This window comes from Populus alba, chromosome 9 (genome assembly GCF_005239225.2).
Source record: "Populus alba chromosome 9, ASM523922v2, whole genome shotgun sequence".
Taxonomy (NCBI): domain Eukaryota; kingdom Viridiplantae; phylum Streptophyta; class Magnoliopsida; order Malpighiales; family Salicaceae; genus Populus; species Populus alba.
In genome coordinates this window covers 9,200,971-9,322,355 of record NC_133292.1, presented here as the reverse complement: position 1 = coordinate 9,322,355, position 121,385 = coordinate 9,200,971, and the positions used below count along the sequence as shown (strand labels likewise).

Below are 121,385 nucleotides of genomic sequence, written 5' to 3'. Positions count from 1 at the left end.
AAAAAAAAACGTGAGAGAATTGGAGGAAAAAGAAGTCACTTTTAAAAGAAAAATTATCTACAGTGTGTGGTTTTTTTTATTATTTATTTTAAATTCGAAAATGAAATTATAATGAGTAAATATAGCTAGCTAGAATAATACTAATTATTAAAAAATTAAAAAGATGTACATGAACTATTAAATTAGTAAGGTCTGTTAATAGTCTCACATTAATCATGATAGAATGTTCATAATCTTCTTAGTTATTAAAAACTACTTATAAGAGCTAATTATGATCGCTTTATGATCATGTACAAATACATCATCACATTCAAACTTATACGCATTTTAAATTTCATGAGAATTTCCATATTTTATGCTTATTATTAATCTTAAACATTATTAAGTTAAGCTTGAATTAAGTATGTCAACTTTCAATATTCCCATTACCAAACATGTGGTGGGATTGAGACTTGAATGGTCAGATGAATAGAGTTAAAGTGAAAGGGATTGGGGGCCTAAAGAGTTCAACAAAAAACATATTCACTTCTTGTTCATAATAAATAAATTGAGTTGAGTATAAACTAATTTTGAAAAAAAATATTATAATGGTTAGCATAGGGCCAGTGAGGCAGTGGTAGTTGTCTCCTATGCCCACCTTTTATATTTTCTTAACAACATAAAAGCGATAGTGAAAAAAAAAGAACTTCTTTGTTTTAGATCAAACCCCTATTTCTCAATTCTAACGCAAAAACATATATATATATATGGCTGATCGTCGGCTTGGAATCGCCACTAGATATGATCCATCAAAATTACAAGCCGAAACCCTAGAAATCAACAAGTGACATGTGACCTTCATGTATAGTTGTCTAGAATGAGATGGGAAATGTGTAGAGTGATAGATGGAATGCATGGATTGCAAGGGTATTTGGAAAGTGATAATGATGAAACGGTCCAAAAGCATAAATTATAAAGCGAACTCAATGGGCTTGAGTAGCATTCTCTAACGTTGTTGTCGCAACTCATCGCATGATTTTTTGTTCGCCACCACTGTAAAGGTTGCACGACAGATGAGAAGCATGATGTGTTGATGTCTCGTCCATCATGATGGTCAATAGAGAAAATAACTCCAAATTGTTTGGTTAATCAAAATGCTCTCAAATAATCGTGGCAATAAAAAATCGGAACTCCAAATTTCTTTTATTATTTTGTTAGAGTCAAATACACCATCGTGTGTTCAAAATGTTATTCTTCTAAAACCATCTCATTCCTATCCAAAATTAAAATCCATTCGCCTTTTTTTTTTTGCTTAAAAAATACCATCCGTTATTGGCATCCGGCTAATCATTTTTCATGTCATCATCACATAAAATAAATTGTCAAAAGTATAACTCAAAAAAAAAAAAAAAAAAACCGTCGTCAAAGCTCCTAAATTATCAAATAAGATGAGAACATATCGGTCGCCATAGAAAGAAACCTTAAACCTCAATCGACCATAGAAAATTTATAACCGATTGAAACCGCTCAAAATATATATGGCAGCAAATAAATGGGACTCGAGAGCTTCAAACAGAAGGAGTTACAAACCGGCCAGACATGTGCATGCAGCTTTAACTGAAACTAAGCTGCAAGCAACATCCTCGCATCCAACTCGATAATGGCAACAAACTTGTGATAAAGAAGCTTACGTCTGCTTGTCAGGTGTAAAAACAAAATTCCAAGTTCTAGATCTTCCCCTCTAAGGAAATATCAAGTCAAACAATGTGAAAGTAGCTTGTATCCAATATTGACACTTTCTTGATAACGCGTAAGTACGTATTCTTGATAGAATATCCATAAAATATATTTTCCCAGAAAAAATATACAGTAGCGTGTAAATCCTAAACGCCTACCACGAAGAAAATAAATACATCGTGTCATTCATTTTGCAATTATTTTCTTCATTCCTTCCTTGTTACCCGCACACCCAGTTTCCCGGTCTGCAATAATGACGTTTGTTTATCTCTACGTGTCTACCTATTACACCATTAGATCACCAACCACTGCTCCGTCTTCTCCCTATATATAGACCCTTGCCCTTCTCAACCGGTTCCAACTTTCTGCCTCCCAAACTTTCCTACAAGAATCTCTCAAGCTAATTGCTTCCACCAAAAACTCTCTCATCCCTTCATTTGCTGTAAAATCCTCTGCTTTACATGAGACACGAAAGAGGTGGTACCATGGTTGCAGAACTCTCAATACACCGACCAACTTTTGGTTCTCTCTTGCATTCAGATCCTGCTTTTTTTTCTAATCAAGAAGAGGTCGACGATTCTAGCAGCAAAAACAGCCAAACATCTAGCAATATGAGTCCTAGATATTACAATGGCAGCACCCCACCCAGCGGTGAGGGCTCTCCTTACCTCTCGCCATGGAACCAGCCATCTCCATACACTAAATCTCCATGGGTAATACCATCTCCAGTCAACCATAGCTTCTCTAAGAATGGCCTTGTTGGATCCCTTGCACGTGAAGAAGGCCATGTTTATTCTCTAGCTGCTTCTGGTGATTTGCTATACACTGGCTCTGATAGCAAGAACATACGTGTATGGAATAATTTGAAGGAGTTTGCTGGGTTTAAATCCAACAGTGGCTTGGTTAAGGCCATTGTTATTCACGGTGACAAGATTTTCACTGGTCATCAAGATGGCAAGATCAGAGTATGGAGGGCATCTTCCCGAAATCCTAGTGCTTACAAACGAGTTGGAACCGTACCAACTCTTAAAGATTACGTCAAAAGCTCTGTGAACCCCAAGAACTACGTAGAAGTTCGTAGACATCGCAACGTTTTGCGTATCAAGCATTTCGACGCCGTTTCATGCCTGAGCCTGAACGAAGATCAGGGTTTATTATACTCAGGATCCTGGGACAAAACCCTAAAAGTTTGGCGAACTTCAGACTATAAATGCCTTGAATCAATTAAAGCACACGACGACGCCATAAATTCAGTCGTCACCGGGTTTGATTCGTTGGTGTTTACCGGCTCCGCTGATGGAACAGTAAAGGTGTGGAGAAGGGAGCTTCAAGGGAGAAGAACCGGGCACTTCTTGGTTCAAACACTGTTAAAACAGGAAAACGCGGTAACAGCGCTCTCAGTAAATCAAGAATCAGCGGTAATTTACTGCGGATCATCCGATGGGCTGGTAAATTTCTGGGAACGTGAAAAGCACTTGTCACATGGTGGGGTCCTTCGGGGCCACAAAATGGCCGTCCTATGCCTTGCGTCTGCTGGTAATTTGGTGTTTAGTGGGTCCGCCGATAAAAGTATTTGTGTTTGGCGTAGGGAGGCTGGTGGGGTCCATATTTGCTTGTCAGTTTTAACCGGTCATGGTGGACCGGTGAAATGCCTGGCCGTTGAAGAAGATCGAGAATCTGATGAAGGAGATCAACATTGGATAGTGTACAGCGGGAGTTTAGACAAATCTGTAAAGGTCTGGCGCGTGTCGGAGAACGCCCCAGAGTGGAGGGGTTATCAATCACCTAGATTGAGTTCCTCTTCACCGACCCAAAGCAAAAGACGATATCATGGTTAGACTGTATTATTGATCATGACGCGATTTGAATGAGACTACAGGTTCACGCGAACCGGGGACCCTGCAGCTATGCCATGGAGCGAGGGTTAAAGTGGTGCGAATCGATTCATGGATCACTCGATTCTGGAGACCAAATTGCTTGGATGGTTGGGCTTCAAGACATGGACATCCATGGTGTTGACGGCTCAGACATGCACGTAGTTAAGGGAAGCTATTAATTAAAGAAGGCCTCCATCAAAGAAATTGATGCTTGATTTCAGTTCAATGTCTTATCAGATGTTTAAGCAGGCATGCAGGGCAAATAATCAGGTGTCCCTTGAGTTTACAGGAAATGTTTTGTGTGTTCTGTTGAACTAAATTTGAAAGGGCTGTAATTTGTAAATATTAATAGTATTCTTATTTTAAAATTCTTGTTTATGCGTTCGTTTTTTTTTTTAAAAAAAAAGACGTGAAGGGAAATTTTAGCTCAAAAAGCATAATATTGTTCTATTGATCAATTACAAACCATAGAGCTTGAATGACTTGTGAAATTATGTTTTTTTTTTATTCAATTTGGGTATGTATTTTCAAATAATTTACGCATTAACTAAGATTAATTTTTGTCTCCATATAATTTAGGGATGTATCCTTTGTACTATTTGTTGCATTCATAAAAATCTAACATTTTTTTTCTGGATATAAATCTTAAAATTTAAAGTTCAAAAATTAAGGAATGAAACATATATTCTTATAAATTTCATATGGTCTTAAAAAAAAATAGATATTTTCACATATCTATACGACACTTAAAAAAATCACCATTACCCAAAGGTCAAGCTATGGATAATTATAACACCTGGTACTGTTGTTTTGGATAACTGTATTTTTTTTATTGAAAATTTCTATTTTTATAGCATGCATTTAACATGATTTTTTGTATAATTTTTTATTACTATGATTTAAAAGGAAAAAAAAAGGAGATTGAGAACATAACAAAAGAAGATATTATTAGATAATTATCTAAATATCTAACAATTAACATGCATTTAACATATCTAAATATAGTAATTGAACTCATTTTTAACCTTTTCTTTTTCCAGGAACTTGCATATAGAAGCTCAAACCACAAGATATATATCATATTACAAGCTTGATTAAAAGAGTATATAGCAAAAATTATTCTAAAAAGCTCAAATATCTACTATATATGTCGAACTCATCCAACCACAAATTAGTGCCACATGTAAAAAAAAAATATCTCCTCATGAATCCGTACTAGTTGGGTTAGCACAGTGACTTACATTGAAAAAAATAAAATCTGGAGGGACATTGAGGTATTTTTCACATCTTAGTGTCGCATGATGAAAAAAAAAAAGAAGAAAAAAAGAAAAAGAAAAAAGAGGAATTAGAGGTGCAATTTCTTTTCTTGTTCAGTCTTCTGATCGGAGTAGGCGAGCGGAACCAATGAATCACAAAAAGATCACTGAGAAGGTTATTAACTAACGAAGTTAATAACGTTTCTTAATTTCCACACTGTACCTAATGAACGACAGTCCTTGTAAGAGAAGAAAAGGGAAACTACAACAAGCTACCCAGGGCCCAGGGGAGTTGTACAAGAAGATAAGATAATGTTTTTTTTTTTTTTTTAAAAAAAAAAATCTTAGTATATGGTGTTTTTTAAATTATTTTTTTTTTAAAATATATTAAAATATTTTTTTTTATTTTTGATATTAACATATTAAAAAATATTAAAAAAAAATTAAATAACACCTAAAACGAAAAGTAAAAAATGCGGGGAACACTTCAAAACCAGGAGGAATATGGAGGTCCACATGAAACTGGGTATTATGTTTTGTTTCGTAGCATGGAAGGATCAAAATCATTGCTTATGAATCACTCATTTGTAATCATAAAGTCAATAGTTGTACAGCGGTGTCTATATATATATATATATATATATATAGATATATAGATCTTTTGGGTGTGTGAAAGTTGTTTTCTACAGTATATATGTATGGCTAGTTTATATTTACATATATTTTTATTTTTTTATATAAAAAAAATCTAAAAGGGAGAAAAATGTAGATTACATATGGGGCACTTGTTACTCAAGACTTAGAGACCGTTGAAAGTGTATTTATCTGGGTTTTGAGTAATTAACGTACACAATCAATTACATGTACAGTACTTAAGAAAACTAAATTGTAATTCGAATACATGAGGTCCCGCTTTCCAAAACAAGTCCTCACGGTAGAAAACAGTAATTCAGAGTATAGAGAAATTGTAGTTAGAGACATTTTTTTTAATTTTTTTATGGGTTATGAATTTTATTTTTTTTGTTTCTTTATTCGAAGGGAATCCTAAAAATTAACTAATTAAGAGTATATACGTCACTAATCCCTCCTTCTATACCATAAAAATTTCTTTCACATACACATTTTTATATTCTAAATTCTTAATTATATTTATGACCTTGCCTTTTTCTGTTGTGAAATGCACATTTATTTTAATAAATATAGAATATTTTAGTATTTTATGCTACTTGTAATAAATTCAACACAATTCTTTTGATATTTATATAGTTAAATCTCTATAAATTAATACCCCTGTCACCATAAAAACTAATTAGTTAATCAAGATATTATGTCAATTTTAAATCTAAATCAAGATCGAAAAAAATTATTATTATCAAGCTTATACCATTTTTTTTCTTTGCTTAAAATAATACACAAAAAGTGCTAATCATAAAAAATGATGCAGGCCTTTAATGGGGATATGCTTTCAAATAGAGGCGAGTACAGGCAGGGGCGGAGCAAGAAACCCCCCCCCCCCCCCTGCCTCCGCCACTGTGTACAGGGGTTTAAAAATTATCTCCAATGAAAATGGAGGTCGGCATATATATGAAAAGGAGTTAGTATCCCCCGGAGAGTGTACCCTCCAAGTAAATAGACCTCGGTTTGCCATCCCTGACTGGAAGAGGAGAAAATGATTCAAGGAAGAGGAAGTGAAGTACTTTCTTTATTGGGTAACCCAAAGGCATTAGGCTTGCTGTTGAAAACAGAGGATGTCGGGCTTGATTGTAATATATGGACTCTGCTGACTGATCTATGGGGAATATTCAGTGGGCTGGTTTATTAGATAGGTGTTTCTTGGACTGAGCTAAGTTGATTTCGTCACTTTACTGGGCTTTGACTGATTCGGATGCCAGTTTTCTTCTGTCTGGATTGCAGATTGGAGAGTGACCGTGCAACTTGGTGTCGCCGGCCACCTCTGCCTTCGATTTTTATATATTCGTGGCTGCCAAGGCCGTTGGCTTAAGACAATTGGAAAAAAAAAAACGAGGATTGTAAAATATTGCGCTGAAGATGTGAAACAATATCTCAAGCAAACCAGAAAAGAATGGTAGAAGATAGCGCCTATTCCACAACTTGAATGGGACTGTAGGAATGAGAGCTGCAACTGTGGAGGATTTTATTTACTGGTTTAAAGGACTTTGGTTATCACAAGGATATATAGCTCTCATCTTATTATATTATTAATGTTGGTAATCATTAAGATTTGAACGTGCTACACTAATCTAAATATATGTGTATATCATCAAGGTTAATTTCTCAATAGAACGAATTATACTCCAGCCCAGAATGCATTTAATGGTTCACGAAAGTCAAATGATCAACTTTGAAAACTATATGAATTAAAAATAAAAATAAAGAATGAGATTCATATGACATTGCATGGTTATATATATATGTGTGTGTGTGTGTGTTGAATATTGTTCTTATATTAAACTGTTAATTCACCTCCATATTTGAAAAATAATTTAGGGGTCTTGGATGTGGACAGGAGCTGGAAGAAATGGTCCTCGCACATGAGAGAGAGAGAGGGAGAGGGAGAGGAAGACGTCAATCAAGGATAATGTTAAAACTAGTGCTAGCTAGCATTTCAAAATCCATGTTTGACTCCATAAATCGTTGTGGGAACTGGAAACTCATGTGGTGATCTTATAGTCAAGAAGGCATTATCACTTACCAATGGCGATGATGCTGATGCTCTCTCCGTATTAAAAACTCCATATATATATATATATATATATATATAGAGAGAGAGAGAGAGAGAGAGAGAGAGAGACGAGGCACATTTTGCTTCGCTGGGACCAATTCCTAGCAATTTCCTCTCAGCGCGTTAATGTGGGTGGGGGGTAGACTATTAGTCTGTGGAATGCTGTGCAGCCCACCTAGTCAAGGCCTAACTATTTTGTCTTTTGAGCATGTAAACATCGTTTACAAAGGAATTATAATATCTTGTTGCAAAGTTTGAAGTGATTTTCACGTTCTTTAATCCCTTTTAAGGAACCTTCATTGCTCATTCAGTAGCTGCCTTTGCTTTGCCGATGTTTCCAAGAGTAACTGCTAGCTTAAGAACCGTCTATGGATAGGAGAACAGGGTAGCAGGGACAATTAAAAGGACCTTCTCTATTGGAATTTGGAACTCTTAATTCTTCATATTTGTTTTTTACATGCAAAGAGAAAGAATTGCAAGTCAATGTGTGGTCATGCTCTCATGGGTTGGTGAAATCAGTGAAATGACCGGCTATGCTTCTGGGGAGGGCCTGTCGTCAATGGATTATAGTTATGGAAATAGTTGCCATGATTCACGAACCTGACATCATTTTTTTTTTAACGTTGTAGCTTGACATCAATTAGAATGGAAAAAAGGGATTCTTCGTTGAAGCAGAGCCAAGTTTATTTCCAAACTAGAAATAACATTTTTTATACGTGCTTGCCTCAGCTTCTCATGATTAAAGGTCTTGCCCATGCATCACGACTTGTCATTGGATTCTAGATGGCGCCTGGCTAAAAAATCTAGCCAACGCTAGTTGATATGGATGCGGTACAACTTCGGACAGTTCTTGGATTACAAAAAAGAAAAATTCTGCAGCTACATCTAAATAACCCCGCAGTTCTCACTGCAGATGATCCAAGGTGGTGACCGCGCGCAGTTAACAAAATCTTATACTTAATCACTTACATGTATTAATAAAAACCTCTTGGGCGTGCATTTGCTTTTGTGTTTGTTTATAGTTATTAATCTTGCTTTTATGTTTTCAATTTCGCCAGATTGACCTTATATATATTATCCAGTTCGAGTTAATGTAAGATTGTGTAATCTAGTTTGAATCAGTTGAAGCCAATGACTAGTGTCTGTCTAATCAAACGTTAGCTTTGCATGGCATGATATTAAGTGGATCCAATCAAAATTCAAGAAAAAATAACTTGAGTTTCGCACAATACATGTCACACATAAGATTCAATAACAAATGCGATGCGAGCCGATGTGAAAAATAACAAAAAAAAAAAAAAAAGGAAAATAGATGCTTTGATAAGATAGCATAATTTTACCCCGCTTCATGCAAAATTAATTCAACCAAATGTTAGTAACCAGCTTCAATTAACAGAAATGAAAACACGAGAGGAAGATTGACACTGCAAACAAATGCAAGGGCAAACAATAAAATTAAGCTGGATAATTTTTTTTTGTATGCTATGAACATGAACAACCGAGTGAAAGCGTAAAGGAGGAAAACCCCACACGACATGTAGGAAACCGAAAAGGAAGAGAAGAAAAAACAGAGTGAGCGGTAAGAGCGCCAAAACAGTCAACGTTAACAATCCCATAAAACTGCCAAACATACAAGGAAGAATTTTCTCATTTCGTATCACTCATCGCCAATTCCGAGAAGCTGCTTGTTCAACGCGTTGACTTGGAAATTATGCACCCAAAACATTTCTTCCTGAAAATGCTTCTTCGTCTTCTTATCTATTGGTAAGAGAAAAAAGACTCAAACTCTCTCCCTCCCTCTCTCTCCCCCTCTCTCTCGTTTCTGAACCACTTTCAGTAAGCAGACTTCGATTTAGAATCACTATTATCCCCTTCTCTTTTTTCTCACTTTTTTATGGTTTTTATTATTGGGTTTATGGATTTATTGGTTTTGCTTCATGGGTATTTGGTATAATTAGTATTGCTTCATGGGTTTTTTATTTTAGTGGCTCAGCTTCATGGGGTGTTGAGAAAACTGGTGTCTCTTTGGGTTTGTTGTTTAGTTTTAGAGGTACAAGTAGAATATTATAAGATGGCTGGGGCCTTGAGGAAAATTTTGCCTTTTGGGTCTGCAATTCAGGTAGAAAAGGACGACGAAGACAAGCATAACAGTTTTGAATTCTCATTTGCTGTGGTATATTCTGGTCCTCTGGTCACTTATGATGTTCCTCGAGCAGTGCCGGTTGATTTAAAGCAGATCCCAGTTGCTTCTCCCGTGATTGGGTCAGGCTCTTTGACGAGTGATGTGTCATTGCCAGTTGTACAGCCTATTGTAAAGTCTAACAGGAAACTGTCCAAGAAGCCAAATTTAGTCTCAGATCAGACTGTTTGCTTAGACATAGATGCGGTCATGAATGGAAATGGTATGCCATGTGAAGCATCTAGGGTAGATGACTCGAGTGCTTCGCATTGTGCAAATGATGATGAGTGGAGACCAAAATTATCTGATGGAATACGAAGTTCTGGTAGATTGGATTTTCGCAATGGTTCTGTTGGTTCTGGTGAATTACCAGGAAGCTTGGAAGTGTCGGAATTGCCTGATGGTAACGAATATGCAGGTCAAGACTCTCGTGAATATATGAATCCCACTAAATATGAATCAATAGAATCTGAGAGCTCACACAGTAATTCATCTGAGATTTTTTCTTGCCAAGAGGAGGATCATAATGAAGAAGCTCCTGGCCATGCCAGAAAGACATCAATTGTAACTTTCCGTAATCCCGAATCAAATGACGTAGTGGACAATGAATCTGGTGTACATGACACTGACAGTAGTGTCCCTGGGAGGCATATAGCTGTAAGGCCTGGGAAGAAAGGGACCTGCTATCGATGCATGAAGGGAAGCAGGCTTACTGAGAAGGAGGTTTGCATTGTTTGTGGCTCAAAGTATTGTTCAAATTGTGTGATAAGAGCAATGGGATCAATGCCAGAAGGACGAAAGTGTGTTACTTGCATTGGTCAAAGGATTGACGAGTCAAGGCGAAAGACCTTGGGTAAATGCTCTCGGATGCTAAAGCATCTATTTCCTGTGGTCGAAGTTAAACAGATAATGGTTTCTGAGAGATCATGTGTGGTGAATCAGCTACCACCAGAACTCATTTATGTAAATCGACAGCGTCTTTCTGAACAGGAGCTATTCCTACTGCAGACCTGCCCACACCCACCCAAAAAATTAAAACCAGGGTACTACTGGTATGATAAAGTATCTGGTTTTTGGGGAAAGGTGAATAACCACTTTCTTTGAATTTTTCCTATCACTTTACATACACAATTACCTCTATTTTGTGGCACTGCGTTGGATTTACTCTTCGGCCATGCTTGAACAGGAAGGACGGAAGCCTTGTCAAATAATCAGTCCCCAATTGACTGTCGGGGGTCACATCCAGGCCGATGCTAGCTATGGAAATACTAATATAATGATAAATAATCGCAAGATAACTACAAGGGAGCACTTAATGCTGCGGGTTGTTATGCTAGACACTATTTGGTTAATTTATAATGTGATTTCCTTAAAGACATAAGACTGATGCCATTCTATCAAATCTTTGCAGTTGGCAAAGGTGAAATGTGAAGGAGCAACTCACCTTTGGGTTAGTGCAGAGGGTGATTACCAGGAAGAGGGAATGAATAACGTAAAAGGGAAAATATGGACAAAGGTATGTTTGCATTTGTACTGGGAAATCTGTTTATTTAGTCCAACCCCATCCTGCTTTTGCATTTATGCTTATTTTTCCTGCTCTATCTTAATTATCAAAGCTTGAACAACAATGGAAATACTTCCTTTTCAGGCTGGAGCAAAGCTAATATGTGCTGTCCTGTCTCTGCCAACTCCTCCTGATTTTACCAGTCCTGGTGCGGAGGGAGTGAATGATGGAATGGCAAGCAGCCTTGAACAGAAAACACTTCATAAGCTTCTTCTAGTTGGTTCTGAAAAATCTGGCACATGTACCATATTTAAACAGGTACGGATTCAGTGGAGTGAAATAACATATCTTATGCTTGTTTTACTGGTCATAAATGACAAATCTAGCTCTGTTGGCTCCCAATGAAGTCGCTTATTTCCAATTGTGCTCCATATCATGATCACCTTAACTTTTTGATGCGGGACAATAAATTAAAAGAAAAATAAAAGCAAAGAAAGAAAGAAAGAAAGAAAGAAGCCAAGAATTAAAAGCAAGGAAAGAAAAGCTAAGAAGAAAAGAGAGTTCAGAGGAGGAATAGTCTGCTATTTTTATCAAGTCATCCAAAACCGTCTCACAAGATAAAAAAAAAACATATAAATATCTTAACTCTGAAACATTTAACTATTAGGCTCAGTTTATCAATGAAAACTATCTAACATAAATAACCTAAATAAATCAAATAGAAACAATGAAATAGGTCTAAATGAACTGTCTCCCAACCAAAGAGTGACAAGCTTGACTATTATTTGTTGTTTTCGTTTATATACTCGTGTAGTTTGCGGTGTGGGTATGGTGTCCCCGCCACTTTCTCCTTCATGTTAACTAGGGAGTCTATCTACTCATCAAAGTAATTAAAGTCTATGGAAAATTATAGAACATCTGTTTATGCTGACATCTAAAATCTACATAATTTGAGTTTGAGACCATGCTGAGAACATGCAAAAATGCATATAAGCAAGTCCTAAAAACATATATGAAATGTTCTGCTGTACGCTTCAATATTTTCATTTACTTATGAGTGTGCTTGCGCCGATTTGGAGTCCTTAATACTGCTACTTCTGTATCGTGTCGAGTTTGTAACAATGTTAAGATGAAGCTCTTAAGGCCAAGCCTTTGTGCAGAAGCTCATACATTTCCTGAACAATGCAATATTGTCCTAGCAATTGGTCATGACTTCTGACATGCATATGCTATGCCTTTCCTGCAAAATGTGAGACGTACTTTTCCCGCACAAGATCATTCCATCCATATGTCAACAATGCTCCGTGCTTTAATGTATCATCTATGTTTAGATTGGTCCATTCAAATCCCACATACTAACATGAGTAATATTACTATGAATTGCGGTGTAGTAGCAATCGTCTAATAATTATCTTATCTTTCTTCAACCCTGCCTTGATTTTTGGCAGCACAAGAACTCAAAACATTGAAAATTGTTTGCATATTGCAGGCAAAAATTGTATACAACGTTCCTTTTTCTGAAGATGAGCGTCAGAGTATCAAGTCTATTATTCAATGCAGTTTGTATGGCTATATGGGTATACTGCTTGAGGGGCGTGAAAGATTTGAGGAAGAATGCTTGATTGATAAAAGAAGGAAGTTTGTGCACCAACATAGTTCATCAGGTAAATCACACATCGATTTTTTATGTTCTTCTCTGTGAATCTTATGATCTGGTTCTTTCTCCACTGTTTTGTAAGAATCATGCAAGGATGCACAGATGACACATAAATTTCCAGTCACTGAACCCTGGATTATCAAAAATCTCTTTAGTTCTTATAGACCTCCAGCATCGCTCTCCTGCTGGAAGTCTGAAAGCTTAGTCTTCAGCATCCATCATAGTCAAGGATTGCCAATCCTCCTTTATATAATATCTACCATCTTGATTGCCAAGTTCTTCTGATATAATCATACATGCGCAATATACATGCAACTTGTTTTGGGGGTAATGTTTAAGAATCTGAGCTTTCTTTCTTCCTCTTTTTTTTCCTTGTCATTTTCTTGGTGTCAGGTAGAAGTTTGATGGTGAACTATATTGAAGTCCATTAAATAGAAAGCAATGAAAATTATTGTGAAGTGTATTACATCATGGTTCAAGTTGTAAAAACTTAGAGGCTACCCGAACCTACAGAATTCCAAAAAATTGTGTTGGTTTGAGTGGATACTTGAATTATTTAAATGTTTAGGAATAGTTATCGTTTCAGACAGGTTGGTAAACTTTTGCATCCTTTTATGTTCTGTAAACTAGGGTAAAAGGTTTAGTTTTTTGGAGAGAAGGTGAGGGTTTATTACTGATTAGGCTTCCCTTTATGCTGATATTTGGTGCTTGTTTAGTGACTGGAAACTAAAAATGCAAGATACAAGTTTTTTGGGGATGAATGAAGTAAGAAAAGTAGGAATTGAGGGCTTGGGTCCTGTGAATGTTACCTAAGTACCTCTTAAAGGTTGGTTTTAGCTACCACTTTGTATAAGGAATGTATGAGTTATGCTATATGACCCAAAAAGTTCTCTGCAGTGACACATAACCACTCGTTGCTGACTAAAAGCAATATTTTGGTTATTCATTTTATATGTCTCGCTAATGATATCATTCAGAGAGGTAACTCAAAATGTATCTTTTCTCTTAAAAAATAGATGGAAATCATGTTAAAATCTATTTTACATTGTTGCATCAGTTATATCCTGCCTCATTAGCACATAGTTGCTCATAAATTTGTTTGATTCTTGTTTCAAACGCACCTTTTTTTTTTTTTTTTCCTTCCCATTTTACATGATGCCACTTTTATATTGTAACTTATTTGACCATCGTATTTTTCCATCTATAAATCATATGTTTGGCGTGAACAAATTGACACCAGTAATTTGGAATTATTTATGATCTGAATTATTTAGTCTCAACTGTTAATACAGGTCAGATTGACCGTAAAACAATATATTCTATTGGACCAAGACTGAAAGCTTTCTCGGATTGGCTCCTCCAAGTAATAGCGTCTGGTAATTTGGAAACCATTTTCCCTGCTGCTGCTCGTGAATACGCACCTTTAGTTGTGGAATTGTGGAGAGATGGAGCCTTTCTAGCCACATACAACAGGAGGAACGAACTAGAATTGCTACCAAGGATTGCCACTTATTTCCTAGAACGGGTAAAAGGATGCTTCATGTCCTTGTCTTTCACTTTTGTCATTACAATTCTTAGAATAAGTTGTAGTTTTGTCCCTTTTATTTCTTTCTTTCTCTTCTTATTCTTCCTTCTTTTTTGTATGTTCATAATCTAATTCAAAACATGGGCTTGCAATTGGTTATGCGCCTTTTGTCTTGCTCTGCTTAGCTGGCATGCTTATGAAAACCACGAAGAGGAAATAAAAGAGAAGCCTCTCGTTCTATTCTTTGAATAAGTGTTGAATTGAAGTCTGAGGACCTGGTTGACTCGCTTTTTTAAATCTCATTTCCTTGATTGCATGAGATTGGGTATTCTAATCAACCATGCTGTGGTCCTTTTGAGTTGTGACCCTGTTACTGTAAGGAGGTAGAATAATTAGAATCTGAATGTGGCAAGTGCATGAAATATGATTGGTGTAACAACTTGTTATCATATCTTTAAGATCTTGTGTTGTCTTCCTGCTGCTTAGGCTGTTGAGATTGCAAGGCCAGACTACCAGCCATCTGATATGGACATCTTGTACGCTGAGGGAATTAGCTCATCCAAGGGGCTTTCTTGCATGGAATTTTCATTTCCCAAGCTGCCTCAAGATTGCTGCGAGAACTTTGGCTATCAGCATGATCCCTTGCTGAGGTTAGTTCTATTTACAGACTTTACACATTGCAGATTACCTGTTTGAGAGATTAATGTCTTGCAAAAATTTTAAAAGTGCCCTGCATTCCTGACCAGGTTCATTATATATCCAAATCTCTTCTCTGCAGTTTCTGACTAAATTGCCGCTTGAAATTCTGAGAATATCGCTTTTTGCTGGTAATTTTGACCAGTGAACTGTCATTCCAAGCACTTCAAATCAGCCAGCCAAAATCAAGTCTCAATTATGTTTAATCTGATATACAATTATGGTCTGAAGTTTCAGATATTGGCAAAAAACTACGGAGTTTTGAGTTCTTTTTTTTCCTATCCAGAGAACACCTAATTAATTAGAAGTCAGCATTAAAATCAAAGTCACGCCATTTACAGCTTCCACTCTATTTTCTTCTCGGGGTCATTAAGAGGTGCAAAGAAAGTCTCTCTTCTATATGGTTTAACCTGACCATTTGAGAAGCTAAAAATTCGGAATTGTTATGTTTCAATGCTTTCTATTCATTCCCCCCTCCAAATAATAAATTTGCGAGGAAAGTTTTTAGACAAGTTTGCTATCAGATATTTCATATTTAATTGCTATGTATTATAAATTCTTAACTTTGCGTTTATCAGAATAAAACGAAGGGTTGCTTTAAGGAAAAATCAAAGATGATCCATCCAATCCTTTCCTTATATAATCAGTGACATGTACACTTGCAGGTATCAACTCATCAGAGTTCATCCCACAACCCTCGGAGGAAATTGCAAATGGCTGGGGATGTTTGAGGATGTTGATATTGTCTTATTTTGTGTCTCATTGATTGATTATGATGAGTTTTCTGAAGACAACAACGGAGTTCCCATCAACAAGATGATTGCAAGCAGGCAGCTATTTGAACGCATTGTCACTCATCCAACCTTTGAAGAGAAGAAGTTCCTTCTTATACTGAATAAGTATGACCTGCTCGAGGAAAAGATTGAACGAGTTCCGCTGACACGATGCGAATGGTTTCATGACTTCAATCCTGTGATGGGCAATAATCCCAACAACAGCAGAAGTACCAACTCTCCATTGGAACTCCGTGCCTTCCAGTATATCGCGGTAAAGTTCAAGAGATTGTTCAATTCTCTTACTGACAGGAAGTTGTATGTTTCAAAATCTACTGGTTTGGAACCTGATAATGTTGATGAAGCTCTTAAATATGCAAGAGAAGTTCTGAGGTGGGAGCAAGAGGAACCTAACTACCACAACAACGAGGTATCTTCAAATAGCATAGAGGCAAGTTCATCCTCATGATCAACTATGTTGTAATCACATGGTTCAGCCTGGAGAGAATAGGGGCCTGCCTGATATTAACAACATTTCCTTCATTTTTATTTTTTTCTGTATATTATTCATGTATGCCAATCATGTATAGGACAGGAGAATCGAAATTAAATTATAGATATTTCAAACGTGCAAGAAAGTCGGTTTCTCAATTAGTAAAAGAGAGGCACTACAAAGTAAAAACACAAGTCTAATTTACTTTACAGACACGCCTCTATACGAACTATGGACATTTCTTTCCATCCTTGGTTCATCACCAAGTTACAAACCTCTCCATAAGCAAGCAAACTGTGGTCTCAGACATTGTAGTTTCTCTCAGAGCCACCTTTCTCTCCTTTTCAACTCCCTTTTCTCCTTTTACTTCGACCTCTCTGGTTTCTGACAAGAAGGGCATCCTTGTTCTAACCTTCTCCTTAAGCTTTGCTAGCTCACTCGCCCATGAATCCACTATTGCAGACATTATTTTCCCTCAAAAGACTCGCTGGTTTGTTTAGTGTTAAACTTTTGATGAATGATGAAATGAGAAGAGAGATATAGGGTTTAAATAGAGGAGGGGAGGAGTGGTGGGTTTCGAAAAACCCGTGGACAGTTTGGCATGCTTTAGGACAAGTGGTTTTTTGACCAAAAATCTACTTGCGGTTGCTCATACTCCTACGTAAGGTTAAAATGGGAAGGACGGATATATATCTTCTCGAGTGAGAGGAGATCCTAGGGTGTGAATGCTCATAACCTAAGATTTGTATGATTAATTGATCATGGAGTGGGGCTAGCTAAGCAAACAGGTGTTTTGGTATGAGTAGGAAAGATAGAAGGTCTCCTTCGCTCTTGCAATGCTATTTTTTAAAATATATTAAAATAATCTTTTATTTTTAAAATTTTATCTGTGGCATTAATATTTCAAAACAAAGAAAAATATAAAAAAAATTTATTTAAAACTAAAAAAAATCACGATTTTTTTAAAAAAGCATCAGACTGCAACGCGCCAATCAAGACCGAAGCGTAAAAAGTCATCGCGACCACAGACACATACACGGCCAACGGAATTATTATTATTGCGCCAACAAATTGGAGGTTTCCATGATTGCAAAATTACAAAGATGGGCTTCTCCTGTCCTGTGGGCTGCCTTTTATAGCCACAGTTTTGGAGGGTACGGATCCTATCATGTTAATATACATTAAAAATATATATTAACATGTTTACTGTTTATTATATAATAAACAGTAAACATGTTAATATATATATATATTATTTTTAAAAAAAAAAACTGGTTCAAAACTTGGAAGGCGAAATATTTTCTTCTAGACAATAAACACCTGTCATCGCCTTTTTCTTTTTAAAAAAGAAGGGCAATATTATATATATATATATATACAGGCAACGGCACACAGACATGTCACATGCTTCAGGGGCTATTCACGTTCCAGCCCGCAATTTATAATTTATAATTTTTTTTAATATTTAAATTATTTTAATATACAGATGTAAAAACTAATTTTTAAAAAATAAAAATATTATTTTAATATATTTATAAGTAAAAAACACTTTAAAAATCAATTATTAGTACACTTTAAATATCTCTTAATAGATATATGACTTCTGCAATAATAAGTTTTTTTATTTTATTTGATTGGTCTTTTAATTTTTTTTATTTTTTATTTTTCAATCTTATCATTTAATATTTTATTTCTAGTTAATTTTATTATTTAATATTAAATTAATTATATATTTTTTTCATCATATTATAAAAAAATTAATTAAATCTAGTAGAGTTTTGAAATAGGTTTCAAATTTCTTTGGCTTTTTTTTTTAATTTCATATTTTAATATTGAATTTTTATTTTATTTATTATTTAATATTAAGGTAATTATAAATGTTTTTATTATATTATAAAAAAATTAATTAATTCAAGCTGGTAAAATAGCATGGTATGCAGATTATGTATGTTTGACTAGTGTGAACATTATCTTTTTTTTTTTATTTAAACCTACTTAGTGAATTATATAATATTAAAATAATTTTCACGTGATTTAATAGAAGACTTAATTTAAAAAAATAATCAAGTTGAGATTTTTCACTTAAAAGTCTGGCGGATATAAGTTCCAAAAAACTATGGGTCTTAGCGAACGATACAATAGTATTATTTAAATAAAACTGAAGTGATTATTAATACAAGACAGTTTGGCCGAGTGGTCTAAGGCGCCAGATTTAGGCTCTGGTCCGAAAGGGCGTGGGTTCAAATCCCACAGCTGTCAAATTTTTCCTCTTGTTTTTCCCATTCCTGATCTTTATGAATTGACTCGCTGAATCAACTCGGTTAAAGGAACTCAATTAACATACTAGTAGAGTAGTCCGTCCACACATTCAGAACCCCCCCTTTTTTTCAAGATATTTCCGAACCAATTTTGACGAAGAAATTTTTATTTGATTGGATTTTAAGCATATCATTTAAATCTAAATCAATATATTTTATAAAATTCTTTTCACCAACTTTCTATTAAGCAGAAAATAAACTCAATTATCATCTAAGACGATAAATGGAAACGTCAAGTTCAGTTCTTGAAGTAATCAGCTAAAAACCTTCCCCATTCAACAGAAACTGAAATTTGAAGGCAAAAAGATCTTTGAAGTGCTTCTAAGATAGTTGCTGGTTTTGACATTTTGAGTGCCAAGGTGGGTTCAGCACAAGGTTTTCTATAAGAGAAAAGTTGAAGACTTTCTCTGTTTTTTGTTCGCCAAATCCCACAGCTCTCAATAACAACAAAAGAAAGTGAGCCCTTTCGGTGATCGTGACCGTATTTTACTCCCCGCAGGTATTCATGTCTTGCCCATGTTAATTTATTTTTTGTTTCCTGATATGTCTTTGCTGTCAAGCTAGATGATCTGCTGTCTTGATTTTCCCATGAATATTTCACGACAATATATGTTTTGTTAGATTGGAATGAGAATGGAAGAATTAATTGGAACATTCGCAGGCAAGGTAAAAAACAAACATGGGATTTCAAGCTGAAATGCAGAATTTTATTAAAAATCTAAGAGCCAATTTTTACAGAGTTTTGAAAACAAGGAGTGGAAGGGAAGCACTGTAAGGACGTTATAGCTACTAAATTTTCTTCTTCAAGCACTAAAGCAGTCCATAAGCATGGAAAGGGAAGCCTCAGAATATACCAATGCTGGTGAACCGACTCGCATGCCTCGGATTAAAGCAGGCGATGAGTTGGCCACACGCGAGCTTCCTTCCTCTCCTTGAACCACCTTGTTAGACTCACCAATATTAGTAGGGCTCAAGCCGCTTGACCAAATAGTGCGTCCCTTTTCACGTAGCTTGGCAACCTTACTCGTCCAAATATCCACAAGTCCTGACATTGCTAAATATCTTGCAAGAAGTGATGATGAAAATAGAGAACAAAAGCGTAAAGATCTTTTTGAAACTTTGAAGAGTTCTACAGGGGTTTATATAGCAAGTTTAGCAAGTGGTTTTGTGGGTTAACCAAGGCGGCACACGTTCTTGCTGGAAGGACTGTACTTGTTTATGTGTATGTTTCATGTGCCTTCATAGCCATCTTGTCACCGATAGTAAATCTCAAAACCACAGCAAGCTAGTGGTATTTTAAATCTATTGTATATAAGCTAGTGGATTTACTCATGACGACAGGGTTGGAGTTAGCCTGTGTCGGTTTCTTATTTATATGTTATAGGGCAGTGGTTAGATTAGTATACTTTGGAGTTTGGTACCTTGTTTAAAGTGGTCTAGTGGGCCCCCTTCATGCGATGTAGGAATTTAAGCAATCTAACTAGTAAGAACATTGAGTATCATGATAAGAAGAAAAAAAATGTTTTGGATGACTACGAGGATTGAGAGGTTGAAGAGGTAGCTACCAGAATTTCCAATTAGAACCTGTCTACAAATTACAGATGATACGCTGGCATTTTACATTTCGTCAGATGAGCTCTCTCCTTTAAATTATTTTTTTTGTTTGGTGTATTTGAATTGATTTTATATGTTTATGTTGAATATAAATTTTAAAAAATAAAAAAAATATTATTTTAATATATTTTTAAACAAAAATTACTTCTAAAAATAACTTCTGCTACTAGCAACCTCAAGGTCAAACATAGCAAAGAAAACTGGGCACTACAATTCTCAGCTGCTGAATTATTTTATTGTATTTGACATAGTAGTAGTAACTAGGTTCACACACTTAGAGTGTTTACATGTAGTAGTAGTAGTTCACAGACTTGGAAAGTGTTTGAAAATAATTACAGTTATTTTTTAAAATAATATATTTTTTTTACTTTTAAAAATTATTTTTAACATCAATCCATTAAAATAATTTATAAAAAAAAAAAAAAAATATTAATTTAAAATAATTTTTTTTATTAAAAATACTTTTAAAACATAAAAATAAACACTATTTAATTTTTAAAAATCTCATTTGAATCTCACAAATGATACTAGAGAAGAGGATTGCACGCAGATCACCTCAACTAGTTTGGGGATTAAGATTTAGATGAAATGAGTCTAGTTAACAAGGGGCAACTTCAGTTATCCTTCATTTTCTTCAATGTACATTTGTTGCCGCCTTCCTGTTATTTTTAATGGCTTTATTTCCTTCAGTAAAATTTTTCATCCAAAAAGAAAACATGAGAGCATAGAAAGAAATAAGGCTGTGCTTATGTTCACATCCTGGTAATATACTCACTCAGAGTAGCAACTTGCATTGCTAATTGTTATCCAATTTATTAATCCATGCCATGATTCCAAATGCCAGAGCGGAACGTAATTTAGGCAGGGATAGACCAGAGAGTTCCCCCAAAACACAATCTTCTCTTCTGCAATCTAAAGCTATCCAACCATTTCGGCCCTCATTCACAGTTGCTTCATAGAAGGATCACAACAAGCTTCTTGAATAGAATCCCATGCATTTTCATTTTATTGCTCAAACAGAGACAGGGAGTAAAGAAAGCTGTACAGCTATTGAAGAATAAGACGTTAATACACTCTGTTAATTGAATTTTAGAACATGTGGATATGAAAATGATTTAGCTTGATAACCAAGTTGAGAGTAATCAAATAATCTCATAACCATGCCTAAGTAAAGCTTCCATTTGCAGGTTAAGCTTCACTTTAGATCAGAGAACCTCACAAATCCAACAACCTGGTGTATATGCTAATGGTAATGTCTCAGGCCTGGTGCCAAAAGGGCCTCATTGTGGCCATGGATCTGACATGTTGTTTAATGAAAACAAGCATGCAACTCAAAGTCAATCTAATTGCGCATCCTTTTTCTGTGTTTTGGCCACTCGAATAAGTGATATAATGGGAAAACAAATATAAAACTCATAGAAATTCAATCTTGGGCGCAATAAATTAAACTCAATAGCTAGAGCTAACCCCCAATAATTCAGTTGATCCTCACATGCATTTGAGAAAGCACATAATGCAACAGCAGCTGCATTAAGCCAACTGAAGCACCCACTCAAACCTTCATAAACACCTCCATCAGTCACTCAACTGCTAATCATATCATGGCAAGTAAATCATCAAACAAGCACCCATTTTGATTTCCAAACAGAAGTCTCCAAAAACAGCCCTAAATAGTAAAAAGATTGATTGAACAGAAGCATCCACACCACAATACTAGCTCGAGTAAAGTATAGAAACAAAGCAGGATGAACTGAACCGCATCTTTCTTATCACTCAATTAATCAGCCTAAGCCTATCTCAACAACAATAAACATCCACCAGAAACCACAAATTATACAACAATATAGTCTACAACTCCTGAGTCAATCAACACACGAAAACTCAGCAACAAACATAGCCAAATAACACTTTTATCATTAACAGCAATATCCACCTAAAGAAAAAAGCAAAAAAGAAATCTTCTTTGATTCACCTCATAAATAGAGTAACACATTGTAACAACAAACAGCAAAGAAACAAAATTCTTTAACTCACCTCATAAAATATCATTTCTCACCCAGCCAAAAATCATTGAAACCCTAACAGTATAATCTGATAACAGTTCAGCAACCTTGAATTTGCGTGTTTTTTAAGCAACAGAAATAGGCAGCTGTTTCGCCGGTTCTAAGTTCTTCTTCTTTGATTTATCATTATCGCCGAGGAAATCTTCCTGGTTATAAACAACGGTGATGTAAAGAGAACAACTAGGGCATCGAGCAATTTCTTCGCCGAGTCGGAGATCGTCTTTCGTGATTTGAAACAAATCTCCGCACGGGCATGGATATGTGAAGGCTTGTAACTCTTCGTTCCACTCCATGTCTTCTATCTCAACGTCGTCGTACGACATCGTCTTGGAGTCTGTCTGTCTGTCTCGAAATTGCTTGAGGGTTTGATTGAGAGAGATGCAAGGTGATTGAAATGTATTTAGGGTTTTGTTAAATTTGGACTTGGGGATTTGTTTTAAAACGACGAGGAAGGATGTCGGTTTGACAAGTTGAATGAGCCGACCAAAAACTTCAAAGCCCCGTGTAGTCTGTCTACGACTAAAAGCCCAAGCTTAATCAGTCACAAAATCAGAGACACAAGTGCTCTGTTCCTCTCTAGTCTTTCTACAGCTAACTCAATTCTCTTACCGCACTGTATCATGTATTTGAAAATGTAATGACAAAAATTATTTTTAATATTAAAATATTAAAAAATATAAAAAGTAAATAAATTTAATTTTTTAGATTTCATGTTAAGATAGAATAGTGTTTTAAAGGGGGTTAGCCAAATATTTTTTTTTTTTTAAGAATTCATTTTTTATATATATTTTTAAATTATACACTATTATTAAAAATATTTTTTTTTTAAATAATAAAAATTTTATTTAAATAAAAAATATTTTAAAAAATAACATCCATCAACCTCACGCACTAACAAGTCTCACTATTATTTACTATTTTAGTGGCAATTGAAAATATGGTTGTAATTTATTTTTAAAATATTTTTTATTAAAATAATATACTAAATTTATTTAAAAATATTTTTATAAAACAGAAACAAACAGAGATTTTTTCAACGACACCTAACCCTATCACTAGCAGCCGACAATCCCAAACTCCGTCTCCAAGCATTCCCAAAGACCTCTCCCCACAGAAAATACTCAATTCTATACATTCTTCTCAGTGGCATTTTGTCAAACACTTTGCACCAAAAATAACTCCTTCACTTATTTCAACTACTATTATTAATCTCCATAAAACCCCTGATTTATCCTTCCAGTTTGTAATCCATATTGGATTTAATGGTGTTGACGTCAGAAGCAGGTGCCTTGCTATGGCGGCAACCTCTCACGCACCGAACCCAAAACCCACACTGCAGCTCTTGAAAGAAACTAATAATTACGGGGCTTATAGTATCAGGGAGGTTTTTAATGAGCTGGGAGTTGCAAGAGATGTCTTAGGTGGTAAAAGTTATGTTTTTTATGATTTGTTGATAGGGGCTTGTTGTGAATTGAAGAGGGGTGATGATGCATTTGAGTGTTTTGATATGATGAAGGGAAAGGGTGTAATTCCTTGTGTTCATGCTTGTAATGATATCTTGAGTTTGTTTCTGAAGTTAAATACGACAGAGAAGGCGGGGGTTCTGTATGCATAGATGTTTAGGTTGAGGATTAAATCGAGTGTTGTCACGTTTAATATAATGATCAATGTGTTGTGTAAGGAAGGAAAGTTGAAGAAGGCAAAGGACTTTACTGGTTTATGGAGAGCTTGGGGATTAAGCCTAATGTTGTTACGTATAATACAATAATTCATGGATATTGTTCAAGAGGGAGAGTTGAAGGTGCTCGTATGATTTTTGATGTAATGAAATGTAGAGGTTAAACCAGATTCGTACACATATAGTTCATTCACTAGTGGAATGTGCAAGGAAGGAAAACTTTGAGGAGGCATCTGGGATGCTTGAGAAGATGAAAGAAATCGAGTTGCGTCCAACTGCTGTGACTTATAATACTTTGATTGATGTGTATTGCAATTAAGGGGATTTGGAGATGGCTTTTAGCTATAGATGAGATGGTAACAGAGGGTATAAGGCCGACTGTTTCAACTTACAACATGTCGATTCATGCATTGTTTTTGGATGGTAAGATGAATGAAGCTGATGGTATTATAAAAGTTATGAAAGATTAGGGGTTGGTTCCTGTTTCTATAACTTATGACATAGACAAAAGGATATTGCAGATGTAGTAGCATAAAGAAAGCGTTTAGCCTCCATGATGAAATGATGAGCAAAGGGATTCAGCCTACCCATGTAACTTACACGTCGCTGATTTATGTTTTGAGTAAACGGGATAGAATGAAACAGGCTGGTGACTTGTTTGAAAAGATAGTCCATAAAGGCATTTTCCCGGATCTCATAATGTTCAATGCATTGACTGATGGTCACAGTGCAAATGGGAATATGGACCGTGCGTTTGCATTGTTGAAGGAGATGGAGCAGATGAAAGTTGTTCCTGATGAAGTAACTTACAATATCCTAATGCAAGGGCGTTGCAGGGAGGGAAAAGTTGAAGAAGCACGTGAGCTTCTTGAAGAGATGAAGAGCAGGGGGGGTTAAACCTGACCTTACTAGTTATAATACTCTAATTAGTGGGTATAGCAAGAGAGTATAGGATTCAATCCTACACTTCTCACTTAAAATGCCCGGATACAAGGCTTATGCAAAAACCAGGAAGGAGATCATGCTGAACAGCTCCTCAAAGAAATGGTTAGCAAAGGCATTGCTCCTGATGTTAGCACCTATTTATCTTTGATTTAGGGGATAGGGAATGTTGAGGAATATTTGGGAAGAAGTAGTTCATGGTTAATTTCTTTGACAGCAGCATGAAATCCTTGCTAGTCACCACTGAAACAGTTTTACACAAAAATATTCGTCTTTTTTTCCATGGAGGCAAGTTCTTGTCTGCCAGCATTATGGAATTCTGAATGCTTCGGTTAGGAAAACTTTTGTTTTTTTTTCAAATTAGTTTGTTTTATTATACGAGAATCTGAACAGGTCTCATAAAGAATGAACTACTTCAGCTTGGAGGTTGGACAGTTAAATTAACATATTATCTGTGAATATTTTAGAACCTACGTCTGATTTTGAATTTAAAGCAGTTGGAATTGCAAGTGAAGTTGAGCCTGCTTTTAAACAGAGAATAATGATTTATCATGCCATATGTATCTTGGCAAATATTATGTGAAACATGCAGATATTCCTGTTCTTAAAACATCCTACGGATGCAATTTGGCTTTTCTTCCTCTGTTGCCCTTTCTAGTTACAATTTTTATACCATTATATATGATAGGCATATTAACAGTCTCAGTACGCTGAAATTGCTGCCAATCCAAAACTACTTTCCGATTATTTTGACAAAATTGTCAAATCATGATGTCATGTGTCAAGTAAAAGGTGTTTCCATTTGTTTTACCATTCCGATTTCCACTTCTGGTATGATCAGGTTCTTACATGCCAAAGTAGCCATGTAACTCTATTTCATACTGGATCTATCTTATCTCATTTCAACCCTTTGTAAGTTAGCTTTTTCAGCAATTTTTATTTTGCATGAAATTTGATGGTGTGCTGGTTGTTTTTTCTTTCTTTCTGGACTGGTGTTTTTTTCTTCTCTTTATTTATATATATATATATATATATATATATATTTTGGGGGGAGGGGGGTGCTATTATTAATTTTTCAATCTTCTTATTAGTTCATACACACAACCATTAAGCTGATGGAAAACTCCGCAGGCTGAGACCAAGTCTGTGGTCCTTTTCTCGCCCATTGATTTTGAGCTGAAGTTGGCGAAAGCTGTAGAACTCAGCAGAAATGACTGTAATTGATTCAGCGTCATGTTCTTCGGAACGAACACGCAAGCTTCTTCCTTTTTTTTTTTTTTTTGATTTATATAGGTATTTGGACCAGCTTGCGCGCACCACAACTAATCTCACGATTCACTAAACATCCTACAAATACAGTGAGCATATAAGACAAGATGACAAGTGAGCACAATAAAATTTAAACTCAAAATATAAAAAAAGAGAACACCCTTCAACTGTTAGGTTAAGAACTCGAACACGCAAGCTTGATCATGCATCTAGGGTCTTCTTTATTATCAAAAAGTTAAAAGGAAAAAAATTAGCACCCTGAAATGTTATATCAAAAAGTTACGACACCCTTTCGTTATACACTAGCTATGGCCCATGCTACGTCATTGGCATTCAAGTTATGAGAGTTATTAGTGGTCGATGAGTCAGCAATGAAATCTCAAGAACAGTCTTCTTGTTTGTATTCAATCAAATTAAATAAAATATTATTCATCTCATATTTATATTTAACTAATTTAATTTAAAAATATCTTAAAAAAAAAAATAAAAAATAATATATAAAAAAACCTCAGTTAACTTAGTTCATTTTCAAAATCAATAAAAAATCTTACATGAAATAAAAAAAATTAATGGAGTCCAACTTGAAAAAAAAAAGAAAAACATAAGTTAAAGAAGTATCATGAAGTAAGTATCTTGCTTATTTTATTTAATAAATTTAATTTAATTTAAAAAAATATATGTTTTGAAAAAACTATCTTTAATAAAATACAACAAATAAAAAATTTCAGGACAACTTAAGTTTGACGGAATTGAAAAGACCTTCAATAGAACTTTGAACTTCTAAATCAAGAAACAAATCCTATAGCATACAAATAAAAAAAAAATCAAAGAAATCGAGTATTTAATTAAATAAATGTTGAAGTATTCTATTAAAAGAATTAAACTTAAAAAAAAATATATAAAAAAACAAAGTAAAACTTTACCAACCTCTTAAATTTTAGTTAATTTTTAAAACTTGTAACTCAAAAATTCTAAACCCGAACTCAATTAAAAAAGCTTAATTTCTAAACAATTTAATATTGAAAGACGAATTTGGGTAAAAAAAATCAATTTAAAAAAATTACAAGAAAAAAAATAACAATTAAAAGAATTATGATAAAATTTGATAAAAAAAAATCAAGGAGAATAAAATAATAATTATATTTATTAAATTACAAAATTACCCTTAAAAAACTTGATGATAATAAAAAAGCCAGAGTGAAAACACAAAACCCTAGACCTAAATGCAAGCTTAATAAAATTTAATTTTTAAGGACATTTAAGTTATTTTATTTTTTTTAAGAAAAAAAAAAACACCCTATATCAACTTAATTTTTTTTTTATTTTAAAGATAATTTAATTGTTTTATTGTTTATTAGAAATGTAAAACGATCAATTCACCCCATGAACACTGTAATGACCAATGAAGTTTTATGAAAAGATAATATTACCCTTAATAAATAATTATTTAATTTGTTTCGAGAAGAGAAAATTGTTTTTTTTTTTTTTTTAACCGTGTATTACTTCAGTGTTTTTCCACATCTTTTATATATATTTTTTGATAATAATTATAACGTGAAAAATGCTGAAAAAAAGAAAAAGAAGAAAGAGGTAAGTGTCTTGATGGATGAGAGAAAAGTTCCAGCGATTGGAAATATGATTTGACATGAATGGGTCCACCATAGTACTTTCAAGTTTCTTACTTTGCTTTTCTCCGGGTGCTGTAACTTCAACTTGGTGGAGGGGAGCTGGACTCGAATATGAAAACACCGTCTTCCAGATCTCCACTGCAAAAGGAGGGTAATATACCTGGAATCTTTTTTACTTTGTCATTTGTTCATTTTAATGAGGCCAATAAGAGAACCAATTATTGAACAAGGAGACATCTTATTTGCTACGCTTGTATGTTGGAGGACACGTCACTATGCACTACATGTCAGATAGGTTAATCGTGTGGCTTTCACAGCCTTGAAGAGACGTATTTTTTTTTTAATTAACATGATTGTTTGGAAAAAGTTTGTTTATATTTTGATTAATTTTATAAATTTTTAAGTTAATAACTGTATAAATTTTTAATAATTTTAAAATTTATGAAATTCAAACTAAAATTTTTTTAAAAAATAAATTTAAAATCTAAAATCTAATTAGTTAAATTTAATCTTATATTAATTTCTTTTGATTATACAAGGATTGGTTGTTTGGATGCATAGAAACCAAACCACGGTAATCAAATAAAGACATCACTCCTTGTTTGTTGGTTGCTCTGACTTGGACATCAATGAAATTTGACAAAATTGCGGTCATCAAGTCAGCAGAGCATAGATTCTCTAGCTCTGTTACTTTTCATGGTCTTCAAATAACATGATCAATCTCCTCTTTCTTTCACCAGGGACCATCGTTGCATTTGGTGCCTTTTAACTGTATTTTTGTTTGTGGAAACACATGCACCATGCACCGAACGTTTGACTAGATTGCCATAATGCACTTCGTTAACCTTCATTATCATTTGCTCGCTACTTGTGTATTTAAAGCTTTGTGTGGTATCACGATATTGAAGAGAAGTCTCCATGGGTACATTTGTAGGTCACATTGTACCTGGTTTGGCCATAACCCTTCTCGGGTTATGGCACACCGTTAACAACATCAGAGCCTTCTGCAACAAAGGCTGTACTAACTTTACTGTAAAGTTCTGGTACCCCTTTTATGGCCCCGTTTCCAGACTGAAACACTTGGAGCTCATCTTCATCCTATCTTTCTCCGTCTTGGCGATTTTTATGCAACTTTTGGACTTCCCTTTCCTTCGCTTTTCTTTTAAGCTTGATAGCTTTGAGCATGCAAGCATATTTCTCCACCTTGCCATATTTGCAGGTTTTACTCTTTCCGCAGAGATATCTCAGTCTTCTGATATCCTTTCTGGCGTCAGTGGTATTCTTGCAGCCTTTGTCTTTGGCCAAGAGCTTTTCCTTCTGCATTTCCACTCCACTGATCATGTTGGACTCGAAGGTCATTATCATTGGCTCTTGCAGCTCATCGTGTTTGTCTCTCTTTTGGCAGCTTTAGCCGCAACTAATTATCCAAACAGTTTTCCTGCGGCTCTTGTCCTTTCAATCTCAGTTGTATTTCAAGGATGTTGGTTTATGAACATGGGGTTTATGCTGTGGTTTCCCGATTTTATTCCAGAGGGCTGCGTTATGCAGTTTGCTGAGGCCAGCATTGATGAGATGCATGGAGCAGTCACTTGTGGATCCCTTGCCGCAGAATTAAGAGCTACAGCACTGGCGAATCTGCAATTCAGCTGGATACTTGCTGGAATTTTGTTGCTCACAGGGTGTATGTGCCTGAAATTAGCTGGAAAATGCAGCCCAAGAAGCCAGTCAACAGAGTATGAGCAACTTCATAGTAGAGGTGTCCCTGTAGCCATTGATGGCTTCAAGCAAACTGATCCTTGAGATATTGCTGTGTATCAAATTGGGGATGTTTATGCCTGTCATGATATGAATTACCATAGCTGTTAAACTATTATGCTTTCTGCCAGTACACTCAGGAGGTATTCCTCTCCCTTAATTATCAGGATGCTTTGATATAAAAACCTCGTGAAGCCAAGTGAGATTAACAGCGTGTGACTTCTGTTAACCGAGAGTTAGGCCAGCAGTTCTATGGTTTAATAAATTTGATGTACCTTCTGGAATGGAAATAAGGCCCTACTTGACATATTCTGATCACAAACTACCAAGAATATGTTTTCGTCACTGTGTTGGATTTTGCAGTTGTCTGTTTGTTTGTTAAGGTAATAATATAAATTATATTTTAAAATTTTGTTTAATAATTTAAATTTTTAGATTAAATTAATTTTTTAATATGATATCATAATATTAATGATCAAGTGATCACGGGTTCGAATCTTACTATCCCCATTAATTTAATAAAAATCAAGTATGAAGTAGTATAGACTTATACAAGTTTCAAATTTAAAAAAACTTTTATTTAAAGGGATATATTAGAGAATAATATAAATTATATTATAAAAAAAACTCACCTAATTTTCAAATTGAATTAATTTTTATATTTATAATATATGTAACAGTAACTAGGATACAAGAATGCAACTATTAGTTTACCTTTATATGTAGTTGTCTTTGGCTGAAAAACAAAGGATTGCACTCCCTATAATATAGGGTCATTTATGTTTTAAACATATTAGAAAAAATTATTTATTTTTATTTTAAATTAATATTTTATTGATATTTTTAAATTATTTCAATATATTAATATCAAAAATAAAAAAAAATTATTTTAATATATTTTAAATAAAAATTACTTTAAAAAATAACTACAATCACATTTCCAGAAACCTCTGCATGTGATGAAAATGGCATTGTTGACGTGATCCTAATTCCTTACGCATCAATACTATCAATTGAATGGATGCATGTTGATGCATATAAATTGAGCTAATTAACTTGAGCATATTATGCCCCCAAAGATCTTCATCTGCTTAACATTCGGAAGACTCGAGCTAATCTTTGGATTTGATGAATCCAGCAATAAATACCACTTAAATTTTGCCTAATTCAAGCTTCTAAGTTGTACCATTGAAAATCATACAACTTAATAGCAGAAATGGTAAATACATATTTTTATAAAGGATTGCACAATGATCTCCTCCTTGTGCTTGCTGCTTAGAATTCGTAAGCGATGGAAGGTAACCTCGGCCTGAGGACAACCTCCAATGGTGTTGCTTTGGGGACTGTCAATCCAGGGCTTTCAGTCATATCGACTGGAGTATCGGAGACTGTCCTCAATTCAAACCCATGAAGAAGCCGAGCAAGTGTCAGGTGCACAACCTGGACAGCGAATGACACCGCAGGGCACATTCTTCTTCCAGACCCGAATGGTGTGAATTCGAAGTCCTGCCCCCTTACTTCCAAATTGGCATGCTCTTTCAGGAACCTCTCAGGCTGAAATTCCAATGGGTTAGCCCAAATGTTAGGGTCACGATGCAACTTCCAGAGGTTAACCACAAGGCGCGTGCCTGCTGGGATGTGGAAGCCAGCTACAGTGCAATCCTCCATGGCTTCCCTTGGTGCTGAGAGTGGTCCTGGCGGGTGTAGCCTGAATGTTTCCTTGACAATGGCTTGCAAATATACAAGGTTCTTTATGTCTGTCTCGGCCACTTGGCGGTGCTTTCCAACGTGGGTGTCAAGCTCACATTGAGCCTTTTTAAGCATATTTCTGTTGTTTAGTAGCAAAGCTAGTGCCCATATCAGAGCTATCGTTGTTGTGTCACTGCCTCCCGATAGAAGGCTCTGCCATAGAGATTACTTGATACTGTGAGATGATGGAGTAAAAAACTGATTTATATACACATATACGAAATTTATTCCTTTAATTTATTAGGATTTATATGACCCTTAGAGATTTCTATGTCTGCTATAGTACAATTTCTTTTTTTGACAAGTACTATAATGCAAAATGCAAAAATCGAACATAAGCACTGGATGTTTTGCCTAGCTATATGCAGTATTGCAGAAAATGAAAGACAGAGCAAGGGCCTCGAGTTAGAGACTTTCATGAAAACTTAAATCAAATACAGATCATCATTTACCCAAATTCCTTTCAGACATGTGAAAAAAGCAAGTTTGGCCCCAGTTGCTTGAGTAGGTTTCAGCTGCAACAGAAAAGTATAAAACTTTTAATTGCAGAAATTTGCTAGATACTTACCAAGCAACTAGACTTAACGGTTGTGTCAGCTTCATCAACAGAAACGTTACTATCATCCATGATAGAAAGCATTACATGGATGAAATCTTTCTCCTCATCGCTGATGCTTCTGTTGAGCCTGATTCTTCGATGCTCATCCACCCAGCTCCCAAGCACGCAATCTAACTCCCTTGCCGTTCTTTTCATTTTTCCTGTATATCCCTTCACCAAATCCAGCCAACTAAACAATGGAACAGCATCTGAAGCCAAATTTAACCCCACTAGATAGAAGAAATTTCCTAAAGCCTCTTGACACCTCTTTGCCTCTTGGTTGCCTTTTGCATCGGCACTAAAGTATCGCTTCCCGGAAATCATTCTAACTATTATGTTCATTGCCATGTCCGATAATCTTTGCTTCATTTCCACGACAACTTGCCCTCCATTCCTTGACGATTTCTCATAAAAATCTTTCATGAGCAAACTGGTTTCGGAGTTCCTGACATGCTTGAGCAACTCAAGCCTATGATTGGAGAGGAGTTCAACCATGACTAACTTCCTGATATCACGCCAATATCGCCCATACGGTGCAAAGCCGAACATGGTTTGGTTATAGCCCATGATCTTTAATGCTAAGGATTTCGGACGCGTGGAAAAGACCCTATCATTTGCAGTGAAACATTCTTTCACAATTTCCCTATCGCTCACCACAATTGTTGGATGAATTCCAAGGCGGATAGAGAAGATTGACCCGTACTCATCCGCCATGCCCCCTAGTGTTTTATGCAGCAGCTGGTTTCTTCCTCCAAGAAGATGTAGGTGGCCAATAACAGGCCATGACCCTGCTACCTCTGGAGGCATCTTGCCATTTTTCTTGTTTCCTTTGGCACATATTGTGGCCAAGATAATAGAAATTATTGCAAGAAGAAGGGCAAACAAGGAGAATTCTCGTAGCTCAGTCAAGGTTTTCATGGTTTAGTTCGTAATGAAGATTGGTGATTTGTCAATATTTTTTCCAGATGATTCTGAAAGAAACTTCCGAATTTAGACAAATGAAATGATTTTTTATGGCTCACATCTTATTTTTGTTCACATATTGACAGCGCATTTATGCGAAGTGAATCAGTCTAGCTGATGGTTACTGATGGGGGGATTTTCTTGTCTGGTTTGGCACGTCTATCTTATTCAACTAGTCTTCTCTGTAACCAAAAAAAAAAAAAAGAGAAAATTACCATCACCAAGTTTGGCAAAAAACGACAATATATATACAGTAAATGATCTCTCCATGCAAATGCTTTTCTTGATCATTATACTAATTTATTCACGAAAAAACGACAGGATACCAAACAATCAGACTTTTTTCAGCACAAGCTCAGCTTTTTCCAGAATAGGACAGGCATGATCCACCTGTGAGACTTGAGTTAAATTGTGGCCACCCCACGGCAAAGTGCCTTTGGGGGCCATCAATCTCGTGACATTGATACCATGAGTACAGAATTTCCATGAGGTGGGTGATCATAAAAAATATACAGTAAAAGTCACCTACACAAATCCAGTATCTTAGTGTTTTTTAATTTTTTTAATCTGTTTTTCTAAATTTTTTAAACTGTTTTTTATTTCTAAAAAAATATCAAATTAATATTTATTTAAATACTCTTCGATGAATTTAATGATTCCCTAGCAATAGAACATCTCTCTTTACATATATTTTTTTTAATGTTTTTTTAGGCTCAAACTCATTTTCTGTAATTTCTTAGAATAGCTTGACAAATTCCTTAGTTTCCATAATTGAAGTGTCTCCTCTGCATTTGCAGCATCACCTAGTTACTCTTTTTTTGTAGTACAAATACAATTACTTCATTGGAGCAGGAGAGATTTATGTTCTGTTATCAAATTTCACTAACAAGATTTGATGGATGCCCAGAACTTGTTTTTCTGAAGGGGATTTGTGTTGATCTATGTGTTTATAACTTAAATATCTTTTTCATTCTTAAAATTGCTTGATCATGTTATCTTTTTAGGTGGATTTCTAAATAGATCTTGAAATGGTTATATCATGTTCTTCACGTGGAAATTATCTATTGAGTTGGAACCGTTTACGCAAAAGATTAGTAAAATAATCATTACCTTGAGATTTTATTAAAGAAAAATGGATAAATCATGGTTGAAAAAGAAATATAAGCGGAGGGAATATGATTGAAAGAGAGAATTTGTAGAGAATAAAATTGAAAGAGATGTAAATCTTCAATAGAAAATGTCTTTTTTATATAAAAATTTAAATTAAAGGATACAACATATAGTAGTCTAATAAAATGGTGAAAAAAAAATTTAACGGCAAAAAATTATTTAACGGGAAAAAAAACAATGCATTGTCCATGTCTTTCTCTGTCCCTTCAACAGAACATCATCAAAATCAAAACTCCACGTTTTTTTCACTTTAATTAGATCACATTCCCAATCACCACATGCCCCCGTCGTCTCGCCCACAGCTCCTCCGCTGTCGGAAAGCAAACGTCCATCATCAAAATTAAATCCATTGAAATAAGTATTCCGTAAAAAGTGCTGAAAAAAAGAAAAAGAAGAAAGAGGCAAGTGTCTTGATGGATGAGAAAAAAGTTCCAGCGATTGGAAATATGATTTGACATGAGTGGCTCCACCATAGTACTTTCAAGTTTCTTACTTTCCTTTTCTCCGGGTGCTGTAACTTCAACTTGGTGTAGTGGAGGCTGGAGCTGGACTCGAATACGAAAGCACCGTCTTCCAGATCTCCACCGCAAAAGGAGGGTAATATACCTGGAATCTTTTTTACTTTGTCATCGTTCAATTTAATGAGGCCAATGAGAACCAATTATTGAACAAGTGGAGACATCTTATTTGCTACGCTTGTATGTTGGAGGACACGTCACTATCCACTACATGCAGATTGGTTAATCGTGTGGCCTTCACAACCTTGAAGAGACAATATGAAAAAGCAAATTTAAGGCATCACAAAACATACTTTAATTCTTATGTATTTGTTTAACCGATATAAGAAGATGTGGCTGTTAGAAGATTTTGTTGCGATAGCAATTACTAGGGTACATGGATGACCGTTGGGCGAGATGTAATAAATTAATTACATGAGCGGTAAACTAAAACTGAGTATAGGTAGTTATTTTTTGTTCGGTTTGATTTTTATTAAAAAAATAATTAAATTATTTTTTTTTTAAAATCAAAACCGGTTTAAACCTACAAGTTTCTGTTTGATTTTTTAGGATAAAAACCGGTTCAAACCAATTTAATTTGATTTTCTTGGTTTTGGCTTAGTTTTATCGATTTTAGCTTTTTTTTTCTTAATTTTTTTGGTTTAGGTTTAGTTCGGTTTTTTTTATTTTTTACTTATAAAATTAAAATCAAACAGGTTGATTTCTTTAAAATTTTAATTAGTTTTTTTTTTATAGTTTGAATTTTTAATTTTATTGATTCTTTGATTTTTGTTTTGCTGTGTGTGAGTGTGTGTCAACAAGGGAGGGAGGGGGACATGCACATTTATTGCGGGAGACAAGTGGGCCTCAGGAATGGCGTGTCTCGGGACTTGGGTTTGGACTATGTATCGATCGAATCTCTTCGACGTTTGTACAGTTGTGTTGTTGTGAAGGGTACATGTAATTTTTGACCCCTCCTAATTTCTCATCTGAGGAGGCATCATCGATCGAAGGAAAAGGAAAAGAAAAATAAATTTAAATTTCAAAAAAATATCATACGTATTATTATTATAAAAATGTATCATGTGTCCAAATTAAACTAATTATAGTTTACTGAATTCTTGATTCAAGAACATAAACAAATCATAAGTATATTATAGAAGGATATAATAATTTCTTCTTACAAATGTATAATAAACTAAATCAATATAATATAGAAACATTGCTGAACTCTAATCCTAGCTTAAAGATATACGAATTCATCATCTCCAGCACCGTTTATCTCAGAACCTACATCAAATTTATCATGTCCAATCAGTACCATAAGCCTTCGTTATCTCCCCACAACTCCTCTCACTGTCGACAAGCAACCCTTCATCATCATCATCTCTCTCAAAAACCAGTCAATTGCTCATGATTTGAAGAGTGTTACAACACTCATTATATATATGTTTCCTATTTAAAACCACTTGTTATCGTGAAACTCAGTTTGCTGGTTTGGTTTAGACATCCAAGAAATATCCTTAATTAACAAAGAAGTTAAGGTACAAACAATATCCTTGATTAACAAAAGAACAACCAACCAAGAAACTGGCTATATATAGTGGCTAAAATGTCTCATTCAGTCTCCTCCACAAAAGCTTCGACTCGAAGAAGAGCAAATCCCACTGCAACTCCAACAAGAACAAGCCCATTCATGATTGCTGCTATCCTGAATATCTCACCAACATCACTGCAGGTTGAAGAGAGTGCACCCCCTCTCCTGCCTTTACCCTTTGATGGAGCTCTCAATGAGCTCACCACCTTTGCAAAGGACTGCTCGGTGCATACCGGCTGGCCTAATGAACTCACATTGTTGTGAGCTTTTAGCCCACCAAAAGAATCCAGTCCTGTTATGTAGTTCACTTTGATTTGCTTCCTCTCAGGACTGCTAACTGTGGCAGCAGCAAGTGTTGCTGGAGAAAGCGTTGCTGAGGCTGTTGCCATTGACCCAGAACCTGCAATATATATGATGAGAAAAACAGGAACACAATCACCCCTTGTACGCACCAAAAACAGAACTTACAAGTTACTACTAATTACTATCTAATTTAATGAAATAAGCGTCGTATGCCTAACAGAGGAATATGCATGTAGTTACCTTTTTTGTCGGAGGTGTTTGTCGGGTTAGAAATATTACAAATATGATTGGAAAGGAAGGAAATGGAAACTTAACTTTGTATGGAAAAGAACGAGAGAGGATGGATAAGGAAACAATGAGCACCTCTAAATGCCAGCCAGGAAAATAAAATTGAATCATTTTACAATTCAATTCAATAAATCAAAAGATCCAGGCCCAGGCCCAGTTTAAAGTAGACCAAAAACGAGACCCACCAAGCCCAAATAAGATCCCAAGAAAGAGACTTTCTTCGGGCTGAAACATCAACCGTATTCTGATAAGCCCCTAAATATACTTCAATAAGCACCCTCTACAAAAGCTCTCGGTGCAACCTTCTTCCCCAACCTCATCAGCTCAAACACGCAAACATTTCCTCCCACCAAATTGTTGTCCGCCGTCCCTTTATCAAATTCTACCCTCCGCCTTTTCTCCATTTTGTTTGACTCTTTTCCGTCATAAATCTGAAGTCTGAAGCATTCAGAATCTTCTTGCGGACGGACACCTGTTAGCGGATGTACTGCATAAATCAGCAAGAATTGCAATAATTAGAACTTAACAAACACCTCCAAGATTGCATTTTTGCAAAGGCTCGCCAAAACAACACTGTGCATGCTTATTAAAAGAGCTGTAAGTACACATTGAAAATAATAAAATTATCTACTACATTTTCGTAAAGGCTCACCAGTAGATCATGCTTCCTATATATGTTCCTGCAAGATAGTCATGAATGAAGGATTTTTTGGGCTGGACATCCATGCTATGCTGGCTTTACGCGCTGCATTCGTAGTTCCTTATGACGCCTTTGCTAATGTGGGAAGATTTTTTAAAACTAGTGATGATTTCCGATTCTTCCTGATCTGCACATAATAGATTCATAAATTAAGCACCATCATGGATGTATACCCAAAGAGCTCACGAACTTATTCTGATGAAGTTCCTTTCTTTAATGAGAGTTTTTTGAAAAAAAAAAGATTTATTATGTGGTTATCAAAATTGAAAGCTTACATTCAAATTGAAGAAAAATCATTGTTATCATAAGACAGGTTTCGTAAGGTGCAAAGTTACTTATGATGTTGAAGATTGGTGATAAGATGTTCTAGAAAATAGAGTTCGTGATGGTATGCCTATAATTCCATCATAATAAGCTATGAAAACATTGTTAATTTTTAATTATATAAAATGATAACAAAGAGATTCTATAATGAGCATATTATTATTATTATTACTATCTTTCTGTTCATGAAGATTCACTATCGTCAATATTTATTGCTCTGCTACTCCCTTTGATTCAATTATGGCCACAAGGGACAAGGGAGCTAAGTCTAACTGATGGTGACTAGATGCAAACAATTTTCTTGTCTGCTTTTGCCAAATTCAGCTTTCTGCTAGTCCTTCTGTCCAAATTTGTTTCCACTGAAATTTTTAAGTTCGAAAAAAAACGCACCAGATGATATAGTTGATAAAAATAGACAATAGTAAATTAAAAACCACGAAATAAAAACTTGACTATAAGATCAGTTCAACAGTTATTGCAATACATTGGCAATAAAAAACACTTCCTGCCTTTATTCTACCTTTTTTTTACATATTTTAATAAAGGATTGCACAATGATCTCCTCCTTGAGCTTGCTGCTTAGAATTCGTAAGCGATGGAAGGTAACCTTGGCCTGAGGACAACCTCCAATGGTGTTGCTTTGGGGACTGTCAATCCAGGGCTTTCAGTCATATCGACTGGAGTATCCGAGACTGTCCTCAATTCAAACCCATGAAGTAGCCGAGCAAGTGTCAGGTGCACAACCTGGACAGCGAATGACACCGCAGGGCACCTTCTTCTTCCAGACCCGAATGGTGTGAATTCGAAGTCCTGCCCCCTTACTTCCAAATTGGCTTTCTCTTTCAGGAACCTCTCAGGCTGAAATTCCAATGGGTTAGCCCAAATGTTAGGGTCACGATGCAACTTCCAGAGGTTAACCACAAGGCGCGTGCCTGCTGGGATGTGGAAGCCAGCTACAGTGCAATCCTCCATGGCTTCCCTTGGTCCTGAGAGTGGTGCTGGGGGGTGTAGTCTGAATGTTTCCTTGACAATGGCTTGCAAATATACAAGGTTCTTTATGTCTGTCTCGGCCACTTGGCGGTGCTTTCCGACGTGGGTGTCAAGCTCGTCTTGAGCTTTTTTAAGCATATTTCTGTTGTTTAGTAGCAAAGCTAGTGCCCATATCAGAGCTATCGTTACTGTGTCACTGCCTCCCAATAGAAGGCTCTGCCATAGAGATTACTTGATACAGTGAGATGGTGGACTAAAAAGCTGATTTATATACACATATACGAAATTTATTCCTTTAATTTATTAGGATTTATATGACCGTTAGAGATTACTATGTCTGCTATATAGTACACTTTCTTTTGTTGACAAATACTATAATGCAAAATGCAAAAATCGAACATAAGCACTGGATGTTTTGCCTAGCTATATGCAGTATTGCAGAAAATGAAAGACAGAGCAAGGGCCTCGAGTTAGAGACTTTCCTGAAAACTTAAATCAAATACAGATCATCATTTACCCAAACTCCTTTCAGACATGTGAAAAAAACAAGTTTTGCCCCAGTTGCCTGAGTAGGTTTCAGCTGCAACAGAAAAGTATAAAACTTTTAATTGCAGAAATTTGCTAGATACTTACCAAGCAACTAGACTTAACGGTTGTGTCAGCTTCATCAACAGAAACGTTACTATCATCCATGATAGAAAGCATTACATGGATGAAATCTTTCTCCTCCTCGCTGATGCTTCTGTTGAGCCTGATTCTTCGATGCTCATCCACCCAGCTCCCAAGCACGCAATCTAACTCCCTTGCCGTTCTTTTCATTTTTCCTGTATATCCCTCCACCAAATCCAGCCAACTAAACAATGGAACAGCATCTGAAGCCAAATTTAACCCCACTAGATAGAAGAAATGTCGTAAAGCCTCTTGACACCTCTTTGCCTCTTGATTGCCTTTTGCATCGGCACTAAAGTATCGCTTCCCGGAAATCATTCTAACTATTATGTTCATTGCCATGTCCGATAATCTTTGCTTCATTTCCACGACAACTTGCCCTCCATTCCTTGACGATTTCTCATAAAAATCTTTCATGTGCAAACTGGTTTCGGAGTCCCTGACATGCTTGAGCAACTCAAGCCTATGATTGGAGAGGAGTTCAACCATGACCAACTTCCTGATATCACGCCAATATCGCCCATACGGTGCAAAGCCGAACGTGGTTTGGTTATAAGCCATGATCTTTAATGCTAAGGATTTTGGACGTGTGGAAAAGACCCTATCATTTGCAGTGAAACATTCTTTCACAATTTCCCAATCGCTCACCACAATTGCTGGATGAATTCCAAGGCGGATAGAGAAGATTGACCCGTACTCATCTGCCATGCCCCCTAGTGTTTTATGCAGCAGCTGGTTTCTTCCTCCAAGAAGATGTAGGTGGCCAATAACAGGCCATGACCCTGCTACCTCTGGAGTTGTCTTGCCCTTTTTCTTGTTTCCTTTGGCACATATTGTGGCCAAGACAATAGAAATTATTGCAAGAAGAAGGGCAAACAAGGAGAATTCTCGTAGCTCAGTTAAGGTTTTCATGGTTTAGTCTGTAATGGAGGTTTAGTACTTGGTTGATTTTTTTTTTCAGCTGCTACTGAAAGAAACTTTCGAATTTAGACAAATGAAATAATTTTTTATGGCTCACTTCTCATTTTGATCACCTATTGATAGCTCATTTATGCCAAGCTCATTGATAGCTGATGGTTACTGATGGGGGGATTTTCTAGTCTGGTTTGGCACTTCTATGTTATTCAACTAGTCTTCTCTGTAAAAAAGAAAAAAAAAAGAAGAAGAAAGAAAACCGAAACTTAGCATCACCAAGTTTGGCAAAAATATCCTTTTTAATACCAATAGGTTGTTGGATCAGTGGTTGTTGGGGGCAACTCTCCTTCTTTTGAATTTCAGTTCGAGTTCCAGTGGGAGTGGGACTGGAGAGTTTGTTTCCTTCCTGTTTTTATTGGATCCTTTCTATGCGGTATGTCTGTCACCCCCGCGGTGCTTACCTGTTCACTGGACTTGCAGGATATTCAGTGGGCCGTGAGATTAGTCGTAATGCGCGCAAGCTGACCCGGACACCCACGTTAATAAAAAAAAAATATCCTTCTTAATGTATAACTACTGATTATTACTTCCGTAAACGAGCAACCTTTTCTGAAAAAGAAATGATCTCTCCTTGCAAATGATTTTCTTTATCATGATATACACAGTCACAACTACTAATTATTCACGAAAAAACGACAGCATACCTTGACAAATTTTCTAATGTATTTACATATATTTTTTAATGTTTTTGAAGGCTCAAACTCATTTTCTGTAATTTCCTAGAATATCTTGACAAATTCCTTAATAGCATTTTTGACATTTTCCATAATTCAAGTATCTCCTCTCCATGAAATTTTGATCTAAAATTAAAACACATTGAAATTCATTACTTAAGAATATTGATAAATTAAATGAATTTAAATATGAGTTTTATATTAATAATATCTTGCCTTTTTAGTTGAAATCACTTTGATTTTAATTCTTGATTTGGGTATTTTGGCAAACAAAACTTATTCAATGCTAGTTGAATAATTTACCAACAACACTTTAGAGAACTTGATGGAAGATTGAATATATATATATATATATATATATATATATATATATATATATATATATATATATTGTGATTAACGTGGGTGTCTAGGTTATTTTGATTAATCTCACGAGTACTGAAGTTAACAACTATGTAAGCCTGCAGTCGTTCTAAAATTTATGAAACTCGAACTAGTAATCTTTAGAGAGCAAACCTAGAACATGACCATTTGAATTATACCCCTCAAAGTTAATTTTTATTATTATTATTTTCATTATAGTTGTCATGAATTCTTTTATAATAAATCTCATCTTTTTTCTTTTTTATCATTTCCATGTATTAAATCCATGCTAGTGTTAACCCATGTGTTTATAAGTTAAACATCTTTTGATCACTTTTATCTTTTTAGGTGGATTTCTAAATAGATCTTGAGAAGTCATAACGGATTTATTGAAGTATTATGAAATGGTTATATCATATTCTTCATGTGGAAATTATTTATTGAGTTGGAACCTTTTATGCATAAGATTAGTAAAGTAATCATTACCTTAAGATTTTATTAAAAACAATTGGATAAATTATGGTTGAAAAAGAAATATAAGTTGAGGGAATATGATTCAGAGAGAGAATTTGCAGATAATAAAATTGAAAGAGACGTAAATCTTCAATATATAGAAAATGTCTTTTTAGTCAAAAAAACGAATCTTACCATCACATCAAGATTGGAAAAAAATCCTTTTGGATGCACAACTAATTTTACGTTACTTTCATAAACAGACAACCTTTCTTAAAAGAAAATGAGCTGCCACTTACTCGTTATTTTTTAAGACAAAGACTGGATACTTATCTATAAATAGATAATATATTCAAGCTTTAAGATGTACATCATAATAATAATTAAAAACAAACAAACATAAAAAAAAGAGAATAAGAGATGAAAAGTAATCTCATAAAAGATATTTGTGAAAGAATAATTAAGATATTTTCTTCTAGTAATAAAAAATTTCAGTTTTTTTTCTATTAAAAAAAAATATTGTAATTCTTATATTATTTAATAAAATTCTTCTATATTTACCTATAAACATAGTTAAATTGGATAAACCATAAAAAAATTGTATGTCATTTTTTATTTTAACATATTTTTTATTTTTTATTTTGTCTGGTTTATATACTGATATCCTAACAAATATCTAGGATTTTCTTGATCATAATACACTGTCACACTACTGTTATTCACGAAAAAATAAAAGGATACCAAAACTATTTGCACTTAAGGTCTTGGCTCAGCGGTTGAAGGGACTTGTTTCTTTTCTCTACATTCTGGGTTCAAACCTCACCGTGCATGCCTGTCACCCCCGCGGTGCCTTACATGTTCACTAGGTTTGCAGGATGTACAATGAACCGTGGGATTAGTCGTGGTGCGCGCAAGCTAGCCCGGACACCCACGTAAATCAAAAAAAAAAAAAAAGACAGGGATATACTTTTCTCTCCTTGTATCACTGAAGTGTTTTTACGATGTTATAATTTGAGTTGTTAATTTAATAAATTAATTCGTATTAACTTAATATATTATTATATTAATATTTAAAAATAATATTATACAATATAAATCATATTTTAAATTCGTAATTAATTTTTTTTATTAAAAAACATGTTAGAAAACCGGATTTTTTTACAACCATCTTGGTGAATGTGCCCTTCCTTGTACATGTCAAGTCAAATGTCTTTTCTTTTACAAAATCACAACTAAATTACATTGGACAGCCAACAAAGCACCAGTTCCATAGCTAAGCTTAACAAGATTTGAAGATTCTCCAGGGAATTTATATATACATCAAATCTTGCTGATTCCTCAGCAGCCACATTTTCTATCATTTTCCTTCCTCCAGGATGTGTCTCCTTCCTTCAAATCATTTTCCTTGTGAAATCTATTCCATCCCTTCGACAGCTTCCGTTCACATTTACTGACTCGCAAAGGCCACTCTCTTCCATCAGAAACTTGGAGTTTAATACGCTCAGAAATTAACTTGATTCAGATATTTTTCAGCAAATCCAAGCGCCACATACTGCACATAACGAAAAACAATTCAAACTCAATTCGAAAAGTTTCAACTCCCATAAGGGCAGAAAATCATCAAGCAAAATTTGTAAAAAGAAAAAAAAAAGATGATAGAAAAAGTCATTAGCAAAGTTGGATTCTAACTGAAAAACCATAACTCCTGCAATTTTCACGAGAACCAAACAAATTTCTAAATTTTAAGAAACTTGACCGATTCTTGTACAGTAATCTTGTCTGAGCTAAGGAGAATCTTCACTCCTCCCCAAACAGTAGTAGAATAGTAATAGAACAACTTTCCTTTTCCTTTTCTCTGTAACCAAACAATGAAAGAGCAAGAAAGAACAGACTGCAAAAGTTTCAAGCAAAAGTGTACCAGCTTTGTCTTGGAGAATGGAAGCAACCATTAACTTGTAAAACATGCAATATCTTCTTGCCGGAGAGTTAGAACCGTCTGGCCCTACTCCTGCTTGTGACATTTTTTTCAGTTAGCTTGTAGCTATCTGATGATCATGACAAAACTGTAAGTTTTACAATTACAGGAGAATTAGTACATCTCTAAGCAATGTACTAAGAAAAAAGATTTTCGGTGGCAAGTGCCGACCATGGTGTATGAACCACTGGATGATTAAGATCAACGGTTAATGATTACATCAGACTTCTTGATTTGGATCGATTTGGTAGTCCTTCGTTAATAGTGATGAATCAAAATGGTTGCAAATTTACCGTGCAATGGTAAGAATGTCAGCATATAATCACTCTTGTATTCTTGAGGTTTTAACCACTAGTTCACTAGGATTTTACCACCTTTGACCACTTTATTGACCCCCTCACCCATTTTCCTGTCTTTAAAGTTGGCCTCGTTCTGTATCTCAGTAATTACTTAGAGCTTCAATAATACTAATTCTATCATCAATTCTTTACGAAATCATTGTCTCTCTTAAGAAAATTATTTTTTAAATTAATGAATTCTATGAATGAATCCTACAAAATTAATGGTGGGGATGTTTCCAATATTGAATTCGGAGGGAATCTTTTCGTAAATTTATCTTTACGTAGACTCAGTGGCGGAGCCACATGGGGACAAAAGGGGGCAATTGCCTCCTTAACTTTTTTTTTTTTTAATATTAATATATTAGTTTAGGAAATTTACTGCAGGGAAGGAAAAAGAAAACCTGTCATTGTTTATAATTATAGACTTATAATATAATATAATATATATATATATATATATAAACAGCTCTTTGCACAATTTTTTTTTTTTTCCTTTTGTTTCCATATTAAATTGATGGTATTGGGTCTACCGGCTTTAAAATATAAAATACCTAGCTATCAAAGAGTATTTTTTGTTCCTTGCTTTTGCCGCGTTGTTCTTTTCATAAGTTGCTCTGCAGCTTTGTTCTTTTCATGAGCTGTTGATCTTTACCTCTCTTGTGTGCAAATTTCTCATCAAGTGTAGGTAAGTAATTAATCTTTTTGCCTTTTGCTTTATATTTTAGGTAAATTTTCTTTATTTATTTCATTGTTTAATTTTAATTTTATCCTTTTATAATTAGTTATTAAAAATATTAGGGTTTATGATAATTTATGGGTTTTGATATAAATATGTTCAAAATAAATATTTAAATCTACTAATTTAATCAATTATATAGTGGAGAGAGTTTTTTCTGCTATTCATATTGTCAAGAGTAGATTGCGGAATAGGATGGAAGATAAGTGGATGAATGATAGTTTGGTTGTATATATTGAGAAAAATATCTTTAATAAGATTGATAATGAATCTATTACGAAGCGATTTTAAAATATGAAAACTCGAAGAGAACAATTATAATGTAAGTTTTTTCATTTTAAAAGTATTTTTAAATTAATTTTATTTGATATGAATTAGTATATATATTTTGAATTGATTTCTAATGCATATCTATATAATTTAGTATTTATTAATAATTTGTCCCCTCATTAAAAAATCTCTAGCTCCGCCACTGCGTAGACTTAACAGTAAGTGTCATCGCAGCTTAAACGGGAGTATGCAACAGTTTTTCTTTTTTACTGTGTCCTTGAAACTGGACAGAGATTTATAAGCGAAATGGCCAAGGAATTTTTACACATCGCTAAAAAATGGAAGAGCAAAATGTTTGACAAATTCTTCGATCGTAACAGAGGGCTAGTAGGTTCATGTGAAGTGGTATAATACAGTTGTATTGTACACTATTTAAAGTGTTTGATTAATTAATATTTATTACGATTTTGCCTCAAAATTCTTTCTTAAAATCTTGTTCGTGGTTCTTTTTTAAAGCATTATTTAAAAACATATATAATTTATAATTTTTCTTAAATCCCTCTAAATATGTGTTTAAGATTGTGGTGTGTGATGCTTTTCAAAATAATATTTTATTTAAAAATATCTAAAATAATTTTTTTAAATTTTGATATTAATACATCATAAAATACTAAAAATACATCAATCTAATATTTTTTTAAACCAAAAACATTTTAAAAAAAAAAACACTCAAAAACAAATCCTCTTAAACACACCCTCAAGATCCCGTGTCAAAGCATGGTCCAAATGATCATGCCGATCACAGGTAACATACGTTTGCAAATTTGGCTCTCGTGCATAGATGCTTCACAGGTATTTCACACAAAAGAAGAAGCATAATGATGTTGGGCAGATAGTTGACAGATACCACCATGGTTCACCAGACGAATTTGATACCTAATTAACATTTGTATGGAAAATTTTCTGCCATAGTTTACACCATGGGGAGATGAGCTGAACACTTCGAGTTAACTTCCAGATCATATTATGATGCCAAACTCTCTCCTGCCACGCAATGAAAATGCAAACTCCCAACAAACAAGCAACCAGTAGATGAATACAAGGCAGTGAATGATACTGCAAACCTGACAAGAAATTAGGCCTCAGATCTGTTCTTCTGGTCCATTGATGCCAACTGCATTGGACAATATATTTACAGGCCTACTAAAGCCACAAAATTTTCTGTTCAAGCACCTAAACAGTTGAAAGTTCTACAAATTTGCTTTGACATCAAACATACCACAAACCACAGCTACACATCACCCAAAAGACAAGGAGTTACTTAATAAAGTTTACCAATCCAGAAATGACCAACCATCATATGTCTATCTAACTTCATGCAGATGACATCTTCTTGTTAAGGATGATTCATAAGTCCACCATCTTCAAGAACACGGAATAATGTAACTTTCAGCACCACATCCCTGGATTTTAGCATCTCGAAGACACATACATCACCTTCCCCTAAGTTATTCTCCAATGTGAATTCATACCATCCCTGACTAAATTTAGCTCTGCCTCCCCTGTAAAGGCATCGAACAGGCCACTGTTTCCCATCAGGTAACTGAAGTATTATGAACCCAGAAACTCCATTTAGATTCTTCTCGGCAAAGCCAGATGGCAAATACTGCACGAAAAAAAAAAAAAAAAAGGAATTGCTTCTTTATGCAAAGCAAAGTACACTGTGAATTGCAAAATGAGCATAGCAGATCATAGTTAATAACTCACCATAATGCAACCCCTGTATAAGTACGATGGTCGCAGGACAACCCTACAGTAAGGATTATCAGGTGCATATGCTTTAGCTGCATTCATTGCTCTTTCTCGTTCTTCAGCAGTGACAGTTCTCTTTCTTGCAGAAGCACTTTCATAAAATCTAAAGCGCATTTCACTATCATCATCATGTGGAGACGACAGCTGCTGCTCATCTGCAGTTTCATGGAGTCACTAACATAAATGAGAGCGTTCAATCCTAATGGCATAGTAAGAAGAAAACAAAACCCAAGTTAAAACAACTCACTAGGATCAGCTTTCAGCCTTTTCCTTCCACGTTTTTTAGGTTTTGGTGTTTCTCCATCTGGACTATAGAGTTTCACTTCATCTTGGGAATTATAGAGCTCATTGTAATGAGCACCTACATTCCGTGCTGATTCATTAGCAACTTGTGAAATGTTAGAACCCTTTGTCAACCGCATAGTATCTTCACCACTCCAGTTTATGCAATTATTAAGTTTTGATCCACTGAACAAATTCTGCAGAGAAGGAGGATTGTAACTTTTGTTAACTATCAGTTGTGGAGGGGGGATGCCCAAGTTTTCAGCATTCTCATCATTGTCCAATTCTTCAAATGCAAGATATCTTTTCCCACTAAGAGAGTTGGAGTGGTAATTTATCTCAGAAGTGGGCAAATTGAATATATGAACATTGAAAATTGCATTCCCTTCATATCTAAAGATCAAAAAGTATCCAACATGGATAGCAAATCGTTCAACAAATTGCTGCCAACCATCGTGAAACCATAATTTGTCATCAGCTTTTATTAATCCTATGCGTGACACATGACCACCAGGAACAATGAGTCTCACAAAACTCGATATGTCATGTCCAAATTTCTTGACAAAATTATCTGGGATCCTCTGCAGAAAACCAAACCAAGTTAGGCTCTGTTTTTCCTAAAAGGTGACTCAAATATTTTGTTCTCATAATTTAGTGTTGCAGATGATGATGATGTGGATAAGCTCAACTAAATAAAAGATTTGCATAAAAAGTCAATGCATAAAGTTGGAACATCCCATTTCCTTATAGTACACAGCATCTCCAAGACAATATACAAAAAAAACCGTCTCTGGGCAAGCAGGCTCAATATCTTAGAACACAAATTCTGTGAGCAAACAGTGAAGAAGATTACCAAGAGAACATATATCTCCAAATACCCAAACATGATGATGTTACATGATAACTACTTTCATGAGCCATGCAAAACCACAAAGCAAAGTATCAACTGCAGACTACAGTTGATTCTTGTGAACTAGTTTTTTTTTGTTTTAATTGAACATGATTGTTATTCTCAACACCGCCACTTGTTTCCATACATGGTATATCCAAATGATCATAAGTATCAGGTATGGAAAGATATACCATTGATTAAATCTAATGCACAATATACAACAGAACTTACAAGCTCAATGTCTAAATATCAAGAAAATAATAGGAAATGAAGTCTAGAAGTTTTAATCTTTGTTCTAGAGGACATTATTAGCGAGCTAAAGAAAGCTTTTCAAATCTCTAGAACAATTAAAAGCAAGGCAGATTCATTAAAAAAAAATCCATGCTTCATTTTTCCAATCATACGAAGCAATGCAAGAATAGTGTGACAATCCAGTACATTAAAACAGATTTTAAAGTCGAATATTATCATGCTTTCTTTAATTTCCAAGAAATCCTGAGAAGATAAACTAAAACCTCTATGTTGTGGTGCAGTGGAATGTTATGTAATGCAAGGAGAAACTGTTACTTGTTTTCTTCTTCATCCCTTGCATTGCATTATCGTAACATATCAGTAGCGGTAAGCTAAAGCTTCTTCTATTTTTGGCTTTCATTAATAGCTGTATCATAATATCTTAAGCTTTTGTTGTAAACAATTGTCAACAAACCACAAACTAACCTAAACAAAATTCTATAAGCTGAACAAGAAAGGATTTCTTTCAAGAATATCTAAGCAAGCATTTCTTTTCTCCGGCATAATTCCAATTCTGATTTTCCACCGAAATCTCGATTCTTTGTTTCTAAAAAAATATTCAATTGATATTTTCCACGTAAAAATTCTTTCTGTACATTAAACAGAGACAGAGGAAAATTGAAATTTAAGACGTTATCATGTTTTCAGTTCTTAGCACTACAAGGCTACCTAAAAAAGGAGAGAGAAAAAAAAGGAAAGGAAGAAAAGGGAGCAGCGTTATTAATTGAGCTAAAAAAAAAAAAAAACTATGAAAGCAAGAGGGTAAAAACCCAAATTCCAGTTGGCCTTCCTTCACTTAGTCCACTCCTAAGAAAAGAACAGTTAGAATTCTTGTTAAAACCAAGAAGAAAAAAACCATAAAAGAAATAAAATCTAAAAAACTTTGACAAGCCCCTTTCTCTCAGGTATCATTCTATTCATTCTCAACCACTAAAAGAAGGTTTGGGTTCTTATCATTTCACAATTAATCTCACAAAGTTTCAAACTTTATGAAAACCAGGAAAAAAAAACACTGCAAAAGAAGCATAGGATAAGCAAGAATCTAAACAGCTATGACAAACCCTTTAACTTAAAATCACTCCATCTAATCTCGTTCCCTACAGCAAGTTTTGGATTGTCATCGATTTAGTTCATATAGTTTCGAACTTTATCAAAACCCCGCATGCAAAACAATCAAAAGACGCAAAAATGCAAGCAAATTAAAAAAAAAACCAGATGGAAGGATAAGGAAAGATTTTTTTTTGTACCAGTCTCTTTTCTCTGATGGTGCTAGAGAGAATTAGCTTCTGAAAAAAAGGTCTAGGCATTTCTCTTTTGGGGATTTCAAGTATTTTAGGACAGATGAAGTGAGGAGTGAGTCAATTTAGATCATACTACACTAATTGAAAGATGAGTTTCTTTGATTTCAGATCTGCTGCTTCTCCACACAACACTAACTGATTGTTATTCAAATAGTGTTTGTCAAAATTAAGATTAAAACCTCAGAAAAATAACACAACTTGACCTAAAAGGTGAACGAGTTATGTGTTTTCTCAGTGACTCACTGTATGGAAGAGGTGTGACTCGGAGGGCTGACCCACATGTTAATTATAGGTTAATTTTTTCCTAGTTGTATTTTTCCTTTTTTGGACCATATGGGCCAATCATTAAAGTGTAGAGATTCTCTACTTTGTACTTTCCTGTACTTGCTTAAATCTCCACCGTCTGATCTTATTTAGAAATCTGTCGATACTTGAAGATCTTGAAAAAAAACCCCAGCTGTTATGAATGACAGACTGCTTAAACCCACTGATCATATCCATAACAAAAAAAAAAAAAAAAAAAAAAAATACTTATTCTAACATTTTTTTTATCAATTTTAAAAATATTTTAAAAATATATTTTTTAAAAAATTAATATAATTTTAGTGTTTTTAAATTATTTTAATACAATAATATCAAAAATAATTTTTTAAAAATAAAAAATATTATTTTAATATATTTTTTTAATAAAAAATACTTTAAAAAACAATTACAGCTATACTTCCAAACAAGCTTTACCTTACCTAACTTAGATTTCATATTAAATAAACAATGTGCCTCGCCATTTAAGTATAAGTGCATAAGTTTTTTTAATGATAATTTTTAATTATTTTTGTGTATTAAGACAAGATTGTGTTGTGATGAGAAATTTACTTAATTAACTAGTTATTTATAAGTTACAAACCAAAACAAATTATTTTCCTAAACAATCACCCTTCGTAATATATTAGTTTTTATTCCATAAAAAACATAATAAATTTAAAAAACAGGAAAAGAAAAGAAAGTTTACACTAACGACTAAACCACCAAGGCCTATCCACCACCACCACCCCCACCTCTTTTGTCCTGGTGGAGGCCCTAAACAACTAATAAAAACAAGGTATTGGCCACCTCGAGGAATCTAACATTTTTTTTTTAATCAACTAATGCATAAATAAAAGGGTATAAAAGCTTAGCAAGTTGGTTCCAGCACAGAAAATTTATTTTCTAGAATGTAGAAGAAGAGTCGTTGTCATATGGGTGAGAAAGAGGTAAGTGACTCAGTTTGGATTTGAAGTTGACTCAGTGTGGAATCAACCACGTAGGGAACTCCTTTATTTCAAGACAAGGTTTCTGTACACGTGTCAATCAAGGGTGAGTAGGGGACCATCAAAGGTACATCACCTTCTTGGCTGTTGCAACTTGCAAGTGTTGGAGAGAGTTCAGCTCTGTTCCTTGCGGGCATGGTGCTGGAGAATAGTTGCCTTGCATTAATTAACCTCGAAGATATTTTGTGCCTGATAATCATTTTTTTTTAAATCTAATTCTCAATTTTGTTTTCCAGCATTCATATAAGATGCCAGTAATTTTATTGATGTTTTATCGAGTCTTTTTACTTTTTATTTATCAAACTTCAATTTTTTTTTCCTTCATTATCATCCTTTTCTATTAGATTTTTTTTTACTTTTTATTTAATAATTGCAATGTAATTATGTAAAATTAATATTTAATAATTCACGAAATAATATTTAAAATCATCAACACGCCGTTTTTGCTATGTTCAAATCAATATGGTCTCAATTGCATGAGAAAGCAACACGAAGTTGACTGGTTTTGCTTTCAATAGAGACTTGATTTTTTATCTCATTAGCTGGTGTCGATGGATTTGACAAATCTAAAGTCGATTTTTACAGATCTTGTGTTTGGTTAATGTCTTAAAATAGAAAAAAAAAAAAAAAAAAAAAAACGTGTTTGTTAGAAAAACAGACAATACATAAAATAAAATTTGAAGTAAATTTATATTTTTTTTCGAAACATTAATGATGAAAAAAACTAGTCTTTTTATCCCAAATGTGTTCGTCTCTTTTCTATCACTATCTCGATACAGTAATAAAAAAAACTACCTTAGATACTCCTACTCGTGTCATACTCCATGGTAACTATCTTGAATCCCACTTTTATGTGAGCGAATGGACAACCCCTCTGAAAGTCTAAGGTGCGATTAATCATATGCAGAACAGTTTCTGAAAGATAACACGCTACAGTAAGGATATGAATTGATTTTCTGCACAGTTTCACTTGCTGGAATTGCCACATAACATGACCTGCTAGTTCATCGGATCCAATTCAGATTCGTTGTCAAGACTTTCAGGGCATCTCAAAGTGAATGATCATTCATTTCCATTAGCACTTTGTAGACCATCACTGGCAGAAGATATACTTGTACAGAATGAGATGCTAATACGCAGTATAGCATCACCATTCCAAATGTTCAACAAAAGGTTACAGATTTGCCAAATCTGTCTACAAAAGCTAGAAAGTTCACAAAAATGTATACATGCTGCTTCCTTTGTATACAAAGCCATAGAAATTTCATCTTCAAAAGGAGTAGTTTCATTCTGCTAGGTCTTCTAGTAGTAACTACACTGGGACAATGCTGATTCCACTTATATTTTGAGACAATCTATATCTTTGAATTGCCAACTTCCTGCACCACAAGGGTTTCGTTCTTTGCCTTCAACTTGTTATCATTATTGACAGTGTTATCACCATCTGCATCCTCATATCCATCACTGCTACCATCAGAGCTGTTCACTTGCTTTTCCTCTTCTTCATAGCCATCAGGATGAGGATTGGGACATTCATTAAGAATGGGGACTTCAATTATGTTTGAAAGGCAGTGCTCATCTGCATTTACAGATTCGTTGCAGGTGACAGGTCGTGATCCTTCATCTGCTGAGGACAGTTCTCCCTCTTCAGAGACCAAACTTTCAGCACCAGAGTCTTCCAAGTGTGTTTGAGCTCGACGTGTTTGAATGAGATAGTGTGCAACTGATTTAAAGCCAAGCCTTGTAACCTGAAAGCAAATCAAAGTAAACCACTGCATCTTGCATTGGCCTCATAGTTCTTCTGTTGCCAAGCACAGAGGTAATAGTCATTGCAGAAGGTTATTGACATCACCATAAACCAAATATCGATGCCAAGCACATGAAATTGTGCACCTGTCTGAGATGGCATTACGTTTTGCAATTATAAAACTAGGAAATTGAACATGCTGAAAAGGTAAGATGCACCTTCAAAAAAATAAAGAACAAAACCTGCACATATCAGGGTTGTGGAGGAACAGTAGCTAAGCAACAAGAATGACTTATATGGACACGAGATTAATGGTATTAACCTTTCGATAGAGATTCCCAGTGGGTGCCCATCCTTTTGCATGCCGGCAAAGACTACAGTTACAAATTCCCCGACAAACAGGGCAAATCCAATTTGGATTTTGGTTGACTTCAATCACATTCTCTCCATATCTGTAAAACATGAAAAAAAAGAAAATTGAATGGTCATCTATGAGCCCAATTCAGGAATTCATACTCATGATATAGAAACACATTAATAATCATATGGATTGCATGTTACAGAACTTGGAAGTGGATGGAAATAAAAGGAAACTTCGATAACCTTAATTCAAGCCAAATCATTTCATCAACAAAATATTTGCGTACACCACAGTATTTTTCTCATACTTTCTTTATTTCTTTGAAGAATAAAATGGGATTTTCAAATATAGTGTTGAGGATATAATGCCTTATTTTTTTAAAAGTGTTAGTATGATCAGCGCAAACTCTCGAATATCAATAAATACCTCATGAATAAGCAATCTCCACAAAACTGTCCCTGGACCAAGTTGCATTTGCTGCAATGGGTATGGAGACCAAGAGTTTTCTGCCTGCAAGAAAGTAGATCATCTCTAAGCAAAATGATGGCATTGCTTCAGTGAACTGAGAGAGGGAGGAGGGGATATATAAGCATCTTCTCAAGCACAGCAACATCCTCGAGTGCTAACAAATTGAATTTCTATTGCATGTTAAGTGGATAAAATTGACAAATTTTATATTCACAATAATGTAACTAAATTGTGTACAGTGAGTTTTAGAGCATTTATCGTATGCCATTCTTTTCTTGGAGTATTGATGAGTTGTGAAAGCTGGGATTCAAATCCCAGTTCTGTCCTCTCTTGCTTTAAAAGCGTAGCAGTGAGCTACAAGCCCGTTGGTTTTCCATGCCCCGTGCATAATCTTTTTTCATCATTTGCCTCGAGCAAACGGTGCAGACAGATGGATGAAAGACATGGAAGTAAAACGATAACAACATGAGGAAAGCATTAAGTTTATACTAAAACTCTGCAGTGTGTACTACTTGAAAAAAGGAAAGAACCAATCACCTGCATTGATGGCATGTTTCTCCCATCTCTGGATCATAGACGCGCCTCCCATCCTTGCCACATCCATCCACATTCAGAGTCCAGGTAGTCTTATGGTCACCCAAAAGATTCTCATCTTCTTCTGTGTATATTTCTGGCTGTGAACCTTCTCGTAATTGAATCTCTACATCCATAGAGGTCTCCTTCTTTCTTGTAGGCCGTATCTCCATGTAATTAATTGGATCCATGATTTTCAACCTTAAAAAAAACACCAGACAAGATAACAACATATTCACAAGCATAAGGTTAGAACAGGGAAGAAACAATCGAGGCCCAAATACTCAGTATTTAGCATAAGGTTAGACACCAGAAGTTTTCATTTTCCTGCCCAATTGAGTTATTTCTTTCCTGACAAACGAAAAACAACAAAAAAAATTCTTTTCACTTAATTGTCTTAAGTCACAAGTTTTTGGGACCTAAGTTTGCTAGAACCGTTTGTTGAGTTCCTCTCTCTTGCTTTCTTTTCTAAAAAGGTTAAAGTTTCCCCTATAATTTGTAGCGGTAACCTTATTTTAAACAAACAAGAGTACAGGACATTCGGAATTCTTTTTCTGCTCATGCCTCAATACCTCCAAATTGCAGACAACCAAAAATTGGAAAATGGGGCCTTCAATTCTGTGAGTTTGAAAATTGGTAATCCCAAATTATATCCAACTCCTCTTCAAAAACACAGATTATAAAAGCAAGGCACGGAAAAACTGCTCTTTCCTTTGCTTAACTATCCCAATAACCAAAAAAAAAATTCATAGAAAAGGTAAATTTACCTGGAGGAGCGTCTTGGGGAAGCAGAGACAGGCAAAGGGGTATGGGGTTTCTTTTCAGAAGAAACAATTCCTGGGGTTTTCTTAGGTCGGCCTAGCTGTGCCTTGAGCTTCAGAGAAAGGTCAAGAAGACCCAACTTCTGCATTCTTTCCTTGTTCTCTTTGATCCTCTGGTCCCTGAACTGCTCATACCCTGACATTTCCCCTGAACTCGCTCCATTTCCCTTCTGTACAATCCTTTCATTGTCACTGTTAACACAATGGCTCACATTCTCACTGGCAATAGTGTTAGTGTTGTTTTGCTTTGTTCTCGTTCTCCTGGTTGACACCATCTTTCTACTTCCCTCCCTCGCTCTCAAGTCTCAATCAATTAAGATTCAAGACTGTCATAATCAATAATGTTAGAAATGAAGGGACTTTCTTTTTAGGGTGGCGGGAACAGGAAAGGCGACGGATCGAATGAGAGAGTGACACGTAACGAGAAGCGAGTTTATGCCATAGAACGTGTTTGTATTAGTTTTTAGAATTTTGATTTGTAAAAGTATGTTTAAAATTTTTTTTATAAATTATAGTTTTTTTTTTTTAATTAAGGTTTTATATTGAGAGTTTCTACTAAGATTCTATTTGTTTTCTAGAAAGGTTTTTTCTGAAAAATATATTTTTAATTTTTTCATGTTTAACTAAATTATAAAAAATTGATTAATAAAATTCATTTTTCATCAAAGAAAAATATAAGTTTTAGATGGAGAGAAATGTTTTTCAATTTAAAAAAGTAAAAAAAAAAAATTCCATGAACCAAAAACTAAAATAGTATAATATTTTATTGTTTTTATATATATATATATATATATATATATATATATATATATATATTACTTTATAATATAATAGTATTAAAAATTAATGAATTACTAATATATTTATGTAAGAAATAATATATTAGGATACATCAATATTCAATAAACAATCTAAAAATATATTAACTTAATATATTAGTGCATGAAATGTATTAAATTAGATAATATTGCTAGAAAATATACTGGAACAACAAATATATTATATTATATATCAATTATACATTTTAAATCATATAAATTATATTATAAAATTAAAATACTATAAAAAATAAAATTATTTTTAATATTCTTCAAATACCAAAAAAATATTTGATAAAATAAAAATCCAGTTATTTTAAAAAAAATTATAACTCAAAATATATTATTTCCCACTTATTTTCTTTGACATGTCTAAAAACAGTAAAATGATTTGCACTCATTTTTCATTAAATATTGAAAATTAATTCACTTTCTTATAAATCAAATAATTTATTTTCATGAAAATCATTTTTCTAAAAAATACTATTTTTTAGCAAACAATAAAGGCTCAAGACGTACAACGTTAATTATACAGTTTCAACCAGAGTCCACACCAAACAAATCCTTGGTCACATTCTATGGAGTTTGTCGCCTCGATCTCCTCACTTTAGTTAGTGCTGAACTGAGGGGGCTAAGGAAAAAATATTACTAAAACAAGTTAAAAAGAGGTTTGATTATTTTATTTAAATGCTTTACAATCAGAGGTTGAATTAAAAAACAACATAATTGATTGATAGTACAGTATAAATACCATTTTCCATCCTTCTGTTCCTTTAGACTCTTTAGTAAACTCGGCAAGAAGATGTGGGCAAACGTGCGCGTGAGAGGAAATAAAATAAATAAATAAATAAAAGCTTGGAAACACACTAGGGATGAACCCACGTGAGTTAAAATTATATATCACAGATTTTGTTTTTAAATGTGCGACAATACAAAATCCCCATAACAAGGGGTACAGCTTGAACAAGAAGAACACAATACACGAAAAAAAAAAAAAAAAACTATCCTCTATACAGAGCTCTAACTTTGCAGCTTATGTACTGTTTGAATATTCGAGCTGTACAGCTAATACCCACGTCCCGGAAAAAAGGTTCAACACATCATCTAGCCCTGTTTTGGCATTCCTAATATATAGCCTAATCGTTCTCCGAGAGCGAATGAAATCAATTGTTCAAAAGATGAAGTCATGTAATCTATTGATTCTTGGAAATGGGTACTATGTTTTGAATTCCATAATAGTTGGTACGATAATCAACCAGCTTAGTAGTGATGGAACCAAGAAGTTACTATGCAGGTGGAGCACGCATCTTCTCGTTGATACCAAGCAAAAGATCCCGGAGCTCAGGGAAAACTGATAAAACTAATAGTTCAAGTATTCCGTACGTGAGTTGCTTCACACAGATAGTAGACTGCAATTCACAATAAAGGAACTATATCAGTCGGTTTAAACTAACATGACACCAAAAGGAATTTATGACATGAAACATTAAAACGATTTCACAGCTCCCTAACCCATAACATAAAAAGGATTGAGGGCTAAACCTGAGTGAAGTAAAAAATGTCTCTTGCACAGCGTTTGTACTGCTTAGTTCCAATCAAGCTGACCAAGGTTGATGGAGCTCCATCTGACAAAAAAGGGGAAATTTTCTAACTATGTTCTTGATAAACGTATGTAATCAAGCACTTAAAACTAGAATCCCAAAGTGAAAAGGTCTGTGTGTCCAAAATTGAAGAGAACCTAGAACCTCAACTTACAAGTTGCAAACAAACTACCATCGACAAAATCAGACCAACACAACTTTCCACGACTTGATTTTGCTTAGCATGGAAACATAAAGCAAAGCATTTATACAGCCTGTTTGGATGACAGTTATAAGGAATGAAATCGAATAACTTTTCCCCTCTTGAGGAACAAAAGGAGCAAGAGGAAGAAAAGCAAGAGGGAAGATTCCAAACCATTAAATAAACTAACACTTTCCCATTTTTCTTACCCTCTACCCCCCCGGTTCATGTTGTTCTAAACAGATTCCTGAAGACCAATGGTAGATGTCAGAAATGGAACTTGTGAAAATCAAAGGATCGCGGCCAATGAATTGGAGAAAAAATTGTTCATGCTATTAGAAGGAAAAATAAATCATTCAAACTAATGCAAATATCTCAAAGAGATGATAAATGAATCCACAATGACCATAGGTCCAAACTCAAGAACAGTAATTATTGAAGTATCTTAAGAAAACCATACTCACCAAAGAGCATTTTCTTGATATCACTTGCTCTACGAGCAGCCTCGAGTTGTTCCTCAAATGAACCTTTATTAGAGACCTTACTGCCACCCAGTTGGCTAATCTGAAAAGGTATGAGATTTGGTTGATCATCGTCAACTTTGCTTTGTGCACCCCCTGTTCTTGTAAAAAATATGCCACCTGGCCAGAGAATCTGCAAGTAATTCATCATAAGAAAAGGACAAGAAATCAATAAACTCCCTGTCTGATCAGGATAAGCAAGAAAGCAACATACCCATACTGTAGTTCAGTTCACAACTTGTTCAGAATAACTGTTTCAAATGGTTCATCTCAACATCAGATGGATGCCTTGATAAGGGCTAACCACACAATCCCCAATAGAAGCAATGCATTAACTAATAGGTAACCAAGCAGAACAGTGACAAAGTAGAACAGTGAAATCAAACTTAACAGAAACACAACTTAATTGAGATAGCCACGTCAATGCTTTACCCTTTGATGCTTTTTAACATGTTCACTATCAAACACAGAGAAGAAGCCCATGTGTAATCCAGCCTCCGCAACTAGAAGACATACCAATGAAGACTTTTTACCAAGCACCATTCAAATGTGTGTTGGGCAACAGTTTAGGCACCTTTGATCTATGTTACAAACTAATTTTCGATTAGGTCTCTGGGATGCAACATGCTTAGCAGTAAAAGCACATCAGCACTCCTATGATAAACCTCATTAACCTAAGCTGGCAGCCCATACTCAAGATAAATAGGCCCAGAGTACTATTGAAAAGGTTAAAACGCCAATGAAAAATACATCTCCCATTATTTTGGAGTTACATGCAGGGTTTTAGGCGTCAAGCCCTCTGGGAAAATTTTCTTGTTAAAGTTGACAAGCCCCAGTCATACATGAGATGGCAAAAATTAACTGGCATAAGGTAAAATGTATTGCATAAATCAAGTATGCTGTTGATCCAAGATTAGTACAGTAGGTTTAATGAAGAAATAAAAAATTGTTTCAGTACTTACATCTTGCACCCACTGAATCCCAAGAGCAATAGTGTCCTCTGTCCGAAGCCAGTAAATTTGCCTCAAAAGCCAGTCATCAATAGCATCTTCCATCATCAACTGCAGTATTTGCTTTGATATCCAAAAGACCTGTCTTCTGTATTAATAAAGATGAGCACATGTGAAAGACTGGCTAATGATACCACAATAACAGGCTGTGGAAGGTTGCTCATACCATGAAAGGGAGCAGAATTATATTGTATTCAGAAAAGTCGAGTAGAATAACTTTTGACAGAAAAATTATCATTGCATTTCGATTTCATCAAATGTAATCTGGAATTCACCAAATATGCACTTACATTTCTTAGCTCAAATACTAGAGGATAACCAAACTTCAGCACAGACTTGAGTTCAATGTGTAGACTAAATTGCACAAATTCAGCTAAAGCTAAAGAATCTGTCTCCAAATTTTCAAATGGAATAGATTTTGAGGTTCTTTCCCAAATTTAAATCCAAGCATCCGAATGTAAAATCTTCCATAGCTAATTGCTTTTCTTGTGATATAGTTCTTATTATACATTTCATCTGATTCTAATCATATACAATTTAGGGCAGCATACACAACTATAAGGTCGGAGAAAGAACAAGGATTGCTGTAAATAGCATATGCACCCCTTCCCCAATGAACTAATGAGAAAAATGAACCAACCTCAGCCATCCTCTTCTTTTAAGTTGAAACACCTTATCAACTAGATTCAGCAGAGGTAAACTTACATTAGATGGTGCCCACTGCAAAAAACAAAAGAAGAAGTCAAGCTTCCCAAGGTTGAAAATTAAAACAAGCTTCAGAGATTACGTGGAAAACTAAACATCTTTAGAAAAGCAATGTCTCATTTGAACATTGTGAGAAGACTGCAATATCAGACATCATCATATTGTGAAATACAGATTCAGTACTGCAGTTATTTTACTCACTTACTGTGTCCCTAGCTCAAAAAATTCCCACCTCTAGCAACATTTTTTTATTTCGTTATGTTAGTGCCCTTGCCCAACATTCACCTTTCTTATCTGCCACAAAGTTTTTGCCAAGTTGAATCCTACATTGCCTTTTACTGTCTTAATGCTATTTAATCTTGTGATCCTCAACTCCTAGAACCAAGTTTTTTTAATATATTTGATATCTGACAACAAATGTGCCACTCTATATGCCACTTCAGGCTTTCCCCAAGATATATGATTTTATCAACAATGCAAACTCCTCGAAGACCTCCATTACAATTCCTAAAGGACCTCACAAAATGCACATTCAGCTTTAAATCAATGGTCAACAACCTCAGCAATTTTTACCATGAGGTTGATCATTCAATCTCTTTAGATAAAAAAAAAAATTGAATGCATCTCTTGCTAATCTACCCGAACAGTTTACCCCTAGAACATGAGTTTCTTGGCTTAAAGGCTTCCACCAAAATTTAAAAAAAAAAAAAAAGTTGATTAGTAAAAGTTCAGGCCCAGCTGCTCTTTGATATCAAACATCAGGGAGACAGCAATCATCTAACAAAAATGCAAGAAATAATTTAAAGCTGGGGAGCAGAAGGTGGTAATCTATATGTTTATAATATTCACGTGTATGGTTAATTAATTAAGAAGGAACACGACTCAACTAAATGCTGATACCAAACTACATGAACTCAGTAATATGAATTGTCCAGTCCTGCAAAGGCAATTTCTTAATTTAACATGTAGGAAAACACTCAGCTGAAAATGACAAATCTACAAGAAGCGCCTGTTGTTTTGCTCTATGAACTCAAACAGGTAATATGATTTGCACTAACCTCCAAATATCTTTGGCAGCAAAAGGTCATGAGTCATGAAGAAAATGAGAAAGAAATTGAAGATAACCAAACTCAAAATACCTCAGGTGGCATTCCAACTGGATCGTCCATATGACTGGACACTACTGCAGAGTTTTCTACAGAAAATCCACCATGGTTAATCCGTTTACTTTTCTCCTCTAAAACATGTTTTTTCTCTAAACCTAAGGTCTGCGACTCATCACCCTGTTTGATCACCCGAGGAGGAAAACTCTTTGCATTCAATTCATTATCTGAATGCCAACCATTGGCTTGTGCAGTAGATCCAACTCCCTTCTGTTCCTGATTTTCTTGAATATAACTTTCCTCAGTATCATAAAAGCTGTTCACAGGTTCTAAGGTATCCTGCCTCAAGACATGTTTATTCACATCATCTGAATGCCAGGGCAAGTTCCTGCTGTAGATTGAAGAATCAGTTTCATCAAATGGGGAAGTCGAACCAACAACTTTACGCATAAAGCCATCTGAAACCCCTTTGAACTGGCGCACAATATCATCCACAGCACCATCCACGTTTACTGTTTAAGTTAAAGTACAAATTGAAAAGAGGAAAATAATTGAGCAGAGGTGATAGACAAGAAACGATGCTCATGGTTTGCAAATAAGATCCGCAATAGTAAACTAACATTAACAGAAATGATTGTATTGTACTCAGATTGAAAGGGTTATAGAGGTCTTCAATAAATGACTGGCTTTCAGACTAAACTACTTGTTTGCAAAATTGGGGCCAAAGCCCGTGATCTATACCCTACCCTCAAGTGGATGGAAGGTGCAAAAAAGAATCAGAAAGATTCAATTTAAGGCAAGAAATGCATTGTCTTTGATTCACTCATATTTCACGTATACAAGCCAAAGGAAGCAAAGCCTCTCTCCAAGACAGGAAAACCAAGGTCCCAAGAAATTCTCTATCATGCAAGTGTGTGGGAGAGAGATAGAAAATATATGAACAAGATGGTGCATTAGAAGTGAAGGCTTAGTTTCAAATAAGAAGCTAAGGTGAAGCAACATAGAAGAAGACACCCACATACCTGCCAGGGTTCTCATGACCGAGGAAGATTTTCCAAAAGAGTAATTCTTCAGAAGGAAAAAAAAAAAACAAATGAAATTCAGAGTCATTCACCTTGACACGTGAAAGCATAGATAAGAAAAGGAGCAACAACATGCTAAACAAAAATCTACAGCAATGGAATAGAATTTCCACAGAATCCATACTTTTGAGGAAACACTTAAGAAATCCCACACTTCATGCTGCTCCGCCACATTGGCTATGGACAAGAGATCCTGGGAAATGCAATAAGATTAAAGAAGAGGACAAACAAAATGAACATTATTAAGAAGAAATACAGAGTACAGATTAGACACTACTTGAAGATATTTATCAAGCTGAATACAGCGTTGAAGAACAAAAGCATCTTCAGTGCTTGACGAGAATATCCTTTTCGGAGGCAGGTGTAATGTGTAATTAGGGATCTCTTTTAGATGTTTATGCAGTCTCTCGAAATTCCTGTACCTGCAAAGGAGGAGGTGGAAATTGATACAATAGCAAAAGAGCTTCTAGTTATATAGAAACTCTGGATTTTTCACATGGATTACATCAATGCAGTGATATCAGCTATAGAGAATGGAGTGGATCAAGAAAACATAAAAATATTTATAAAACTAGTAGCTTTAAATCATCTTTAGATGAGAGCAAACCTTCTTTTCACAAACCAAGTTCTGTTCTCTGAATCTGTCACTGCTATTGAGTAAACTGCAAAAGAGTTTGACCCAAGTTTCTCAAAATCTGCTCCCATAACCTGTAAAGACATGGATATACAAGCTGTAAGATATTTTAATTAGATCCAAGTATGATGACAGGAAAAGAGTACGGCTTAAGAAGCTGCTCTAATTTAAATCCCTTATTGCACAAAGAATCTAGTGACAATTTATGTTCTAAATCTGTATGTCTTGCAGTGATTTCAGAAAAGGATGCACACCCGACACTTCAACTTGGGACTATAAGGTCCCTCGCTGCGAAGTACTATGTCTGAAACCTTCTTAACAGCATGTTCTGCACTCCTGTGAGATTCCGGGCTGTAAAACTCTGAGATAATGGACCCCCCACCATCTCCTGTAAATACCTTCTTTTTACCAGGCAGTGCTTCTAGAGCAGAGGTGCTATTGGATCTCTTAATCCCACCTCTGTTTTCATTCGAAGCGAGATTGTCAGCATTCTCCCATTCACCACCAACACGTGACCCTTCAAAAGACAATTCCTGGCTACCATTCTGCGTAAACTGTCTCCCATCTCTATTCTCGTGACTTGTTAAAGTATCTAGACTCAATCCATGTGTTAGATGCAATAGTGTTTTCTCCTCCATCTTTGTAGGCATTGTGTTGCTATTTATTGGCATACTTTTTCCCAAATTTGTAGTAGCTGTGGTGTTTGTAACAGAACTCTTTGCCATTGATTTCGGAACCCCTGCTTTGACGTTCTTGTTCTCTTTCTTTTTATAATTTCTTCCTTTTGCCCACATATTTTCCAAATTTTCAGGTGTAAGAACTTCCGTTCTTCTATGGGTCGCCACCTCTAATATTCGTGCCCACTCCACAGGATGTGGCTGCATAGGCTCTTGTTGGTGTGAGTTATAATCCAAATATGTTTCTCTGTGATCATCAATTTTAGCCAAAGTTTTATCAGTCCCTCGATAGTCCATTTTGTTGTCAAAAATCTCAGACCTTTGACTATTTAAGGAAGGATCCTTTCTTGAGGTAGAGTCAACATTATGCACACTCCCTGCAGGGTGATCACCACCAGCATCTTTTGGACTATCCTCTTTAATGGCAAGTAAGATCAATTCAAGCACCTCATTGATATACCTGGTCACATAAAGCATAACTATAAGATTCAATATGGTAAGGTGCATATTAACAGAAAAGCATTCCAAAAATTTATCTAATCTTGCAGGGTATTACATGCAAACAAAAACATGATTGTAAAACATTTGTAGACAATACACCTATCAGGATGGTCATAGCACCAAATACTTTGAAAAATGGTCAACTCATGAAAGATGAAACATTTGGAGAAGGATAGCACTGATAGGCACTTCTCCAATCAGACAGTCCAACCAGCAACAACAGGTGATAAGACGGCTTGTTGGGAAGAATTCAAGAATGCAGTTTTTCCTACATTGAGAATAAGAATGCATAGCCGATGCAATACCAAGAAAATATTGTCCATAACAGTAAAAGAAATGCTGTGAGAATATTCTATTTTACCTTAAAGGTATACTATATCAAGTACACAGCTTAGAAATGTGCATTTTAGCACAGTGCGCCTAGTTATCCAAGCTAAAAAACAAAATTAAGTGCACAGAGCTGATAATTACATGTAATAGACAATATCAGTGCCACGTAAATCTTGTACATAAAAAGACCTAAAAGAAAAGCTGTCAGAACAGCCTACTTCAACTTAAAGGGATCTTATATAAAGTTCACAGTCCAGAAATGCCCATTTTAGCAGAATTCATCGATAATTCAAACATATATAATCAATGAGCACGTATTGTTTAACTGCATGTATTCCATACAAGTGGTTCACGGTAAAATATAGCAAGTTCTTGGTTGACAGATTACAGCATTAAGCATTCACAACCAGCTGCTCTGAAAAAATATGATTTTTTCTTCTCTTCTTTTCAGGAAAACTTGCTGTAAGTTGCTTCACAGAATGTTGTCAATTTCGTTTCAAAAGGTTCCTAACAATTAGACAGCAATGAGCTTTCCCAAGAACTAGTAGAGCCACTTGTCCCCAACCTCCCCCAACCCCCTCCTTCCTCTTCTTCTTCGATAAATTTGTCCTTTTCAAGATTATATTTCATATTACTTCTTTCCTATGAGCATGAAACATCAGGATACAAATGGACACATTCTTAGAATGAGGCCTTAAGCAAAGCATCATCCAATTACTTTTAAATCCAATATTTCCTCAAGTTCTCATGTTGCACCTAAAATAATCTTCTTCTTTTTTTTTAGAAAATCTACATTTACAGAGAAAAAAAAGAGGCCTACAACCAAGACTGGGTAATCTTGTATACTTACGCAGGGCTTGCAAGGTTTATAAGAGGCTGCATTACCAAGCAAGTTACAATCTCTCGAGCAATAGTCCAAACCAGCGGACACTGAGCTTCACGAGGTCTCAGTACTATAGCTAAAACTCCACCAATCAACTCTTGAAGAACCTTTTTGGAAGAGAAAATGGAAGCAAAAGAAAAGGATTGTTAAATAAAATAAAGACAGTATATATGGAAGTAGAGAAAAAAAATTGGAACGCTCCACTCACACCTTGTACTCACTCTCAGGAGATATCAGTGCAGGATGAAGCTCCTTAGAAGCAATTAGATGGTGTTTCAACCTTTCATCTCTCTCTTCAGTGGAAAGAGTTGCCATTACATCAGCACCTATGGCTGCTTGGTTTCGTCTAAAGAGGTCTAAGTGATCCCCTATTAAATCAACTATATCCCTGCAACAATAGAGAGTCTTTAATTCTGATGTTTTCACACTTAAAGCTTCTCAATGGCTTTTTAACTAAGAAAAGTTTCTCGATAGCTTGTGTGACCATTTTAAAAGTTTCTCAATGATTTGTGTGACCATTTTCATTTTAAAAAGGCTATTACAGGACAAAGAAAAACTCACCTTGTTAACAAGTCAATGAGGTTTATCTCTTTAGCCCTTCCAGATATCTCGCCAAGAGCATCCATGATTACTGACCGCATCAGTTCAGGTGCCTCCCTATCTGGCGTAATTTCTGAATACCACAAATCTACCACGAAATCCTTCAATATCTTATCAATGAAATCACTAATTGCAGCCTCGACAACTGGAGAATCAATTTTCCTCTTCCACTTTGGTGGCGGTGGCACGGAAGAAAGTCGTGAATCATTCAAAGACAGTTGTTTCTTCTCCAAATGTGACAAATAAGAAGGTCGACGGACTGACCGGCGCACTTTCCAGCTGAACTCCACCTCATTACACAAAATTCGTAACAAGGAAACAAAGAGAATTGATATGGGAAGATTCATCCACATTGATGAACTTGTATCTGTAATGAATGGCAATGATCGTCACCGAAAAACACATTAAATTGATTATTTATCATCAATATTCTGTTTCTATTAGGCAAAGGACACCAAAATAATGCATTACACGCACGCAAATAACCAAAAACATTTATTTAAGTAATAAATCTAACCTATGAATCAACTCCATGCCACTCAACCTGCATTTTATAGTTAACCTCAGCTGATTTAATTTCATCATTTTTTAACAAAAAGAAAAGAAAACAGCGAGGACTCGAAAATTTAATTTTCTATCAGGTCCTTAATTTCCACAGGCAACCAAAACATAATCAGGTAGGAAAAATATAATAAAATAAAATAATTAGTTTCAAAAAATCACAGAAAAAATTGTAAAAACCCTGGCTTAAATTAAAACTGAGTACCAAATAAAATAAAAGCATTTCACCTTGAAAGAAAAGTAAAATAATCACTGAAAAGCAACCAATGCCGTGTCAACAGCAAACTCCACAAAATGCTAACCCTAGCTCAATTGACACGACACCGGAACACAAATTCACTTATTAAATGATCAAAAAAACCTAAAAATTAAACCTTCAAAACGAACTTTATTAGGAGTTAACAGGATCAAAATAGCTTAAGAAAGCGCGAACTTACGAGATAAGAAGTAAGTGACGCCAAAGATACAGAGACACCACCAAACCATTCGAACTTTAGCTTCTTCAATCAGATCCTGTATTGTCTCCATAGCCTTCATTTTATTTGTTTTCTAAACCCTAGAATTCCTCAATTTTGTATCGCGATCATGAAAAGAAATTGAAAACCGAGGTTGCGGGAGCCCAAGGGAATTCGGAGTCGATTTTTATTCGCATTTGAATGGTTCGTGGAGAAAGAAAGGTGCTGGAGCTGGTGCTTTCTCCAACTTGGTATTTCAGTTGCCACGTCGGAAAGCAGCAGTCCTCGGTCACGACTAACTCCAGTTTAAAAAAAAAAAAAAAAAACACACAACGGGAATTTCCTGGAAATGATGAGCGATTTGGTCATCTACCATTTTTTATTCATTTTCACATTTATGCGCTACTTTATCTTGTACATGTTAGAAATTATAAATTAGATTTAAATCATCTCATTTAACCGTTTTAATAAAATTTTAAATTAAGATAGTTTTTTTATACCTAATTAAAAATCTTAATCACAATTGGTAAAAGTTCATTAAACCTATCACTATCTTAATTTACCTAAATCAACAACAACAAAAATTAAGCTTATCGTCAAGGCAATTCATGGAAAAACAAATTTTAAAAACTTGATCATGTAATATCTGATCTAATAGAAAAGGAAATATCATTATTTATTAGTTGAAATGTGTTTTTTTTTTAATTTTAATTTTTTTTTATTTAAAATTAAAAAAGGCCCGTATTAGCAGCATGATGGAAATCTTAGGAAATCACACCCAAAGGCACCACGGCTTTGAATTTTTTTTTGAAGGCAAGGTAGAAGGCCCGTATTAACAGAAAATGTTTGAGTTCATATAAATAATTGATTAAAAACAGAGATATTGATGCATATGGAAATGCTAAGCAGAATAAAAAAAAGAGTATATATAAACCAATATATATATATAAAGCGTGGAATCTAATAATGGGATTTGGCTTTGCATCATTTGTGTCGACAGGGACAGCCATTGCCAAGGTGGCCATGTTGATAATGCAGGTTTATGTCCAGCTACGCTGTGGAAACTGAGAACAACATGAGCCGATGTATCCAAATTCTTTAAACGGGATTGTACCATTCGTGGAGTGCGGGGCTCAATCAAGCCCAGAAAGTTAATCTGGGCTCGACCTGAAAACAACAGCCAGCAGCCTTATATTCTGGGTCCGTGAGCCTGGAGCTGCCCAGTTTAAGTTTTTTTCTTTTTCCTGTTTTTGTTGGAGATGATAAGATAATAGTTGTGTGCTTTTTTCAATAAGTTTATAGACTTTCAAAACTGCAACAATCAAGTAAAATTTGAAAATGGTCATTATTTCTATCAAATGATTCCATATAAAGAGAAGAGTTTAAATTAGGTGTTTGTTTATCTTGAAAAGTGTTGGGAAAAAAAAACATATATAAACTTAAAAAAATTTTAGATTTCGAGTTAATTTTGAATTTTAGATCGTTTCTTTACATTTTCAAGGTCATCGGTTGTTCTAGCAAAGCTTATATGATGTTTTTTTAGGTATAAAAAACAAATGATTGAAAATGCGAACTTCAAGATCTTATTTTCATGACCAACATAACAGCTAGATTTTGAGGATTCTCAAATAATGTGTTGTTTGCTGATGCTGGTGACATATTTTTTTAAAAAAAATAATTGTGGTTGATGACATGTTGTTTAGCCTATTAACTATATGAAAAAAATAAATGCTCACACATAGGCCTTTGCTTAATGGGTCAAACGCTAGGCTTGGCTTATAAGCTTAATAGTGTCTAGCTAAATTTTTTTTTTTAAAATTTTTTTTTTTCTAGTAATACCTTATTTAATATGTATTATTTTTTTTGAAATAATTTTTTTATACATGATTTAATCAATACCCCTTTTTTGGTGATTTTTCCCTCTATTCAGCTTTTTTGAAATTGCGATTGTTTTTAAATGATACTGAAGTTATTTAATTTTTAAAGAGGTAGATATGATTTTTTTTTTAAATTCCATACACATTAAGTTTTTTTTATATATAAATATTTTTTTTCATATAATATTTTTAATATATCCAACCTTACATGATATATTTTTTTATTCAATAAATTCTATATGTGTTTTAGTTTCTATTAATAATTTATCTTGATAAACAAACTCATTAAACATAATCAAGTAAATTACATGTGTTGTGTGTTGTAATATTAAATATCTTTAATCTATATTTATCTCTTACTTTTTTTAATTTTGTTTTTGTTTATTGCCGGTGACTATTTTTTTTCATTTGATTTGTTCGGTTAGAAGTGTGCATAAACTTTTAAATTTACATATAGGGTTTTTTTTATGTTAAAAAAGACATTGGAAAATTTTGCTTGTTCAATTTATTATTATTATTATGTTTTGATGTTTTAGATTCGATTCTTATACTTATAATTTTTTAATTTTTTCCCCTTACTCTTTCATAAAATTTTGTTTTTTTGTTTTTTTCTAATTTTACCATTCAATCAAAGTTTACAATGTGTTGTTTTTTTTCATCTTAATCTTTATCTTTTTGATTTTTTAAATTTTTGTTACTGTTTTTATTCTTTTCAATTTAATTCTCAAATTAAATTTTGTTGTCACCCTTTGATTGACTGATTTATTGTTTTTGGAGTTTAATCATCATTATTTTTATTGCTATGTTTTATTTTGATTTTTTGAGTAGTTTTAACCATCATAATTTTTTTTTATGTACAGTGCTTCCAATATTATAACTCAGATCACCGTTTGAAAAGTCAACAGAGAATGAAATATATTTTTATTTTATTTTATTAACATCATTCGTTGGACATCATATATATATATATATATATATATATATATATATATTTTTGTTGTTGACCTTGTAATTTTATTATATTATCAAATTAATTAAAATTAAACTTGATTATCAAATTTATCTTTTTTTTAAAAAAACACAAGTGTTTCTAGAGCTATTTTTTCCCTGGAAAAAAAATAATTTGGTCCGGCCTTTTATGTCTAGTAAAATATAAAAGATGTTTATTTACAACATGATCACGATGCTCTAATGGCATCTCCGAATTTCTACCTTAGCAGTTACAAAAGGTATTGTTTGGCTCCTTTTCTAAAACCTAAAATTATCCAAGAAAAATATGATATCTAAAATCATAAAATAACAAATTTACAAACTTGGAATCACTCTACATGCATCTAGAATATCCCAGTCTCATTAATATTTATAAAAAAAGTGACGCCATTCTATTCTCATCTACTCAAAATAATTTACTCATGGAATTTTCTTTGCTCGCAATTGTTTTTAAAAAAAAACAAATAAAAGAAAATCAGTGTGACACGTGTCAATCGCCCTTGCAAAAATAAACAAACGACAGAATATACGAAAGACTTTTCCTGCCCACTGATCTGCACACCACGCCGCGTTTCGCTAACTGTTGAAAAAAACCAGCGTGCCCCGCTTCTAGTTCCTGCACCTGTTTTAAATTCTAGTCAACAATAAAGTCATCTAAATCAACGGCAAAAAATTTCTTCTATCACCAATCAAACGGCCACTTCCCCGTCTCTTTCACTGCAATAAAAATATCTCCAAAAAAGTATACTACCACTACTAAAAAAATCTAATCCTTATCCACTTCAGGCAAGGTCCCTTCGACTGCACTTTTCACGGCTATTGGTGTATTTGGTCCCCTTACTCTTAAATGTACCTATTACGATTCCCTTAATAGTTTTTATATTAATTTCATCCCTTAAACTTTATTTCATATTAATATATTTCTTCTTTCAATTCCAACTGATTGAAAATATATCACTGTTATTGGCTCCAAATTAGAAAATTTTTTCTCTTGATTTAATATAATTTTCGTGATTTTTGTCACTTGTTGTGAAAACAAATACAGTTCATACAATTAATATATACCTTATAAAAATAATAATTATGGTGAAAATTCATCTATTTATTTTTATTTTTATTCTATTATCAAAGTTAAATGTAATCAAGGAAAGGTGTGAAGTCTGAGGGTAATAAAATATTTATTTTTTAAATTATTTTACAATAAAAATTATTTTTGATATTTATAACAAAAATATAAAGGATAGTTTTTATTTTTAGAAAAAAGGAGTATGTATTAACAATTTTTTTAGCTGTTAATATGAGTGGCTGGAATATCACATTAAAAACGTGTTTTAGATTATGCTAAAAATTATTTTTTAATTATTTTTTTATTTTAAAATGTATTAAAATAATATATTTTTTATTTTTTAAAATTTATTTTTGATATTATTATATTAAAAAATTAAAAAAAAAATTATTATTTTTTAAAAATAATGTGAAATTGCAAAAACAAACACTACTTGATTATAAAAATAAGAAGGAGATGGATGATATTCGTATAAAAAACAGTAAAAGGACTAAACAGAAACAAAACTGCGATTAAGGACACCACCAAGTAGATCATCATCACTCTTCCATTGTTCCACAATCCACAGTATTTAGCACTCTTTCATCCCATAATCCTGTCTCTCAAGCCTTATCTAAAACACTCAGTGATCCAAAATTACAACCAAGAAACCAAGAGACAGTGTTGTTTTGATACGATGATAAAATCACTTCTCTTACGTTCATTTCCATCTCCTTTACTGATAGAAGCCCGAGATGTTAATCGTTCAAGCAAGAGAGTTGTTTCTTCTACCATTACTTGTTCTTCTTCAAGAAGTGATGATGCTTTAAATATTCCTAAACTCGATCCCTTTAGCCGAACCAAGATTGAGCGAGCTGTTAAGTCACTACCCCTGATTCAAAAATCCGAGAACGAACTTGCTGGTAAATGTTTTAAACTTGATCTCTTACAATTTCTTTGATTCTTGATTCTCTAAAGACCATGACATGATGATTTTGTGTTTCTTTTATATTTAAGTTTCGATCTTCCGATTTTTTAATCTGATGCAATGATTTTCTTCAAGTATCTCTCGTTTCTTGATTGGAATCTTGTATGTTTTATATCACACGGGCTGTTTTCTTGATTTTAATGAGGTTCTGTTACTTTTGTTGAAATATTTGAAGTTGTTAGTTTGAAGCTTTTTTATTGTTTTTTGGCTATTAGTTGATGCCAACAGTGTAAAATATGGTGTTTTTGTATGCAGATTATTGTTCAACTCTTGAAGGGGATGATTCTTATAGCTGCTGGAGAGCTTATTTTGAACTGAAAGATCTTGAAGTAAGTTACTTGTAGCATTGATCATTGAAAATAGAGTGAAAGGGAAGATTTGAATTACAAAGTTTAGTTATATTAATCTCTTGATATGAGGTGAGTTTGGTAATATGATCGCGTGTAAATGGCATATAAGGATCCATATTGGCGACCCAAATTAATTTGGATGAGGCTTGGTTGTTGTTGCTGTATTAATTCAATAACTAATCTTAACACAAGCAGCTAACTAGTTAAACTGATTCCAATTTGATTGAGCTGGTTCATTGGCTTGCTAAGATCAATTTATCAATACTGATATTTTCTGTTAAAAGTTGAGGGATAAACTTAAAAATTAGAGAAAATCCAATATGTATCAAGTACTTGAGAACCATTTAAGTAAAGTCTTAACAAGTTGTGATGCGCTGCAGAGAGAGTCACCGAAAGAGGATGTAGTGAGGCTAATTATCCAATCTGGTGGTGTTAAGTCATTAATTGGGTGCTTACATGGAATAACATCAATGAACAAAGGTAAAAAGAAAGCTTTCAGTATGGCGGCACCACCGAATGTGATGAAAGAAAGAGAGAGACCGTGTCCAGTACCAGATGGTTTGCCAAAATCGCTGGAGGAGCTTGAAGAGGAAGAAAGAGCTAGAATGCCGGATTCACCATTTACTAGAATGCTTAGAACTAAAGGAAGGTTCCCTGCTTGGTACTCTCCTGCTCCGGACCACGAAACAGATTGATAAACAAGCTGTGTCGTGTTGCATGCCTGTGCTCGGTTGCTTCTTTGCATACCTTGTATACATGGATGTGGCGTGAATATGTGAAATTTCTATAGATGATATTGATTCATATGGTGTTTATGTACTCTGGGATTTTTATCTGATCGTCGTTTCTTCAGGTTGCGTCATGGGAAGTTCCTAGTGCTAGAAAATCCGTTTGCAACATTCAATGTCTGCAAATTTTGTAAAAATGTGTTTCACGGGTTAAGAAGAAGTTATTATTTTTTGTTTTTCTTAATATTTTTGCAAGTTTTTGAGTATTAATGGGGTGCGAATGAAAAGTGTTTTCTTTTGTGGATTGGATTTTCCAATAAACTGTAGTTTTTCCAGTTTTGCATTGAACGTTTATTATCTGTTTCATTTATAGATGCATTGACTAGTGTGTGCCCAAAGAAGATGGAATACAGGGAACAATGCCACTCCAAAATAGCTCTTGCAACACATTTGATGCAAACTATAGGCTTGTGCTCTTGCCTTTCCTATCGCTACTGTGTCAATCTAGCTTTCTTTCCCAATCCTAACAGCCTTAGTTCAGCTCAGAGGAAAGTAAGAAGCCAAAACATTGCTTTCCATGACAGCACGTGGAGGAACAGAGGTGTTTTTTTTTTTTTTTTTTTTCCTCATCATCAGACAGAAAAAGAAAATAATCATGTTAATTCGAAAAGAGATTCTCGCGTACATGGTGGGAAAGGGATCGAACTCTTACTAGTTCCTCACATCATCTACCAATAAACCTATCTGAAATACCACAGGCACCACACAAAGATCCATTGTTACTATAAAAATAACGTAGATGAAGATGACACCTGTTATTCTCCAAAATGGTTCTTCTCCAGTATTCAAGGTGTTATTTTGGTACCAAGGATTAGTTACAGATTGACATGGTCAATTGGTAGTTTTTTAGCTATTCTTAGTTTAGTTTCATTGAGTCATGTTCCCCACAATCCAAGCAAAACCTATGCTCTAATATTAGAGGTGCAGCCAAATTCCTATGGTGTCCATAAACTGCATAAATTTCGGGTGCCTAAAACTGGAGATCTCTTTCCACAACCTCTCAATGGCTGTCAAACCTTTCCTTTCTTTTCCTTGATATAACATCCTTCTCACATTCATTCCATCCTATAAGCAGCCTTGGGACTTCCAAGGTAGTCAGTAATGGCTGAAACTCTCAGAGTCTTGGGCTGCTTTTTCTTTTTTCCTCTCTTTATCTTCTTTCTCAACCTTCTCTCTTGCCTAACTGATGCTGAAGCATCTTCTATTGCTCGTCGCCACTATTGACATTACATGAAATGGGCTGAACTTCCCGATGATTTTGAGTACGAGGTGGATGTGAAAGAAACCTTTGCCAAACCAGAAGGCTCAGGAGGGCATATATTTGGTCTCCACGGCCTGGAAAAAGGCAATGGTATTCCGAGACCCGTGTTAATACAACTGGCAATTGGGTTGGCGCCGACGTGTGTGCTTATAATGGTGTGTTTTGTGCACCGGCTCTTGACGACTCTGGTCTCAGCGTTATGGCGGGTGTTGATCTTAACGGTGCTGGATATTGCTGGGTACCTTCCAGCTGAATTGGGGCTTTTGACAGATGTTGCATTGTTCCACATTAACTCTAAACATGGTTTTTGTGGAAATCATCCCCAAGAGCTTTTCCCAAAGCTCACACTCATTAACGAGTTTGATGTCAGCAACAACCGCTTTGTTTGGTGACTTCCCTTTCTGTTTGTTTTAACCTTGCCAGAGACCTCAAGTATCTTGACATCAGATTCAATGATTCGAAGTTTCTGCCTCCAGACTCTTCACAGGACCTCGATGCTTTGTTCTTGATATGACAACCGTTCACCACATCCACCATTCCGGAGACACTAGGTAAACTCCTCAGTTTTCTGTAGTCCACTTTTTGCGAACAGATCTATACAAATTCCACTGGCTGCATTCCACCACAGACAATCGGCCAAGATGACCACCTTGAACGAGGTCATCTTTATGGGCAATGATCTTGGTGTGCCTTCCGCCTGCAGAAATTGGGAGCTGCTTGGTAATGTGACTGTTGTTTGATGCTTAGCCACAATGGTGTTTTTCACGGCGATTTGCCGGTCCACTTGTGCAAGGGCTAAAGGAACAGGTTGAGCTCTTGGATCTTGCAGACACAAGCTGACAGGATTTGTGCCTGAGAACATTTGTAGGTTGTCAAGCTTGAACGAACTGTTCACGATTCTCGTATAACTATTCAAGGGGGAGGCTCAAGCTTGCGTGCCTCCATCAAGGAAACCGTGTTGGATGATCCAGAATTGCCTGTCCTGACGGCCAAAACAGAAGTCAGCAGGACATGTTACCTGCAGTGGTGGAGCCGACCTGTGGATTGCAGCAAGGACAAGTGTTCTGGCAGGAGGAGGTTCTTCAAACCCTCCATCCAAAGCCACATACCCACACCAATCCTACTCCAGAGAACACAACAACCCCATCTCACCTAAATCTAACCTCTACTCCAACACGCATCATCACCAATCCTGCCCTCAACACCAGAATTACCAAAACACCAGAACCTAAAGTTACCGCTGGCTCCAGTTGAACCAATTAGTCCATCAATACCAGAGGTATCCTTACCACCATCTTTATCAATTAGTCCATCAACTCCGGAGATATCCTCACCACCAATCTTTCATCAATTAGTCTCTCGCCATGCATCTGACCCATACCAATCCAGGACCTGGTGGCATGGCGGGCCACAAACCGGTCATCATCAAGTCCTGTCCATCACCTGATCCATTTAATATTCAACACAGTTGGGTACGACGACGACGACACCACAATCACCGGAGTCTGCACCTCACCCGATCATTCAATAATTCACCAGAATGGGCACGACGAGACACACATCACCGGAGTCTGCCACCATCCCCGACTCCATTTAATTTTCACCAGATGGGCACGGCGAGAACAACCACAATCACCGGAGTCCTGCATCGTCACATTGATCCATTCAATAATTCACCAGATGGGTCACGGCGAAACACCACCATCACCAGAGTCTCTCCAACCGTCACCTGATCCATCAAAATAATTCACACAGATGGGCACGGACGGACAAACCATCCACCGGAGGCCGTCATCAGATCCATTTAATAATTCACCGAATGACACGATGAAGATACCACATCAACCAAGAGTCAGCCACAATCACCTGATCCATTTAATATTCACCAATTGGGCACGACGAGACACCACCACACCATCAATACCTGAGAATCTATACACACCATCTTAATTCAGTCCACCAACATCGAGAAACATATACACCATCACAAGTTGCTCCCAGCACCTGATTCATATAATTTACACGACTGGCAGACATGACGATGACACCACCATCACCAAAATCTGCACCAATCACCTGACTCATTTGTTAATGTCATCAAATTAGGCACGACAAGCACACACCACCATCATCTGAGATTCGGTATACACCATCATCTCATTTAGTCGCATCAATTCAGAGAACCATGCCTTCTTATCACCTATTTTACAACCACACTGTAATTTTTGGGGTGGCATGTGGACACCACCATCACCTAATACCCTCAGTAAAGCCGAGACACCAAAACCATCACCAAACCAAAAATACATGGTAAAATTCATCATTCTCTTCACTTTACTTTGGTTTCACTAGCGATGCAGTCACCTCCACTATAAAAAACTAAAACACCAATTATAAATATCACTCTCCTCAACTTTAGTTCACTCACTCACTATCATCACAATCCCACCCCATAGGTATTCACCTCCACCATTAGCACATCACCCCCCACTATCAATTCAATTTCCCACGACACTTGTACACTCTCCTCCACCACGCACTCTACTCTCCCTTCCCCCCAGTGCACTCTCTCCACACCATGCACTTTCCCACCTGTACATTCACTCCTCCATCACCAGTTTACTCCCCCCTCCGTAATTCATGGTTCTCTCCACTTGTCACCATCCTGCACACCGTTGTTTCCCGTCTGCATCTGCCCGTGATACTTAATATGGTCATCCTTACCCACCCGTGGTAGAAATCCAACCCTCCCATCACCTATAAACTCACCCCCACCTGTAAACTCCACACCCTGCGCCACCTTCCGTGCAGTCTCTCCCTTCACCACCATAAACTCACACCACCACCAGTTCATTCTCCTACAACCACCCGTACAACTCCGCCGCAAGGGACCAACCACATTCAATTCATCTCCAACCACCACCAATTAGAACTCTCAACACTCCACCTCTAGTTTTCTCTCCACTACATCGTAATTGTATCTCCTCCTTCAAAAACCTTCACTCGTGCTCCTTCCTCCACCAACCCCAGAAGACAGACTGTTGTCCTTCCACCATCCTCAGAAGAAACTTTTGGTCCTTTCCAACCAAAAACTCGGATTTCCAATATGCATTCTCCACCACTCCACTCAACGATTCTCTGGGCTACTAATAATTAGTATACATAAAAGACCCATCTGTTGTAGTCTCCCATAAGGACTAATGTACGGCCGCTGCAGAGAAAGATAACTTGGGTGCTTCAACTTTTGAATACCACTCGGAAGGCAAATATAACGTTTTCCCCTGACTTAGTATTTTTTCCCCTCCTCTTGATGGAAATGGGAAGCAAGTTCTTAGTTGTATACCGTTACTAGTGGGAAAATATAGTGTCTCTTTCAATAATTTTTCTCTCTTCTTTTCTCTTATTAATAATTAGCAACTGAGGAACTGGAACAACTAAAATGTTGCCTAACCCTGATCTTCCGGAACAGGTGAAATGATTTGCTTGTAAAACTACAGTTGTTCATTTAGCGATTTCTAATATAGCAAAGCGAAGAGGAACATAAATTTTTTTTTTTTTCGCCTGTCCACATGCTCACATGAGCTGGTTTTGTACGTTCGTGTGTGTATGGCGCCATCAGAGTTCAATAGCAAAGTATTGTTCCGTGATAAAAATGAAAGGATCTAGCCACATGCCTTTTTCTCTTAGCATTTTGATTGTAATTTTGACAATTTCTCTTATATTATGTACCATTTTTTGAAATCAAATCAAAGGAGAATCGATGAGTACTCCTACTGCGCAAAAGTAAGCAAAGAAAAAAAAATACATAATCGGTTGTGTCTTCATTTCCTGAAGCCCTCTGCGTCAATCCTCGATCCTCATAAGACGCCTGTCTTTTGGAGTAAGAATGGACTCGGTTCTTCTTTCCTATGAAACCATAAATAATTGACTGGCTGGTTAAAGGTGTTTCTAGATCATGCCGTGCCAGGCCTGCAGTTTAGCGTAAGTCTATCGAAGAAATACCCCAGAGACTGATCAGTAAATCAGGTGTTCAATCTACATATGTTGTTCTCCAGTACATTTCAAACACATAAGTTTCAGTTTCTGGTTGATATATATGAATCCTTGTAAGTAAGAAAAGAATTTTGCTATCTTCGATCGCTGCGAACAAGGATCTTATACTTTTATTGAAAAATTTTAGAGGGTTACACTGGTAATAATTATTATCTACATGGTTACAAGATATAGTCAACAAAGAGTGATGATAATCTGAAACAACCACCACATCCATAGATGCGATAAACTCTTAGGGCAAAACCACACAAAACCACAAGACATGGCGCAGCAAGAAATATCGAAATGCCATTGTGCTTTCGATATCTTGTTATATGGTAACAAAAAAGGTGTAGTCTTAATTTGGTTCTAGTCTAGAAAATTTATCAGCTACTGTGCCTTTTCTTTGGCAAGATCAGCTATTGTGGTTGATCCTTATGGAAGGATGGAGTGACCTTAAGAACTTGTCAAAGGCTTTTCCTTGAATAATCAATACTAGGCCCAGCATCCATTCCATATCAACCTGTGGTTATTTCTTGCTCGAGGGCTGGGAACGTGTTGATCACGGCCTACAATAATGCTAACGTTATGCCCAGGGCACGGAGTTCCCATTGTTGCCTGCCATAAAGAAGAGAAAAAATGTTTGCTTTGGTTAAACTTGCTTTCCGACTACATGTGATTAACAAGAGTTTGGGTTTTTTTAACAGCCCCCAGGAATGAAATCACGCTAAAAAAATGTATTGTACTTAATATTGAATGGTTAATATTTGATATACCTCAATCCCATTCATGATAGGCATGTCCCTGTCCATCACAATAAGGTCAAACTTTTTGCCTGAACAATGGAGGTCAACAGCTTTCTTTTCGTTAGCAGCAACCTGGTTTTCGATTCCCAACTTACTCAAGAGCTTACTATGAATGGTTTTAATGATTCTATCATCATCGACAACAAGTGTAGTTGTCCTGGTTCTGTCATTGCTTGTTGCCATCTCGTTTATCTTGTTTAGTGCCAAACCACTTGAAGCTGATCTCCTATAGCTGCAGAACAAGCTATTATATGGTCTTAAATAGATGAAGATCATCAGATGCTTTTTAAACTATCTACAAGATGTGATTATCCTTATTTGAGATGGCCATAATGAAAGACGTTTCCTCATAATATTTGTAATGTTCTGCTGAGAAAGGATAACAACACACTGTAAAGATATGCATGCATACACCAATAATTCCAACCTGCTTTAGTTTCTCTCCTTTTCCCTCCTTAATGACAATTTTAGTTAATCAAATCTTGTTACTCCTTGTAAGATAGCCAACGATTTGTTGTGCGAAACAACATTTTGAATATCATTTTCTTTCCCTTTGGGTGTTAGATATGCTAGCTCCTTGCTTTGCATATCTGAATCACAATCTAGCTTCCATTATTCTCTTGTTTGGCTAAAAGTTACCCATTATAAAATATTTTCTCTTTCAATTATATCCAATATGGAATAATATAATACTTCAAGAGCAGATGATTATTGCATTTTTTCCAGGCTTCCATTGTAGTGACAACTTAAAAGTAATCAATGAAGCAACTGCTAGATCGTATCTTGGTTTAGACCTCTGTATTTGAACCTTTTCTAAAGACCGGTCCTCATCTTCTCATTAAAGTTGGAAGTACTAGTGATTTATGCCAGTTTGTTTTGTGCAGATGATGCCTTAACCCTAACTGTGTATTCTGCTGCTAAAGTTTTGTTCCGGATATACAAGTCATGAGGTGATGCTAATGTTTATAGAATATAGTACAAAATTGAAGTGGTGGGACGGTCAGGTTGCTGTAAACCAAACTGGAGCATGGATTGGCAAGCAGTTTTTCCAAGAACCAAGTCAATCTCTCTTCTGTTGTGCTAATTAACTAAATGACTCGAGTGTCAAGTGTGGCCTCTTGTTTGATTTGTATCAAGGCTAGGCAACCATATTGTTTGTTAATTACTTGTTCAACCTTGCGTGAATAATCAGTTTTTACGCCACCAATCGCAACCTCAAATCGACTCATGCGCTTATACTCTGAAAAGGGGGATTGAATATGAAGCCCAGAAACTGTTCGATGGAATGCCTCAAAGAAACGTCAAGTCATGGAACATCATAGTATCTGCCCACGTAAAATCTCAAAACTTAAGACAAGCGAAGGCCATATTTGATTCTGTTCCTGTTAGATTTGGTCACTTACAATTTATGTTATTGGGTTATGCTGGCTTGGATGGCTATTAAAGGAATGCCCTTGAATTGTTTGTTGAAATGGAAACGAAGAAGAAGTGAGATTGGGATTGATGAGTTTACTCTTACAATATAGCTAACTTTTATGCTAGGTTATGCAACTTGAATCATGGGAGGCAATTACATTCATATACGGTGAAAACTAGCAGTGATGGAAGTGACTTTGTGGTTGGTTCTTTGATTGACATGAATTATAAATGTTGGTGTTTTAAAGAAGCTCTTTGTTTTTTTTTTTAAAGATATATGAAAAAAAAGGGATTTTATTTGGTTTCGAAGAATGCAATGGTGGCAGCATGTTGTGCAAAAGGTGAAATTGAAATGGTTGGATTGGAAGAGAGGAGATTTAATGATTCTGCTTCGTGAAATATATTGATGTTAGGTTATTTTCAAAATGGTTGTCAAGTTAAGCCATTGAAGTTGTTGTTTGTACGAGGGAGAATGGTGTTTAATGGAATGAGAATACTTTTGCTTAGCTTTTTGAGTGTTTGTGCTGATTTAAGGAACTTGAAGATTGGAAAAATAAAAACCATGCTAGTGTTGGAATATGAAGTTTGCAGAGTAATTGCATTGCAATGGACTGATGGTCCTAGAAGCTTGTAAGCTTTTTGAGCTAGTCGGAGAGAAGGATTCTATTGTTTAGATTGCCTTATTTACTGGTTATGTCAAATTGAAGCAATACAGAGCTTTGAACTTTTAAGCAAGTTTATTGCCAAGGAGGCTGTAATTCCTGACATGCTAAAGAAGAAAGGACTTTCACTGTTCAATTAACGGTGAAAGTCCATTTTGATTCTTTAATATTCATGTTTTTCAGATTTGGTTCCTGTAATTTCAGTGAAAACTAAAAGAGAATGAGTTTCTCTGTAGTCCATTTTGATCCCTCAGTATTCATGTGTTTCCAGATTTGATCCCTATAGTTTCAGTGAATTTTCATTTCAGTGAAAGCTAAAAGGAGAGTGGACTTTCACTGTTCAGGTGGAAATGAAAGTCCATTTTGGTCCCTCAATATTCGTGCTCTTTAGTTTTGGCCTCGATAGGAGTAATTTCATTGCAATGAAAATTAAAAGAGAATGGACTTCATTGTAGTCTATTTTGGTCCCTCTATATTCATGTTTTCTAGATCTGGTCCCTGTAATTCTGGTGAAAACTAAAAGAGAATGAACTTTTGCTGTTCAATTAAATAGTGAAAGTCCATTTTGGTCCCTCAATACTTGAGTTTTTTAGATTCTGTCCCCGTAGTTTTAGTAAATTTTCCTTTTAATTCCTTAATTTGATAGTGAAAGTACATTTTGGTCCCTTAATGCTCATGCTCTCCATATTTGATCCCCGTAGCTGCAATGTAATTTCATTTTGGTCCCTCTATTTTTCATATTTTCATATTCGATCCCCATTGTTTTCATTGAAATTTAATGTTGGTCCCTTTTTTTCTTCAATGTTTTAGAGTTGGTCCATGTAGCTTTAGTTAACATGCATTTTAGTGCCTCAAATTCTCCAAGAATATATTTTTTAATTATCACATAATTAAATGAAAAAACACCACACCCGCGTCATCATGCGAATATATTAACTAATTTTAAACTAATTATTTCAATTTACCCAGGACTCGATGATACATGAGCTTGAAAGATAAAAATAAAATAAAATATAAGGCTAATTATTCTTACCACTTTGCACATTTCTGCCCGAGACCTTGCATGGACTCTACATTTGTTTTCTTTTTAACTCGCGGGCTAGTAAAGCAAAATCAAAATTTTCAAGGGGCCAAAATCAAATATTTTGAGAGAGAAATATAAGTTGAGGAAAAAGAAGAGGAAAAGCTTCTTTTACGAGTCTGGTTATGTGTCAACTGTCAAGTGCCGATTTACAGTTTATTTGTTTTTTTTTTAATTTTTTAACATTTATTTTTATATTAATATATTAAAACAATTTTGAAATATTAAAAACATTTAATTTAAAAAGATAAAAAAAATTTAAATTCCTTCAAAATCGCTTGTGTAATCCAAAATAAAAAACAAACAGGTCGTTATAATACTTTAACCTGTGTCCCCAGATACCCATGTAACTTCAACAAAACGCTGCCGTTTTAGCCCAATTCCTTATTTCCCACGTCGAATCAGACCGATCCTCACCTTAAAAACCAGAAAGACTTGAAACTCAAAAACAAGAAGAAAGGTAAAGCTTCGAATTTCAATACCGGTCCATTGATACAGAATACTGAAATGGAAGATGGAATAAACCCTCAAATTAAAGAAGATAAAGAAGAACCCCAAGTAGAAGAAAAACATGAGGAATCACAAACAAGCAGTGGATGGGGAGGGTGGGGTTTCTCTGCTTTCTCTGTTTTATCAGATCTTCAAAAGAAAGCTGAAGAGATCTCTCGCAATGTAAGTCTTCTTTTTTTCATCACCCAGTCATTCGCTCCCTAGTATTTGCTTTCTTTTTGGGTTGATGAAATCTGGGTTTGAATTTATTTGTTTTCTTTGGTGCTAGATCTGGTTTGTTATGGTGAAAAATGCTTTTTTTAGTTTAGAGTAGTATTTTTTTATGATTTTTTTATATTTTGATTGTTTTTTTATTTTTCGATTTGGGTTTTCTGTTTTCGGTGAAAATGTAGTTATTTTAGTGATCACTTTTGTTTTTTAGTTTGTTTGTGCAAGTGAATGTGATCTTGGACTGATGGTGATTTTTTTTAACCTCTATGGCAATATCTACTTTGTGATATTACACCTTTTTTTTCATCACCTTTTTAAGTTCTATGGAAATATCTACTTTATGGAAAAGCTATATGTTAAAATCGTTTTGCTTGCGGGTTTGCAAATGGAAGTTTTCATCGGCAACGTTTGATCCCGTTTCTTCATGCGAACTTTTAATTTAATTTCTTAGGGCGTTAAGCCCCGATTCATACCAAAAAAAGCTTTAAACTGTTTTGGGTTTCTTTCCATTCAAAGAATATGAAAAAGAAAGGTAAGTTTTGTTTTTCATGTTTAAGTGCCGTGTTCAATAAAACCTGACTTGGATGCAGCCACCAAGGTTTCTACTTGGTTTCCCATCTGTTGGGATATGATTGCCCAAAAGGATTAATTTTTTGATGAACAATTGAGTGTTTGTTTATGAATTACTGGGATTATGCAAAAGGTGGGATTTGAATTGTTTTTTTTTTCACAATATGTTGTCCTATTTATTTTGCATTTGCATTGTTGTTGCTGGATTTGGCTTGGATTTCTTTTAATAGTTCCTCTGCGTGTGCAGGCTGCTGTGGTTGCAGAAAAGGCAGCAAAGAGCATCACAGATTTGAATATTGCTGAGGACTCAGAATCTTCAAAAGGGGAGCCAGAGGAAAAAGAATCTGCAAGTGATAAGGAAACCAAAGGTGAGGAAACTGAAGATGACAAGCTTCGGAAATCTGCTTTGGAGAAATTGGAAAAAGCAAGTGAGGATTCCATCCTTGGCCAGGCAAGTTACTTGCACATTGCTGTTTCAAATTTGACGTGTCATTGCAGTTTCACTGGACACAGTTATAACTATTTTTTTCTTGCATCTTTAAGTTCTATAACTTGCTTTGGCTTCTAGTCCCTTTACTTGACATCTGTTTCAAATTTTAATAAGTATTGCCTCACTCTCGTTTTCATCACACCTTTTGAAGTTCTGCCTCATCATGTTACAGCTCTATTCTTGTGAATTTCTTCACTTGGCTGGCGCTAATATTTGTTTTACAGAATTATCTTTTTTTTTGCACATGGGTACATGAAGTGCATTTCTTATTCATCTTTTTGTGATATTAGTTGCCTTGTTTAATTCTGCAAGCAGTATCATTTTTTCCCAACATTTTTAGGGCTTGAAGGTTCTTGATCACTCTGTGGAGAATTTGGCTTCGGGAGCTTGGCAAGCATTAGGAAGTGCATGGAAAGGGGGTTCTAATCTGGTTCAAAAGTAAGTTTCTTGATCATCACAGCTAAACTTTGTTATATATGCAATCGAAAATCTCCTTTGTAATTGAGGAAAATTTATTAATGGTTAATCCTGAAAGCTTAACAGGCTTTTCTTGTCTATTTCCTTTCCAAACTCAATGTAGAAACTAGTTGAGAATAACAAATAGAGCTGCTATGGAGATTCTTTTTGGTGGTGTTGTTTCCTTTTTCAGCTTTTGTCTCTGCGGCTGTAAGCGTTGCCTCCATCTTTGTGCGTGATATTAATTATAAATTTTGGTTTGATTGGAAGAAAAACCCAAACCATATAAGGATTCATTTACATATCTAGTCTTAACCATCCATTGGAAAGAGTATATGAGGTCAGGATAAGATCCAATAGGAAAATGCCATGAAAGGTAACAACATTTCATGAGATAAGGTCATGAAAGGCGTCTAAGTTTGCACCGGCCTATGAAATTTAAAGGAAAATAATGGTACAATTGTGAGAGCACTGCATTTTGGAAGAAAGGTAGCAACATTTTTGTTTTACGTATGCTCTTAGAACTCCCAACCCCCTCTCCTTATCTGAATTTTTTTATGTATAAAAAAAAAACAGAATAGGAAAGTGTAACTCGGGTGGTAAGCTGCTGTGAGATCCCATATTTCGACCCAGGTGTCTTATTTTCACTCTCTTTTTGTGCTTTTTTTCCCATGTCTTTCTTCAGGCTTGAGAATTCTGCTGTGAACCTTGCGGATTCAATTCAGCAAGGTAGCTTACCAGGATCAGCCGGTTCAGTTGCACCATCCTTGCTTGAGGTCGTGAATCCCGTTGTTTAGCTCTTTTATTTTTATTTATTCCAAATCTCATTGTCGGTTACTCTAGCCATCATGTTGCAGACTGGAAAAGCTTTTACAGCAAAGGGAATGCAAGTACTTGAATATGTAGGCAAGGAAACCATGGATCTACTGATCACAGAGACTGGTATTGAAGTTGAGAAAAACACTAAGAACTCTGAAAAAGGAGCAGATGAGGATCATTTACTTGAGGAGATGACATTTGATCGGTGTTTCTATATATATGGAGGTCCAGAACAGTTGGAGGTCATTTCTTTAGCCTTTTACTTGAAACTCGCATTTGTTTGAATTGATAGTGAATATTGAAAGTGTTGGATTGTAATTCTATCAGGAGTTGGAGGCACTGTCCAACCATTATGCACTGTTATTTAACCGCAGAAAGGCTAAATTGTCATCAGAAGAGAAGTCTGCATATGATGGAAAGCTTAAACTGGTTCAGCAAATTTTTAGTTTAAGCACTGAAATGGATGCTGCAGAGTTTGAAAAAGGAAAGAAAATAGAGTCTGCAACTGAGGGAAGTAGTGACGAGATGAAAAATTTACATGATTCAAGCGTCAGCAAGGCTGCTGACATGGCTGCAGGGTAATTTTGCTTGACGCATACAAGATTTTTGTATTCAGTTTGGAAATTTAACATGTACTCTGTATTCTCTTCACAAGTCTGTTATTTATGAAGCTGTTTTTGGGTTTCCAGGATTTTCAGTAGTGGAACTATTGTTTTCCTGTATTTAGTGTTGGTCCATTCCTCATTATCTTAGTCTTTTGATTTGTATATGTTGTACAACACACAACCTTGGTTTTTTCTCATGCTGCATGTTAGCTTTGTTATTTCATTGTAATCACTGGTTGCAAGGCAGATGTCACAAGATCGAATCATGAGTGGTGACAGTTGTCATTTGTCAACCACAGCAATAGAAATATGACTGTCTGCTGTAGTTGAACTTCTTTTAGTTTTTGCTGCACACATGTCCTTGAAACTTTTCCTGTCATTTACAGGTTCACAAATGCTTTAGCAGGACAAGCTGTGAATGACATAATTCAAAGGACAGCTGGAAGACTTGAAACTCTTCACTCAGAGGGGGTCCATGTATGGAGATATCTTTTATTTATTTGTTTTTCTATGTTCACATTTCGTTTACTGTTCGAAGAAGGCAAAATATGATAAACTATGCATGCCTATGCAGAGACTCTCTGAAATGTGCTGTTCGGCAGTGTCTCAACTTCTGATGCTTGGTAAATCTGTCATATCCAATGCTAACAAAGTTCAGCAAGAAGATGCTGATGGGGATATTGTGGACATTGACTGGCCTGAAGATTCCGTTGAAAAAGCTAAGGTGATGCGCACCAAGGCACGGTCAATGGCAGGATATGTGGAAGCAGTTTCCAACAGCTTTATCACAGGTAGATTTACAAGACTCCCCCAGCTCTAAATTTATTGCTATTTTCTCTATTTTAAGCATTTTAGGCATCTTATTGAATCTCTACTTGATATGGTCTTTACATGATATGACCCTCCAAATCTTTTAGCAGTTCAGGTTTGGTCCTGAAATCACTGACCCATGTAACAAGTTCTAAAGTTCTGCCATTCAGAATGAATGCTCCAAGTTTCTGCTTTCTTGTTATTTAAATCTTTAGTTTTTTCAAATCCATCCAATTGGAAGAAATCACTGCTCGTAATAGGCATGTATAAACTTATCTAGCACTGAGCAGATGCATTGTTTGTAAGAACTGTCCATGTTGGATAACAGTCGGGTTCTGTTATCGAAAGGCCTTCCTACTAAAATCATTTAGGTATGCTATATGAGGGAAAGCCTGGCATTTTTGTGCTGAGAATATTATGGAGTTGACTTCTAGAAAAGAGAAGCATGCACATGTAGAATGTAATCATGTTGGTAATTTAGAAAATGGTTGTCTGGGTGTCTTGGTTTATTTAATTGTTGTCTTTTTGTTGGAATGAAAATATTTGGTCTTGTAAGTTCTATTCGAACCATTTGAAGACCCATTAGAATGATGGCAGTCAAGTGGCATGCACATGATGGGTTTCAGGATATCTCCATTTATTGTCTATCTATTTCTTTTTTCATATATTGTTTTTTCCATTGTGGCATGGCGCATTGTCTACAGGTAAAAAAGATATGGATAGGTGATTTTATCTGATAGTTTGAGCTTATTATTTTGATACAGGCATCTCTGATGTAGCAGAAGCTTACACAGCAGCCATAAACGGTGCTACTGCAGATTCCCACGAAAACTTCCAACAATCATCAATTCAGGACAAAGTCAATGCCTTCTCTGAACTTCTCCGAACTGACCGGACCACTGCAGTGAGCAAAATCCAGGATGGGCTCCAGTACTTGTCATATGTAGTTATTTCCACATCTATGCCTTCGGCTTGATCACTCGATTTCTACCAGTTTCTTTTTTCCTACATCCTCCAACTTCTCACTAGTTATGTATGTAAATAGATAAATTCATCTTAAAATGGGTCTTGCTGTCTGATCCTAAATCAACGGATCCACGTTTAGCTTGAACATTCTTTTAGATCATTTAAGGGTTGAATTTGAATGCTAGCCTCAAAAGCTGAACAGTTTATATCCCATGTCAGACAATATAAGAACAAAAAGAGAAATTGTTATGTTTGCCAGAATGAGTTCCCCTGATGCATACAATCTCTCGGGTCTGTGCAAGTGAAGGGTTTATTTACCTCTTGGCTTAAGAGTAACTATTCCAATACATATCGTGCGATGTTGTGGGTAGAATTCTAAGCTAATTTTTTATGCAAGACAAGGTGTCGGTGTATTTTTAAATCTCCTGATAGTTTTTAATTAAGAACTAGAAAGATGGTATACATGTGTTGTGGAATGAATTGAAAAATATATAAATTGATAAATTGTTAATTATAATAAAAAAAAACTAAAGTGAGAAATTGATTTTCATTATGAGAAGTAAAAGGTAGATGTTCGGGTAAGTATTTGATTCTAAGATAGGGATAATTTTTTTTATTTTTTTTAATTGCATGATAATAAAAATAATTATTTGTAAGAAAGATAATTATTAAAATTTTGGAGAAAATGTATTTTTTAAAATAAAATTCTCTTCATGTACATATTTTTTATTCAAAAAAATTCTATAGATTTGAAATAAGAATGAAAAAAAGAAGTATCTCTTTAATCAAAACTCCATATTTTTTTTCATGTGTTTTTTTTTTTTTTTTTTACTTTACAAAAACATATCTTTTTAAGTATTGTTTTTAAAATTCAAACTTCTCACAATCTTAAAAGCAAGTTTTAATAAATAAATAAAACTCTAAATGGATAATTTTTAGATAAATATATCAAAATAATATAAGAATAATAAATTTGAGAAAAATCATATAAAAAATCTACAAGAGAAAATATATGTTTTATTTGCATTGAATGTTAATGAGGAATTATAGTAGGAAAAAATCAAGCATATTAGCTTCATATATAAATATTTGTTACTATTACTATATAAAACACTATTATTATTTGAAAACCATGACATAATTTGATAATTATTTAAATACATTTTAATAAATTTATTTAATGTGAATTTATATATATATATATATATATATATATATTTAAAGAGATTAAAAAAAACGCTTAGACATACTAGATTTGAAAGATTAGGCCTGTGTAACCAAAAAAAAATTATTATATTTTTATATTTTTAAATTGTTTTGGGAAATTAAAAAAATTATTATTTTAATATATTTTTAAATAAAAAATATTTTAAAAAACAAAATTTACCTTCCTTCCATCACTGATCAACTCTTGGCACCATTTTGCGATCATTCGGGGGTAGTCTAATAAAATGTCTAGATTCAGTGCACCTGAAAGCCCCCTTTAACAGACGTTCTCCTAGTTTCTGTTGCAAGAAACACAAGACCCTTTGCTTCATACTAAGATTCATCTTGTACCATGGGAGATTTAGATTTGTCCTTCATTCAAGATCTTGAAAACAGGCCTCATGTCAAAGTCATCGAACCTGAGGAAGTCCCGGTAATCGATTTCTTCACTTCAAGCCACGGAGACACCAAAGAAATTGTCTCAGAGATAGGAAATGCATGCAGGAAGTGGGGATTCTTTCAAGTAATTAACCATGGTGTACCTCTAGAGTTATCTAAAAGAATGGCGAAGATGGCGAAAGAGTTCTTTGATCAACCAATCGAGGAAAAAAAGAAGGTGAAGCGAGACGAAGGGAATTCTATGGGGTATCATGATAGTGAGCATACTAAGAATGTTAGGGACTGGAAGGAAGTGTTTGATTTCTCACTGGAAGATCCTAGACTTGTCCCAGCCATGGATAACCTAGATGATCAGGAATTGAGGACCATAAGTAATCGTTGGCCTCAGTACCCTAATGAATTTAGGTAACTTGCTTATTTTCCTACGAAACGAAACAGTAAGGCCAACACTCTCAGGATACTTTTATTAGTTTATTAGGGATGTGTCTATAACTATAATAATTTATATATAGATTTACTAGTCCTAAATTATCGAGCTGCTCGTTTAATATATACTCATAGAAGAATTGGTCAGTATGTTTGATCAGATGTTTTTTTTTTTTTTATTTTGTATGATTGGTTTGTTTGTAAATCATTTTCCGATTAGTTCAGGTCTTACATCTACTAGTACTTGTGGTCTTGATGTTGCTCTTCCACTAGATTGTGTGATCTAATAGATTATTGTCTTACCAGGAAAGCATGTCAGGAGTATTCTCGAGAAGTGGAGAAGCTTGGTTATAGGCTGTTGAAACTTGTTTCTTTGAGCTTAGGCTTGCCTGCTAACAGGCTAAATGGCTTCTTCATTGACCAAACCAGCCTCTGTAGGATAAATCACTATCCTCCTTGCCCTAACCCCAACCTAGCTCTTGGGGTTGGTCGACACAAAGATTTCAGTGCCTTAACTGTGCTTGCTCAGGATGATGTTGGAGGATTGGAAATAAGACGAAAATCAGACGGTGAATGGATACCAGTTAAGCCAATTCCAGATGCATTTATCGTTAATGTCGGCGACATTATTCAGGCATGAAAATACAACATACTGGCATTAATTGGCTAGCTGAAACCTTGACTGTCAAGTTACATCTGTAATTCAAAGTACTATATATATTGTTTCCTGAATCATTGAATTTGTTTGTATAGGTTTGGAGTAATGACACCTATGAGAGTGTGGAGCACAGGGTTGTAGTGAACACTGAGAAGGAAAGGTTCTCAATTCCAGTACTACTCTTACCTGCTCACCATGTCAACATCGAGCCACTGGAAGAGCTACTAAACGAGCAGAACCCTTCCAAATACCAACGATATAATTGGGGGAAGTTCTATGCTAGCAGAATCCGCGGTGATTACAAGAAACGGGATGTAGAAAATATCCAAATTCATCATTTGAAAAAGCAACATCCATAGCTAGAGTGAGATTTATGAGTATAGTTTATGTGCAGTAGCAACTTGGTTTAGCTTCTTTGTATTAAGGTGACCAAGATGACATTCTGTACAAATTTGGAAGAATAAATCAGTTTGCAATGTAGCAAGGGCCGTTCCTGCTAGGTATACAAGATCCTTTACCGGTCAGCTAGCTAGCTAGGTTGCTCTTATGCTATACCTGCAAACACAAAGGATTCTCAATTATCCCCAGCTTAATGCCATCTTCAGTGTTAATTTCCATCTGGTAAATACCTGCTTTGTGTGTCCTGTCAAGTTAATAGGGACCTAACATATTGACTAACAATGTAGTTGAGTAATAGGGAGCAAAAATTGGAGAACTCGTGGGATAAAAAAAATCTTACCTTCAAGAACAAGATACCTACCTATATAGAATTCTAAAACTCACAATTGAAACTGTTCTTATCAAGAAAATGAAACAAAAGTTAACCTCTACTAAAACCTTAGATGCTAATGAATGTGGACTTAAAAACCAACATTAGATTAGTTCTGGAAAGCAAGCATTCCTCTTTCCCACTAATTTGTCGTTGTGGTAACCTATCCATTGATGCAACCTGGCACCCTACAGCCCACAAGTTCGATTGTTGGCTGGTGATGGGTAATTTGGTTCACCTACCCCAAACCAAGAAAAAAGGAAGAAGAAGAAGAAACAAAAACTGTCCATGTTCAATGTACGTTACAAATGGTTTCATTTTGTTGGTTAAAAATTATTGCAGCATGACGAAAGTCATAGCCTCGTTTAGTACAAGGGGTTCTTTTCGTGAGATGGGAGATTCTATCCCAAATTATAAAACCATTAAGCACCAGTGAAAAGCAATTATAAAACCATTTACATTTTCAGTCTCTCAAACTCTTGTGGGCCTGTGGACATGGGAGAAATCGATCCAGAATTCATTCAAGAAACAGAATACAGGCCTAAATTCAAAACAATAGAAGCTGATGAAGAAATCCCAGTTATTGATCTCTCTGTTTCCACTCCAAGTGACACAAAAGAAGTTGTGTCAAAGATTGGAGAAGCGTGCAAGAAGTGGGGATTTTTTCAAGTGATCAATCATGGAGTACCGTTGGAACTAAGGCAAAAGATAGAGAAGGTAGCAAAAGAATTCTTTGATCAACCGATGGAGGAAAAACGGAAGGTGAAGAGAGATGAGGTGAATCCTATGGGGTATCATGATGGTGAGCACACCAAAAATATTAGGGACTGGAAGGAGGTTTTTGACTTCTTGGTGGTAGATCCAACTTTAATTCCTGCCTCTGATGATCCTGATGATAAAGAGCTAAGAGCTATGACTAATCAATGGCCACACAAACCTTCTGAATTCAGGTCTTCATTTTCTTCTTTCTTCTTTCATTTACTTAATCTTATTATGTTAATTAGTGTAACTCGTTGTTTTGGTCAGGGAGCTGTGCCAAGAATATACAAGACAGGTGGAAAAACTAGCTTTCAAGTTGCTGGAGCTTATCTCTTTGAGCTTAGGGTTGCCTGCTGATAGGTTAAATGGTTACTTCAAAGACCAAATCAGCTTTGCTAGGTTCAACCATTACCCTCCTTGTCCTGCACCACACCTAGCTCTTGGTGTAGGTAGGCACAAGGATGGAGGTGCCTTGACGGTCTTATCCCAAGATGATGTTGGAGGACTGCAAATAGGCCGCAGATCAGATGGAGAATGGATCCCTGTTAAACCAATTCCAGATGCCTTCATCATCAATATTGGCAATTGTATGCAGGTACTTTCTTGTGATCAGCCTAATTAGCTTAAGCTGAATTATTGCCGACGAATTCCATTTGTTCTTGCTAGCTGTAGAACGTCTTTCACCCACCACAGTCCCCCCTCCTTGTTCTTGCTCTTGGACCCAACATGAATGATTGATGGGAGATTAGGCATGCACAGGATAGGAGTCATCATTAACATATAAGAAGATGGTACAAATGTCCAATTTTCTTCCTCATCAGGGCTTGGGTTTTTGCCTCGTGTGCAGGTTTGGAGCAATGACCTGTACTGGAGTGCAGAGCATAGAGTGGTGGTGAATTCTCAAAGGGAAAGGTTCTCGATACCATTTTTCTTTTTCCCATCCCAATATGTTGATATTAAGCCACTGGACGAGCTAATTAATGAGCAAAACCTTGCAAAGTACAAGGAATTCAACTGGGGAAAATTCTTTGCCAGTAGAAACCGCAGTGATTATAAAAAACGTGAAGTGGAAAACATCCAAATCGATCACTTTAAGGTACCAGAGTGATTAGTTTAGAGAGGGTTTTCTATGAATGTGCCTATACTCTACGTATGTGATGTCGAGGTTGTGTAACCTTTTATTGTTGCCATGTTATGCTTACTAAAGCATAGACTTGTATGTGAAAGTTTTCCTCGAGGTATGTTAACTGTTATGGGCTCATTTGGGCAAAATTCCGGTTAATTTTCACCTGTCATTGAGCTTTTTTAACCACTTCTGATCATATATATATATATATATATATGCTATCCTTGATCAGTGTGCGTGTGTGTGTCTATTAGACAATGAGAAACTTTTTAACTTTCCTTGTGATAGTTCTGACTGAACTGCTTACAGGGATTTGATAACCTTAGAAGCATATACATGGAAGGTAGTGTAGTAAAAGATGACATAACAGAAAATAGGAACTCCATTAGGCACCATTATTTGTAATATTCTTCCTCTTGGAAAAGAAAAGGAAAATCAAATTTTCAATACAGACCGTAAGAATTTCTTAAAGTTTGGTTCCATTTTCGAAGAGCAAACATTATTCTAAACCATATATTTTATTCTTATGTATCCAATTAGAGAGCAACATCACGGGAAGGAATCCAAGTAATACGGTCAATCAAGAAACAGGCCCTTCAAGCACGCAGATGATTATAAAAAGTAATGAAATTTGGTATAATTTCGTGAAACTTGACGAGGTCTTTGAGGTTGAGGTTGAATTATCAAACTAATTTAATTGATTTTGAGATGAAGATAGACGAAACATACACGTCATATCTTCAAGAATTTCTGCAGCCGAAATTATGAAGGTGTTAGCCCTTTGCGTCCAGCTTCATTCAGAACCACGCTGATCTAGAGATGCCAAGAGTTTATGTTAACTTTTAGAGTCTACTGGATAGATGGCCGCTCTACGTTGCGGCCTGGCCCGGTTTAAATTTTCTCAACATAAAAAAATAATATTTAAATAATGATAATATGAGAAAAATTAGATTAAATTTATTAAAACACAATCTATAATATAACATCGAAACAACCCATAGAAATAAAAGCAAAAAAAAACATATAAAGTTTGAGATTTAATAACATAATGTCAAAGAAAAAAAAATTAAAAAAATATAACGCCGAAGATGCACACCGAGTCAACTCGGTATATCTTAATAAACCCACAACCTGTGATATTAGATCGCGATAATTTTTTTTTTAAAAAAAGCATCTAGCAAAATAAAAATTCATAAAAAAAACCCAAACTAACCCGGGTTATCTTTACCAACCAGTCTTTATAATAACTAAACAAAAAGAAAAGAAGAAAAATTACAAAGCTAAAGGAAAAATTATTTCATACAAAATGACAAAGCTAAAGAAAAATTATTGAAAAAAAAACTCATAAATTTTTTTTTAAAAAAAATCAAACTTCCAAAAAAAAAACTTAACAAAAAATAACAAAGTTAAATAAAAAAATTTTATGAGAAAATATAAGTTAACATGGTTAATTTACTATATTGAACTTGAGACAACCCATCTAGCACTAACACATGTATTTTTTTTTAAATAATATTTTATAAAACACGTTAAAAGTTTAATAATTAAATGATAAATAATAAATGATAAAAATATTAAAAAAAATTAAAAAAAAATTAATTCAACTTAAGTTAACTCTATCTTATGATGAGATATAGAAGAAACAAATATAAGTCATATCTTCAACCATATCAGCAACCGAAATTATGAAGGTGTTAGGCCGCCTCTGTGTCCATTTTTTTTTCATTCAGAACCACGCTGATCTAGAGATGTAGGAGTTTGGGTTAACTTTTAGAGGCTAAATTCACGTGGGTTCGTCCTGTGGATGTAGGATAAACTCTTTTCCTTGAGCTCTCTGTCTCTTCTCTTGTGCTACTTAATTAAGCCTTTGGGACCCAATTTAGGGCCTTAGGCAATTTATTATTCTGTTTTTCTTACAGTGGAAATTGTAATTTCAGTTTGTACTCTTAATTTTCTACCGTGTCCTTATCAGTAAACCTACGACCGAGTTGCATGAACAAGGTGTTCTAGAATCTACGGAAAAATCTTTCTTTCTATTTAATTCCAGCTACCAAGCTAGGTACGTAATCCATGAGCTTAGCCTTTTCTTTTACATTCATGGCGCTGTATGCATATATATAAAATGCGAGCAGAGTCTGACTTTAAAACTCATATAAACCCAAGGACAAGCCTTGTAGAAACCTACCACTTCAAGAGAAGCATGGAGCAACCAAAGAAACATTTGGTGTTAATTTCCATTTTCATCATCCTTCTCAATATTGCAACCAGTGAGGCCTTATCGCAGCCACTCCATAATCGTAGCAAGCATTTTGTGCTAGTTCACGGGGCAGGTCATGGTGCCTGGTGTTGGTACAAACTTGTGCCTCTATTAAGATCATCAGGTCACAATGTTACCACTATAGATTTAGCTGCTTCTGGGATTGACCCACGGCAGATTAGCGATCTTCAATCAATATCTGACTATATTAGGCCGCTGAGAGATCTTCTGGCATCTCTACCACCAAATGAAAAGGTTATCCTTGTTGGTCATAGCTTGGGGGGATTGGCACTTTCTCAAACCATGGAGAGACTTCCGAGCAAGATTTCCGTGGCTGTTTTCCTTACTGCCGCCATGCCAGGCCCTTCCCTTAACATTTCCACTCTTGACCAAGAGGTACATGCAGAAAGAAAGAAAGAAAGAAAAACTCTTATTCGATTGATTAACCTAACTTATTTTTTTGTTATGAATATCTAGTTCTACTTTTTACATCACAACATGCAATCAATTTGTTAAGTTACATTCTTCTCATGTCTCACAATTTTCAACTTTTTCATTTTCCTTGTGCATGTGATGTGACCGCAGCGTGTAAGAAGGCAAACTGATATGTTAGACGCACGCTACACATTCGGTAATGGCCCGAATAACACACCAACATCTCTTATCTTGGGGCCTAAATACCTACTATTAAGATTGTATCAGCTCAGTCCAATTGAGGTAAGAACCTTACAGATTCATAGGCAAAATGTGGGTTTTTTTTCTTTCTTTTGAGACCCAATATGTCACAAATTTTTACCTTTATTCTCTTAATATTGAGATTCTGATGAAATTTATGGTGACAAAATGGCTTCAGGACTGGACATTGGCCACAACACTGATGAGGGAAACACGTCTATTTACTGATCAAGAATTGTCAAGGGACCTTGTACTAACGAGGGAGAAATATGGCTCGGTTAAAAGAGTTTTTATCATTGCAGAGAAAGATTTGGGCTTGGAGAAAGATTTTCAACAATGGATGATCCAAAAAAATCCACCCGATGAAGTGAAAGAGATACTAGGATCCGATCACATGACCATGATGTCTAAACCCAAGGAACTTTGGGCTTGTCTGCAAGGAATTTCTAAGAAATATAATTGATGCCCGTATATTCCCAGGATTATAGATGAATAATAAAAATAAGGTGTTTCTGTTGCTGCCTCAACATTTAATAAAGAGCTACTGGGTAATTGCGTTTTTTTTCTTGCTTTTAGTTTTCATCTTTATTTTAGTAAATTATGAATGACATTTGTAGTTTCTTCTGATCAGCCTAATTAGCTTAAGCTGAATTATTGCCGACGAATTCCATTCGTTCTTGCTTGCTGTAGAACGTCTTTCACCCACCACAGCCCCCCCTCCTTGTTCTTGCTCTTGGACCCAACATGAATGATTGATTGGAGATTAGGCATGCACAGGATAGGAGTCATCATAAACATATAAGAAGATGGTACAAATGTCCAATTTTCTTCCTCATCAGGGCTTGGGTTGTTGCCTCATTTGCAGGTTTGGAGCAATGACATGTACTGGAGTGCAGAGCATAGAGTTGTGGTGAATTCTCAAAGGGAAAGGTTCTCGATGCCATTTTTCTTTTTCCCATCCCAATATGTTGATATTAAGCTACTGGATGAGCTAATTAATGAGCAAAACCTTGCAAAGTACAAGGAATTCAACTGGGGAAAATTCTTTGCCAGCAGAAACCGCAGTGATTATAAAAAACGTGAAGTGGAAAACATCCAAATCGACCACTTTAAGGTATCAGAGTGATTAGTTTAGAGAGGGTTTTCTATGTATGTGCCTATACTCTACGTATGTGATGTCGAGGTTGTGTGACCTTTTATTGTTGCCATGTTATGCTTACTAAAGCATAGACTTGTATGTGAAAGTTTTCCTCGAGGTATCTTAACTGTTATGGGCTCATTTAGGCAAAATTCTGGTTAATTTTCACTGTTCTTTGAGCTCGAATCTAAAATTATAAAACAAATAAAATTTTTAATTTTAAACTCTTATTACTACACCACCTTTTAAAGGGTGACTTTTTAACTTTTCCTGTGATAGTTCTGACTAAACTTCTTACAGGGATTTGATGAAGCCGGAGTGATATATACATGGAAGGTAGCGTAGTAAGAGATGACATGACAGAAAATAGGAACTCCATTAGGCACCATTATTTGTAATATTCTTCCTCTTGGAAAAGAAAAGGAAAATCAAATTTTCAATACAGACCGCAAGAATTTCTTAAAGTTTGGTTCCATTTTCGAAGAGCAAACATTATTCTAAATATATATTTTATTCTTATGTATCCAATTAGAGAGCAACATCACGGGAAGGAATCCAAGTAATACGTCAGTCAAGAAACAGGCCCTTCAAGCACGCAGATGATTATAAAATGTAATGAAATTTGATATAATTTCGTGAAACTTGACGAGGTCTTTGAGGTTGACGTTGAATTATCAAACTAATTTAATTCCAGGTGTTCTAGAATCTACGGAAAAATCTTTCTTTCTATTTAATTCCAGCCACCAATCTAGGTATGTAATCCATGAGCTTAGCCTTTTCTTCACGTTTCAAGCTATTGACTACAGGTGATCGTTGACATAGATTTACAATTTTTTACGTTCATGGCGCTGTGTGTGTGTGTAAAATACGAGCAGAATCTGACTTTAAAACTCATATAAACCCAAGGACACGCCTTGTAGAAACCTACCACTTCAAGAGAAGCATGGAGCAAGCAAAGAAACATTTGGTGTTAATTTCCATTTTCATCATCCTTCTCAATATTGCAACCAGTGAGGCCTTATCGCGGCCACTCCATAATCGTAGCAAGCATTTTGTGCTAGTTCACGGGGCAGGCCATGGTGCCTGGTGTTGGTACAAACTTGTGCCTCTATTAAGATCATCAGGTCACAATGTTACCACTATAGATTTAGCTGCTTCTGGGATTGACCCACGGCAGATTAGCGATCTTCAATCAATATCTGACTATATTAGGCCGCTGAGAGATCTTCTGGCATCTCTACCACCAAATGAAAAGGTTATCCTTGTTGGTCATAGCTTGGGAGGATTGGCACTTTCTCAAACCATGGAGAGACTTCCAAGCAAGATTTCCGTGGCTGTTTTTCTTACTGCAGCCATGCCAGGCCCTTCCCTTAACATTTCCACTCTTGATCAAGAGGTACATGCAGAAAGAAAGAACAAAAAACTCTTATTCGATTGAGTAACCTAACTTATTTTTTTTTGTTATGAATATCTAGTTCTACTTTTTATATCACAACATGCAATCAATTTGTTAAGTTACATTCTTCTCCTCATGTCTCACAATTTTCAACTTTTTCACTTTTCTTGTGCATGTGATGTGACCGCAGCGTGTAAGAAGGCAAACTGATATGTTAGACACACGCTTCACATTCGGTAATGGCCCGAATAACCCACCAACATCTCTTATCTTTGGGCCCAAAATCCTACTTTTAAGATTGTATCAGCTCAGTCCAATTGAGGTAAGAACCTTACAGATTCATAGGCAAAATGTGGGGTTTTTTTCTTTCTTTTGAGATCCAATATGTCACAATTTTTTACCTTTATTCTCTTAATATTGAGATTCTGATGAAATTTATGGTGACAAAATGGCTTCAGGACTGGACATTGGCCACAACACTGATGAGGGAAACACGTCTATTTACTGATCAAGAATTGTCAAGGGACCTTGTACTAACGAGGGAGAAATATGGCTCGGTTAAAAGAGTTTTTATCATTGCAGAGAAAGATTTGACCTTGGAGAAAGATTTTCAACAATGGATGATCCAAAAAAATCCACCCAATGAAGTGAAAGAGATACGAGGATCCGATCACATGACCATGATGTCTAAACCCAAGGAACTTTGGGCTTGTCTGCAAGGAATTTCTAAGAAATATAATTGATGCCCGTATATTCCCAGGATTATAGATGAATAATAAAAATAAGGTGTTTCTGTTGCTGCCTCAACATTTAATAAAGAGCTACTGGGTAATTGCGTTTTTTTTCTTGCTTTTAGTTTTCATCTTTATTTTAGAACATTATGAATGACATTTGTAGTTTCTTCTGATCAGCCTAATTAGCTTAAGCTGAATTATTACCGACGAATTCCATTTGTTCTTGCTTGCTGTAGAACGTCTTTCACCCACCATTTTGCAGGTTTGGAGCAATGACTTGTACTGGAGTGCAGAGCATAGAGTGGTGGTGAATTCTCAAAGGGAAAGGTTCTCGATACCATTTTTCTTTTTCCCATCCCAATATGTTGATATTAAGCCACTGGATGAGCTAATTAATGAGCAAAACCTTGCAAAGTACAAGGAATTCAACTGGGGAAAATTCTTTGCCAGTAGAAACCGCAGTGATTATAAAAAACGTGAAGTGGAAAACATCCAAATCGACCACTTTAAGGTACCAGAGTGATTAGTTTAGTAGAGTGGGTTTTCTATGTATGTGCCTATGCTCTACGTATGTGATGTCGAGGTTGTGTGACCTTTTATTGTTGCCATGTTATGCTCACTAAAGCATGGACTTGTATGTGAAAGTTTTCCTCGAGATATCTTAACTGTTATGGGCTCATTTGGGCAAAATTCCGGTTAATTTTCACCAGTCATTGAGCTTTTTTAACCACTTCTGATCATATATATATATATATATGCTATCCTTGATCAGTGCGCGCGTGTGTGTATGTTAGAGAATGAGAAACTTTTTAACTTTCCTTGTGATAGTTCTGACTGAAACTTCTTACAAGGATTTGATAACCTAAGAAGCATACATGGAAGGTAGTGTAGTAAAAGATGACATAACAGAAAATAGGAACTCCATTAGGCACCATTATTTGTAATATTCTTCCTCTTGGAAAAGAAAAGGAAAATCAAATTTTCAATACAGACCGACCGCAAGAATTTCTTAAAGTTTGGTTCCATTTTCGAAGAGCAAACATTATTCTAAACCATATAATTTATTCTTATGTATCCAATTAGAGAGCAGCATCACGGGAAGGAATCCAAGTAATACGGTCAATCAAGAAACATGCCCTTCATTTAGGGCGTTACGGCAATTTATTCTTTTTTACAGAGAAAATTGAAATCAGAAGGCAATTTTAGTTTGTACTCTTAATTTTCTACCGTGTCCTTATCGGTAAACGTCCGGCCGAATTGCATGACCAAGGAGTTTTAGAATCTAGGGAAAAATCTTTCTTTCTAATCTAGCTACTAATTGCATGACAACATATTTGCTTCACTTTACCTTCTTTTAGTTCACTGTGGTCTCAAATAAATATTTTTATTTTCAGTTAATGTTTAATTTTATAATAGTTTATTTTTATTTATACGGTTAAGCAAAAAAATAATTTAAAAAAAACAAAATTATTTAACCTAAAAAGTACATACATAGAATTATAGATTTGGTATGTTAAACCGCAAAGTCAAATCAATCTAATATGTAACCGCAAAGTCAAATCAATCTAATATGTTATTTTTTTAATATTTAAAATAGAATATCAAATTTTTTTTTTAATTTAAATCATGTTTTATCAAACATTTAAATTACTTTGAATATATCAAATTGGTTGAAATATATAGAAGCAACACTCATATAATTTAACTGCAAACCTGGGCTACACAAGCAGTCACGGTAAAAGATTTCAAATTTAATTCATTTAATAATAATATTAAAGAATTGAACATTTTTTTTATGTTGATTTTTTATTTATTTAACATGTCATAGCGCGAGATAGTAACCTAGAATGTACTAATTAATCTAAGATTCACGAAAATCGTGGTGGACCTCATGGGGGGTGAAAGTTCAGTAATTTACTTGTTGATGACGGCTCTATTTCCTTACTATCAGATTTAAATTGAATAAATTTAATTCTAAACCAACGAATAAATATTTTTGATAAATTAATTCAGGGTAAGCATGCAAGTTTAAATCATTAAATTCAATTCTGCATTATACATTTATACTCTTGACAACAGATTGATCCTTGATAAATCTTCTTCTTCTTCTGCTTGAACCCAATCCTTGATAAAATCTAAACTCCTAAACTTTCCGGCATCTATTTAATCATATAAGAAGTTATTACGATTTAAATCATTCTCACACAAACAATCATGAATTTGGATGATTTAACTACACGGTTATTATAATTTATTCAGACAAAATGATATGAAATCTTTTGTTTACTGTAAGAGAATAATGGACCTGAACAGAGTACCGGCGGCCGATCTATCACTGTCGCCATATGGCCGTTTGAAGCAACCTTTGCCATGCCAGCACAAACGTCACGGCATTCCAAGACAACACTGTTGGCATTACCTAGTTGATTCCCCTCTTAACATTACACCAAAGGCTGTCTAGATTCACTTTGCATGAGACCTGCTAACAAAGTATAAAAAGCCACACAACCGCTATCTTTTTTCTTACAAACACAAACTTGGTTGATCTAGTTTTCTTAATCAACATCAAAGGAGAAGGAAATCACCATGGGAGAGGTTGATCCGGCCTTCATTCAAGCCCAAGAACACAGGCCGAAACCTGAGATCACTAGAGCAGAAGGAATACCCTTAATTGATCTTTCCATAATCAGCTCTCCTAATTCCAACTTAGACAACGATCAAGCACTTGGTGGTCTTGTTGAGGAAATAGGCAATGCATGCAGAAATTGGGGATTTTTTCAAGTGATCAATCATGGGGTGCCGCTTGCTAAGCGACACAACATTGAGAAAGCATCAAGAGAATTTTTTGGTCAGCCTCTGGAAGAGAAAAGGAAGGTGAGGAGAAATGAGGAGAGAGTGCTGGGTTATTATGACACTGAGCATACCAAGAATGTTAGGGACTGGAAAGAAGTGTTTGATCTCAATGTCCAGGATCCAACGGTTGTCCCTGCTTCATATAAGCCTGATGATGAGGAACTAACCAAGTGGTTTGATCAGTGGCCTGAGTACCCCAAGGACCTGAGGTATATGCTATTGTTTTCTCTCTTCTTCTTCTTCTTCTTATGAAAATTTACTTTTTACTTTTGTTTACCCACCGATGAAATTACAATAAAGAATGTGTGAAAAATGTGATGTTTCAATTTAATTTTTTTTAGTATTTTTGAATGGTTTTGACGTAAATTTTTTAAAATTAAAAAATATATATTATTTTTATATATTTACATATATAAAACACAACATTTACCACCAGAGTCTCATTAAACAGATCAGAACACCTCTAATTATTAATTTTAGCGGGCTTTAATTACTCTGTGCAATCTAACACATCTCAATGAACAGAGAGGTCTGTGAAGAGTATGCTAAGGAAGTGGAAAAACTAGCTTGCAAATTGATGGAGCTGATAGCCCTGAGTCTAGGCTTGCCAAAGGACAAGTTCCATGGATTCTTTAAAGAACAAACGAGTTGCATTAGACTCAACCACTACCCACCTTGCCCAGTCCCTGACCTCGCACTCGGCGTTGGTCGACACAAGGACGCCATGGCCTTGACCATCCTTGCTCAAGATGATGTTGGAGGGCTAGAAGTGAAGAGAAAAACAGATGGAGAGTGGCTTTGGGTCAAGCCAACCCCAAACGCCTACATCATCAATGTTGGTGACATTATTCAGGTATATCCTTCTCCAAAAACCTTGAAACTAACATTAACATAATCATAATCAACGCTATTGCTTCAAATGTTGATTGTTTTTAATTATAGGTATGGAGCAATGACATTTATGAGAGCGTGGAGCACAGGGCGATGGTGAATTCTGAAAAGGAAAGATTTTCCATTCCCTATTTCCTCAGCCCAGCACACCACACCAACGTGCAGCCCTTGGAGGAGCTCATAAATCAGCAAAACCCTGCCAAATACAAACCATACAACTGGGGAAAATTTCTCGTCACAAGAAAACGTAGTAATTTCCAGAAGCTTGATGTTGAGAACATCCAGATTTATCACTTCAAGATACCCGAATCAGAGGTGGCCGAAAAATCGGACTGAGCAATAATATCCGATATCAACCAGTAATAAGACGCTGCTGTCTATAAATGGCAGTACCTTGTAAAAATCAGAGTTGGAACTTTGGAGTCACGATGCCATGTATTAAAAATAATGGAATTTGCTATGAATAAAGGAGATATTGCAACCTTCACCGTTTTATCCATTATTGTTATTTGTAGAGTAAGAGTCATATGGCTGTGATCATAACAAAAATAATTTAAAGCACCTTTTTTTTAATCGTAATATATACTTATTTTTTTAAAGTTCATTTGTAAGAAATACCACTATAGATTTAACAATTTTACCGACGAAATTTTTCCGTCGGCATAAGACACATATTTCGTCAGTAATTAATTTACCGACAGATTTACTGATGGAAATGTTCTGTAAGTGAATCTTTTGTCAGTAATTTTTTGTCCGTTGATAATAAAAAAATATTATTACCAACAGATTTATTGACGAAACAGACGCATCGATAATAATATTTTATTATTATCAACAGATTTACCGACGGAAATTTCTGTCGGTAATTATTTAAAAACATTTTTTTTAAAAAAATCATTTTATAAAATTATAAAATAATTAAATTAGCATAAATCAACACTGTATAATATATACTCAAAATGCTTGGAAAAAAGAATAAGAAAATCAACTCAAACAAATTTGCAACAAATAATAAAAAAAAAATTCAACTAAAAAAATTCTTATGAAAAAAATGAAGTTGCAATTGCTAAAAAATTAAAAATCCTATAAATAAATCAACTAAAAATTGATCTCATATGAAAAAAAAAATCTCACAACAACATTTATACAATTATTAAGAACAAAAACAATTAAAAATAAAATAAAAAACAAATATATTGAAAAAAATCATGAAAAAAAGAAGAAAAAAGAAAAATCTTACCTTGATGTACTTGCAAGTGAAGCTAAGGACAGAAAATTTTTTTCGTAAAGCATATTAATTAAAAAAAAAAAACTAAGAGGATAAAAAAAGAAAAAAGAAGAATAAAACATACCCGAGCATGGAGGAAAAGAGAAGGAGATGAGGAGAGAAAAGAAGAGAAAGAAATAGATATTGATGTTTTTTACATATAGTGAAGAAGAAGAAGAAAAAGAAATGAGTCTGTCTCTTGTGAAATAAGCGGATTCAAGTTTTTTATTAGAGAGCGTTAGTGACAAATTTACCAATGGATAATTGAATATTAATATTTTTTTAATTATTCCATCGGTAATATTTAATTTAAAATTTCAATTTCGTAAAATTTTTTCAAAAACCGCCAACAATTACCGATGATTTTTCAATCCATCGGTGATTCCATCTGTAATATTTAAATGAAAATTTTAAATCAATTGAATTTTTTCAGAAAACCGCCAACAATTACCGATGATTTTTCAATCTGTCGGTGATTTTGTCTGTAATATTTAAATAAAAATTTTAAATCAATTGAATTTTTTCAAAAAACCGCCAAATAACACCAACGACTTTTCAATCCGTCGGTGATTTTGTCCGTAAAGAACAACAATTAACAGTGTAATTGGAAAGTGAACAGTTCTGAAACTCTCTGAAAAATACTGACAGAAAATTCCGTCGGTAATTCCCTTTGTAATTGACATGATGAATAGTGTTCACAATTTACCGACGGATTTACCGACAGAATCAATTTCATCGGTAATTATGTTAGTAAAAATGACATGTTATCATTATTTTTTTTTGTTTTAATTATTTTTTTCTACTATAATTCTTTCGGTATATACCGAATGAATATTTTCATCGGTAAAATCCCTCAAAAATTTACTGATAAAAATATTCCCTTAGTATTTCGTTTGTATTTATCAATTTTTTGGTGTTTACAGGGTTAGAAGAAGTGTGGAACGGAAAGAGAAAAATAAAACGAGAGATTAATTTTTCTTTTTCTTTTTCTTTTTCTTTTCTTAAAGAATAAACATGGGAATTAATAAAAAGAAAAGAAAAATGAGAAAATGCTTCCTTTTCTTTTCTTTTTTCCCAAATAGACTTCCGTGGCCCAAGCACATGCAGTACTGCATGGTATCCTTTCAAAGAAGAAGATGGGACGTCGGCTGCTTCGATGGAGGAAGTAGACGTTGGTTTTTGGCAACCCTCCCCGTATTTTCCAGCGACGTTGCTGACCATAAAGTCTCTATTTCCGGAGATATTTCACAATATCGGAACCACCTCAAATTCTTTATTTTTTTTAAGAAAAAAATAAAAATAACATTAGACGTGGCCGGCCACTGTAATTACGCTGCCTAATTCCTGACCTTGACCCGGCGTTGGTGGTCGCAAGGATGTCATTGTCTTGACCATCCTTTCTCAAGATAATGTTGAGAAGTGATCGAGAGAAAAACAGATGAAGATTGGGTTGCGTCAAGCCAACTCCAACTGCATATATATATATATATATGTTGGTGACATTATTCATTATCAGTAAAGTCAACAAATAAACCATATTATTCATTATCAGTAAAGTCAACAAATAAACCATCTATATATATATATATATATATATATATATATATATATATATATATATATATATATATATATATATATATATATATGTTGGTGACATTATTCATTATCAGTAAAGTCAACAAATAAACCATCATCAGACAAAAACTAGCATATATGATCGCACCATTGAAATTTTAGGAGAAAACTAAAAATTTGGTACTCCTACGGATGCCTATGGTATTCCCGTCATCCTGGCTTCTCTATATCATCATCGTGGTTAATTACATTATCTAGTGATCAACGACTAACTAAATGGCGTGTGCCGGGTTGAACAAAAAATAAATAAATGTAAAAAAAAATGACAAAGTCATGCGAAATTTATTGATAGTATCATTAAACCTGCTAATGAAACCTCTAAACACTTCGATATTAACAAATGGATAGCATTTGGTATAATAAATAAATGTAAAAAAAAAAAAACGACAATGTCATGATACACGGTCCACCAAGAAACAAGCCCTTCGAGAATAAGTAAAACATGCAGATGATTATGAAAAGTAATGAAATTTGGTATAATTTATTGAAAAGCAGATGATTAAAGTTGAATTATCAAACTAGTTTAATTGATTTTGTGAAGAATATAGAAGAAACAAATATAAGGCATATCTTCAACAATTTCTGCAACCGGAATCATGAAGGTGTTAGGCACAAGTTTACCAAACTCATTAAGAACCACGCTGATCTAGAGATGCATGCCAGGAGTTTGGTAAACTCTTAATTTTCTACAGTGGCCTTATCAGTAAACCTACGGCCGAATTGCATATATATATAATGCGAGCAGAGTCTGTCAAGGACAAGCCTTGTAGAAACCTGCCACTTCAAGAGAAGCATGGAGCAAGCAAAGAAACATTTGGTGTTACTTTCCATTTTCATCATCCTTTTCAATTTTGCAACCAGTGAGGCCTTGTCGCAGCCACTCCATAATCGTAGCAAGCATTTTGTGCTAGTTCACGGGGCAAGCCATGGTGCCTGGTGTTGGTACAAACTTGTGCCTCTATTAAGATCATCAGGTCACAATGTTACCACTATAGATTTAGCTGCTTCTGGGATTGACCCACGGCAGATTAGCGATCTTCAATCAATATCTGACTATATCAGGCCGCTGAGAGATCTTCTGGCATCTCTACCACCAAATGAAAAGGTTATCCTTGTTGGTCATAGCTTGGGGGGAGTGGCACTTTCTCAAACCATGGAGAGACTTCCAAGCAAGATTTCCGTGGCTGTTTTCCTTACTGCCCTCATGCCAGGCCCTTCCCTTAACATTTCCACTCTTGATCAAGAGGTAAATGCAGAAAGAAACAAAAAAAAAAACTCTTATTCGATTGAGTAACCTTTTTACATCACAACATGCAATGAATTTGTTAAGTTACATTCTTCTCCTGCCTCACAATTTTCAACTTTTTCACTTTTCTTGTGCATGTGATGTGACCGCAGCGTGTAAGAAGGCAAACTGATACGTTAGACACACGCTTCACGTTCGGTAATGGCCCGAATAACCCACCAACATCTCTTATCTTTGGGCCCAAAGTCCTACTTTTAAGATTGTATCAGCTCAGTCCAATTGAGGTAAGAACCTTACAGATTCATAGGCAAAATCTGAGGGTTTTTTTTCTTTCTTTTGAGACCCAATACGTCACAATTTTTTACATTTATTCTCTTAATATTGAGATCCTGATGAAATTTATGGTGACAAAATGGCTTCAGGACTGGACATTGGCCACAACACTGATGAGGGAAACACGTCTATTTACTGATCAAGAATTGTCAAGGGACCTTGTACTAACGAGGGAGAAATATGGCTCGGTTAAAAGAGTTTTTATCATTGCAGAGAAAGATTTGACATTGGAGAAAGATTTTCAACAATGGATGATCCAAAAAAATCCACCCAATGAAGTGAAAGAGATACGAGGATCCGATCACATGACCATGATGTCTAAACCCAAGGAACTTTGGGCTTGTCTGCAAGGAATTTCTAAGAAATATAATTGATGCCCGTATATTCCCAGGATTATATATGAATAATAAAAATAAGGTGTTTCTGTTGCTGCCTCAACATTTAATAAAGAGCTACTGGGTAATTGCGTTTTTCTTCTTTCTTTTAATTTTCATCTTTATTTTAGTAATAGAAGCTTTATGTCCACAGAGCAAAGGCACAAGAGGGGTCAAGATCAATTAACTTGTAGCATGTCCTTCATGCAGACATGCTAATCTTTGTAATTAGCAAGAAAATATCTCCAGAAGTATGAGTTAGGAATTTGCTCATGGTATAAATATATTTGAGTTCAAGGGTGCCAGAATTAATAAATGTACTGGTATCAGATAAGGTCTTTGTTGTTGGAATGGCTTCTAATTATGAATGACAGTGAATATTATGGGTCGGGTTTTGTAATATTTAATATCCATATCCAAACCCGAGTCTTTGCCCGCCCGAACTCGATTGGGTATCCATGGTTATCCAACAGCTTGCCTTGCCCACGCCCCTCTTTTGTTACTGATATGATACCCACCTAAAGTCATCATTCATGCTCATCAATGTAGCATTTAAGAAATTTCTAACTTTTAAAATCTCCACATTTATTGTTATTGAAATCATGAATTAAAATAATATAATTTTATAAGTTAATATGTATTTAAAAATCAGACTAAATATTAAAATACTAGTAAAATTGAACTTGACTTGTGTAAAGTCAATAAACTCGGTAAGTTCGGTCTGATTTTACAAGTTTACTAAATTTGTGATTTGAACTAAGTCATATTCAAATTTGATTTTAAGATGTTTGATGACTAGTTTTGCAAGATTGAATATATCTTTCAAACTGTATATTGGATAAAACTCAAATTTTATAGAAAAATATTAGACACGTGAAAATATATTGTGGAAAATTTTTAGATCAAATGAAGTTTGGGAACATAATATTTCAGAAGGTGAAAGTTAGTAGATAAATCCTGTCAAATCTATCAAACTAAACCTTCGTGTACTGTTTGGGACATATCTAGAGCTACCGATGGAATTTTATTGCGATTAAAGTTGAGATGAAAACTAGACATCTCAAGCTTTCCAATTATATATCATAGGCCTCGTTATTCATCCAAATGAGAAAGAATGACATGTTTGAAATCAAGACTCTGATTTTCCAAGAATATGTAAAAATAAAAGATTTGAGCTACATGAAGAATTTATTTTTAGTATCCTATGTTATTTATTTATTTTTGAATAATTATTTTTAATTTGGATTTTTTTTCTAGCGTATTACACATTGTTTAAGGATTTATTTCATTATTGAATTTATGTTAATTAATTACTACTTTATGCTCATTAGTTTGCAACTCAAAAGGAGTCTATTAAGACTTATTATGATAGAAACAACCAAGTGGTCATCAGGTTCATGTGTATTTCCTACCATTTAGTAATTTTTTAGTATTAAGAAGTTTTTTTTCTAAGACTTTTAAATTATTTCTTCGTGATATTAATTTATTGATTTATACTAGTTATCTCTTATTTTTTTAGATCATTCATTAATTATAATATTATTGATTCTCTTTATTAAATTTTAATGTAATTTGATTTTTTAACTGGAATTGTTAATATATAATTAATTAAAAAAAATCTGTATATATATATATAAACAGGCGTCTTGTGATTAAGGAATATTCTTTCGTTTTTAAAAATATTTTGCGTCTAACAAAATAAAATGTGAAATGGTGTTCTCATGTCACTACTTAGCTATCTTTCTTGATTAACGGGGTCAACTAAATTAATATCTCTTCTGCAAGGATCTCTTATGATCATGGATGCTAATGCTCTTCGTTTAAGCTATAGTTATTGAAACACGTAGAGAGGGGGGGTAAATGAAAGACAGTAAGGTTGCTTAGCGAAACAGATCAGCTAAAGATAATTTAGTTTTAAGTTTAAACAGGCCTATATATCATGTGTTTATTAAGTACAGAATGCATTGCATTTGCCGCAATCAATTTAATTACCTTTTTTTTATTATTAACTTGCATATTTAATTTAGCTTATATATAACTTTAATTTTACAAATTTTAAAATTAATAATTATATAAATTTTTAATGACTTTAAAAAAACTCGAACCCATAATTATTAGAAAATAAATTTAAAACCTAAATTGTTGAGCTAGCTCTCAAAATTAATTAATTTTTAATTTAATTAATTAAAAGCACAGCATGTTGACTATCCACCATTTAAAGAAACACCTAATTATATTCTATTTTCCTTAACAAAACAGAGACTCGAATTTGAAATATTTTAGGGGTAGGGGAATATGATACAAGTTGAGCTATTATATTGATTAAGAAACATGATTTCACTCCTATGGGCAGTAGCATCTTGATGTGAAATAACAGGATCATACCTGATCTCTCTTTGTTCATAAAATTGCAGCAAGGCCGCATGCTTGATTTTAACGTTTGTTTTGGCGAAGAAGCTCAGAGCCTCAGAACATGCCCACAATTCAAAACAACTGAGTTACAACTCTGTGAACCCGGTATGTATTTACAGATTCCTCCAGCAAAAGTAACATGTAATTGACAGGTGTAAAAAAACTGATTCTGTGTCATCCTTGGGCTAATAATTTTACCATGAAGCATTTATTATCCCGGCTTATGCCAGCAATTACAAGAACACGTCCACCGGCAATTCGATTTAATCACATTAATGGAGAAGTGCTGTTCTTGATTGTTTGAAAGAAAAAGAAGATGCCCTGTGATTAAATTATATTTTTCATGCTTGAAATACTATTGTTTTTGTGTGAAATAATGTAAGTGTAATGATGCTCTCATCATATCGTTGTCTCTATTCATTCGAATCTACTACCTCTGGCCCACATCACTACTATGATTATATGATTCATGGCCCACACCATCTTGTTAATTTTTGACAATGGAGTTTCCTCTGTGTGTGTGTGTGTGGATAAGTCCATTATTGGACTTCATTTACAATCTCGAGCATTATCTCCCAAACAATCTCGAGCATTAACATAGCAGGGGAGAGAGAGAGAGAGATTTCGAAGAAATTAATGACAAAAGTAAATATATTGCAAGTTAATTAATGGGAATAGCAGATTAATTACTTACAAAGATAATCAAGAAACAGAACCATCAAAATCATCGAGCATGTAACTCAATTGGCGAGATAGAGTCTCCTGCAGGTCTCGTGTTCTAGCCTCTACTTTGTAATTAAAGAAAAAAGAAAAACTATGACAAAATTAAAATCATACAGATAGAGTTTAATTACAAAGAAGGCATTATCTCTCACGAGCTACAAACCTCTCCTTTATGTACACATAGCCATAAAAGAAATTAAGAAAGAAACCTGAAAGAGTTGTAGACGCTTTCTTGTGAAGAAACTGGACAGAGCGATCAGCTTTCATGGAAGAAAACCAACAAAAGGAACCGGAGCAATATAATGATGGTTTGCTAGCGGTGCGGCTGTACCATTCCGTTGAATAACTATTCCAATGGCTTCAACCACAGCCATGAAAAACTCCATAGCCAGTTTTACTAGGGCTATGCACATCTCTAATCTTTGTATCACCATTTTTATCTGCTCTCTTCTTCTTTCCTCCGCGTCCCTCTCCCTAACTTTTCAAATTAAAGCAACCCGCATATATATATATAGCAACAGAAGAATAGGCTTCGCTATTACCACGATGGGAAAAGAGAGAGAAAATACCAATCCTTTTCTTTTCTTTTTGAAAATAGAAGATATCCTACAGTCTATTGTCTATTTTGGCTTTTGGAAACCCCAAGAGACATCTAAACAAGAAGCTAGCTAGCTCTCCCTCTCTATCCGTCTATTTCACAGTAATATTGACTGTTGAAGACATGGGGGAAACTCAAGTTGAGGAGAGATAAGCCATATCTAAACTTCATGTGTGTGTTTACCAATAGCAACAAGGCATATGATTACTACAGTTGAAAAGGAGAAGACGCCATCATGTTATCCTTCAATAATGAGATGACCTGCCATGATATTTTGTGTTTCGCTATGAGAGCAACACTTTGGCCTAAAAACAATACGGGGTAAGTAAGAACTTGCCCCCAAACAGTTATGCCTATCTCAACTGAGTGATCCAACTATTAATTCTCCCAATTGAGTCCCCATCTACTGAGATTCTACTCAATTCATGCCCAGTTTTATCCACGGTCAATGAGTCCCTTAATGTTGCATGTGCCTTCAATTTAAGCTTTATTTTAGTGCAAAACCCGGGCTGCTTTTCGCATTAAATACCACACCTGGACGCTCCTAACTCTTTTCACAAACAAAAAGAGTTATAATCCCTTTTAAAACTGCATGATTTTTTGAGTGCTAAGAAATCTTTGTTAATGAATTTTGACACCAAAATGGTGTAGATAATAATGGGGGTTAATTGAATCAATCTTCAGCAAACGGGGCCCCAATTGGGACACCTAATAGTTGAAGCACTCGGTCGGGAGATGCACGATAGTTTGAGGACAGTTTTCGTTCTTGCCCTGCACACATTATGAATAGAATTGCCAAATAATTGAAATGGTCCCCATTCGACCAACCAGCAACGTGGCTTTGCAGGCCATGCTAATTAACCGATGGCAACTAAACCTTTTGAGCTTGCATTGTCAATAATCAACTTTTTTATAAAAAAAAAATCTAAAAATTGGAATGGTAGCTGAGCCCGTTGCCTTCGTTTCAATCAAATCATCAGAATAATAATAAGAACGTCTAGTGTAGTTTAAAAGCTGTTTAAAATGGTGTTTTGGAAGCTGTTTCAACTAAGCTACAGAATGAAGAATTGGGATTTCAAAATTGTATTAAAAAATATATTTTTTTTTTTGTATTTTTGTATTTTTTGAAAAAAACATGGATCCCCGAGTAGATAACATCGTCTTCTTCTGATCCAGTGTAAGCTCTATCATTCAACTAAAAATATCGAGGCCCATGAAAATACGAAACCCATGCCCAAGAAATACAGCACATCAACCTCCAAGCCCAAGCAGCTAGCCTGCTGAAAACAAAAAAGGCTAGCCGTTGAAATTCAAAAGTACAAGCTCTTAAACGATTCCCGTTGAAAATATGGAGGGGCATCTGAGTTCATAAAAGAGATCGAATGCTTCGAATGTCATGCTGCAGAGCTAGTCTCTGACAACATCAGTTCTAGGCCGAGTTATCGAGGAAGGATGATATTCTAAAGGGACTATTATTTGATCCAAGCCTGTTGCAGGGGTCTGAATCTAACACTAAGGATCAAAAGGATAAGCTCAAGGAAGCGATAGCTTCTATATATGGAGGCTTTAGAAGATGAGCTGGTAAGATTACATCTGTTTCATGTTTCCTGATCTTTCTCTGCAAACTTTGTTGACAGATAGCTGAATCTGGAAAGATCTATGATGAAGAAAAAGAAGTTCAGGCGAAGCCACTTGAGAGATCTGTTAAAGAGCTAGAATGCACCACTAATGTGCTATAAACAAGGTTAGTTTTCTAATTTATGGTCGAGTTAAAGCAGCTTACAATTTCAAAATCAGTGTCTTATATAACACTTGTCAGGTTGACATTCTTAAAGCAGAAGCAGAACGACAAAGATTGCAGAGAGAAGAGCTCGGAGATTGAGCTTCATTCTGTAAAACATCAGGTGCAGAATGTTAAAAGTGTTGACACTGGTATGAAAAGGCTCAGATACATTAGTTAGCTTTGTCTTTTTATCAGATTCTATTGTATGTTTGCTTAGATACTTTGATGTTGCTTCAACTTTTCAATATATGGTTTTCTTTCATCTACAGGCATTTGGAGGAGAAGAGAGAGGCCTTGAAGATGCACTGAATCATATACAAATCCTTGAAAGTAATATATCTAGCAAGGAAGCAGAGTTAAAGAGCTAGAATCCTCAAATTAAATATGAGAAGGACGAGGACCTTGCGGCGGCAAGACTGCGTATTGAAGAGCTAGAATCCTTAGCAGTTCATCGACAGAAAGAGGTAGCCTTTATTAAAGAGCTAGATTATCTTGTGATTGATTTTTATTAAATAAATAAAATAATAAAATTTAAATTTATAACCACATAATAAAGATTTTAATAATTATATTATTCTCTTATACTTGTTACCCATGTCACGCTTTGCCAATGGAGTGTTATGCAAAGGCAGCATGATCAACAATGTGGATAAAGGGGATGCATGGATAAAGTTCAATTAAATTGTGTTTCACATGTAATTCGGTTTGACTTTGTTCATAAAATCATATGTTCGAATATTATGCATAGATGAAGTTAAATATAACATCTCGGATAATGAACTCATGTGGATCTGTGGCGCAATGGTAGCGCGTCTGACTCCAGATCAGAAGGTTGCGTGTTCGATTCACGTCAGGTTCAATTTTAATTTTTCTTTTCGTCTAACCAGCCACACCACTCAGACGCCAGGAGGCTTCATCTTTACTTTTCTTTTGAACAAGTCTCAACGGATTTTCCTTGTCATCATATCCGTTGTCTACCTTAATATGTATATAATAAAAGGGTTCTTTTGGTAATATTAACAATATTCTTATAAATAATTACATATAAAATTTAATTACTAATTAATTTACTTTTTCATAGTCACATTAAATTGAGACCTTTGTTTTTTTAAGTTGAACTTTTCAAATCATTATAAGTTTTTATATATAAAAAAAAAACTTCGGATAAAGAAAGTATTGTTTTTCAAAATAAGAAAAATAATGAATAATGAAAAAAGTTTTTTTAATAGAAACAAGAGTCCAAGGTTCTGGCCAACGAAAACATGAACAAGTAGTTCTCCAGAAGAGTTGTATTAAGCAAAACCAGACAGAAGGTCAGATCATCAAGTTTTTTCCTCGGATGTTCAGGAACATGAACCATTTTCCTTTCTCTCTCGCCCTAGCTAAGTTGTCATTCATTTTGAGATGTCTTGAGATGTTAGCAGTTTCAGCCAAATCATCCGAATTTTCTGCTTGCTTCCATACCCCAAATAGTAAAGGAGCCTAAGAAGCTTTGCTGATAAACAGCTTTACCAAGAAATGATGATTGCAGATCACTCGCATCCTTGACGAAGATAACCTGTTGTTTCTTTTGCCAGCAGAGGCACTAAAGACAGCCAGCCTGACCCTGTTGCTTTTGTCAAAGACATATCCACACCCTAAATATTGCTGCAAACAAAAAGTAACGGGAAAGGAAATTATAACAGAACAAGCAAGCAATATGATTCAAGATAAGATATAACAAGACTTTATTACATGACCGTGTTACAAGGTGTACACAAACAGTATTTTATATGCCACTTGAAGGTGTGACAACATATCACAGAAGAACAGAAGCAATCCTCTGAGGGTGCTAGCATAATGGGAAACATGCATGTAGAAACTTGGTCCTACATTCTTTTACAGTCACTTCACTTTCACAGGCAATCAGCACAGCATTCTAGATACTCCTTCACCGGTAGGCATTCACATTGCATATACTATCTCTCCACTGCTGTCCAGGTCAAGCTCAGGATCACTCTCCAAGTCCTCCATTTCGTCATCAATGTCCAGGCTGCCAGTCAAATATTGGTTGAGGCTGGGGGTGCCTGCTGCAGGTATGGTGGCTTCAGATATTATTTGCATTATCTCTTCAATGCTTTGCATTGGTTGATCAGGTTCTTCATACTCGTTATTCATTGTATTTTCTACCATGAGATCCGCTGGGAGATTCTTTAGAAACCATTCATGGTTCCTAATCTCGGGAATGGTAATCCTCTGTTCAAAAAGGAATTCAAATTATAAACTTTACCCGCAAAAAGTCAATAATAGAGCCATGAAGGGAGGGAGGATGAAGGATTTGGGACAGGATATTGGTGAAGCAAGATACTGAGAGTGAGGAGGAAAGAAAGGACATTCCAGTGAAGAGCGAGTAATATATATCATTTGACAAAAAATAAGCAATCAAAACAATATTTTTGAGATGGCAAACAGATAATCATTGTAAAAATGTTAACAGAATCTAATTTCAGGAATCAAGAGAGAGCATACTAACCATTGCAGGGTCTGCTACAAAAATTCTTGAGATTAGATGTTGGCATTCAGGAGATATGTGAACATAGTCCGGAATTGAATACTGGACATTTAAAATTCGCTGAAAGAAACAACAGGATAGGTTTGTCAAGGTCTCAGCAAAGCTCCCATACTAAGCTAAGAAGAGAGGTGATAAATTACGTGGATTGTCTTGCGAAAATTCATGGGCTCATCAGGGTCCTCAAAAGGGTATGCTCCCACCAGCATAACATATAAAGTCACACCACAAGACCATACATCTGCAATCTGAATGAAAGAATTAACTGCAAGACATCAGTATAACATCGAGTTGTAATGTACACATGTTGTAGTGTGAAAATGACATCCTTGCTCCATAAGTTCATGCATGTTGAATCAAGTAAAAGAACAGAAATCCTACCTTGCCATCGTATTCCTTCTTAAGTAACACTTCAGGAGCAATATAGGCAGGAGTTCCAACAGTAGATTTCGGTTGTGAGTGCAGCACAGATGACTGATAAAAGCAAATACGGACAATATGCAACTATGTCAGCAATTGAACAGGAAAAATCTTTACAAATGTTCATCCATGATCCTATAGAAATCCAAGAAATCATATTATGGATTTTCAACAATAAGAACATAAGGATTCTTGTACCTTAGAGTAACCAAAATCACAAATCTTCAATCGAGGTGCTGGGCTTCCATCCAACAATGTATTCTCCAGTTTCAAGTCCCGGTGGCATACTTGCTTCACAAAGGAATAAATTAAAACACAACAAACCCCTCATACTCTTTGCTAAAGTAAGAACAATAAACAAAGGCATAATATAGGATTTACTAACCATTGCATGGCAGTAGCTAACTCCTGATATAAGTTGTTGAAAGAAAAAGCGTGCCTGCATCGCAAGGCAGAGCACATTACAAAAAAAAAATATCAGGATCACTAAAACATATCTATGTGTTGGGTAAGAACCTCATCCTCGCTGAAGCGACCAGCAATACATATGCGCTCAAAGAGCTCTCCACCAGATGCATATTCCATCACAATTGCCAGGTGAGTTGGGGTTAATATGACCTATAGTCGTGTCATTGAGTTATTGAATAAAAACTACCTCTTTGTAAAGGGAAAAAAAGATTAAGTTGTAGGAATTGACAGACCTCTTTGAATCTGACAATGTTGGGATGCCTAAGCGACCTGTGGTTAATGATTTCTCTTCGCACATTTTCATCTATCTGTTGCACAGAAAATAAATTAAGGTTAGTTTATCTATTGTTGAATTATTGCATATCAAGTACAAAGATTTCCCATATAACACCGAGAATGCCAACTCCTAGGGATGGTAATGGTACCCCAGGTCAGGTTTCTTTATATACACACCCTACCCTTTACACATGGAGTAAAAGATTTAGATATTTATACCCCTTCCATCGGGTTTGGGGTGTCCATATAGATATCCATTTTATGACTATTATTTATTGTTCAACAAAAAATAAAATAGTGATATATATATATATATATATATATATTATTGAATTAAAAAAATAATAAAAATGTTCTATATTTATCTATATAATACAAATATATATCCTGGGTCGGGTTTGCCAATATCTATACCTTATCCATCACCCATCAAGTAAAGTAATTATCCATAACAATAAAATAAAATAAAAAATTGTTCATTCAGATCGGTATCCATCAGGCTTAGATCAAATTGTCATCCCTAATGACTGCACAATCAATAACTTGGATATAAGCTCTGCATTAGTGTCAGAATACAAACTAAAAATGGATGGCCGATTTCAAGAAACCTAACGGCCAAGACTGGCAAGTTATTTCATATGAAAAGTAACATTCAGTTTCTTTACATTTCTTTCTCGGGCAAATTACTTAACCTATAGCCATGCAGGCAGCAAAAATTCACGGTTATATACAGGTTTTGTAAGTCGCAGTTTGAAACTTGTGGCCGATATATGATATTCTTATAGCCTGTCATTGCTCTGCCAAGTTGTGCTTTCGCTTCTAATTTTTACCCCCTTGTTGATCACATTCATAACAAAATTCGTCAGATCAGGCATCTAAGAAGTAAAATCAGTATAAACATTTGATCATCCAAAACCAAAAAAAAATCAAACAATCGCAAAACAACTATAGCCTGTAAACCTAGAAAAAAAGTGAAAGGAGCTCAGTTCAAGTATAGAAATAAAGCAAAACAACTGATTAGACACTGAAGTAAATCGAAACAAAACAAATAGAATTCACACCAAAGAAATACATAAATCAGCCCTCAAGCACGCACAAACAAACGTAAATGATAACTCAAATTAATTAACCACTAAATTAAGAGCTTCCCATTAAGCTGTAACTAGAAGCAAACTTAAGCAAGCTCAAAATCCCATAATAAACTTCGTAAAAAAAAGGAGTGAAAATCAGACCAAAAATAAATAAAAGAACACAATAGAACTAACCTTCTCACCTCTCTCGATATACTTAACAGCAACAAGATCATCAGTCTGTTTATCCCTCATCAACCTAGCCACACCAAAATTCCCTGACCCAATATCTTTCACTAACTCATACCGGTCTCCATCGTGCATAATCGGCAGGTCCATTCCCGGTCCCACTGTCATCGCCGATCGATCCATTTCTCCTTATAACTCCCTCTACTTTAAATATATCTCTCAAACAAACAAGAATCCGCGAGAAGAAAAATAAAAAATAAATAAATAAAAGGCTCAATCACTAACTCACATTATCAACATCACTGGAGAAAACCTTTTCCAGAGAGATCGAAATGGAACTATACGTGGACCAAAAAGATTCGATTTTTGAACAAAAAACACGTGAAAAGCTCACCGACCCTTCATGGGTTTTTCATTTTTTTTTTTCCTTTTAAATTAGAGAATGGGAGTTGCAGAGATATAATAGAGAAAGAGAGAGGAAGAGGAGAGAACTTGTGATAAAGTTTTCTTTTTAATTATATCATTATTTTTTTCCTTCTGACTCCTCTAAAAACTAACTCTTTACGCCTTCTTTCTTTCCTTCAATCTATAAGCAAAAGAAAACAGGGTTTTGTGTCTTTCACTTTGCCTTTTCACCTTCTTTTACTACTCTGGGTGATATCTTTTTTTTCCTCTTGGACAATGATTTTTGTAAGTCTAATAAAAGTTAAGGAAGCTTCATGATATGGGTTTTGTCTGAATGGGGGTGATGGTAATGAAATGACTGATATGGGTTTGTTTGCAGTTTGGATAAGGTTTAACTTCACATGTCACGAGGACGACGGTCGAGTTTTCTGGGTTTAGAAGGAATGATTCGATGTGAGGAGGAAGACAGTTGCAATTGTGGACTCTTCTTCCTTTTTACTTTGACTCGCCTGCTTTCTCCTTCAAAGCCTTGTGCGGTGATTTTCAAAATTAATTTTGTTTTAATTTGAGGTGATTTATAAAACACAAAAAGAATTTAGATTATTTAGGCTTTAGATTAGAAGATGTAATTTTTATTCAAATTTTCTTATTTCATATAGCCATGGATTTTTTTATCAGCAACATGAAAACTTAAAATAATTAAAATAAAAATTCATAAAAGTTGAGGTGATTTAAATCTAAAGAGGAAAAATGTATTCTTTTATTCAAAACTCCTTTTTCATTATTTATTTATTTATTTTTATTTTAATAAAAAATGTATTTTTGTCCAAAGTCTAATTTCTTATACAATGCTTGTCACTTTTTGTTTAAACAGTAATAAATTTGAGCTATCTTTATTGTCCGAGAAAATCGAGTTTTAGGATATTTTGATAAAATAAATAAATTTTAATTTATTTTTATCTAAAAATATTTAAAAAATACTTTATAAACTTGATAATTTTAAATGTAACTCTGAAACATAATCTAATTAGTTTCAAAACACTAGAGAGAAAATCCTTTTCAAGCCCTTATTCATTTTTTTAGTATAATTAGATTAAAATCACCTCAATTAAATATTTTTTTTAAGATGAACTCATGAACATAAAAAATGATGTTTTCATGGCCAAAATATAATATAGTCAACAAGAAGCTTTTCCCCTCCACCTTTTATGATGACTTTATTTGTTATCTCTTAATATTATATTAATGAAATATAATAAAAATAAAACTCACGGCTAAAAAATAAATAAATAAAGTAAATGGATAAAATATGAAAAAAAATAAAGAACTAAATTGTGTTTTAACTTTAAGAACAGTTAATTTTTGCACTGCAATGGCTTCGATATAATGAACAATAAACACAATTTTATTTTTTTTAATTCAAATCTTTCCAGAAAAACTAGAAGAAAATTTTAATGCGACACCGAGGCTTGTAACCCAGCGGTATCAGAAGGGCTTTTTTTGTCTTTGTATTTTGGGTTTAAGTCTCAGCGTGTATGCCTATCACCTCTTTACACGGTGCCTTACATGTTCATTAGGTTTGCAGGATGTTCAAGTGAGCCGTGGGATTAGTTGTGGTGCTCGCAAGCTAGTCCGGACACCCACGTAAATAAATAAAAAAAAATTTTAATTTGTATTGATTATCATATTATTTGATAAAAGAAAAAAAAAAAGTGCAACTAACACCCTCCTTCTTCAGCCACGTGTGCGAAGAACAGTTACCACGAACATTGAAAGAGTTTCTCGCTTGATAATTGAAAGCCAGTGCACAAAGTACAATTTGACTCTTGGCATGAATATAGAGCCCACTATTCTGGACAGGAAACGTATCCCTGGAAAAAAAAAAAAAAAAAAAAAGTGATTTACGGGACAATCACCGTACAAATAGATAACACCTAGATAAACCATCACCACACAATTGGAGCCAGCTTTTAATTCTAACACTAGTTAATGATTTATATATTTTTATTTTCTTATAAAAAAAATATCATCCCAAATTTATATGTTTTTTTAACCATTTTTAAAGGTAAAAAGATACCTCGTATAAACTTATTTTATTTCAGTTATTGTAATTGTTGTTAATAATATGTTTCTCTTTAAACCATTAAAATTCATCAACTTTTCTCTCTCTTCTATCAATCAAATAATAAAAAATAATAAAAATAAATTTTTATATCAAAATTGAATTAGAAAAATATTGAGATACTAAAATTATATGATTTTTAAATTTTTAAGAATTAAAATGTATTTTTTGCAAGACTTATGGCATGCCACTTTGTTTAGTATTTTTTTTTATTATTTTGATCTCTCTTTTTTCAGTCTCATATTTTTATAAAAGAAAATAAAATTAATTGGCTTTCAATTACAACCAAATCACCTAAAAAATTGAAAAACAAAAAAATCTGAATAGTCCATCCACAATAACATATGAGAGGATGAATAGTAAGGTATGTTTTTTTTTACTATATCAAAATATTTTGAATTGTGGTTACGATTCAAAGTACTTTTCGATTAAAATGTATCAAAATAATATTTATTTTATTATTTTTTAAAAAATTATTTTTAAGATCAGCATATTAAAACAATTTAAAAACATAAAAAAATTAATTTTTTTAAAAAATACAGATTTCTACTGCATTTCCAAACTGTCCTTAATATTCAATGAAGGTAGCTGCGTGCTCTCAAATATTTGGTAGTTGGTGCAACTGCGTGGCTCATCTTTAAGGGTCGACGGAAAGA

At 34.9% G+C, this 121,385-nt stretch overlaps 19 protein-coding genes, 2 non-coding genes and 1 pseudogene across 28 annotated transcripts; 14 read left to right on the top strand and 8 right to left on the bottom strand.

Moving 5' to 3' along the window:
• The first annotated feature begins 1,991 nt into the window (after positions 1-1,991).
• LOC118058709 (protein JINGUBANG) lies at positions 1,992-3,985 on the top strand. The gene has a single exon (XM_035071444.2). The coding sequence runs from the start codon at positions 2,178-2,180 to the stop codon at positions 3,552-3,554; it is 1,377 nt and encodes a 458-aa protein (XP_034927335.1). The 5' UTR covers positions 1,992-2,177; the 3' UTR covers positions 3,555-3,985.
• Positions 3,986-9,161: 5,176 nt separating this feature from the next.
• On the top strand, positions 9,162-16,564 carry LOC118058708 (extra-large guanine nucleotide-binding protein 1). The gene is made up of 8 exons (XM_035071442.2): positions 9,162-10,854; positions 10,958-11,095; positions 11,183-11,287; positions 11,420-11,593; positions 12,765-12,939; positions 14,225-14,457; positions 14,944-15,107; positions 15,819-16,564. The coding sequence occupies exons 1-8, from the start codon at positions 9,664-9,666 to the stop codon at positions 16,393-16,395; spliced, it is 2,757 nt and encodes a 918-aa protein (XP_034927333.1). The 5' UTR covers positions 9,162-9,663; the 3' UTR covers positions 16,396-16,564.
• A 2,034-nt stretch (positions 16,565-18,598) lies between these two features.
• TRNAL-UAG (transfer RNA leucine (anticodon UAG)) lies at positions 18,599-18,678 on the top strand. Its single transcript has one exon. It is a non-coding gene; the product is annotated as a tRNA-Leu (tRNA).
• Positions 18,679-22,245: 3,567 nt separating this feature from the next.
• LOC118058707 (diphthamide biosynthesis protein 3) lies at positions 22,246-22,910 on the bottom strand. Its single transcript, XM_035071441.2, has one exon. It carries the CDS (start codon positions 22,735-22,737, stop codon positions 22,480-22,482), a length of 258 nt encoding a protein of 85 aa, XP_034927332.1. The 5' UTR covers positions 22,738-22,910; the 3' UTR covers positions 22,246-22,479.
• Positions 22,911-23,399: 489 nt separating this feature from the next.
• Positions 23,400-25,375, top strand: LOC118059019 (uncharacterized; annotated as a pseudogene).
• Positions 25,376-28,725: 3,350 nt separating this feature from the next.
• On the top strand, positions 28,726-30,095 carry LOC118058706 (uncharacterized). Its single transcript, XM_035071440.2, has one exon. It carries the CDS (start codon positions 28,850-28,852, stop codon positions 29,729-29,731), a length of 882 nt encoding a protein of 293 aa, XP_034927331.1. The 5' UTR covers positions 28,726-28,849; the 3' UTR covers positions 29,732-30,095.
• Positions 30,096-30,783: 688 nt separating this feature from the next.
• On the bottom strand, positions 30,784-33,138 carry LOC118058702 (xanthotoxin 5-hydroxylase CYP82C4). The gene is made up of 2 exons (XM_035071433.2): positions 32,004-33,138; positions 30,784-31,588 (listed from the first exon to the last, which is right to left on the bottom strand). Exons 1-2 carry the CDS (start codon positions 32,949-32,951, stop codon positions 30,962-30,964), a joined length of 1,575 nt encoding a protein of 524 aa, XP_034927324.1. The 5' UTR covers positions 32,952-33,138; the 3' UTR covers positions 30,784-30,961.
• A 2,660-nt stretch (positions 33,139-35,798) lies between these two features.
• On the bottom strand, positions 35,799-36,956 carry LOC118058705 (uncharacterized). Its single transcript, XM_035071436.2, has 2 exons — positions 36,804-36,956; positions 35,799-36,660 (listed from the first exon to the last, which is right to left on the bottom strand). The coding sequence occupies exon 2, from the start codon at positions 36,647-36,649 to the stop codon at positions 36,281-36,283; it is 369 nt and encodes a 122-aa protein (XP_034927327.1). The 5' UTR covers positions 36,650-36,660; positions 36,804-36,956; the 3' UTR covers positions 35,799-36,280.
• Positions 36,957-38,297: 1,341 nt separating this feature from the next.
• On the bottom strand, positions 38,298-40,694 carry LOC118058704 (xanthotoxin 5-hydroxylase CYP82C4). The gene is made up of 2 exons (XM_035071434.2): positions 39,499-40,694; positions 38,298-39,081 (listed from the first exon to the last, which is right to left on the bottom strand). Exons 1-2 carry the CDS (start codon positions 40,444-40,446, stop codon positions 38,455-38,457), a joined length of 1,575 nt encoding a protein of 524 aa, XP_034927325.1. The 5' UTR covers positions 40,447-40,694; the 3' UTR covers positions 38,298-38,454.
• Positions 40,695-46,389: 5,695 nt separating this feature from the next.
• LOC118058701 (B3 domain-containing transcription factor VRN1) lies at positions 46,390-50,180 on the bottom strand. The gene is made up of 4 exons (XM_035071432.2): positions 49,846-50,180; positions 47,381-47,996; positions 47,089-47,288; positions 46,390-46,987 (listed from the first exon to the last, which is right to left on the bottom strand). Exons 1-4 carry the CDS (start codon positions 49,903-49,905, stop codon positions 46,718-46,720), a joined length of 1,146 nt encoding a protein of 381 aa, XP_034927323.1. The 5' UTR covers positions 49,906-50,180; the 3' UTR covers positions 46,390-46,717.
• A 1,843-nt stretch (positions 50,181-52,023) lies between these two features.
• LOC118058700 (uncharacterized) lies at positions 52,024-55,598 on the bottom strand. The gene is made up of 5 exons (XM_035071431.2): positions 55,123-55,598; positions 54,320-54,556; positions 53,741-53,824; positions 53,276-53,405; positions 52,024-52,954 (listed from the first exon to the last, which is right to left on the bottom strand). Exons 1-5 carry the CDS (start codon positions 55,449-55,451, stop codon positions 52,562-52,564), a joined length of 1,173 nt encoding a protein of 390 aa, XP_034927322.1. The 5' UTR covers positions 55,452-55,598; the 3' UTR covers positions 52,024-52,561.
• Positions 55,599-56,867: 1,269 nt separating this feature from the next.
• LOC118058699 (uncharacterized) lies at positions 56,868-67,165 on the bottom strand. Of its 2 annotated transcripts, XM_035071429.2 has the most exons (15): positions 66,821-67,155; positions 65,784-66,189; positions 65,433-65,610; positions 65,190-65,329; positions 63,086-63,968; positions 62,805-62,905; positions 62,475-62,619; positions 62,322-62,390; positions 62,138-62,183; positions 61,152-61,627; positions 59,948-60,027; positions 59,260-59,395; positions 58,241-58,430; positions 57,537-57,619; positions 56,868-57,403 (listed from the first exon to the last, which is right to left on the bottom strand). In XM_035071429.2, exons 1-15 carry the CDS (start codon positions 66,918-66,920, stop codon positions 57,281-57,283), a joined length of 3,156 nt encoding a protein of 1,051 aa, XP_034927320.1. In that variant the 5' UTR covers positions 66,921-67,155; the 3' UTR covers positions 56,868-57,280. The 2 variants fall into 2 exon arrangements, with proteins under 2 accessions (XP_034927320.1, XP_034927321.1); XM_035071430.2 differs by lacking the exons at positions 56,868-57,403; positions 57,537-57,619 and adding an exon at positions 58,512-58,548 and having other exon boundaries at positions 58,292-58,430; positions 66,821-67,165.
• Positions 67,166-71,355: 4,190 nt separating this feature from the next.
• LOC118058698 (CCG-binding protein 1) lies at positions 71,356-73,060 on the top strand. The gene is made up of 3 exons (XM_035071428.2): positions 71,356-71,673; positions 71,994-72,067; positions 72,469-73,060. Exons 1-3 carry the CDS (start codon positions 71,448-71,450, stop codon positions 72,781-72,783), a joined length of 615 nt encoding a protein of 204 aa, XP_034927319.1. The 5' UTR covers positions 71,356-71,447; the 3' UTR covers positions 72,784-73,060.
• A 9,471-nt stretch (positions 73,061-82,531) lies between these two features.
• LOC118058697 (uncharacterized) lies at positions 82,532-87,824 on the top strand. The gene is made up of 9 exons (XM_035071427.2): positions 82,532-82,806; positions 83,672-83,875; positions 84,255-84,352; positions 85,056-85,146; positions 85,228-85,431; positions 85,517-85,767; positions 86,181-86,271; positions 86,369-86,585; positions 87,369-87,824. The coding sequence occupies exons 1-9, from the start codon at positions 82,642-82,644 to the stop codon at positions 87,578-87,580; spliced, it is 1,533 nt and encodes a 510-aa protein (XP_034927318.1). The 5' UTR covers positions 82,532-82,641; the 3' UTR covers positions 87,581-87,824.
• A 1,160-nt stretch (positions 87,825-88,984) lies between these two features.
• Positions 88,985-90,840, top strand: LOC118058693 (protein LATERAL BRANCHING OXIDOREDUCTASE 1). 2 transcript variants are annotated; one of them, XM_035071422.2, is made up of 3 exons: positions 88,985-89,580; positions 89,908-90,184; positions 90,355-90,840. In XM_035071422.2, the coding sequence occupies exons 1-3, from the start codon at positions 89,129-89,131 to the stop codon at positions 90,616-90,618; spliced, it is 993 nt and encodes a 330-aa protein (XP_034927313.1). In that variant the 5' UTR covers positions 88,985-89,128; the 3' UTR covers positions 90,619-90,840. The 2 variants fall into 2 exon arrangements, with proteins under 2 accessions (XP_034927313.1, XP_034927312.1); XM_035071421.2 differs by having other exon boundaries at positions 88,988-89,580; positions 89,908-90,235.
• A 501-nt stretch (positions 90,841-91,341) lies between these two features.
• On the top strand, positions 91,342-99,826 carry LOC118058692 (protein LATERAL BRANCHING OXIDOREDUCTASE 1). 4 transcript variants are annotated; one of them, XM_073411303.1, is made up of 3 exons: positions 91,342-91,978; positions 92,055-92,382; positions 99,376-99,826. In XM_073411303.1, the coding sequence occupies exons 1-3, from the start codon at positions 91,524-91,526 to the stop codon at positions 99,634-99,636; spliced, it is 1,044 nt and encodes a 347-aa protein (XP_073267404.1). In that variant the 5' UTR covers positions 91,342-91,523; the 3' UTR covers positions 99,637-99,826. The 4 variants fall into 4 exon arrangements, with proteins under 4 accessions (XP_073267404.1, XP_073267405.1, XP_073267406.1 ...); XM_073411304.1 differs by lacking the exon at positions 99,376-99,826 and adding an exon at positions 92,460-92,618 and having other exon boundaries at positions 91,344-91,978; XM_073411305.1 differs by lacking the exon at positions 99,376-99,826 and adding an exon at positions 92,454-92,598 and having other exon boundaries at positions 91,348-91,978.
• Positions 95,007-97,152, top strand: LOC118058694 (methyl jasmonate esterase 1-like). Its single transcript, XM_035071424.2, has 3 exons — positions 95,007-95,566; positions 95,756-95,887; positions 96,024-97,152. Exons 1-3 carry the CDS (start codon positions 95,021-95,023, stop codon positions 96,306-96,308), a joined length of 963 nt encoding a protein of 320 aa, XP_034927315.1. The 5' UTR covers positions 95,007-95,020; the 3' UTR covers positions 96,309-97,152.
• Positions 97,830-99,207, top strand: LOC118058696 (methyl jasmonate esterase 1-like). The gene is made up of 3 exons (XM_035071426.2): positions 97,830-98,379; positions 98,570-98,701; positions 98,838-99,207. Exons 1-3 carry the CDS (start codon positions 97,927-97,929, stop codon positions 99,120-99,122), a joined length of 870 nt encoding a protein of 289 aa, XP_034927317.1. The 5' UTR covers positions 97,830-97,926; the 3' UTR covers positions 99,123-99,207.
• Positions 99,827-100,852: 1,026 nt separating the features above from the next.
• On the top strand, positions 100,853-103,411 carry LOC118058691 (protein LATERAL BRANCHING OXIDOREDUCTASE 1). The gene is made up of 3 exons (XM_035071419.2): positions 100,853-102,175; positions 102,492-102,819; positions 102,909-103,411. Exons 1-3 carry the CDS (start codon positions 101,700-101,702, stop codon positions 103,191-103,193), a joined length of 1,089 nt encoding a protein of 362 aa, XP_034927310.1. The 5' UTR covers positions 100,853-101,699; the 3' UTR covers positions 103,194-103,411.
• Positions 103,412-106,495: 3,084 nt separating this feature from the next.
• LOC118058695 (methyl jasmonate esterase 1) lies at positions 106,496-108,115 on the top strand. Of its 2 annotated transcripts, XR_012170705.1 has the most exons (4): positions 106,496-107,008; positions 107,161-107,292; positions 107,431-107,800; positions 107,870-108,115. XR_012170705.1 is itself a non-coding variant. In XM_035071425.2 (3 exons), exons 1-3 carry the CDS (start codon positions 106,556-106,558, stop codon positions 107,713-107,715), a joined length of 870 nt encoding a protein of 289 aa, XP_034927316.1. In that variant the 5' UTR covers positions 106,497-106,555; the 3' UTR covers positions 107,716-107,813. The 2 variants fall into 2 exon arrangements, 1 of the variants encoding a protein (XP_034927316.1); XM_035071425.2 differs by lacking the exon at positions 107,870-108,115 and having other exon boundaries at positions 106,497-107,008; positions 107,431-107,813.
• Positions 108,116-114,018: 5,903 nt separating this feature from the next.
• TRNAW-CCA (transfer RNA tryptophan (anticodon CCA)) lies at positions 114,019-114,090 on the top strand. Its single transcript has one exon. It is a non-coding gene; the product is annotated as a tRNA-Trp (tRNA).
• An 841-nt stretch (positions 114,091-114,931) lies between these two features.
• LOC118058689 (serine/threonine-protein kinase SAPK10) lies at positions 114,932-118,949 on the bottom strand. 2 transcript variants are annotated; one of them, XM_035071415.2, is made up of 9 exons: positions 118,209-118,949; positions 116,901-116,975; positions 116,716-116,817; positions 116,585-116,638; positions 116,398-116,490; positions 116,161-116,253; positions 115,923-116,027; positions 115,744-115,842; positions 114,932-115,466 (listed from the first exon to the last, which is right to left on the bottom strand). In XM_035071415.2, the coding sequence occupies exons 1-9, from the start codon at positions 118,383-118,385 to the stop codon at positions 115,176-115,178; spliced, it is 1,089 nt and encodes a 362-aa protein (XP_034927306.1). In that variant the 5' UTR covers positions 118,386-118,949; the 3' UTR covers positions 114,932-115,175. The 2 variants fall into 2 exon arrangements, with proteins under 2 accessions (XP_034927306.1, XP_034927309.1); XM_035071418.2 differs by having other exon boundaries at positions 118,217-118,387.
• Positions 118,950-121,385: the final 2,436 nt, after the last annotated feature.

What these genes read in the sequence shown, in the direction of transcription:
- LOC118058709 (XM_035071444.2), top strand. Translation starts at nt 2,178, where the DNA reads ATGAGACACGAAAGAGGTGGTACCATGGTTGCAGAACTCTCAATACAC.
- LOC118058708 (XM_035071442.2), top strand. Translation starts at nt 9,664, where the DNA reads ATGGCTGGGGCCTTGAGGAAAATTTTGCCTTTTGGGTCTGCAATTCAG. An exon ending in GCACCAACATAGTTCATCAG is followed by an intron (nt 12,940 to 14,224) that starts GTAAATCACACA and finishes CTGTTAATACAG; the next exon opens with GTCAGATTGACCGTAAAACA. An exon ending in CCACTTATTTCCTAGAACGG is followed by an intron (nt 14,458 to 14,943) that starts GTAAAAGGATGC and finishes CCTGCTGCTTAG; the next exon opens with GCTGTTGAGATTGCAAGGCC.
- LOC118058707 (XM_035071441.2), bottom strand. Translation starts at nt 22,737, where the DNA reads ATGTCGTACGACGACGTTGAGATAGAAGACATGGAGTGGAACGAAGAG.
- LOC118058706 (XM_035071440.2), top strand. Translation starts at nt 28,850, where the DNA reads ATGGGTACATTTGTAGGTCACATTGTACCTGGTTTGGCCATAACCCTT.
- LOC118058702 (XM_035071433.2), bottom strand. Translation starts at nt 32,951, where the DNA reads ATGAAAACCTTGACTGAGCTACGAGAATTCTCCTTGTTTGCCCTTCTT. An exon ending in CCGTTAAGTCTAGTTGCTTG is followed by an intron (nt 31,589 to 32,003) that starts GTAAGTATCTAG and finishes TCTCTATGGCAG; the next exon opens with AGCCTTCTATCGGGAGGCAG.
- LOC118058705 (XM_035071436.2), bottom strand. Translation starts at nt 36,649, where the DNA reads ATGGCAACAGCCTCAGCAACGCTTTCTCCAGCAACACTTGCTGCTGCC.
- LOC118058704 (XM_035071434.2), bottom strand. Translation starts at nt 40,446, where the DNA reads ATGAAAACCTTAACTGAGCTACGAGAATTCTCCTTGTTTGCCCTTCTT. An exon ending in CCGTTAAGTCTAGTTGCTTG is followed by an intron (nt 39,082 to 39,498) that starts GTAAGTATCTAG and finishes TCTCTATGGCAG; the next exon opens with AGCCTTCTATTGGGAGGCAG.
- LOC118058701 (XM_035071432.2), bottom strand. Translation starts at nt 49,905, where the DNA reads ATGCCTAGACCTTTTTTTCAGAAGCTAATTCTCTCTAGCACCATCAGA. An exon ending in AAGGCTGAAAGCTGATCCTA is followed by an intron (nt 47,289 to 47,380) that starts GTGAGTTGTTTT and finishes ATGAAACTGCAG; the next exon opens with ATGAGCAGCAGCTGTCGTCT. An exon ending in TATACAGGGGTTGCATTATG is followed by an intron (nt 46,988 to 47,088) that starts GTGAGTTATTAA and finishes TTTTTCGTGCAG; the next exon opens with TATTTGCCATCTGGCTTTGC.
- LOC118058700 (XM_035071431.2), bottom strand. Translation starts at nt 55,451, where the DNA reads ATGGTGTCAACCAGGAGAACGAGAACAAAGCAAAACAACACTAACACT. An exon ending in TCCCCAAGACGCTCCTCCAG is followed by an intron (nt 54,557 to 55,122) that starts GTAAATTTACCT and finishes GTTTTTTTTAAG; the next exon opens with GTTGAAAATCATGGATCCAA. An exon ending in GGAGATTGCTTATTCATGAG is followed by an intron (nt 53,406 to 53,740) that starts GTATTTATTGAT and finishes CATGTTTTACAG; the next exon opens with ATATGGAGAGAATGTGATTG.
- LOC118058699 (XM_035071429.2), bottom strand. Translation starts at nt 66,920, where the DNA reads ATGAAGGCTATGGAGACAATACAGGATCTGATTGAAGAAGCTAAAGTT. An exon ending in TCTTAAGTGTTTCCTCAAAA is followed by an intron (nt 62,184 to 62,321) that starts GTATGGATTCTG and finishes TTCCTTCTGAAG; the next exon opens with AATTACTCTTTTGGAAAATC. An exon ending in CAGTTGGAATGCCACCTGAG is followed by an intron (nt 60,028 to 61,151) that starts GTATTTTGAGTT and finishes TGTTTTTTGCAG; the next exon opens with TGGGCACCATCTAATGTAAG.
- LOC118058698 (XM_035071428.2), top strand. Translation starts at nt 71,448, where the DNA reads ATGATAAAATCACTTCTCTTACGTTCATTTCCATCTCCTTTACTGATA. An exon ending in ATCCGAGAACGAACTTGCTG is followed by an intron (nt 71,674 to 71,993) that starts GTAAATGTTTTA and finishes TTTTGTATGCAG; the next exon opens with ATTATTGTTCAACTCTTGAA. An exon ending in TTGAACTGAAAGATCTTGAA is followed by an intron (nt 72,068 to 72,468) that starts GTAAGTTACTTG and finishes GATGCGCTGCAG; the next exon opens with AGAGAGTCACCGAAAGAGGA.
- LOC118058697 (XM_035071427.2), top strand. Translation starts at nt 82,642, where the DNA reads ATGGAAGATGGAATAAACCCTCAAATTAAAGAAGATAAAGAAGAACCC. An exon ending in AGGATTCCATCCTTGGCCAG is followed by an intron (nt 83,876 to 84,254) that starts GCAAGTTACTTG and finishes CAACATTTTTAG; the next exon opens with GGCTTGAAGGTTCTTGATCA. An exon ending in TTCCAACAGCTTTATCACAG is followed by an intron (nt 86,586 to 87,368) that starts GTAGATTTACAA and finishes ATTTTGATACAG; the next exon opens with GCATCTCTGATGTAGCAGAA.
- LOC118058693 (XM_035071421.2), top strand. Translation starts at nt 89,129, where the DNA reads ATGGGAGATTTAGATTTGTCCTTCATTCAAGATCTTGAAAACAGGCCT. An exon ending in CAGTACCCTAATGAATTTAG is followed by an intron (nt 89,581 to 89,907) that starts GTAACTTGCTTA and finishes TTGTCTTACCAG; the next exon opens with GAAAGCATGTCAGGAGTATT. An exon ending in ATGTCGGCGACATTATTCAG is followed by an intron (nt 90,236 to 90,354) that starts GCATGAAAATAC and finishes TTGTTTGTATAG; the next exon opens with GTTTGGAGTAATGACACCTA.
- LOC118058692 (XM_073411303.1), top strand. Translation starts at nt 91,524, where the DNA reads ATGGGAGAAATCGATCCAGAATTCATTCAAGAAACAGAATACAGGCCT. An exon ending in CACAAACCTTCTGAATTCAG is followed by an intron (nt 91,979 to 92,054) that starts GTCTTCATTTTC and finishes TGTTTTGGTCAG; the next exon opens with GGAGCTGTGCCAAGAATATA. An exon ending in ATATTGGCAATTGTATGCAG is followed by an intron (nt 92,383 to 99,375) that starts GTACTTTCTTGT and finishes ACCATTTTGCAG; the next exon opens with GTTTGGAGCAATGACTTGTA.
- LOC118058694 (XM_035071424.2), top strand. Translation starts at nt 95,021, where the DNA reads ATGCATATATATAAAATGCGAGCAGAGTCTGACTTTAAAACTCATATA. An exon ending in TTTCCACTCTTGACCAAGAG is followed by an intron (nt 95,567 to 95,755) that starts GTACATGCAGAA and finishes ATGTGACCGCAG; the next exon opens with CGTGTAAGAAGGCAAACTGA. An exon ending in ATCAGCTCAGTCCAATTGAG is followed by an intron (nt 95,888 to 96,023) that starts GTAAGAACCTTA and finishes AAATGGCTTCAG; the next exon opens with GACTGGACATTGGCCACAAC.
- LOC118058696 (XM_035071426.2), top strand. Translation starts at nt 97,927, where the DNA reads ATGGAGCAAGCAAAGAAACATTTGGTGTTAATTTCCATTTTCATCATC. An exon ending in TTTCCACTCTTGATCAAGAG is followed by an intron (nt 98,380 to 98,569) that starts GTACATGCAGAA and finishes ATGTGACCGCAG; the next exon opens with CGTGTAAGAAGGCAAACTGA. An exon ending in ATCAGCTCAGTCCAATTGAG is followed by an intron (nt 98,702 to 98,837) that starts GTAAGAACCTTA and finishes AAATGGCTTCAG; the next exon opens with GACTGGACATTGGCCACAAC.
- LOC118058691 (XM_035071419.2), top strand. Translation starts at nt 101,700, where the DNA reads ATGGGAGAGGTTGATCCGGCCTTCATTCAAGCCCAAGAACACAGGCCG. An exon ending in GAGTACCCCAAGGACCTGAG is followed by an intron (nt 102,176 to 102,491) that starts GTATATGCTATT and finishes CTCAATGAACAG; the next exon opens with AGAGGTCTGTGAAGAGTATG. An exon ending in ATGTTGGTGACATTATTCAG is followed by an intron (nt 102,820 to 102,908) that starts GTATATCCTTCT and finishes TTTTAATTATAG; the next exon opens with GTATGGAGCAATGACATTTA.
- LOC118058695 (XM_035071425.2), top strand. Translation starts at nt 106,556, where the DNA reads ATGGAGCAAGCAAAGAAACATTTGGTGTTACTTTCCATTTTCATCATC. An exon ending in TTTCCACTCTTGATCAAGAG is followed by an intron (nt 107,009 to 107,160) that starts GTAAATGCAGAA and finishes ATGTGACCGCAG; the next exon opens with CGTGTAAGAAGGCAAACTGA. An exon ending in ATCAGCTCAGTCCAATTGAG is followed by an intron (nt 107,293 to 107,430) that starts GTAAGAACCTTA and finishes AAATGGCTTCAG; the next exon opens with GACTGGACATTGGCCACAAC.
- LOC118058689 (XM_035071415.2), bottom strand. Translation starts at nt 118,385, where the DNA reads ATGGATCGATCGGCGATGACAGTGGGACCGGGAATGGACCTGCCGATT. An exon ending in TTAGCTACTGCCATGCAATG is followed by an intron (nt 116,491 to 116,584) that starts GTTAGTAAATCC and finishes TCCTTTGTGAAG; the next exon opens with CAAGTATGCCACCGGGACTT. An exon ending in GTGATTTTGGTTACTCTAAG is followed by an intron (nt 116,254 to 116,397) that starts GTACAAGAATCC and finishes TGCTTTTATCAG; the next exon opens with TCATCTGTGCTGCACTCACA.